The sequence below is a fragment of the Netta rufina genome, assembly GCF_964035555.1.
Source record: "Netta rufina genome assembly, chromosome: 9".
Taxonomy (NCBI): domain Eukaryota; kingdom Metazoa; phylum Chordata; class Aves; order Anseriformes; family Anatidae; genus Netta; species Netta rufina.
This window is the reverse complement of record NC_140132.1, coordinates 15,648,698-15,790,827: the sequence shown is the minus strand read 5'-3', so window position 1 is coordinate 15,790,827 and position 142,130 is coordinate 15,648,698. Positions and strand designations below refer to the sequence as shown.

General features: G+C 46.4%; 1 protein-coding gene across 6 annotated transcripts; it reads left to right on the top strand.

Moving 5' to 3' along the window:
- The first annotated feature begins 30,829 nt into the window (after window positions 1–30,829).
- Window positions 30,830–133,080, top strand: TP63 (tumor protein p63). Of its 6 annotated transcripts, none has more exons than XM_084292061.1 (15): window positions 30,830–30,988; window positions 31,105–31,181; window positions 48,432–48,560; window positions 49,316–49,448; window positions 81,174–81,428; window positions 110,755–110,941; window positions 112,612–112,727; window positions 113,077–113,186; window positions 114,028–114,152; window positions 114,929–115,011; window positions 115,948–116,084; window positions 126,703–126,860; window positions 127,684–127,828; window positions 128,723–128,816; window positions 130,071–133,080. In XM_084292061.1, the coding sequence occupies exons 1-15, from the start codon at window positions 30,947–30,949 to the stop codon at window positions 130,365–130,367; spliced, it is 2,088 nt and encodes a 695-aa protein (XP_084148187.1). In that variant the 5' UTR covers window positions 30,830–30,946; the 3' UTR covers window positions 130,368–133,080. The 6 variants fall into 6 exon arrangements, 5 of the variants coding, with proteins under 5 accessions (XP_084148187.1, XP_084148186.1, XP_084148188.1 ...); XM_084292060.1 differs by having other exon boundaries at window positions 114,028–114,164; XM_084292062.1 differs by having other exon boundaries at window positions 30,830–31,181; window positions 114,028–114,164.
- Window positions 133,081–142,130: the final 9,050 nt, after the last annotated feature.

The following is a 142,130-nucleotide window of genomic DNA, read 5'->3' as shown; positions in this document are numbered from 1 at the left end:
TCTCCCTTCTGTAACTGAAATGAAACAGGAATTATTCCAGGGCATGAATACTGTCTTATTGATCCTGCTGATGCATATGTTAGCTAAACACCTTGTTCAGATATGCTAGTGTTGGAAGTCATTTCAACGAAAGTAGTCTGCATCTTTCTGCATCCCAGCACAGCAGAAATCTCTAATTTTAGCTGTCAAAACTGCCGGTGACCAGAAAGCAGTGGTTTCATCAGCTCTGAGTCATGAGTGAAGGCTGCTGCCCTCTCCTGGAAGGAATGTCAGGTTTCTGGCCATGTCTAGGAGCATCAGTTCCTGATTCTTGGACCGAACCCTTGAAAGTGGCCCGAGCACTTAGGACTAGGGCACATAGCATGACAAAGCTCATCACAGCAGTGGATTTGTACGCAGCAAATTGTAACCAAATACGGGTCTGTGCACCAGCAAATAGGATAATGAAATTCTATGAACAGCTGTAATGGCAGAGCAACTCTAATCCTACTTTTTCAATTACTTAATGTACCCAAGTGGCAGTATCTTCTATTTTGAGGAGTGGAGAAATCTGGAGGTGTATCTCATCTCCCAAGTGCAATGCCAAGAAATTGTTGCAGAATGATTCAGAAAACGTATTATTGCCTGTGCATGGGCTAGTCCTTATTGTTCCCTCAGCCTTGGGCAGCCAGCAAAATGAATCACCATATCACCTCTCCATAAAAATTGGGTTGCTGCAAAGGATGACCACAAAAAAAAAGTCAATCAGAGAATGAAATCAGTGTAAAGTTACCTGTCATAGCTCTGAATTAGAAAAATTTCCACTGTGTAAAGTGAACAAGGCAAACAAGCTGAAAGGTTCATAGGGATATGTGAATGCTTGCCCCTAAAGCTCCAAAAAAAAAAATGTTTGGTTTTAAAGGTAGGATACTGGAGAGATCAAGTCATAAGAAGCAATGTTGGGGCATCATAAAGAGTTAATCTGAAGTCATCTGGGAAATGATCCTGCTCTTTGACAGAGAGGAACATCCAGGACATCTGTCCTTTGTGTAAGGGTAGGGATGTTCTCCTGCAGGAGATATGAAACCCCTCTGGATGCTTAATGTGCCTTATCTGACTTTGGAAAAGGAACGCAGTCAAAATATTAATCAAAGGAAAAAAAAATCGGGGCATTATTAGAATCAGAGAGTCTCATTTCCAGCCCTGAATATTTTCTGCTATTTTTTTCTTGCCTTGTTCTTTTCCGCACGTCTCAGTCTCGCTGCAAAATTAGTTTGATTATGCTCCATCCGTTGCCAGACTTTCTGTGCCTGACAGGCAGTTTTACTGCTCCCTCCTGCCAAGAGCCATCAGGCTTAGGGGGATGGCAGGCAGAAATGACAGTTTGCAGGATGACACTGACTGGAAGGTCCTATAAGGGTCACCAGGTGTAACCCAAGGTTTGTGAAGTTTGGAGGAACAAAACAATAGAAGCTGAAAGTGTGTTTTTGCTTTCCCTCTCCCAACTTCATTTACTTGCTCATTAAATTGAGAAGCATGTAGCTACACCCATAGAAAATTACTGCATTTCGTAACCTTTAATTGATTTGCGTATTTATGGGGAAACTGGTATTTCGGGACTATCCAACTGTGCCATCACTATCACCTTTCTTTGGGTCTCTGTGCGCTTGGGTGCTGCAAAGAAACCCTGATGTTTGTCTGCCTGGCACAGGCCTGGCAGCTCCGCAGGCAGAATTCCTCACTGCAGGTTACTAATACCGAAATCAGGAGAGCCCTTATTTGTAGATGGGGCCGATAGCCATTGCAGCATGCTCTGCTCTGTTTGTTTGGCTGGCTGTCGGTATTCCAGCAAAGATTTTGAAACACATCAGCGTGCTGCATGCTGCTAATGATGTTCCTTTTCCATACCATTTGGAATTAGGTAGGGACACTGCTGACACGGACAGGTACCAAAGCACTTCAGTTAGTGATGTGGGTATAATTGCTCCCCTCATCGCCTCTCTCAGTCTCCTGGGGTTTTCAGCAGCTATAAATTCAGGGATGCAGTAGATGTCTGTGAGCTGAGAAGGAGATGAGGACCCTCACAATTTCTCATCTTGTCTCAAGGGCACTATTGCTGAAAACCCAGTTCAGTTGGACCCAGCCACAGAACCATGGAATGGTTTCTGGCCACACACAGCTGTTTGTGATGTGAAACTCCTTCTTCACTCACTTTTTTGACTTTATTTTTTAACTTTTGCTTCTAATTGCTGAAGCTGGAAAGCCCTGCAGATAATACATTGACCATGAAGAGTGTTCATTTAGTGTCCTTTCTGTGTCTAATGCCCCTGGTTCTGGCCTTGTTTATACTGGTCATCCTGCTGGCATGAAAGCTGTTGCTTCAGGCTTGAATGTTGCAAGTATGAATCTTGCCCTAAATAAATAATGATTAAGCTACCCAAAATAGCCCAGGACAAGCATTGTCCAACCCAGAGCACAACAGCTGTATAACTCTGGACTGAGGGTCAGCTCCAACCCTGACTGAGGGCTTGGCACCCCCTCGAAGGTGGTGGTGGCCCACCAAACCCCCCCTCAACAATCCTGGTGGCCCCAGGGAGAGCGTAGTGGCAGAGTATCCTCTGTTTTGTCACTAGCAGGTGCTTGGAAGATATGAGAAGTGTGAGGGCTTTCTGTTGGGACATATGGATCTTCCTGGTGAAGCAGCCAGCATGGGGCAAGTGCAGAGTGTGTTGGGTGATAACACCATAATGGTGGTGCACCAGGTCATGGCTCCAGCTGTGAGCTTTTGGAATTGATGTCCAGCTGTACTGCAGCTTTGGCAGGGCAACCACAGCAGGCAGTTGGCTAGCCAAGGAGCTGAGGCCGCATGACACAGCGGTGAGAAGCAGCTGCAGCCCAGAGGCACCTGAGGTCACTTTGTGGAGGCTGAGATTTACTGAGGCTTCACTCTAGTCTGGTTTGAAACAAGCTAAGGGCAGTATGTGACCGTAACATGACCTGCCCTTCTTAACTCGAGAGAGCGAATCCTTATTAAATTTTCTAGGTCTGGTTGGAAACACCACTCTTCAGGGGCTAGAGCTTGTGCAAGGTTGCTCTGTGGATGGCCATTGCACAAAAAGTGCTCATCTGTAAGACACCCTGCCCATGGGTGTTGGAAAAAGGTGTTTGTCTAGGGGTGTTCTGTAGCACCACAGATGGAGATATCAGATGGGGACATGCTCACAAACACAAACAAAACAAACTGGAGACAGCTGTCTTCTTGAAAGTGTTTCCAACACTTCAGCCTTCCCCTCTTTTTTGTTCTTGTTTTTTTCATTTCCATCATTGCTCTTGTAGCATTGTGTCTGTCTGCTCTTCCATCTTTTTTTCCTCTCTCTGTGTCTATGTTTTTTGAATGAAGAGCGACACACACTTCTCCAAGCATCTCTGCAAGCCCCAGTCTGAAATGAGGCAGATTGTGCAAAAGCCTCATTTCACTCCATCTGAGCCATGATCTTCAGAGCTGAATGAGAACAGAGGAGCTGACTCCTCCTTTCCTTTGTTGCAGCTGGTCCAATGTCTGGAGCCTTAAACTACAGCAGAAGCCATCACTCATTCTTTCTCTTGAGAAAAATTACCTTGGGTCAAGCTACCGTCTCCATTTTATCACCTGCTAATTGCAGGACATCCTGGGGAAGATGGTGGCATTTGCACCTTTGATCCCAATGGTGCAAGGTTGGGTTGTCTCTTCTGTAGGCTCGAGAGAGTGTAGGTGTTTGCTTTAGGCTACGATGACATGAGAAATACCTTTGTGAGGCGAGGCTTGGGTGTATTGGGGCGTGACTCAGAGGAAGTCAATGTACAGGGATTTGTTTTGTGTGCAAGAGATCTATTCACTTTAGTTACCAGGATGGGTGTAATTAACTTTTCTTTTACATTTTATTATTTTGATTATTAATCATGACTTAACAATGGCTGAGCCAATGAAGATTTCATATGCAATTTCAATGAGCCCAAGATTTATAGTATCAAGGGCTTGCTTGAGGGAGCCAGGGAATTAGATGGCAGTTCCATGTACTCTGATGAGGGACCAGTACAAACCAAAGAGGCTGCTAGCCTGGGGCAGGATATCTTACTTTAGAGAGAGTAGTGAAGGAGGACATGCTTAAAGCTGGACTGTAAGCAGTCTTGCCAAGAAAACTTAGATGAGCATCAGTATGGACACAAGATTCAAAGAAAATGAAGTTGCTGCATGTCCAGATCTCCTTGGTCTTGGAACCGGGCCTCTCTTTCTCTCCTTTGATCTAATTAACAGTAGATGAGATTAGCTACAGTTCTTTTATGGGGTAAGGATCGCTCTGGGGTTATTCAAGTTTGCATTGCTCTTAGCCTTGATTTAGGGTGTCCAGCATTGATTTTCCTACAGCAGACAAAGCTGCGTAGTTCAAAAGTCTATTTGATTAACCCAAAGTCAGTTTGGGTTCTATTCTGATTCTGTTTGTGTGCCAGTGGAGTTGCTGTGGAGTGTAAAAAACAAATTAGATGAGCTGAATGCACAAGGGCCACATGGTCTTACTGCAGGAAAGCCCTTTTTATCACCATCCTGCTGTGTTCTGCAGTAAGATTGTCTCACTAATAGACCAATTTATGCCAAAACAACTCAGCAAACAGGTTATGGTTCCTATAAACGTTAACTTGAGAGAAATACAACTTCAGAGCAAATGACAACTCATTTTCCAAGAAGAAGAGGGTGGATTGAGGTGGGAGGCACATGAATCATGCTGCCTGTATTTGACTTCTGCCCTGATTTGAGACAAATTCAGAGGTGAGGCAAGGGGAGCAACTGGGTTGTCTTGTCATAATCAAACCAGAAAAGTTTTCCGCAAACTTTACAAGCCTGTGATGTTCTAATGGTCAGGCTCAGAGTATTTGTTTTTATAGGGCATTGACTAGATTCCTCTGTTACCGTCCCAGGTTGCCTTGTTGCTATTTCCAATGAAAAGGACCTTTTAAGAAAGGTGGCCAGACTTGCTGTAAATAATCAACTCCAGGTCCCAATATGCAGCCAATATATTCAGGTAGCTATCAGAGTAGTACTGGAGAGGAAAGAACATTCCTGTTGCTTGGGGAGCTCTAAGATATGTTTGCATTCATCCTAAGAGGGAAAAACTGTCAAGATATTAATGAAACAAAGTGGACTTTTAAAAAAAAAAATGTTTTTCTTCCAAACAAATACAGTACATTAACCTGGAAACACTGAATAAAACTTCTGTGATAAATTTGATGGAAATAAAACATTTCCTGTGTCTTCAGGTATTAACTAGTTTGAAACAGTTCTGAAAAGTTAGTTGAAAATGAAAATTTTGGCCTTGCTGATAAATTTAAGCTGTTTGAGCTAAGAAAAATGAGGGGAAGAGAAAGAAACCAGGTGGTTTTGCCATGGGAGGAACCAGGTGGTGTTACCATTGTAGGGCATAAAATAGGGATCTGTCAACCGGAGATATGAGCCAGTAAATAACTGCAGGCTAGAAAAGTGCCATTTCAGCATGTTACTCCTGTCCAGAAACACAGTGACTGGGTGTGCACAACAGTGCCTGGAAACGTGGCCATATCGTTTCCAGACCTGAATTGGTTTGTGCACCATCAGCACAGAAGTACCCTTGCTGCCCTCATCAATCCCAGTAATCCAAAGCTGCCATGTGCCTGCTCAGGCATCTCTGCATTTACTGTGTGTTTTGGGGAATGATGATCTTGTTCCAGCTGGGATGGCTGCAGGTCTCCTTCCAGAGAAACAATTAATCTGAATGAGATGCCTGCATTTTCTTCATTTTCTTTTCTTTTTTATTTTATTTTTTTTTTGGTTGCTGAAAGAGTGTCTGTCACTGCTGTTGGATGCTTTCCTGCAAAGGTTCTCCTAGTCTGTAATACGGAAGATGAAGAAATTGCAAAACTCTCCAATCAGGGCCAGAAAAAGGCATGAGACAGAAAGTTGCTGGTGGTGGTAAGTGTCAGGCACAGCGAAGACCAAGAAAACTTCCAAGGTCTTTTCTTGCAGTTTGTCAAATCCCCAATTGGTTTTTCCACAACTTATTCCTTGTACCTTATAAATAATACTTAAGTCAACACAGACGGTTGTGGCTACTGGTAAAAACCACAGAGAGCAGCTAAATACAATGGAAATTACTTATTCCACCATTTGTTTTTTTATTTGGAGCAAGGAAAAAAATTTTGAAAAGAAGTGAGTCATTTTTATTTTTTTCATCCATCTTGGCTTTTGTCTGCTCAACAAAGTGTCCTTTTTTGTGTATAGTTGTGGTCTCAAATTTTTTTTGTTGTTGTTGCTTTTTATTTATTTACTTTTTTATTTTCTGCTTTGCTTTCTTGGTTTAGGATTGTCTCCCAGTGACAACTGCTAGCACCACAGGGCTAGAACTGGTAAAAGACAAAGCAAAACCGCCATGCCTTTGGGGAAATGACTCTGCTACCTTGCCAAGAAACATGTTTGGCAGGTTTATAAGCCAAGGTGGAGTTGAAGTTCTCTGAGCCCTTCTGCCCTCCTTGAAGGATGTCAGGTGGGAACCTCAGCAAAGGTAATATCTTGAGCAGCATCTCCAGGGTTGGGCAAACTGGTTCAGGTAGAAGAAGCTGCAGCTCACACTGAACCTTTGCCCATTTCTTGATAGGCCCAGCCTAAATTGTGTCTTCTTCCCCCTCACAAACCTAAATCTGGCACACAGTTGTCCTCAGAACAGAACCTTCATAGATGATGTGAAAAGCATGGCTGATATCTTAAAATCTTTCTCTTGAATGTCTGCACCTCTGCCCTCCCTTGAGGTTAATTATTTGAACGCCAGCCAGTATTTACTCTGTGCGTGCTAATCCTAGACTAGTGTGGGCTTCAGGCCTCCATTGGAGACTTACTCCCCACAGGACCACAAACTAATGCATCCCTTTGGCTTTGCCAGGAGTGTGTTAGAAAGTAGGGGCTGTGGGGATGCATGTGGTTAGCCTAAGCAGCCATTTGTCGTTGTTGGAGAGTCTGTGTGTTTTTTATGAGGGAAGCAATTGAATAGTCTTCCTCTAAGCTGAGTCAGAAAAATTAGAGTGAGGGGCTGCCTGGAGAGATCATAGGATCACGGAGGTAACAGGTAACATTTCAGGTAACATTGGCGATCATACCTCTGCAAAGAATAGGTCTTTGCACAGCAAAGGAGCTCTAACATTTGCATTTGTATTAAATGCAGCTCAATGCTGAAAGTATTACCAGGCCCTCACCTAACCTTGTTCCAGCTGGTCTAGGAAGGAAAACAATTAGCTTGATTTTGTAAAAACTTTTTTTTTTTTCTTTTTAATGGAAAGACCTTCTGAGAGGTACTCCACAGGAGTAGCCTATTAAGCATCAATACCTCCTAGGCTCTGTGGCATGGGGAGAATCTTGTAGCCCAATGGTATAAAGAGTTGTGCTCAAGGGAAAGACCCTCTGGGGTGGTAGCTGAGGGAGAGCTGCTCAGATACAGGTGGAAGAAAGAGCTACAGGAGAATGAGCAATGGGAGGGGGCATAGAAGAAAGAATAGGGCAGGATAATCCAAGATGTTTTCTAGTCTATGGTCTTCTAAAATTATTTGTCTCCTTTGTGTTAAAAAATGCGAGTGATGAAGAGCAAAGGTATGTACTATATCCCTGAAATCTGGGGAGGGCTTTAGACTAGGGATATCTGTGTCCATTTTGTCCATAAACCACAATGAGCAGGATAACATCGATGAGGGCAGTGGGGATTTTGGTTTAAGGTGGCTCTTCTGACCTGAAAAATCTTGTGATAAAACAATAATGCTCCTCTGGCGTTAAATTCAGTCTGGAAGATGCTTCTAGGCTTCTTCATGCAGCTGTTACCCTGTTGCAAATCTTCATAAAACAGAGGGCCTTATGTTTATATTTTTGCTTGCAATTGGCAGGGGTTGGCAGGTTATCTGAATACTCTATCTCTGTCTGTATTTGCCTACTTCCAGATCTGTTGACAGTATAAGAATGTCAATATTTTTTTCCTTGTAAGGTGATATAAGCAACTGCCTAACTGTTGACTCAACGAAGGATTACTAATTTCAATAGCTAGTTAACACATCAGCTTACATTCCAGGCAGAAGTGCAGTGCCTGCTACTTCTGGGAAGCTAACAGTGCTCAGCTGCTTGGAGCCAGGGCAGAGCGTGCCGACGCTCCCTTTGGGCAGGTCGTTCACCAGCCCAGCAGCTAAGCTGGGCTGCTGGGGGATGCTCCATGGGATGTAAGATTTCAGGGTGTCTCTTCCTCTAGTTCTTTGGGTAGTGATTTCCTGGAATTTACTTTACATTTTATTTTGTGGCAGATAACTGCTGGATTTCCTTTCCTCTTTGTAGTGTATTTAATGTGTCCAACTGACTTGCATCTCTAACAGAGAGAATGGCAGGGCAGGCTTTGTGTAGATCTGTGCACATGTTTGCAAGGGACTTGCCAGCCCAAATCCCACCTATCTAGGCCATAACTGACATTTCTTGTTTATATGGTGTCTGTGGAGTACATTTAAGAAATAGGTTGGTTCCGTCTTGTGCTGAGCTATGTCTTGCTCCCAGCAAACATGTATTGAGTGTGGACGTGCACAATCCATGCATGATCTGTGCCTGCTCAGTAGTGCGTCTACATCATTTTTACTCTTAGTCGTCTTCAAGATTTCAGGAAGTGGCTCAGTAGAAATCCATCTTCTTTGTTTCTCTTTGCCTTAAAATGCTTTTGAGATGGTCATGAGAATGTAGCACAGGCTGTCAGTATTTATCTGGCTCTACTTTATTTGTTCTACAATTACATTATGAAATACCGTGTGTGCTTTTAGGCATAAGCATGGTGTGATGATGAATGTGGTGTGATGTTGTTTTTTTTTTTTTTTTCTCCAGCTCTACTCATCCCCTTCTTTTGCACACATGAATTTACAGTCCTTTTTTTTTTTTTTTTTTTTTTTTTTTTTTCCTAAAGTCACACAAAGGTCTGCCCTGCAGTTGAGGCTAAAGGAGGAGTTGCATGGGTGCTCTTTTCATTCCCTTAGAAATGAGCATTGATTAAGTTCTACTGGAGTGAATTTACTTGCATCTCTGTGTAACAAGAGTCTAACATTTTTGTTTTTGCAGTTCTGCCACAAACATAGATAAAATTAAGTTGGAATCTGAATAGCAGATGTCATAATGTGGGGAGATGTCCACCTCAGTAGTTTGTGCACATTTCTGTGTTGTTCTGTTGGCATTTAGCTTGACATAAAATGTCTCTAGTTTAATGAATGTTTTTGTCAGCTTCTGTGGAAAATATCCCAGACTTGTCAAGTCTATTCATATCCTCTGTCAATGCCAAGGGGCATCCATTGTGCCTACAAAGCATGTGTTTCAGCATCCCATTACTCATCTGAATGCATGGTGATAAGTGAAAAGCAGCTGACAGCATTGCAGGACCAAAAGCCATGGTTCAGTTATTGGTACCCAAGCATTTTCATAAGCTCTGTGCTGAGCTGCAGAGCAGTAAGTGCAGGAGCATCCTTCCTCTCCCTCCTCCAGAGCCGAGGGCATCAATGTTGGTTGAAGGTCTGGACAGCAGCTCTACAGTCACTCCTTGAAGGATAAAACTTCTTGGGACCATCAAGGCCTGCCTGGAGATGAGAAGCATCTCCTGCTGACTCACCCTAGGCTTAGTTTGAGGGCTAAAACCTTGATAGTTTGGACTGACAATTTTTCTTTCAGTGATTAAAAAGTTCCTCTCTGGGCAAGCTGGGGAGAGGGTGTGCTCTGTACCTTCTTGACAAGAGTAAGAATCTCCCTGCTTATCTCCCTTGAAATCATCTATTTCACATTCATCATCTGAATTCAATTAAAAATAACCTGCAGCTGTAGTTGTTAAGGGCTGTTTTTAACTGAGCTCCCTTCATCCTAGATTGTGTGGGATTTCCCCCTGCAGTTTCAAGAGCAGGTGGTCAGTGGGAAATTCCTACAAGTTCCTTAGTGTAGGGTTGCTCTTGTGGGCTAGTCGCAGCAGATCAGATGTGACTTTGCATTCATCTCTGTGGAACAAAAGACTGATTTATTTTTTTCCCCATTTATATCAATACCTGGCAAAAGCTATGAGAAAGTGGATGCAGTTCTTGGGTTTTCACCATGCCTGTGGTATGATGTAGCCAGCCAAAGCATCATTTCCAGATTGTCCCCAAGGAGCTTGTGCAGCATGTTCTACAGTGGGTAGACATGCCACAGAACCACTTCAGTCCATCTTGAATGCACAGGATAAGTTCCCTGAAATACTTGTGTGATGGGCATGGTTAATATCATAAAACAATTAGAAATGCATTTGTTTGGAGAGCGTTTAAGCATTCATTCATCATCCTTCTCTTTTTGTTAATGGGAAGTTTCCTGTTAAAAACTGGGTGAGGCACTGCCTTGCAGAAACGTTCACAAGCAGCGTGAGAGATTCTTGCTCTTGTTCCTATTGTGTGGGAACTCTGCGAAGTCTGGGCACCTTCAGCCCGGACTGAACCTCTGCAAAATCCACACCTCAATCACAGAGATGTACCTTGTTGTAGGAGAGCAGAGGGCCCTGATTTGGCTCAAGTTGTCTTCGCTTCTCTATCCCCTGTCCCTGTTTCCAGGTACACTGGTAAAAATTTCCTATGCATTTTTTCTTTTTAATTAGACTGAATATTTGTGGAAAAGTTAAGCCTCAGTGGTTTAGCTCTCCTCTCTGACTAATAGCAGAGAAAAATGTTAAAACTTGTTACTCTCTTTTTACTCAGCTTGGCACGTAAGGAGCAATAGTTTACCCAGGGAAAAATTGGAATAGAAACTATCTTGATTTCACACAAAGGCTTTGAGTGTTGTGGTGAAAATGGCTTTTGATTAGAAGAAGTCGTTAGCTCCTTGAAATCCTCATATGTGCAATGTAAGAAGTGGAATCCTTCTCCTGCAGCTCGTCATCGCTGCATAAATTTGAGCTCTGGGTACTTCTTTCACTGGCTTTGAAAAAAAGCCTTGGATCCAGAGCTGCGCTCAGAGAAAGGAGGCAGCACAGCTTCTACTCTGTTGGCTTACCAGGAACAGGGTGGCCTCTTACTGTGACTTGTGGGCCAAGTCAAAGTCCACTGGGCATCTCTCACCCCACTCAAACTGGACCCTTCAGAGGAAAGCAATTCTGCCCTCACCCCCTGCTCTGAGTTTGGGATGTGCTCATTGCACACTCCCTCATTTTGCGGCTTGAGAAGCTGTATTTCTGCTTCAGCTGGGGAATTCGGTCTCCTCCTTCCCTGCCTCCTCTTCCCTTAATGCAACAAATGATAGAAACTTGAAAGGATACTCGGCATCCAAAATAACACACCCATGCAGTAGCTCGTCCAAATTTACATCTCTGAAGCAATTAATCCTACAGCCCACTGATGACTCTATTTTTTTTTTTTTTTAGTGGTGAGATGGGTGTCTCTGGGGCCAGGGGTACAAGTGCATGGCTGTTCCCCGGAGCACAGTGTTCACTTCTGTTCAGTACTGCATCCTTCCAAAAGCCCAGCACTGGTAGTTTCATGGCAGTGGTGCAGAAATGTTTGTAATGAGCACTGTAGCACAGCTGAAAACCACTTTGTGTCACTTGTGTCTGCTGGGGAGGCCCTGCAAACCCATCTGCTCTGTGTGCCATCAGGCCAGCTCTTGCCTTTGGGGTGCAAGCCCGATGTTACTTCCTTCTGCAGCAAAACCACCAGCACCATTTCCCTCTCATGCTAGTGGGAAAAGTGTGTAAAATGAGCATGTTCCCAGGCTCTCTTCCTTCCCTGCCGAGACAGATCAAGACATTTTTCAATTTTAACTACAGGCAAGTAGTTCTGTGATTGGCAAAGACAGTAAAGCCAGATTTCCTAGGGCTTTATCTAGTGGTTAGTGCAGGCTTTTTTCTTTCTTTTTTTTTTTTTTTTTTTTGTTTCACTTTTACCCTAGATCATTCTCTTTCCCCAGCCCACTATATTGGGGCTGCAATGTAATAATAAGCACTGAAAGTCCAAAGCAGAGAGATCCTCTGATGGAGGAGTGGATTCCCTGTCATCTAATAAAATAGTCTCTCCCATTGGTACTTCTCCTACATCCAACTTTATAGATGTTCTCGTGTACAAATTCTCATATCTATTAAAACAAAACCACATCTTGCAGCTCTTCCCTTTAAAGAGCACAGGGCATCTATGGTGGTTTCTCTCTACCCAGCCACTGGGTAGCACAGAACTTGTAGGAACTCGGTATTGCTCTGAACCTGTCAGCAGTGGTGGGAGCTGGACAGCTTTCTTGCACAGACAGTGCCTTCTGCTCAAACCCTTGTGAGGGGGATTCTGTGGGAGGTGGGAACACAGCGTTCAGTCACTGTAATATGGTGAACCAGTCTCTGAAGAAAGGTATCTTACCAGCTTTCTGGAGATTTCCGTACACGTGCTACAGAGCTGTGAGTGGGAACATATTCTTTTTACTTATGTTTGAGGAAATGTCTAAATCTTTGCAAGTCTTTTTTTTTTTTTTTTTTTTTTTTTTGCTCCCCAGCTTCTCCCATTCCTAACTATCACCACCATATATATATATAATCTATATAATGTAACATTTATAGTCTTATACAGAATGGGTTTTATTCATTGATCCCCAGAAGGTCTTTTCAAGTGAAGCGAGTTGCTTCATCAGGATGTAGTTGCTGCACACACCTTACCTGAGCCAAGGAGTCTCTCTTTCTCTCTGCCACAGTCGATCTTTGCCCATGTCCATCTGCCTGATACCTCCTAAGGGATGTGTGTACATCTCCTAGTGATCGCTGAATCCCAAGCTACGAGGCTTTACAGAATCATTCAAAGCAGTCCAGTAATGTCCCTTTACCCTGTGCTGATCACATGGCAATTTCAAATGGCTTGAGCATTTCACATTTTTGTGTAATCTCCTTAATGTAGGGGCACTCTGCGAGCTCTCAGATTTCAGGGAGTTCAGGGTAATTTTAACTTGCTGGAACACTGCAAGTTTCCACAGATCTGAGCGTGGAGGTCTGGTGGGGTTTGGAGCTGCAGCACTTGCCTGGGAAATGAGTGGCTGGGGAAGCAGCAGGTCCATTTGCCTTTCTCCTGGAATAGGCATTTACCAAAAAAAATCATCATTGAGTGGCACCTGGAGAAATAAAGGTGCGAGAGTGCCAGGGAGATGCTCATATGCTCATTTATAGAGGTGAATATTTTGAATTAGACTGAATAATGCAGTGGCTATTTGCTGGACAGCTGTACTTCATTTTACAAGGTTACTATTCAGTCACGTTTTATTGGCAGCACATTAACACGGGTTATTATGCAAACTCTGAAATGTTTATCTGTGGTTTGCTGCTGATGATCTATAAACAGTTCTAATCTCCCTGCCTCCATATCTCTTTCTTATGTACTTTGTAAAGTGTTACGGGAGAAAAAGCTCTTTGGTGTGGCTGTTCCCACCCCTGTATTTCCCAGGGTTTTTTGGGAAGTGTTTGGATCTCTGGTCAAACTTTGTCTTCAATCATCAATCACTTCTTTTGAAGCATTTTCTATAAAAGAAATGGCTAAGCAGGTGGGGACTAAAAAAAATAAATTGTGAGAGAGAGTGTAAATAATATTAGGAGTCACTTAACCGATGAGCTGGTGAGCAGCGTGGAGAAGGTGAACTTCATGTGTTCTTAGTCTCAGGAGCTAAAGTTTAAAATCGGGCTGGCAGATGCAAGTTCAGAGCAGCCCACGGGAGACAGTGCCTGAAAGTCACCGAAGCGGGTTCTTTCATTTGATCTAAGTTGTTCATCATGGCGCACTGAGCAGTTCTACCATGCAACCGTTTACTAGAGGAAGCAGTAGATACAAAAAGCTTCTTGCTGTTTAAAATCAGACAAACTAATGGAAGATGAAGCACCAGGCTACTAAATGCAAGACTAACAACTTTCTCTTGGGGTCTTCCAAGGCTGGATGATGTTGAAGCCTAGTGAAGTGCTCCAGGCAGTGACCTGGTGAGCTTGGTCTGCTGTGACAACTCCTCAGGCCCTGTTATAGATCAGTCTTTGTCCTATCCCTTCACTCTGTTCCAGGCTGGAAGGAAGAGCAGAAAATGCAGGAAGCAAATTGTCATGTTTCAGCTACAGGTTAACAAGACTTGCAGAGCACCAGGCCAGCAGGATGCTGCTGTGGTTGAGATCCCTCCATCCCAAGCACATCCCAGTCCCTACCACCCCCAAGCCTCTGTGCAGGAGGGAATGCATGTTGAAGTCAGGGTTGAACCCCTGCAGGGCAGATTTTTTGGGTTAGCATCAGTGATGACAGGGTACTGTGGAAAACTTCCTCCCCCATCCTTTTTTAAAGAAGCTCTCTGTGACTGGGCAGAACCTCCATGTCTTCCTTTCTCTAGCCAAAGCTAAGAATATGGTGGTTTTTTTGTTGTTTGTTTGTTTTTGTTTGTTTTTTTTTTCCAGTATCCTTGGGCAGCCAGAGCAAAGGAGGACACAGGTATGTGGAGCACCTGTGGCTGAAAACAGTAGGGAGAAAAAACAAAAAGCAGATCATGCTGAAATACAATGCTGAGTGCATGTCATCTTGCTGCAGAGAGCTTAGGTCACCCTGAGGCATTAGTTCTGGTGACAGAAGACCTGAAGTCCAGAAGGCTTCAGGAACACCAGCTGTACCCATGTCCTGTGCACATCCTGGGTGCAGGAAAGGGGCTGCAGGAGGCTGCCAGCTTCCCTGCCTCCGCCAGCACCTGAGAGAGATGCTGGGAAGAAGAGCTACTTATGTTCCCTAACTAGACTGCTGCAGCTGACAGCAACTGATTGTCAAAGGCAGCCTAATTTAATTAGAGCTGAACTGGATCATTATTTAATGAGAACTGAGACTAATTAATTTTTGGAGTCACAGCACGGAAGATGCTTTGTTCCTTTTGAATAGATAATTAAGTGAGGCGTATGCAGGCACCCTATGCTCTGCTGCGTTTTCAAAGGGTTTGTTCTTTTTCTTATCTCCATCTTATTTGTGTGAGCACTTGGGAATTAGGAATTAATTGTTTTGTTGCTAATGATGTTGGGTATAATTATCTTGCTTTAGAAAGGCTGAATTTGTCTAGGAACCAGGGCTTTGTCTTGCAGAGCACAGTGCACAGAATCACTCCCGATGGGGACAAGGTTGCAAAACAGAGGGTGAGTTGCCCAGGGACGATGAGCTGTCTTTGAACTGCTCCGAGTTAAAGCTGCTTCTGGTCAGGAACAGAGCAGCCGAGCAGGAGCCACTGCAGAGGGGTAGGTGACTGTTTCACAATACCAGCCTCAGTTGGTTTTCCAGCCTAGATAAATTAACTTTCATGTGGCTTGTCCTCACCTTGTTCTGCCAGAGCAGGACGATGTCACCGCAGCGCTTAGTTGCCTGTCTGTGGCAGGAGGAGCTTTTGTCTGTTCCTGTTTAGTTTGTAGCAGCCCTGTGTGCTCCCAGTGCTACGCTGGGTCAGAACAGCTTGGCTGTCTTGTTCCTCACATCCCAGGAGCCCTGGGGATTCTGGTATTTGCAAACACGAGTTAACATCTCAGTAATTGGAGCGACGTTCATTTGCAAGCCATAGATTAATATTTTGACTTCTGATGTTTCTAGAACAGTGTTGTATGCATTGTTCTTCGTGACACCAGCAATTAACTCACAGTGTTCAATACCTAGCAGGTCATTTCCACTAAAACCCATACTTATGCTTGTGCCCAGCATTTCTGAGAATGCATTGTGCTTCACAAATAGAAAGGGTTCATCATGAAGAGCTTCGTGGCTGCTGGCATCTGAGTTAGCATGCAGCTGAGAACTTTTCTCGTGATTTTTCCCTCAGAACATCCCTTGCTTTGCATGTGTTATGGGCTGTGTTTGCTCCTTCAGTGGATGTTTATGTGCACGTGTGGCTGCACTGGTATGAGCCTTTAAGGAAGCCGTGTGACATTTGCAGAACTGATTGACCAGACTCACTGAGCCCGAGCCCTCTGTGATGGTGCCTGCTGCAAAGGTGCATTCATTGAAGATAAAAGGTCCTGATGGCATGACCAGTGTAAGACATTTAGGTTGCAGTACGTGTTCTGTGTCAAGCACAGCAGTGCTTGCCCTACCACAGTTGGCCCATCAGTCCCAGAGAACTATAATGGTAACTCCTTAGGCCACTTGACCTTATCTGAAAGGAAAGGAATAGCTTCCTGACACCTGATAGAAACTAGACTAATGACAGTGTGTCCTTGCTAGGACGCTCCCTCACACATCTGTAGATTGATTTTTGCTCCTATCCATATTTTTGGTGATCCATTCGCATATTTCAGTGGCCTTCTAGGAGGATGGCACAACTTAAACTGAAAATAAAATAAAATAAATCTTCAGAGGTCTACTGTGAATGGTAGGCGCCTCAGATCTGTTGCACACTTCACACATTTCTGCCAGCCTCAGTTTCTACACCTACACTTTCAGCTTTGGAAGAGACCTGTGCTGAAGCATGTTTTCAGAGAGGCCTTGCAGCCTTCACTCTGGCACTCCAGCCTATCGTTTGTGCTGGATGCAGTCTGTTATAATCACGCTTTCCTATTTTTCATTGCTTCAGGGCTGCTTTCCTACTTACTGACAGTCTTTTTTTTTTTCCCCCACTCTTACACATCTTTTTGTAAACCTTTCAGCTGGTCCAAACCCCTTTGATTTTCTCCAGAAACACCTAGTGAGAGCCATTTTGATGTTCTTACCTCTAGGGCTCACTGCAACCACAGGCAGTTGCCTGTGTTAGCCAGCTGCCAACATGGCAAAGCAATCCTGGCAAAATTTGTTCTCTGTTTCTTTGTGACTAGAGCCCTGGAAAGCCACGCTAATGGGGCAGCACCAGTTGTGTTCCTGCTGGGGCAAACTTGGTCCGTAGCTCCTGCTGGGCAGTGGATGTTTTCAGAAAGGGGCTGTTGCTCTTTTGCCTTTTCATCTGACAACAGGAGCAGGAGCCCCAAGGCTCCTTGCCCTTTCTTTTACCCTTCCCAGCTCCATGTCCTAGCTTTGCCCCTTTCCCTGCTAATGACTGCACTGCTGGGAATTCTCGAGCTGCCTGGGGCACAGCGAGGTGCCTGGTGCTTGCCTTGATGTGGCAGCGCAGGAAAGGCGAGGTGAGGGTGCTGAGGGCTGGAGCAAGAGAGCCTGAGAGCAGGTGCACTGCGGTTAGGGCAGATGACTCCATCCAGTTACTCATCTCAGAGCAGGTCTCCACTTATTCCTCTCTTCTTTTCTGGAAAGTTACTGTAATTCGCTTATTTATGCTACTTTCTGCCCCTGCAGGCAGGATGACTTGTTTACTGCTGTCCAATCACCCGCAAATCACTTGCTTTAGGTCAGCTGCGGCACCCAAGGACAGCCCGAAACTGCTGAACGCCTTCTCCAGCCTGGACTGCACGGTTCCCAGCCACTATGAATGTGCAGGTAGTTCTCCTACAGTTTACTGATGGCCTGGCCTGAGGTGATGCTGGATGCATCGCGAGGGATGGTGCACACCCCGAGCAGAGGATCACACCTCACCTGATGGAGAGGATGGCCGTGCAGTGTTTGCAGGCAGATGTGAGCTCCATCTGGTCGGACTGGCCAAAAGCCAGGCTGGTCTGAGCCATGTGGCTGTGTGGCTGGTGCTGGGCATGGCTGAGGATCAGGGTTTATTGGCCTGGGCTTTCAGCCACGCTCATGTATCTACGTGGCTTTTGGTCCTGAGCTGGATCTGATCTGGTCAGGGCAGAGCTCACTGTGTGCCTGCTCAGAAGACAACATTCTTACCCCACAGACACACTGAATCTGTGTCTGTAAAAGCTGGTAATCGATCCCATCCAGATTTCTCACCATTAATCTTCATCTAGCATCACACGTCCTGAGGTCAACAGTGTTGAGATCAGACAAAATCAATAAAAATCTACGTTGTTAGTGCATCTTCAGTGCAGTGCAGCTGTCCTTGCTATGCAGGGAGCATAACTTAATCTCCCAGCGCAATGGTTTGAATTTATTGCTTGGTGAAGCTCAGTGAATATAGAGTGGTGGGTGGGGAAAATCCTGGCTTTTGATTCAGAATTTGTATTACATCTATGAGTAAAAACATACATCTGATGTGCTGATTCAAAGCGAACAGCTCCTGTTTGGGCTGCATTCTTTCACTGCGCTGCTTTCCTCCTCTCCCTGCGCTTAGATTATTGATCAGGGTAGTTCCAGGTGGATGCAGAAACCAACTGGGTGCAAAAAGGGAGATCAGGAACAGAAATAATATTGAATAAAATTGCACATTTGTGGGAAGAAAAGTAGGTGTTCTTTATCCTGTTATGTAAGAAAAAAAATCATTTCAATTAAGAGATCGTTTCCCTTTTAATTTAGCTCTTGAAAAATGCCACAGTGAATTACTTAATCTCCTTAAACAGATTCCCTAATCGGACTTCTCTGCAGATATTTGCTTGCAGTGTCTATGCCAGCCTCTTAGCACAGGGAAAGTTGCTCACGATGTCAGCTCCCATGCTAAGAGGGATTTCTGAACACCTTTTCCTTAGGCTGCGAGCTTGCTGAGTACTTCCCATGGCATGCAAAATGGGAAAGTGCCAAAAGGGGAAAGATATAGCTGTTGCCTATTAATTAAACTGAAGAGATTATCCCCATAGCGAAGAACTTAAATCGGGGAGAATTTTGTTGTGACTTGAGTAAGGACAAAGTCTCAGCCCAGGTCTAGGTGCCATGTGTCCTATTAATGCTGGTTTTGTGCCTATAGGAGTTCACCTCTGCTTACATTTGAGCTTTGAACTTCAGGCTGTGCTCTCATCCGTGGGCTGTCCTTGTGGGAGCTGGCTCTGGTCACTCCTCTGGTGGCCACTGAATCAAAGTCTAACCAAAACAATCATCTCGGGGTGTGTGTTGGGGGGAAGCCACAGGTTTGCAGGAGATTTGCAGAGATAAATAAGACTGTGGCTTGTCTGAGGCCAAAGGGAACTCAGCATATGGCTGTGGAAAGCTTTGGGAGATCTTTGGAAAGTGCTAAGCTTTGGCCTGCTTCTCCAGGTCAGAGCAACTCCTGTTACTCTGCTGTTGATTCGTTTGTGGGCTGAAGTTGAGCTAGAATTATGGAGCAGGACTTTCTGGCTTTAGTTCTGCAACTAACTTCAAGGAAATCATGGAGAATTATTTCTTTCCATGCCTGGTGTCTCCTGCAGCGTTGTTCTCAGTGTGCATGTTATCGCCTTGTGTGATATATAACCAGCTGGGGGCTAGGACGTGCACACACATGGTTATGTGTACCCACACCGTGATCCCTTGCCCGATGCCAGAGATAAATGCTCTGACTCTGGACTCTGTTATATTCTCAGAACCAAACCACTCAGCAAACCTGCCTCGTGATTCCACTCAACCCTGTCATAATGATTTTAGAAGAAAACCACAAGAAACGTGGTGGTTTTGGGTCCTTGTCAAAGCACAGCAGAGCAGTGTTGGTTGGTTGTTTTCTTCTTCTTCTTCTTCTTTTTTTTTTTTTTTTTAATTCATTTTGACATTACATTCAGAGTGAAAGTCTGGGCATATACCTAAGCAGACTGAAATGGAAAGAAGGCCTTGCATATGGTTGTGGTGAGAAAACCACGGGATTTCATCTAAAAACTTATTGGGGATGCAGGAGAGAAGATAATTTAAAATAAAAGCAAATATGCAAAATCCCACCGTGAAAACTGTGGGCTCTTTTGGGTTATTCTTCCCTTCCTTAGCTCTCTTTCCTCTACAAAGCTTTATTTCCTCGGTACACCAACAAATATAAACATTCAAATTTCAAGTCCTATCAATCCAGTATTTTATTCTCTTGTGTACTTGCTTTGTGCTGTCCCCAGGCATGAGAACAGCCTCTCCAGCACAGCTGAAAAGAAGTCCCCTTCCTCTCCACATCAGGGCACACAGTTGCAGGGTGCTGCTACGGAACAAAATCCTTTTGTGATGAATAATGCCTCTGGAGTTTGCTGGGCAGAGGCTGGGCATCTGGCTTTATTGCTGGTCAAGGGATGGCCTAGGTCAGTGGTGGTGTGGGTAATTATAAAACGCTGGGCAGCTGCCTGGGCAGCCTGTGTAGGCACCTGCACACCCCGTGGCTGTAAGTCTGCTTGCAGCTCTGGACGGGGAGGGAGGAGGTGGCACGGTCAGGCCTCTGTGCCTCTAGGTAGTGGGCAGAGCTGCTGGGAAGGTGTTTGAGGGGCTTCAGAGCCTGCAGCAGCTTTCTCCTCCTGGGCTAACCACCACTTACCTGCCTGGCTGGGAGTGTTAACGCTGTAGAAGGCACCAAGGGGTAGGGTGGGGGCCTTGTCTTTAGCTGCTGTTGTTCACAGCGTGACACGTAAAGACAGTGCCACCTTTCCTGGTGATGGCTGGGAGGCTGGTCCGTGAAGAGATACAGCTGAAGCACTGACAGGGACTTGTCCTAGTAGGATGTGTGTGATGTAGGAATGAGCAGTGCACCAAGGAGCCAGGTGGACAGCTAGGTGTGGAACCACCTTCAGCCTCCATAGCAAAAAAAATAAATAAAATAAAAATAATTAAAAAAAAAAAATCCCAGAGGTTGTCTGCCTGAGTCCTTTCTGAAATGCTGTAACTGATGATGAGGCTCCAGGGCACGAGCCTTTAGCAGGAGATGAGAATTGTTCTTCCCTGTGCAGAGCTCTTTTGCCACCAGCGACGTCGGGGCTGCAGGCCACCAGCAGGTAGCACTAATGGGGCTCTCTGCGCAAAGGGAGGTTCCCCGTCCTTTCAAGAGATGTGAAAGCTGGTGTAGCAAAGGCCCTCTGGGATTAATAGAAACTGCAGGCTTCATCTGCAGAGTGCTGTCCTCTTCCTAAGCACTTAACACGAGTGCAAAGGGTCCCGATGAAGCCAACCTCATACACCATAGACTGAGCTCTCTTAGGTCTCTTTAACGGTAGGAGTTGTGAAATGTTTGTTGCACGTATAATTAGGGAGAACAGATGGCTAGAGCTTAGTTATAATTAAAGTCTAATGCACAGTAAAATAACCCAATGCAGCCAGTGATTCAGCAGCAACCAAATAATTTTAATTCTTTCTTTGCTGGGCTTAAGCTTCAATTGTAGGAATTGGGACTTCAGGGAAAGTCTGTTGCATCACTTCTTACGTAGGGACGTGGCTCTGTATTAAAGGACTGTGGGGAAATTTTTGATTGCTATGTATTAAGTTATATTGTGTGGTCTTGTTTACATTAGTTACATGAAATCGTATGTGAAAAAGGCACATGAATTGTTTTAACAGCACAGGATCTGCATGTTGCAATCTGTAGCAGCAAAGGCTTTTAAAGCCTGTCTGCTTAATAATTGATTGTTAATGCTTTAGGATAAGTTATTTAGAAAGAGCCATTAATTATGTGTTCTTAGGAATACATTTTATTTACAAAGCTGCTTTAAATGGCATTATCGGTAATAATAATTTAATGTATATTTAACACCGCTTTCAAGCACGGGTCATTAGACATCTCATGGCAGCAGACTGGAAGCAAGTGGAAAAGCTGCTCATTTCCTGGGAGACAGGGCTAGGAGCTGGGGCCAGACAAAGAAATACGGAGAGACATTACTGTGAGCAGTGCAGGCCTGGGCTTTTGTAGACTGGAAGTGATTTTTATGTATTTATATATATTTAGGGCAGAGGGAAGGCTGTAATGCAACCTGCCAAGTGTACCAGAGGCCAGCTCTTCCACAAGGAGAATAAACGCACTTCTTAGTCTCCGGGAATGGTCCAGAGGAGATGAGAAAATGCTGTTATGAGCAAGCTGTCTTAATTTTCCCTTCCCCATTTTCTCAGGTGATTTAAAACATTCAGCTGCATTTACCTGGGATATTGGGACGTTCATGAACAGATCAGCCACGTGTCCTCTCCTTCACTTCCAGCAGACTGGTGAGGGCTGAGCGGAGCGGCAGGTTTCCTCAAAGCTGAGATCAGCCCAGGGTGGCCCTGTCCCAGGAGGACCTGGGTGGCACCTCTTGTGTAGCCAGGGTGAAGGGAGCCCCAATTACCTGCTGTTTGCTGGGGATTACTGGCACGCAGCCGGTAACTGCTCGGTGGCTGTGTGACAGCGTGCCACGTGCGTGGCATAATTCTCCTGTCTGCTGAGTTCAGTTGTCTCTCCACTTCTGTCTCAAGCTGCCGTGGATTTGGGCGTGGGAGCCGTGTGTGTGGGAGGTGGGCTCCACAGGGCTTGCAAAAGCTGCTGCAGAGCAAATGCAGACTCTGCAGGCTACCTGGGAATCCTCCAGCAGGAGGCTGGTGGCATTAAGGTTTTCTGCTGTTGCCTGAGTGACTTGTACCGTGCTTCAGTACCCTACCCTTGGGAAGGGTGACTTAAAAAATCAGGAATGCTCCCCAACTCATGCCCAAATATGGGCCTGGGGGTTAATATAAGAACTTTGGTCTTATACTATTTTATATTATTATTACATATTGTATAATATATATAACATACATAATATAAATTACAATAACATAAGAACCTTGTTCTCCAGAGTCAGTACATCCCTGCAAGGCAGAGCTGAATTCTGCTGTTGTACCCATGGAGATGACGGGCTCTAAGCAGCCCCTGGAAAAGGCTAGGGAAAGACAGGGGCTGGAGAGGTAATGTGAAGGGCTGCATTTGGCTTGCTCAGCCCTTTTAGGTGCAGTAAGAGGATGGGGAATGGAGACACCCAGGTTAGCATTGCTAAGACTTATGCTCACAGGACACTCCAGGAAAGCTGGAAGGCAGGGAGGGAAAAGAAAAGGGGGAAAAAAAAAAAGAAAAAAAGAAAAAAGGAAAGGAAAAAAAGCATCCCACATGTCCATTGTCCCAAATGGACTGTTTCTGACCTGCTGCCCCACAAGCCAGAAGCAGCAGCAAGACCTCACAGAGGGTCCCCAGGGCTCCTGGGAGTGGGCCCCTTGGACTTGGACAGCAGCACAGGGGCACTGCTGAGCCCACTCCCCTCCAAGGCATCGTGCTGCTGAATGCATCGCATTGCCAGCAACGTGAGGAGGTCATTTTTTGCAAGGAGCTGTTGCAAAGAGTCAGTGAGTCTGCATGCTACACCTCTTGCCCTGAAGATTTGATCCCCGAGGAGGAGGGTTTCTGAAGTGTAGGATTGCCTGTGTGGTAGGGCCCTGCTGTCGGGCTGGGTGAGGACCTCAAGCAGCATCACCCCGCCAGCCCGGTGCTTCTGGCAGGTCTGCTTCCTAGCAAAGAGCAGCACCGGCTTACCCCGTCCTGCGGCAGTGGGGCAATTTGCCCTGATTTGAAAAGCCAGAGGCTGGGCTGAGAGCTTGGGGCAGAGGATTAATCCTTTGCCTGCTTCAAGGCTGCAATATATGAGGTGTTTAGGCTGGGTCACAGCAGAAATTAATCTTTGCTTTGGGGGAAAAAAAAAAAAAAAAAAAAAAAAGTGAGGTGCAGGGTTTTGATTATATCACATTAGTTTTTTTTTTTTTTTTTTTTTTTTTTTTTTTCCCAAGGCTGCTTATATGGGCTATTAACATCAAAGTGCAGGGATGGGGGGAATGTAAGAGACTTACCTTAGGTCATTATCTTCTCCATAAAGACATGAAACACTGGCTCTTCAGCTTTCTTGATCTTTGCTCCAAGAGGGGGAAAAAAAGTTTTTTTTAACTCTCACATTACTCAAGCCACACCAAACCCTCACTTCACTGGCTGTATGCTTCACTGTCACTGATTAAGTGGATTTTGCTCTTCATCAGTGGACTGCCCAGCAGAGCTGAGCTTGCCCTCTCTTTACTGTTTTGCAAGCTGTAAGCCTTGGAAAGGTCCCAGTGTCCCTACGAGCAGTGTTGTCAGGCTGCATCCCCAGCACAGTCAGGAGGGCAAATCCTACCTGTGTGAAAACACCCACGTTCATGGTAATCCTGGTGAGCTGGCTACTGCCGGCTGGGGAAGTGTGGAAGTGCAGGCTTCAGCAGAGGATGTGCAGGTTTGCAACCAGGGCTTCCATTGCTGGTTAACGCTTTGGGTGTTTTTGTTTTAATTGCTACTGGTTCTTGAACTGACTTTAATCCCATTAGTTTGGGTATGCCTGCAGGAGCTGCGCTCACACCTTGGATTGCAGTATCCTTAATGCTGGGAACAAGAGTCCTGCCAGCCAAGCAATGAGTTTTTGGTGTATCCTGTTTGGAAATTAGAAAATCTATTGAGAGCTATGCTTCTGCATGGAGGTTTTATTTTCTGAAGTTGCCAAAAAGGCAGAGAAGTTTCTGCTTGTGTGCAGATTATGCGGAGATAAGGAAACACCAGGGGACAATAGCAGCAATAATGAGACATTGCGAAGATTTAGCTCAGCTCTGACTCACAAGGAAAAAGTTAGAGGGAGTGAAAGACAAGTGATACAGCAATATTCAGTCCACAGCAGTTTTGTTTCCTGCATTGAGGCTGACAGCAAATGCCATCCTTGCTAGTGAGTTTCTCTGTGTGAATCTCTCCGTACAGGCAACTTGCTGAAAGCTTTTGCCTTGCTTTACATAGAACAAATTTCTTCTTTGATTAACTCTGGTCTGGTGCTGCTGGCCGTCACCAGGACTTCAGAAACAGAAACAGCCTTGATACCTTTTCACCAGCCTCTATGGCTTCTGATGGTGAAAGCTCGGAGATTGGAGCAGAGGGCATGAGAAAAACCCAGAACGTGTCTGGGGCGAGAGGCTGAGGGTGAGCCTGTGCTAGCAAAGTGAAAGATGAGAGCAGGGAGCTGCCCGTCCTGCCCCGCTCTGCCGCCCACCCCACTGCACAGTGCCGCAGCAGAGCCGGAGGATGCAGCCGCCGGGGTTTCTGTCCCCAACCTGGGCTCGACCCCGCGGGCGCGATGACGCCGTGTGTATTTGTGGCGCAGTTTGGGCCAGAATGCCAGACATGTCGCGTGGCAGCTGTATGGGGAGGCCAAGCCTTCCACCTACACAGCCACTGCCACCGCTTTGATATGCAATCCAGACCCCACGGCGGGGTGTTGCCACCTGTCCCAGCCTCCAGCCCAGCTTTAGCCCGGGCTGGGGCCCCGCTGTGTCTCGGGGACGCCTCGAGATGGTGGCGCAGCTGCGGGGACGTCAGGGAGGGAAATTCCCTCTGCCCAGCAGCTCTGTCTCTCCCTCTCCGCCTTTAGCGATGGGAGTTTCCCATAAGAGGTGCACAGTGTCCTGCCGGATCTTGGGGACAGGGCAGGGACCAAAGCACTAATGGGAAGCTGGCTGGAGTCTGGAGGACAGGAGTCTGCTTTTTGGTTTTGTTTCTGGTTTATCTTTGTCCCACTTTCTTCCCAATACCATAGGGACTGGCACAATAGGGGGATGGACAAACTGGAGCAGCAGTTGCAGTTTGGAGTGGTGGTGTCCTGGTGTTGGTCTCTGAGCTTGGCTCCTTCTGCTCCCTCTCAATGGGGAGAAGAGCCCTGGTGTATAGGAAGAGCCAAGAGAAACCCCTCTGGTGTTCATATCTGTTCTTCACTGATAGCACTACCCTTACAGTTGGGCTTTTCTTTGACTCTCTCAACAGTGAGAAAACTGAAACCGCAGTTTCCAAAACGCACGTCCAACTTCAAGCCTGCTTTCATGTTGTCTCTCCTTCCTGTGAGGGGGGATTGGTGATTTTTTAGCACACAGCTGAGATACAAACGCAGGTGTGTTAGAAGTGGTGCCAGCCTCAGGCAGGTTGTTTGGCTGGAGTAATCCCAAGGAATCCGCGGAGGCCAGCACAGGTGGGATGCCCACAGCACGGTCCCATTTCACCTGCTGAGATGGGTGCTCTGCGCTTGCTCCTGGTACCAGTCCCTGGGACCTGGGAGATTGTAAAGACTGGAGTGAACAAGGCAAGCCTCTAAATCCCCCCCTGGATTTAGAAGTCTCCAAAAACACACAGGACACCTAGAGGAGAGTATAAAGTACTTGGGCAGAAGCAAGCTGTGGGGTTGGGGTAGAAAAGAAAGCAATGAGAAGCTCCTGTCAAAGCCGTTGTGGATCACTTAAAGGTCTTAATAGTTTCAAGGTTGCTCAGACAGGGGTAAGTCCTGATGGACAGACAGACCACAAAGTAAGTGGTGATGGGGGGGCAGAACATGCAGGACTTTTCATCCTTAGGTTAGCCACATTCCTGCAGTCCCTGTCACCTGAGTCCCTGCTGGGACAGGGTCCTGGGGACAAAGTTGGTTTGTTCCTCATTTGTTGTTCCCTCAGAGAGCAGCAGCAGCCTATACTGTTTACTGCAGGTGGATGGTGCTCTGACAATACGGATGTGACAGACGAGCCACCAACAGCAACCAGACAGCTCTGAAAGTAGTTCTGGTTGCTCTGCGAGGAGGCTTTGAATGCTGCTCCCCCTCATTTCCTTCTAGCCCTAGGTAGCAGCTGGCAGCCAACACGAGCATAGTGCAGAGCTCCAGTGCCCAGAAACTGGACAGAATGTGGTGGGGGAAAGTTTTGTGTAAAACTGCAGGTTTTTCTGCAGTTTGTTGTTGTCTGAGTCCCTATCTCAGTTTGGGGATGACAGGGGTAAAGGTTTGTATAACGTCTGGCATTTCTGGAGCGGTGGGACAAGTGATCACTGTCAGCTGGAGGGAAAATACGAAAATCTATGGAAGCTTCTCCCATCATTGTGGCATTTGGGTAGATCCTCTGAAGTCTGTGAGGGCCGTATTTGTTACCTCTTTCCTTTTGCTGGAGTTAAAGTGTATTTCCCCTGCTTCATTCTGTTTGTGAAATTCTGAGTATCTTAATATCTTTGAAACCTTTACATATTAGTAAAATGTAGTTGAAACTGGAAAATGTGCTCAAAGGGGGTATTAACACTTTGTGACCTTTTCCGCATTGGATAGACAAGATAAAGACTTTTTATTGCTCGGAGCAAAGAGGAATTATTTCCCTCTCCAAATTTTTCTAACAAAAATAAATATAAATCCCCAAATATCCCACAGATAAACTTCTTACTTTTGAAATAAATTAATTTTAACTTAAAAAAAAAAAAGGAAAGAAAAAAAAAGAAAAAAGGAAGACCACAACCACTCCCCTGGAAATCCCATGCTGCGAATGAAACGTTTCATCCCCTAGTGCAGGGGGTGGGGTTGATTCCAGGCAAATCCTGCAGCTCGCAGTTGCAAAAGTGGCTGGGAGCAAAGCTGGCATCTCCCCTTCCTGCCTGCCTTAGCTCCACACCGTTCAGATATCCCCAGACCCACGGATCAGGACTGGAGCCAGGGAGGTGTCAGGGAGCTGTTTCTCTGCACTTCACCCTAGCTCAGGACAGGGGCTGGCATGCATCCTGGCACTGGGTTTGGCTGGTGGTGGGGTGACCACCATAAATCCCTAGGAGTCCCTTTGCTAAAACATTCTCCTGCTCATCTCAGCGAGAAGCTGAAGAGGAGAGGGTGGGTGCACGGAAGGGTAACGGGAGAGTAGTGCACAGCTGTTTCTCTGCCCGTTCTTCCCCAGACGTGGAAGCAGTGGCGGCGGAGCAATGCCCCGCATTCTTGCCCACCTACACACATGCTTCCTCCACATATCCCCACGCCGCCTGCTTACCGCAGGCACTGGAGGCTGGGCTGTAAATCCGCTCGCCAGACAGATCCCTGACACCCTGGCTTCCACCCTCCTCCTGCAGGCCACGTGCCTGCTGCTGGTACATTAGCATCACCCTTGAACCAGCCTGGAGACATCTTAGGAAGAGCAGGGAACGCCAGAGTTATCACAAACCCCTTTTCCTCATGAGCTGACCACCTCTGAGGTCTGCTCCTGCAAGAACTCCATCTCCCAGTGGGTTTTCTCCGAGGCGGTGAGAATGGGGTTGGCCAAATACCACTGAGCCCTGCGAGCCTCCCAGCTATGCACGGGGCACTGGCAATACACACATGCACACACCCTGTGGCTTGTGTTTCCACTGCGGGCTGTGCTATGCAAGGAGCGCCCTGCAGCTGAGAGGAGTTCAGCGTGGTTTGACTGCAAAGGCTGCTATCTCTGCCCAAATTCATCCCAAATCGCTCTTCATTGGGAACCCACAGCTCAGCACTGGCTGTGACCAAGGGGAAAATGGGAAGCTGGGGCTGGGGGAGGGGGATGAGGATGTTCTTGCAGGTAGTTTTTGGCTCACACAGCTCCATTTTTGCAGCTGGGAGAAGCAGAAGGTGGACATTTTCAGCCATTTCAAAACACAGCCCAATCTCTGTGGGAGGCTGAAAACGTCCAGCTTTCTGGGAAAGGCGGCCCGATGCTGTGCGCGCTGCCAAAATGAGCCAAACTGGGAACCATTTGCATTTGCCCAACCCCAGGCATGAGGGCTGGTGAGGACTTTGGGCAGTTGGTAGCCTCTTTTGAAGTCCGTATGGAAATGTCCTTGCTAGACACCCTCTCCCACTGGTGCCTTGCAAGTAAGAAGAGAGCCCTGCTCCAAGCTACTACTACTCATTACAATTATGCGGTGCTTTTTTTTTTTTTTTTTTTTTTTTTTTTAAGTTAATTGTGGTTTTTCAAGAGAAGATATTCTTTTGGTGTGAATTACAAGCTGGAGACTAACTGCCTCTGCTTGACTGGGATGCTGCTAGACATGTTCGGCACTGGAAGCAGGAATCACAGGCTCGGTAGTTTGGGCTGTAACAAACCTGTGCTTAATGGGTCCGAGGAAGCAAAGGGCACATGGAAGGGCATGCTGATGTTGGATATATCTGGTGAATTTCCTTCAGACATTGCTGATTTGGGCTTTTTAGACCTTTGCTGCTGTGCAGAATTAATGTAGCGGAAGAGCCAGGGTCAGGTTCATCTTCATCAGCAGAGGCAGCCCAGCAGCACCAGTTCCAGGAGCTGCCCGTGCACTTCACAGGGCCCTTGGGACGAGCGATGTGACCACACGGCATGCTCTGGGCACATGCCAGGTGAGGAGACTGGCCAAGACCAGAAGGGCAGGTCTGAATCTCTGGGGGGGAGCTGTGCAGCCTTCCCCTGCTTCCACCGTGCTGGTCCTGGCACCCGGATCGTGCTGGGAACGGCACTTCTCCAGCTCCCATGGAGAAACGGGTGGAACAGGAGTCCTCAAGAACCACTGTTTTCATGCAGCATTTCCTTTTCATGAGACTTTTGCCTTCTAGGCTGAAATCGAGCAGGAAATGCCAACTCTTTCAGAATCAGTGCACTCATGATGGCTTACATAAAACCACTTGTGTGGAGCTAGACCCCAGAGGGCCATGCTAGAAGAAATCCAACAGGCTTCTGGTCTGTCCCTGGGCACAACCACAGGGTCTCAGTGATGCTCCCACATGGGTTGTAGTAAGGGCCTGAGCCCAGCCTGCTGCCTCCCAGCCAGGCTGATTATCCATACACATCCCTGGGAGTGCAGATTGAAGCTGAGTCCTAGAGCCAGGGGAACATGGACCCAAGATTTGCCTGCTCTGTGTGCTTATTCCGGGTCAGGCAGAAGCAGCATCCAGCAGCAAGGAAATCCTTAACTTCCGTTAATAAACACAGCCTTCGTTTCCAGCCTCTCTGCCTTGGCAAGTGCCACTTGTCATAATGAAAGTTGCTCGGACTTGGGCAGGGATCAGCCCTGCGAGTTTACGGGATTCACAATTCACAGATGTTAGGAGCTATCAGGCTGAGTGTGGGTGGAGAATGTCAAGTCCGAAATAGCTCCCTGCCACCCTGGCACAGGCAGCAAAGAAAATGTTTCCACATGACATTCTTCGAACCAAAATTTCCTACGAGGAAAGAGCACAAGGGGAAAAATACGAGGCAATCACTGCCCTCTCAGAGGGCTTCTGACTTTTGCTCGGGAGGTTGGCATTTGTGCTGACATCAGCACAAAAGATGCACAGTAGGTGAGCTATCGGGCAGCACCCTCCCCTCTCCCCACGCACAAACATACGTGTCTGCTTAAAGACGTGGCCCCGTTGGTGCATAGATATATGCGTGCTATTTTTTCCTGCTGGAATCCATTTTAATTTAGCTCCTGATTCATATTTCATTCATTCTCCAAAACCACAAAACCAGGATAGGTTTACAGCCTGTACTATTTGGACGAGCTGTGGAGGGGGAAAAACAGGGGAATAAAGCAGGTTGCTTTCCTGAATGATTATCTGTGTCATTACAGAAAAAAATAAATAAAAAATGGTGGGGGGAACTAAAGATTCCCTTCTTTACCTGTAGTTTTCTTCAGGAAGATCTGATTTTCCTTTCACCTTTGGTAGTCTGGTTTAGTGGACTTAATTTTGCTCATGTTTCTTTAGGCTTCAGTGGCTTGAAAAAGACACCATGCTTATTTTCTTTATTTCTTGCTTCTCAGGATCTTTGAAAGTATTGTAATTTTTCATGTGAAAAACATTTATATTATTTTAAGAACACTAACACAAATACCTCAGCTCTCAGTGAAAAGATGCAGAGCAAAACATTACCAATTACATCAGATGTTTGAGGGATAGGGGAGGCAGGAAGGGGAGGAAGAAGAGCAAAAGTTCAGAGTTAAATTTAAATGAGGAATTTCCCCATATTTTGTCATTCAGCTTTTGAAACTATGACCACAACAGACAGTTTGAACTGTGACAAGAGAGAGACTGAAAAAGAAAATTTCCCCAGGCAGCGTTACGCAGGTATTAGCCACAGAGCTGACCAGGAAAGCTTTTAAAGCACGACAAAATCCGGTGCGGGTGCTGCACCCAGCAGAGGAAACTCCGGCCATCTGGAGAGGAGGATGACCATCGGCCACAGAAGTTTGCAAAATCGCAAGAGCTGCCAAAATTAAACCGTGAAGTCAGGCAGGAAGGCGACCAATGACCGGCGAGATCAGAAGTTCAGAGATGCCCCAGATGAGCTCCCAACAACAAGTGTGGCCGACGTACTCCCAAGTTTATTAAGGATGTTGAGAGGAGGGGAAAATATCCCCGCAGAAGATGCCCAGCTGGCGAGGAGGGACTGGTGGTGATGCTCGGGTCACTTGATGAATCCCATTGGCCACGTCCCCGGGAGATCCCACCCATCTGCAAGTGCAAAATAAATCTCTAAAGTTGTATCTCGTGTACCACTTGACCTTATTGCTTTTAGCCGGCTGACTTTATATCTATTTATTTATTATTTTTTTTTGGTTCGGACCCTAAGAGGGGCTGGAAGGAAATGAATTTTGAAGCGGCACCTTTCACCGCCCTGCAGTACTACCCCGATCCCTGCATCCAGCGGTGAGTCCCTGAGCGTGACGTAACCCCCTCCTATCGCAGGTTTGATCTCGGTGTCTTGTGTAATTGTTAACTTTCCTGCTATCGTCCGGCGGCAGCTGGGCTGCACGCGGAAAAAATGTGCCGCTCTCTTCATGCTCAGTGGAGCTTATTATTATTTTTGGCTTTCTAACAGGTTACTGTTTAATTATAGGCATCCGCTTAAGATATCAGCCTTTTCCTCTCTGGCGTTAGAGGAAAAAATATATGATAAATAACGTGAAAGCTGATAGTATCTTTTCCCTGTATTTTCGAGGTGAAGGTTACTCAGTGCTTTGCGACATGCAGGAGTTGCTTTTGCTTTCTATAGTGTGTTTATTTGTTTCTTTAAATGAAAAGCTCATGGAAAAAATATAAGCTTAATTATTAAGCTCTGAGATTTGGGAATTTAAAGGATAAATAAATCATTTAAAAGATGCAGAGAAGAAAAAACATCTCCTAAGAGAAAGCGCTTCTCAAAGAATATTTTTTCACTCTGTTTAACAGCCAATATAGAGCCTGACAACCACTCTTATTTTAGCTTTGTTGTTAAGCTGTGTTTTATAACTTTCCAGCAGATAAAAGAGCATGTCCGCATGAGGTATCACCATATCACATTGTCGGTTTGTTTGTTTCTCCCAATAGGAGCTACTATATTTAAGCATGTAAATGACATGTAGATGGTATTTTTCCAGTCGTAAAGTTCAGAGAGGTGAAATCCTCCGAGTGCAGTCGCTTGTCAAGCTGCTTTAAGGCTACTTTCTGGCTGTGCTTTGCAGAAGCTCTGCCTGGGGTCTCACCACAGCATTCAATCCACAGAAGGGTTAACTGTTAACTCATCCTCTGCACCGTGCATGTGTTGCATAGCCGTCTGCTGAAGAGAGGGCTCGGCCACTCTGATCTCTACTTTTTTTTTTCCTCCCCTGCTATTATGACTTGTCGCAGTGTTGTTGTTTTTCCCCCTTAACGTGCAGGCGCTCGGTGCCACCCTGCTCGGCGCTCCTCGGGGCCGGTGGCAGGGAAGGAGAGGAGGGGAGCTGGGACATAGCACGCGGTCCTTGGCTGTGCTGCCGCAGTGGAGGAATGTGGAACGGGGCCGGGGGTATTGGTTTCCCCGGCGAGACCTTCCACAACACGAACACGGGGCTGCGAGGCCACACACTGCTCTCCCAAACCCACCCGGGAGCTGCATGTGGCCAGGAGGAGAGCAATGCTGGAGCAGCGCCCATCCAGGAGGGCAGATTGGGGATTGGAGCAGTGGGGTCTTTTATATATTATTTAAACACTGGAAAGCTCAGAGATGCACTAGCAAGGGTACCTGAGCTCTGGGACAGCTTTCCAGATGCTCTGAACTCCATCCCATCCATCCCATCCTGTGTCAAAGAACGGGTTTGTAGAATTGGCATTGCGGCTCAGGCAAAAATCCCATCGGGAGCAGGAATTAAAGAATAAAATTCCCTTGGCTGTCCTTTATAGAACTATTGGAATGGGTTTTTCTCACCTTTCAGTCTGTATCCTCCAGCAAATCAGGCCTTTCTCTAGAAATGCAGCGCCTTAGCAGCATGAGGGGTTTCTGTGAGTGACCATTGTGCTGTGGGAAGCCTCGGGACAGCTTGGGACAGATAAAGTTTGTGACACCCCTCAGTCATAAAACCTGATCAAGATCTGGCTTAGAGTAACAACATGTCTCAGCTGTTATGCATGTCTGTTTTCATGAACTGAGAGTGGCATTTGTCCAGATATTAGCGGCCATGCTCTGCGTGGTCAAAATCAGCTGGAAGTTGCTCCCTGAAATAATTTTCTCGGTGTGAGGACATTCACACTTTGTGCTTTAAGCTCTGTCAGTTGGATATCTTTCATGATACGCTGGGTGACATTCTTCTGACTGATTTAACAAAATTAAACAGTTTCATAATTGCATTTATTTTACAGTTTGAAACATTTTTGCTTTGATGTGGTCAAAGTGCTTTATTTAGCTAATACTGATGTGCTTCTTTGCAATTCTGGCTGCATGAATATATCTTTCCTTAAAATTATATGTAATAACAACACAAACAGCAAACCTATAACACTGAGCTGAGGCGTGCTGGCAAAATAGCAGTTGTGAGAAGTGTTTGAAACCCTGTTAAAAAGGGAGGAAGGGTGGTCGTGCTGACATCCCTGTAGGTCTGTGCCCTGTTCCTGTCCGACCCTGCTGGTTGCATGGGCTTCCTTCCATGGTGGAGGTGGCTCTGGGTTATGTGTCCCAGGCTGACTCCTCCAGCAGCCATGGGACGGGGTGGAGGGGAAAGAAGTGTGACTTAGACTTATCCCCTACCATTGCTTCATCTATGAATCCCGTCACTTTGAGGGTGTTTGGCAGGCAGATGGGTTGGGAGCCACCTGAAACATTTCCTTTGTCAAGAGATGAACCCCGTTCACGTTCAGAAGGGTTCACTGATGTGGCATTATAATGCTCACATGCTTACTGCCTGTTGTTTCACCGCACTGCATCCAAGCAGTGCAGTAATGCAGTGCCATAGATGAGAAAAAGGATTGGGTGCCTGGACTGGCAGCACTGACCCTTAGGGTTTAGGCAACCCCAGTCCCACTCTCAGCAGTTTCTGCCCCCTCTCTCTCTCTAGGCAATTTATTTCTTTGCAAATGTTTATCAAAACAAAAACATTCCCTGCATCACGCAAAATGACAGACAGCTTGGCTGGGACATGGGACAAGCAATCTCCTCCTGTATGTGCCCCGCTGGGGTTTGGTGCTGGAGCTGCACCCAGGGAGCACAGGGGTATGGGGCACCGAAAGGATGTACAACCCCGTGCAGAAATGAGGGATGCAGACACAGCACGTGGCTGCCTGGGGTGAGCTTGGAAAGGTACATCCAGACTCAGCTCTGCCTCTAAGCAGAAAGATCTACAAGATGCTAAAACTGAGCAGCAAGAGAATCAGACAAAAACCTCAAAGTTTTTCTGCTTGTTTCCCTTATAAAGGGATTGACATGAAATGCCTGAAATCGGTGATAGAGCAGGCTCAGTGCTCTGACTCCTGACCCTGGGAAGGAGATGCTGTAAGGACAGAGGCACCTGTACTGAAGCCTGACCCCATGAATTGTTGTTTGGATAGTAACGTGGGAGCCAAAGCTCATCCTTTGCTGCAGAAAACCCAGGCTAGCTCTGAGTCATAAAACAACTGATGTGAAACGGGCGGGATTTCCACCTTCCAAGAAGTGCCCACCTAGCTGCAGTTGAAAGACACTAATGCAAGAAGACGGCACTGTAATTATGATCAAAGTCCAGCTGTTGAGAGCTGTGTAATTAGTTTCGCTCTCCAAAGCTGATTTTTTTTTCTTTTCTTTCCTTTTTTTTTCTTTTCTTTTTTTTTTTTCCTTCCAGCTAATGCCTGGTTGGGGGAGTGATGTTTACAGATAAGTTACTTGTGTTCTTGGAAATAATGGTCATTAGGCTGTGCTTTGCCCAGGAGCCCCCTCCTTTTGGGGCTGTGGGGAATGCATCTGCTCGTGCTCTGCACGGGGTCCTGCCTGCCCTGCTCGCCCCCTCCCCGCGCCCAGGCTAATTTCGGGTTGCCAGTGTTTTGAAGGCATTTGCTGTGGCTCGCTCCTCCCTTCTGAATGAAAGGCCCCTTGCACTAACTGCTCTTTCCTCTTTCATTTCTGGTTTTGTGTTCTCAGCGCGATGTGAGCCCAGCCTCTCAAATCTCACTAATAACGGGGCCATGCGGGAAACTGGATGTCTGAGGCATGGCTCTGGGTTTTGGCTGAGGAATTGCTAAGAATAAATAAATAAATCAAAAAGAACACAACAATCAATCAAAGGAGAAAACAAGCAACTGATTATGTAGAAAATCTGGTAGAAGAGAATGAGGGAAACTGTCAGAAATTAGTTGGGCACGGAAGGAAGTGAAGGGCACAGCAGCATTGTCTGCTGGGTGCTGTATCCAGACAGATTTTGGTGAGCAGGGCCAGAACTCCTGGGTTCAAAAGGGATCTTTCATCAGGATCCTTGCACGTGTCACTTCACCTTTCTTCTTCAGTTCCCACACCTATCAGACAGGGCTGGCAAACAGATGTCAATTATCAGATAGGAGCCTCGCCAATGTTAACGCTTGCAATGCAGCATAAATGTGAAAAACTCTCTACCTCTCATCAGTGCTGATAGGCAATGCTCTCCTGTCATTAATGATTAGTAATTAAACAGCAGGTTTCCTCCCTTTGGGTTGGAAGGGGGCACGCTCAAGCAATACCAGCAAGCTGCCCCTCCTGATCCCAGGCAGCGGTGAGCAGCTGCGTCCCTTCACAGCCGTGAATCAGTGCTGGTGTCAGCAGCAATCCTTTCCTTTGGGTATTAGCTGGGGTTACTGGGGCAGAGAGGTGTTTAAGCTGTAACAGGTTAATATCTTGCAGGAGGGGTTCATCTTGTATGCAGAGCTCCGCAGAGCGCTTGCATTTAGGTAACCAAGTGCTTTTCCTCTTTCCTCTTACTGTGTGGTGCTGAATAAAATAACCTAATTCCAGGCATGACAGGGTTGACAAGTCTAATCTGCTGTCACCTTTGCGATGGGAGCCCGGATTTGCCATACTAGCAGAGAGGCCTGAAGCCACGTGGCTTCGCATAGGTCTTTTTGCAGAAACAGCCAGCGGTGCAGCAGGTACTTTCCAAAGACACAGAGAGGGGCCAGAAACGGTCCTGAGCAGCTCGTGGTATGTTCGGCATGGTCGGTGACTTCTGGAGGAGCAGGGTTGGCTCTGTACAGGAGGGAAAAGCGGAGGGGAGCTGGGGAGAGGCTTTTTTCTTGGCCTTGGTGTGCTCTCCTGTGTGCAGGAGGTGGTGGTCACCTTCATGGCTGCTCTCTCACCCCTGGTAGAAATCCTAAGGGGGTTCCCTGGCTGGAGCAGGGGTGCAGGAGGGGACAGCATGTGGTGTGCAGATTTACAAAACACGGCTCAAGGGCAGCATGTTAACTTCATTTCTCTTAAGTTCTCTCTTCCAGCAAAGCCCTTGCAGTCTGCTTTTCCCTGACTGCCCTCCTCTATTTAGTCCCGACCAGACCTCTTTGCTCTGTGTCAGAGAAACCATGTTGTGCTGAAGCTGTCACAGCCCCTTCCCAGTCAGTGCCAGAGACATAACTTTTCTCTTTTCCTCTTCAAAGCAGTACAGGCTCTTCAGAGTGTCAACAAAATATATATATATATATATGTATATATATATATATGTATATATATATATATATTTGTCTGCTTGGAGGTCCTTTTAGTGCTGCTTAAAGGATTAAGGGGGAACCAAATTGACCGTTTTCTGTTTTTTCCATCTCTCAAAGGACTGGAAGGAAAATGTGTGAAGTCTTTCATGTGGTCCTTTTTCCTTTGAGGAGAGAATACCTAATTCATAGGATCTTGCTCAACTTCAACTTCCAAAAAAAAAAAAAAGCTGAAGAGATTAAAGAAACAAGCTCTCAATAGCTCATCTGTTTAGAGATGTTTAGGGTGTTCGTGGTACGTGCTATAAATATAATTCCATGCTGATTTGTGTGGTAGCTCCCTGATACAAGCTGACTTGCAACAGCTCCTCTTATAAAACAGGGATTTTATAATCAAGGAGTAAGAAATGAAGGAAACCTGGGTATTTATTTGGTGCCTTCAAAAGGAACTGAGCTCTGAGTTAGTTGTGCACTTCTGTGAAAACCTCCATGGGAACTCGGGCATTGTGGTGGGAGCCAGCAGTTACACTGCCGTACACACTTTCACTTCTGTTCTCTTTAACTTTTTGAGGAGCTGTAACCTGTGATCAAAACTGAAATAATTAGAAGGAAAATGCTTCATTCTAATGAATTTCTGAGTGCTGTTTGAATAGATCTGCTGCTAATAGATAGGTAATATCATCCCACATGCTTGTGTAGCTTCACAAAACGTCTGTACCTGTTCCTAGGGCTTACCCGTGTGTTCTTGATGCCCGATTGCAATGACTTCCCGTGGTGTACCAGACCATCACCCTGTGGGAATTTGCTGCTGAGTCGACTCCTATCAGGTGTTTGAATGCCACAGGTGGCCTGACACGATGAACGCTGATGCAGATGAGCAAGGGGAATTCAGTTAGTGCATGGAGCTATAAAGGGAACAGCTGCCCCAAAGAGTGAGCAGGGGGAAACCCTGCAGTAAGCGATCAGGGGTTCAACAGGCTCTATACAACACAAAAATAATTCTGTTTACGAAACCTTGTTGGGGGGAGGTTAAAGATGCCTATTTAGCATGTTGGTCTGCCCCTAAGTTGATGCATGCTGAAACAATGCGTGGAAAGAAGCTTGCAATGTGAGCAGCAGCTCTGAGAGATAGCACGAGCATTAGGTAGACAGATAACACAAGAATAAAAACATAATATTATAAAAAAAAATCCTTTACATTTTCTTCCATCTTTATTCATTTTTATTTTTGAAATTTTCTTCTCGAAACATGCAGGCTGGCAACATTATTCCTGTTGTTGGTGGAGCTGGGAATTCTGGTGTACTCACAGCACTCCGGGAGCTAGTGCTTTAAGATAATCACAAGCAAAAATGATAAATCACATTGGGTGTGGCAATGTATTGATAAAATTATGGGGAGCCAAGCCTGTAATTTCTTAACGCCAGGCATAGTTGCACAAGTGAAGGTTCTGTGAGCACGGCAGGTATTGTTCCCACACTCTAGCAGCATTTCCAATAGGCAGTTTACTTGTCCTTGTCTTCCAGGACTATAATCTGTTATTTCTTTGTCCTTCATCTGCCCTGTCTTGCAGCTAATTTGTGACATAGAATAAGGTTTTTGCAAGTGCTCCTATATTTGGGAGAAGGATTCTCTCTGCCCTTGGGCTTAGCAGTAGCTGGCCTGCCACAGAGTTGCTACAAGCTGAAAAATGCAGCCAGCATCATAATCAGCAGAAGACCTCATTTTCCTGTAGGAACATCAGTGGTGGCAGGGGTAGGGAATGGAAGATTATTATTATTATTATTTTTTTTAATCATCTAAAGTACATTGGATTTAGCAGACTGGCTGTGAGGTAACAAGTGAGACCTTCAACCAAATTCACTTTGCAGGACTGCACCTAACATCTGTTTTGCTGGTGTTTCTGGTTTGCATTTTAATTATTTACTGAACCACAGGATGTTGCTCTTTGCAGTTTCCTGCTTTTAAAGAGTTCTAGGGACTTTCTGCATTATCGTGATGATTTACTTTATTTTTGTAAAATTCAACCTTCCCGAGAGAGCTTGAGAGGCTTTGTAAGTCCCCTGTGTGGTTAATCAATAAAAGAGTTTGTGTAACCAAAGACTAAGGTGACTTTCGGAAGAGTAGGTGCTGCAGGGAGCCGAGAGTCTTGCCTGAATGCTCAAAATGTCACAAGTCTTTTGCTGTAGATGTCTGTGAGACCCTCCTGTCCTAAACAAGAATCACGTATTTCATGTTTGCAGCCTGGGAAGCTGTCCCTCTCCTCTTTGATTATGTTTGTATGACTAAACGTGTGGTATCCCAGGGCTGAAAACCAGCATGGGCTGCAGGATTTCTCTTGCTTTGCTCCCTCCCCATGGGGGGACTGAATCGAAACCTGCATGGGATGTCCCCTTGCTGGGATGTCCCCTCACCAGTCCCTCCTCAAGGCAGCCAGGTTTGGGGACTGTCTGCCCTGTGTGGCTGGGGACAGCAGCATCTCAGCACCCGCTGCTCATCGTGCTGGACTGCCCAGTGCCTCCCCCTTGGGCAAACCAACCCCAAGAGCTGTTGAGAAGGCCCCGGCAGAGAGAGGACTGGAATCCTGCACGCATCAAAAAATTCAAGCAAGGCTGCACTGACTGTAACAGTTGCTCTGTTCACTTTCATTGTTCTGACAAGCAAGCTGCACAGGAACCCAAAGAAGTCTCCCTGGCACCGTGCACGTCCCTGGCTCAAACAGGGCCAAACCCTTCATCTGGGGGCTTTCTCTTAGGCCTGCTTGGCACCATGCTGCTGGTGGTTGGCACTTGCTCTGTGCATGCTCAGCCCTTAGGAGGAGATGCTAATTCCAAGCTCTGGCCTCTTCCAGAGCCATGAGCATCTCGTGAGAGCCTGTTCCTGATACCCTGGCTTCCTCTCTGAAGCTCTGATGCGCTTGGCTGAGTTATTTTACCATCCGTAATAAATACAGCGATTTCTGGCTCTGTGTTGTGGTCTCTGTGCTGGAGGTGGTAGAGGAGGTAGGCTAGTGAAACCTGAGAGATGTTGGCTGCACGCAGCACTGCAAAATTTTAGCAGACAATAGTTTAAAGAGGGAAAACCCAGGCCTCCTCGTTTCCTGTGGGAAATATTAAGAGCAAGCTCCTTGTTAAAAAATGGACAGCAACAGGCTGCTGCAAAAATTATTATTAGGTAAATGCTCGAAGGAAAATACTGATAAGCAAAGCTCAAAGGGGGGACTGGATTCAGAAAGCCTCAGGAAGGTCTCAGGTTTCTGACCATAGTTTTTTTCAGAACTGTTTAATTTTCCTTTTTCCATACCTAAAATCACTACAGTGCAGTGATGAAGGCCTGTAATAGCTGTATTTTGTCATGACTGTAATCTTAAAAGTGAACTCACACTCATGTTCCTGGGGTTGTTTTGTTTTCTGTTACTAATCCTTGGTGTTACAGAGGTCTGGATAACCAGAAGGGATGGGGTTGGCTGGTTTGGGCTGCTATGGGCATTTAATGCCTTCCTTTCTCCTCCTTCACCTTGAGAAATGAGCTGCCTGATGAAATCAGGGGCTCCCTTTGTACTGCACAGCAGTATCTAAAACTGAGCAGGTGAAACTTTTTTTTTTTTTTTTTTTTTTTTTTTGTAGGCCAAAGGTATTTCTTTCTTCTTTTTCTTCTTCTTTTTCTTTTTTAATGGACTTGAATATGTTTCTGAACACTTTCCCCGTAAAGTCTACCTTGCAATTCTTCTTTTCAAACTTGGCTTAAAATTACCTCAGAATTTCGAGGGCTGGGCCTGGATTTTCCGCTCCTGTCGCTTGTGAGACTTTCTCGGTGCAGCAAAGCTCTCCCTTCCGCCCGGCAGCTCCCACCGCTCCCTCTCCAGATGAGCACCACCTTTAAGCATTGCTGCAGATAGGCTTGGGGTGAGGACTGGCTGCAAAAGTGAGTTACAACATAATACAATTGTGAGTGCTTCCTAATCGTTTTTACAGTGCTTTTCAAAAGTGGACGGAGATTTAAATTTTCTTTTACTATTTAAGTTGGGAAAGGCTCATAACAGTGTCTCCCTGGAGATGTATGGATTGCCAGGAGGACCCTGTGTGCTTTGCAAAGCTGGTGGCATTGCTGTAGCTCTGAAATGGAAGGGCAAAGACGGGCACAAGCCCCAGCCTTGTGCTCTAACACTGGGCTTCCTGAAGTGGGTTGCTCAGGCTCATGGGTGTTTTTTTGGAGGTTATGAGGGCTCTGTATCCCATACTAGCAAGCAGCAGGCAGGAAAACGTCTTTTATGGTGGAGGATGTGCTGTGGCAGGGCTTACACCTTGGCCAGAGTGTTGTCTCTCTCTGCCCCTGCTGAGAAAGGGAGTGGGTGTCTGGGCCAAGCAGAGGGGAGGGAATGTCCGCGGCCGGGTGAGGAGGTAGTTTCCAAGGATGGGTGAGAAGCTGAGGGTGGAGAAGGGGGTGTCCAGGGTGAGTGGGAGATAAGAGAGGTCTGGGAAAATTCACAGGATGCTAACAGATGGAGGAAAAAGAAATAGGGGTACTTTGCTGTGACAGTTAGGGGATGATGCCTGGTGCTGGTGGAGCAATTAGCTGCTTGAAGCCCTGAGGACAAAGAAATACCTCTGACATGTAGAAGCGGTCACTGTTGTCAGGCTGGTAATGATAAGATGTAGATAGCAGATGCGGCGGTGGGTTCCTGGGTTGCTGGTGATGTTCTGAAGCTGTCTGGCTTCAGTTTGCAGTGGGCTGTGCAGTGCCCAGGCTGAGAGCCACTCAGCAGGGCTCTGTTGGTGCTCGGAGCACCCTTTTCTCCCCAGGGAGTTCTGCTGGAGCGGGGTGCTGGCATGGGGCTGGGGCTGCAGTGATATAACGTGCTTTGAGGGGACGCCGTGGAGCTGAGAAGGTTGCATCCACTGCGGGCACAGTCAAACGCAAGATGACTCTAAGTGAAAGAAGATGATGAATGGGAGAAAATCCCCCTCGTGTTTTTCAGCATGGTGAATGAGGAGGATCATTCCGTGCAGGCAGTTTCACTTTCTTTGATATAGGTCAGTTTTGTCCTCGCACTGAAGGCTCGAGCAAAAAGCAACCGGAAAGCCGAACCATCCTTCCTCCCCCTTTCTGCTCCACTCACACACATACATCCCCAAAAGAGAAAATTAAGTCACAGGGAAACTGGGATGTGCTTACAGCAGACTCTACCGGAACGCTGTTTCTTTGAAGCGATGCAGTCAGCATTCCTCTGAGACAAAGTTGCTTTAATTCCTCTAAATATCATACACCTCACAGCCAAAGCAGGGTATGTACAATGCAGGTATCATTTGCCTAGAGAACAGGAAGAAGCTCCAGTCCTCCCTAGGCTGTCGTTGATAGATGCTGTAGGGCCCCAGGACCCCAGCAGAGTCACAGAATCCTTTGCTACTGTCACTCCTAGTTCCACTCACATTCTCCCCAAATCTCCTAAGCTGGAGGCTGCTTCTGAGCCTGGGGTTCACCCTTTGGGCAGTTAGCCTCCTCAGTTTTCTACTGCACATCTCTGTTGCTGGATCACTTTTCTACTGGCAGCCCTTTCCTATAACCCATGCTGTGGTCTATACGTTTCTCAGTGAGACTGCAGATTGGAAAACATCCAAAAGATGTGGGATCTGGGGGAAAAAAAAAAAAAAAAAAAAAAAAAAAAAAGGATGACCATTTAAACTATCAGTGAAAGTTGTATGCTGTCTCATAAAATAATAATAATACTAATCCTGTGTCAGTGTTTGTAATTCCTTAAATTTGCCCTTCCAAACCCATGCATCCATTACCCTTTATCTGGAACTACTTTATAGGATTGACACATAGGAACAGTGTTATATGGGAGGACAATCTGAAGGATTTAGAGAAAGTGCTGGAGATCTAGATTGCAGAAAGCTAAATCTGAAAGCTGGGCTGGAAATCTAAAGGAGCATGAATGCTTATGCCTGCTGCTCAGCAGCCTCTGCTGCAACGGGAGTCAGCCTCTCGTGGGCTCCCTGTCTACCTGTGGGCTTTCCTTTTGCTCCCTCTGATCATGGCAAGGAACACGGCTGGCTGCAGAAGTTCTCCATCATGTGTTTGGCCAGGCAAGGGTGACCGGAGGGGCTGAGCACGCTTCTCACTCTGGGGAATTCCAGATGACGCTGCCTGCCAGGCGCACGCCTGTCCCGTGCTGCCAGACCCCCGCTTCCTTCTCCTCTTGCACAGCTGTGCGCTTCATTAGGTAGCGATGTCTACAAATCACGGCAGTGTTAAAATGCAGAGCGGGGGGAATTCCGGCAGGACGAGCGCTGCCAATTCCTCGACTTTCAACGGTGAGGTCCGAGAAAGAGCCCTCTCCCCGCTTTAAGACTACACATCCAAGTAATAGCAAGATCCAGGCAGCTAAGCATAGTTGCCATGAATTTATAATCATTTGTTTATTGTTCTGTTTGATGACCTTCCATGTGAAACCGGAGAAGGCAGAGACCAGCACGTGGACCGGGATTGCTAGAACCAATCTGAGGCTGCCGACTGCTCTGCTCTGAGTCTTGCTTCCCTACCAAGCCCACACCTCGTGGCAATAGAGAGCTAATATATTAATATATGCATGAATTCGGGGCTGTTCAGTGGTTAACTGCTGTAAGCACACAGGAAGAAAGGTTAGGTTTTAGCCTGGACATCTGGATTTAGATCCTGTTTGTACCCTGAACTCCAAGTGTGGTGTAAAGCAAGTCACAGCGTTTTGGCAGCCCTAATATTCATTCCTAGGAATCAGCATTTTGGTGCCTAAAGATAAATGAAGTCTGGGTGCTTTGTTGCTCTAGGAAGTGCAGCAAGTACTGTACCTGAAGATATTGAGTCTCTTTTCAATGTCTCTGCCTAGACACCCCAAATCATCAGTTCCTTTTGTGCAGCACCAGGCTGGCACTGAGGTGACCAAGGCTGTATTTCTGGCTGCACGACTGGCTTGCTGAGTAACCATGAGTAATCCTATGACCTCCTGGTGCCTTAGTTTTCCCACAGGTAAAATGGGAGTAATTATTCTGTCTTCCTTTGTAGAGCACTTTGAGAGCTATGAATAAAATGAGACACATTAGATATCATTATTTAGACATTATTAATTATTCTTTTGGTTCATTTGTATACTGTGGAAATGCTTTCTTAATAAGACTAGATGCTCTCTCTGCATCAAGGTTTCCTAAGCACTCTGCCACCAGCTCCTTTAGAGGAATATATATTGTGAACAAATAGAAAAATCTGTAGCTTACAAAGACAGACTTCTCTGACCCCATCTGCTTTGTCCACTGACTGAGTACTACAGACCCAGTGACAGAAAACTGTACACCCACGAGAGGCATTTGGTGGGGAGAAGCAGAAAGAGTTATTCTTTAACTTTGCCAGTAGACAATAAAAAAGCTCCAAATCATTCTATTTGTCCCAACTGCGAATGATTTCTTCCCACAAGATTTCACACTGTGGTTTTATAATGCAGAGAACCAGTATGAAGCCATGAAGCTCAGAATCTATAAGCCACGCTGACAGTTTATGAGAGTTTGCACACTGCAGGGGGGAAAGAGAAACTCAAAAAAAAACCACTTGCCAGAGGTGCTGAGCTCCAGGGAAACTAAGGAAAATGGGAGGTGCTCAGATCTGAAAGCCAACCTAGAAATTTCACTAAGATATCTTACTCTGATTTCCCAATGTAATTAACTTTAAACCTTGGGGGTAGTCTAGAGAGCATTGAAGTGTCCGAGTATGTTTTGGAGGGGAAACTGAAGAAAACTATGTTATCCCCTGGCAGTGGTAGCCTTATATTTGTAAGGAGATTGTGGGTCCTCAGCATGTACCACAGGGGTGCTAAGTTGTGCCCTGCATCAGGTCTAACCCTGTACAAAGCAGGAGAAAAACAGGAAAGAAGAAAGCAGGACACATCTGCCTTTAAGGTCGAGGCTACACAGGAGGGTCTGGGCATGCTCTGTATAAAACCCAGGTCTTACTTTCTACAGGACCTCCTGCCTTGTCCCAGTGGTAAGTCAAGCCTTAACGTTTTGGTTTTAGCCCTTTCTAAGAAAGGTTATGCATAGTGAAAGTTAGCTGTTTAGGTGGGGAACGCTGCTATATTGCAATAGTTGAGTTTAACATTTTTCTGTCGTTGTTTTCTGGGGCAGAAAGAGATTTGTTGTTGTGTGTTGTTGCTTCTCCTTTATGTTTTTGATGTGAACGTGGGAAGGGGAAAAAGGTGATAAAGAGTAGAAAGTATGTGGTTAGAATGAGATAGTGGGAGCTGCAATGCCTTCCTTTCCTTTGGCTTCCCCCCTGGCTCAAGGGTGCTGAGCTGAGCAAACAGCGCTGTTTCTACCAGGCTTGGTAGCAGGGACCCTCAGCAGTGTTGATGGACTAAAGCTTGTGAAAGCCAAAAGCTATGCTAGCTAGTTTTACTTTGTTTTATTTTTTAAATGCAAAGCTTAACATTCCAAGGGAGTTATTTGGTGTTATTTGGTGCTCTGGTGTTACTTGCTGTGTGGGCACAGCTAGTGCTGCTTTCTCTGCCAGTTTGCAGAGTTCTTGCTCCTCAGTGTGATGGCAAACTGCATCAGCTGGGCTGCAGCCCCACTCTGGTGGGGAAACGATCTTCAAATCAACAATGTTCAATGTTCAAATCAACAGGGTGAATCTGGCAAAGTGCTTTCACCTGGAGTCTGGGCTGTGACTCCTTCAGCTCGTGCGGGATAAGCAGGGTAGGGCTGGGCTAGGCCTCAGTAGGAGGCTACCCTGGGAGCTAGTGGCTGAGGAGCAGTGCCACAGCGCAGTGCCAGCAAACCCTGTGCTCTTGGTGAGATTATGTCTCTCAGAGAAGATTTGAACTGCTATTTCTTTTAATTAAAGAGCCCTTGGTGGCTTCTAAAGGAGAGGGTTCATGAGTGTGATGTCCTGTTCAGCTCCCAGCTTAATGGGGGCTATAAATCCCTTTGCAGTTCCACCTTGGTGTGCTTATAGCTTGTGGCAAGCTGCCTGCTGACTATTTCAGCCGTTAATGCAGTGAATTAAGTGTATAGTTTGTGGATTTAAAGCAGAGGGCGGGCCTGACAGGGCTTACCAGGGTGCTTTGTCCTGTCACAGTCGGTGTTTTGGTACAGCAGGCTGTGTTTAGCAGCACTATCTCCTGTGATGCGCTTTGGTATGAGCGGCTGTGGGTGAAAGGGGTGTTGTTTAAGTGTCTGTTAATAAAATTAAAAAGAAAAAAGGCAGCAGCTGGTAGGAGCAATTTAAACAATGCAAAGTCATGCTCTCTTGTGATTAACTTCAGGCACTCAGGGATTATTTTACTGAAGCTGAGGGCTTGCTGATGTAGGGAAAGGCAATTAATTGGAGTAGTGAAATTTGTGCATAGATCTTGCTCAGTCTTCAGCTGTTTTTTTGTAGTTGGAGATCAGATTTGTTTACTTTAGTAAACTGGTAGAGGCTATTCAACTCTTAAAGCCTGTTCCTTAAGGTAAATAACACCAAGTTTAGAGTTTGGTAACATCACAGGGAAGGAAACAGTGTGGCTTGTATGCAGAGAGGGTTGAAGGAGTTTCAAATCTTGCTTCTGTGAAAGCATTAACCAGGGAGCTTCTTTTGTTTGATATGGGGAAATGTGTCTGTTGGCCATCAGGTAAAACCTGACGAGCTTTTTTAGAAATGGTATGCTAGGACCTTGGCTGGGGTACAGGTATGAAAATGACACAGCTGGAAAATGTTTCTCCAGAGAAGACTGGAGTTGGGTTTAGTACAGGGACACATCAGCTGTGTCCTTTGGTGGTGTGATACAACACCCTGAAAGTTCAGAGGTGCAGAATAAGAAGCTTTCTGGCTCTATCACCCTGTGTAGCTAGTGTCTCCCTCCTCTCCTGTGCTGTGGGGAGTGCTAGGTTGGGGTAGGTGTGTGAGAAGCAACTTCTGTTTTGCTGCAAAGGGGGCAGGGCTGAATTGGTTGCTTGGTCTTCATGTGACCTAGGACATTGTGCAGCTGTGAACCAGAGCTGGGACATGTCATGGCATGCAGCAACCTCATTGCTCAGAGGATTTTCAGAAGAATGAAGGTCTCTGAGGATGGTCTTTCATGAAAACTTTATTTTTTTGGTGAAATTGGTTCCTGTGTAAGTAATAGTGAGCCGGTGTGGCTGGCTGTTGTCAGTACCTTGGGAATGAGTTCCTAAAAAGTGTTTGTTAGTGTTTAAGTCAAGGCTACTTGTGATAAGTGGCAGAGCAGCTGTGGGTCTTCACCTGAAGCCAAGCTGTCCTGTTGCTCTCCTCCAAAGCTTCTTGTAGCACTGCTGCTCAGCTTATATAGCAGGCTTTAGGCTAGATCTGTTTGTCTGGGTTTCTATATGGCACTCCTGAAAGTGCCTTACCAGACTGAAAGCCTGAAAGGAGTAATTTCTGGTACTTTGTGGGATAACTGCTGCTCTCGGAGGACTCGTGATTATTTATTCACATTTAGTGTGGGTATGTGCTCACATCAGGGAGATAGAGCTATTAGCTTTGGTACTTTTGATATTTTTTCCCCCCCTGGATGTTTTAAAAGGTGGTGTTTTTATTTAAAAGAGGAAAAAAAGAGATGAGCAACCTCCGAAGTGATACTTTCACCTATTTTTAAGGCACGCTCAGCTGTGATCTGGGGGCTGAAACCACTTGATTTCTGTTAGTTTTCTTAAGCTATCTGCCCTTTTCAGGCAACGTGCAGTTTGTGAGCAGCAGCAGTGAGGAAAACCCAGCTTTTTGCAGACCCGAGTCGTTCTCAAAACATGAGAGGCCTTTTAAATTCACTAAAGAGCTAGATTGCTCCTCTGACAGCCGTCAGTAATAGATGCTTCAGGAAAAAAGTAGAGCAAAAGAACAACTGTAGTTTGTTCATTCATCCATCTGAAACACTTTATTAATTTTGGCAGCTTAATAAGTTAGGGTCTTCCCTGCAATTTGTTTAGACTGTTGTGCTAAACAGCACCAAAATGTGCCAAAACAAATGTTAGTCTAATTCTCCTTGGAATCCATTTATAGTCTTGGCTCCTGTCACAGCTGCTCCTCTGGCAGGGGCTACTGCTGTTTACTAGCATTGTGGTGAAACAACCCTTATATGAAAATCTTGTGGGGTGCCCCCATCTTTGCAGGAGGAAAAGCGATCACCTGACCCATGCTTTAATTAAGCTGAACTGAGAGTTTTTTGTCAAGTGCAAATATATTCGAGAAATTCCCCCTCATGTCCCTGCAGCCATTGAGTATTTTGACCCGGGCATAAAAGCTGCTGCGTTTCAATTTAGAAATGGGCCAGTGGGATGAGAATGTGCAGCTGTGGAAGGCGCGAGTGCTCCAGCTTCGTCACCGCTCCTCTTGGGCCCACCTATTTCTGTGAGGCTTGCAGGAGCTTAAGGGGATAAAAATGGCCAAGGTAATTAGCAGATCTGGCAGAAATCAGCCGAGTGGGTTCAGAAATGATTGGAGGTGAAAGGTGGTAGGGAAGCAGGCATATCCTGATGTGGTAGAACTTTATTCTGTTTTTTAAAATACAGCAATTTTTCAGATTTTGTTCAAGAATATTTGTTTTACTCCAAGACCTCTGCTGCAGTGGCTAGGTGTAGGTGAAGTCAGTAAATGATTTAAGGTACTGCAATCTACAGACAGCTGGGCAGAGGGGAATTGTGCACCACTGAAGTGCTTTACCTGCTGCTCAAAAGTCCCTGCTCTAGGTGAAAAGCTCATGTTTCAGGAACAAAATGGAGGTGTTTTCCCCCCTCTTTGGGATTCCTTATGATTCAGCATCCCGGTGGACACAGAGGTATTTAACTTATTGAGAAGGGTGGCCAGATTCTCTGCTGTCTAAATACAGCATCTGCAGCAGTGTGGAATGTGCATTGTACAGCTGTGAATGTCCCAGGCATTCAGCGTGTCTCCTTTTTCACACAATAGCTTCTATTTATGGGTTTTCATCAAGTTGGTCTTATGCATTCAACATATCTTTGTGTGTTTTTTCCTTTTTTTTTTTTTTAATTATTTTTTTTTTATTTTGTAAGGTTTGTAGAAACTCCGAGCCACTTCTCCTGGAAGGAGAGTTACTACAGATCAGCCATGTCCCAGAGCTCGCAGCCCAGGGAGTTCCTCAGCCCAGAGGTGATCCAGCATATCTGGGACTTCCTGGAGCAGTAAGTAATCCTTCGGTGGAACCTGTGGAAGAAAGCATTTTGGGATGGGACACTTGTGCAGTTAGGTTGCTCAGGGAACTGACGTCGGGGATTTCAGAGTCCTGTGTACCCGTCACTTAGAAGATGTGGGTGTGAGTCCAAGTGACAGCTCTTGAGCTGTGAAGAGGTTCTTTATCTGGGCCAAGAGGAACAGATGCAGGGATCATTCTTGACACTGACTTTCTTTGAGACTTTTGGTTATTGTGGCAACTGTTTTCCAGCGTATGACCACATAAGCTGGATAGGTGACATTTTTCCCCCTCAGGAAATGGGGTAAGGACTCTCTATTTCTTGATGTCCTGGCAGCAAGTTTCCTTCTTCCTCATGCCAGGAAGAGAGAAGAGGTGATGATGGTGCACAGTTCACTGTCAGGTCCTTTGAAGGAAATAAACCCAACCCTGTTCCCATTCCTGACTTGCCGTGACTGATACTGAGACAGTTACTGCTATAAATCCTCCCTGAGTTCTGTCTTTTAGTGATTTAACTCCAGCAGTCTTGCCTCATTTTTCTAGTCAGGCAAATAAAACATCCCTCCAGGCCCAGTCCTGCTCAGGGACTGCCACAGGCGTGGTGAGTGGGTGCTCATTAGGAATCTCTTGCTTTGTCTTGAGACTGGGTCTTGATTATGCCTAAATCCTGGAGGACACCCTGGCACATGGTTAGTTGGAGGGGACAGGATTTGGCCCATTTTAACTGGGTTACTCTGTTTCTTTCAGGCCAATATGCTCAGTTCAGCCAATTGATTTGAACTTCATTGATGACCCATCTGAAAATGGCCCTACAAATAAAATAGAAATCAGCATGGATTGTGTCCGGCTGCAGGATACGGAGCTGAGTGACCCAATGTGGGTGAGTAGAGAAAAGGATTTCTTTAACCTCTGGAGAAAGATAAGGGGTTTCAGTAGAAACCTTTCCTGATGTGTTTCCCTGAGGATCTTTTACCCTTTTGGGTGGAGCTGTGGCTGCTCTCTATGATTGAGGAAGTTCCTTCTTGCTCTGCCTGTTGTGTCTCACCCATGAAAGCTGGTTAGGAGCATGGTGCCACAGGCAACTGGTGGTGAACTGCAGTGCCAATCCTTGTGGCTAACTGAGACTGGGAGAGACCCATGGAAAGGTTCCTCTGTGCCTCCCCAGGGCTGCAACAGACTAGCTCTTCTCCTGCTAAAGCAAAAGCAGCAGAGAGGGATGAGGCGGTGAAACAGGTGGAATTGCTGAGGAGTCTCCTGTGCTTGTTTTTGGCTACTTGGCTCTTCCTGCTGTCTCCTTGCTTAGGGCTTGTTTATGTGGCCCGAGGGTTAAAATAGTTGTTTTGAGTACTGTTGCATTTCTGCTGACCAAGCGGTGAGACTTGAGGATGTTCTTAACTGACTTGTTTTTCACTTGTATCTGGCCTTCAAGAGAAGACTTGGTTTCAGACCCTAATTGTTTTTTTAGATTTGTGTCTCCAGATGGGCAGAGCTAGTGAGCATTTGTAACTAGTCTTGGCTGTGGGTGTCTCACCAGTGTACTTTGAGACTGGAATGCAGATGAGGCACTGGTGGTTGCTGGTTCATGTCAGTTTGTGCCAAAGGCAGAGCTCTTCTTACCAGTTGCTCCGGTGATGAAGCCAGGTGCTGCTCTTGCAGGCAGGAGCAGGAGGTATTTCACGAGTTTGAGCTGTTAGTTTCTGTTCTTCCTGAGTCTTGTATACTTTTTGGTATAAATCCTGTGTACTTTGAAGTTTGTGTTAGTGTTTGTATGTTTTCTTGTGCTTCTGTATTTCTGTCCTGAGAAACTTAATTCCTTGACTAATAGAAAAACATCTCTTATGTGCTCAGCCGTGGCATGTTTGCAGCAGAGGTGTTGGTTGGCAGTGCTTGTAACCCCGAGGCTTGCATCTGCAGTGAAAGGGTTCCCAAGTCACGCTGATGGCAGTCCCTGGTGCCAGAACACTGCCTGGCTGATGTGGCTGCTGAAAAATGGCACAGGATGGGGTAGTGTATTCCTCTTTGCTTGCAGCATTGTGGAGGGTGGAAAGGCCATGCTGAGGTTGGGTATCTGCTTGGCTAATGTGGTAAAGCCATTCCAAGTGCACAGAGAGGTGACAAATGTCAAGTCTGATCATCTTTTGATGTTCAGGGTGGGCTCAGAGGGGCAGCGCTGTGTGCATGCAAGCCTTCAGTCTGAGTCTGGAAGGACACTTCTTGGCTTTTCCCAGTGCTGTAGCACAGCTCTAGTAAAATGGTGTCTGCTTCAGTAGCTAGTCCAGAAGGTTCCCCATGTTTTGAGGGTACCTACTTCTCAAAATGGGTGGCTTGAGCTAATTATTCTCCCTTAGGAAGCAATCCCTGATAGTTTATAAGCTGCCAACAGAAGGTTTGCTCCTTCCATACCTGGACTTGCTGCATTGAGTGCTAGCAAAGCCTTTGCATTTCCAGCTCCTCCAAGCTGTCAGCAGAGTGCTGCAGTAGCTGGCAGGCTCGCTTGAAGCCCTTGTTCAGAGTCTCCCTCTCCTGTCTGTGGTGCAGTGAAACATCAGTGGGAAATCCCTTCCTCTTGTCCTCTCTGACCACTGCTGAACTGAGCACTGGGGCCAGAAGAGGAAGGCAGGCAGCTTTTGCTGTGAAATTATTTCTTGCTTATGATGGCTTTAATCCCAGCCTTGCAGGAGGCATCTCTGGAGAGGCCAAATTGCATGGTGACATTTTTAAGGAGTGTTTTTCACTGTCTTGATCAGCCCAAGGGGGAGCAGGGAAAATTCCATCCCATCCTTACCCTTACTGTAAGGCAGCAGCTCAGAGCTGCTTGAGCCTGAGTGTCCCCATGTTCATTAACAAATGTTCCACTTTGCCTTCACGGGAAGACAGCACCTTCACTCAGTTGAGAGCTGCACAAAAGCCTTTACAAAGCAAAATATGCATCACAAACCTGTGCAAACAGCCCGTCTCTTAAAAGGAGGAAAGCTCTTTTTACTCCCCTTACCACCACCACCACCTCCCTATAAATTTGCAAACATCCCTGACAGGTGACAACTCCCCCTTGCAGAGCAGTCTGTGTTTGCTTTGCTGTTTCTGGGGCTCGCAGCCTCTGCAGCTTGCACTGGCAGGGAATGTGTAGCCTGGGGCAAGGTGTTTGCTGTTTGTCGTCTTTAATCTGAAATACCTTACAACCCTCTTCCCCTCCAGCTTCTCTTTTCCTTTGGATAGCTGCGGGGCAAGAGCTCCCCTTGCACCTGTCTCTCCTGTAACCTCAGCCGTGTCACTCCTAGACACGAGGTGCCGCACGCAGCTGATTGCAGCAAAGAGTTGAAGAGGGCAGATAAACACAAAGGAATGCAGCAGAAACAGAGGGGCCCTGAGAGATGAACAGTGAGATCAAGGCAGACTGATTTTTATTATTAGACTAGTCTTAGGAAAAGAGCGAGGCAAGCTTTTGTCCAAAATGTACCACCATCTGAGGTTTAAATAGATGCACAGCAAATAAGACTCATTTATTTGAAGCAATTGTCCTTCCATGGACTTGAAGGCAATCCCACCAGGGTTTAAAATAAGTTTTGCACCTACACTCAACTTATGGCTGAAAAATGAAATTTTCAGCCTTAAAAGATACCCACCCTCAATCCCAGGAGTCTTTCTGCTGGGAGCTGTGGTTGTTGTTGTTTGCTTGTTTTGGTATTACTCACAACAGAAGTGTTGGAGCTTCAGTGTTCAAAGCAGTGCCTGAAGAAGCTGTCCCACTGGTGGGCTGGAAAATGAGCGTGGATCCTTCCCTGCTGAACACCCTGTGGTTGTGTTCATTGCCTTGCAAGTGCAGTGAGGAGGTTGGGTGACAAAGAAACCCCTCTTGTCTGAGCTACGGCTCTGTCTCTGGCTGAACCACAACCTTGCCATTCTTATGCTCCTGTTTGTAAGGAAGAAATATCCTTCCTGTGTCCTGTGGAAGAAAGGACTAAGAGAAATTGGTGACTGGCACTACCTTGGGATGAAAAGAGCTGGAGGGGGACAGGAAGAAGGTTTGTAGGTCTGGTGTGAAATTAGACAGTCAGCAGCCTTCCCCTGGTCGTGTGATTTGTGACCAGCTCTTTCACAATGTCCTGCACAGCTGGTTTCTGGCTGGCCTGGCTGCTGGCTGTGCCCCTTTTGCTCCTGTGGCCTTAACCACAGGCAGGCTGGGAAGCCCCAGCAGAGATCTGCCTCTTCACATAGCGGGGATGAGAGGCTGGTGGTCCCTGCGGGCACGGAGAGCGCTTAGTCTGTGCCATGGCCCTGGTGTGGGAGGGAGCTGCGGATGCCCAGGAAGGTAAGTTGAATGTGCATCCTCGTGGCCACCTGCTCTTTGTAGGGTTTCACCCCAAAAATGCTCCCCTGACCAGCTGCCTGTGTTGCAGGGGAACACTGCTCCTCCCGCCTGGAGGCACGCCGGTCTCTGAGGCTGTCTCCTGTGGCGCTAGGAGCCAGGTGATGTTGTATGAAAAATTGATTTCTTCTGACTGATTAAGCACCCTGGAGCTACGGGGAGGAGGGGGCCGGGGACCTCTGTCGAGGAACGGGCGTGTGGCAGTGCAATAACCCCTGCGCTGCCCTGCAGCCCTCCCGGCGTGCTGTCAGCCTGCCATAAAATCGTTTTCCTTCACCCCTCGGAATTCCTTTCAAATAGTTCCCCGGTGCTAGTCAGGACCCAAACAAAGGTGGCCTGGGCTAAGAACTTCAGCGGATGGCATCCTGAAAAAGCATCACTGGAGGGGCTTGCAGAGCCTGGAAATCTCCTGGTCTGCTGCCTCTGCCCTAGCAGCATGTTGGGGGCTCTGGGGACCCTGAGGGCCCTCCCGGGTGGGAGCAGGCACGCTGTCCCGAGTAATGGAGTGGGTCGGCCCCCTCCCCCAGGTACATACCTTCCTTTCATGCCCCTGAGCGAGCTGTCCTCGCAGCCCCTTGCCTAACCAGTTCAGTGGAATGCCTTTTTGCAGACAGTCAGCTCTGGTCAGGGTTTTCTTAACCTGTATCTGTCCCTCCCCACACAAGGGAGAGAATTCCTGGCTTTTTTTTGTCCTTCCTCACCTTCTGTTGTCGCGGGTGTTTGCTTTGGGTGGGCACCACCACGCTGCCTGTCCCACCGAGCTCCCACCTTGGGGTGGTGGTATGGGTACCTCGGGCAGGGCAGCGTCCTCCTGGGATTCAGGCCCCAGCTTTGTGGGCTGGGGGTGTCCCAGTCCTGGTGGCCAGAGAAGTCTGGGAGGTGCAGTGTGTATTTTGTGTTTAAGTCACAACTTTGGCTCTGCAGCTCTGCTGCCCAGACCGATGTTCTCCTTTATACAGGGAGGTGGAGGAAAAAATAGGCTGTGGGAGAAGCTGGCTGCAGCCTCTGAACATGGAAGCGTTGATGCTCTCAGTCCTTGCACCAGAAACAGGTCTCAGATTTGGTATTCAGTACTTCCTCCTGGGGAAGGAGACCTTTCCCAGACATCTTCAACCTGCTGTGGGCAATCAGGGGAGCCACCCCAGTCACCTTGTGCACCAGCCCATGCAGCTGGAGAAGAGTGGGGCTGAGACCCTTGGGTAGCAGGTCACCGTCCTCTGCACGCCTTCAGCCTTAGCACTGTGTAAATCAGTTCAGTAATTCATATTTGGAGGCCATGCACTAAATTCCTGTGTCCCAAGGAGCCTACTGCTTGTTCAGGATAGGTCAGAATCAGGCTTTGCTGAGCAAGAAGGTGATGGACAGGCATTAAAAAAAAAAAAAAAAACTCTCCAAAAGGGTTTGCCGTGCCTGTCCTATCCAGTGCTTTAATACTAAAGGGCAGGCTCTCATCTCTGTTAATTTAGTTGCTCACTTAAGTGTTTTGCTGGGTCAGGAGAAGAGAAGTCTGCTTGCTGCAAGGTAATGGCTGAGGAAGAGGATGGAAGGTGGCGGTGGGGCTTCAGGACAGGGAGGATGTCTGTGTCCCAGCAGCAGGCAGGGAGGTGGCGTGGTGTGGCTGAGCAGTGCAGGGAGAGTCGTCTGTGCAGAGGCTGGTGACACGTTATGTCTGCTCCCCAGGGCCCTGGCAGGTGTGACAGCCCTGAAGTTTGTTGGGAAATGGTTTTGCACCTGGAGGTGAGGTCTGATTTGATAAGTAGATGTGGCAGTGGCTTGTGTGGCTGTCTGCTTCCATGCATTAAGTATTCCCAGATTGACCATAGAAAGGAAGCAAGGACTTTGTACAGCACAGATATGTGATCAAAGCTTTTATTACTGTCTGGTTTGTGCTTGAGAGAGTTTGAGGTCTGCCAAGTTTCTCTTCTGTGTGGGTATTTGTTCGTTCCATAGCTGTGTAAAGAAAGTTGGGATTATGCAAAGGCATTTCCATAATGAGTAAATGCATTATTCTGTTGGAAGCTTCCCTCCAGCACCTCTCCTGTTTGCAGCTGAATTTATAAGCTCTCCTAATTTAGGCTTGGCGTTATAATACTGCTGAATGTTTAATCTCATGCGGCATGGGTCCCTTCAGATCTAATCACACTTAGGGCTGCAGATCCAAATCCAGAAAGAGTCAATTCATTTAGATAGAGCATGCATATTGAGAATGTGCATTCAATTTGTGCAAAACAAAGACTGATGACTCTTCTCACTCTATGTATTGTAGCGATCCAGAGCTACTCGTTTCTTTAAAATTTTCCATGGCTCCCATTCTTGTGCTTTTTTTTGCCCAGGTTCTGGCTGCAGACCAGGGCTGGTTGCGTTTCCTTTTTGTAGGAACGCAGCCAGTCAGCGAGTATGGTGACACTGAGTGCTTTGTTTTTTTAATTAACGGCATTGGAGAAAACAAACAGATGATGCCTACCCTGTTAAAGACCATCTTGGAAGCATATTTAGAACTGTAATATTTTTCTACCCATTTAGTACGTGGCTTCATTTCCAGTTTGGGAGGGAATAAGCTCATTTGAAGCTAAAAAGCACAAGGCTAGTGGAAATGAGCCAGGTGTGGTGGGGTGCTCTGCAGCATGCCAGAGTGTGAGGCTGAAGTGGGAGAGGAGCCTGGCTCCTCAGGAGAGCTGGCTTTAAATCCCCAGCTCGTATTGCTGTCAGCAGGCGAGGTGGAAGAGTGTTGCAATTGCAAATGCTGTCATCTGCCTACATGCAAATACGTCAGAACAAAAGAAGCAGTCGCTTCAGAAGATGTCTTCCCCCAGCAGCCAGGCCTGCCTCCAAAGGTTTCCATGGTGCTGCACGTGCTCCTTGCGTAGGTATGGAGCAATAAGGTGTTAGCACTTATTTTACATCTTTAAAAGGAGTGCAGAAATGCTTAATTAAAAAGGATCTTGATCTTAGAACAACAGACCATAGGCACTTTTTGCCTCCGGAGTAAGTTTAGGGATTATGCTGCCTTGCTGGGAACTTCACTGTATATGGCTGTCTGTAGTTGATAGGATCCCCTTTTTTTTTTTTTTTTTTTTTTTTTTTTTAACTAAGTGTACTTCCCATTTAATTAGTTGGGAACATTGTGATTAGTGTGGAGCCCAGAAACAGTAAATGACTTGGGCACCTGGCATTTCATCATCCCATGGAGACCAGCTGAATGCCGACAGACGTGGCCGCCCCCCAAATTCCCAATGACCTGGATTGTTTTTTCCTGCCACCTACTTGGTGGAAAAAGGGAAACGAGGCACTTCTGTAGGGTGCTGAACTGAGCTGTTCACCTCCAGCCAAATGAAAACCTCGCAGAGCTTTGTGGCGTCCACTTTGTGGATGGGCACCTCACAGCCCTGCTACCAGGCTGCAGCACTGACTGTGCCCATCTTGGCTGTGCCAATTTGGCACGGTGTGGGGCTGTGCAGCAATCTGTGAGTGGGCTGGAGGTTCGCAGGATTCTCCTTTGGAGCACAGCCCTGGGAGTGCCCTGCTCCCCTTCCTGATCCACCATGGCCCAAGTGTCTGCGTCGCTCTGGGGTGTAGCTCTTCTTTTTAAAGCCTTCTCCTGCATTAATTGGGATTCCTGCTTTGAAGAAGGCCTGGTGCATCCAAAGCCTGGCTGTGTTGCTTTGTGGTTCTGCAGATCCTGCCCGCAGTCCTGTTAATGACTATTATTTTTCCTCCAATATGTTATGATGAGACTTGTGGACTGGGTAATGTTTTCCTCTGAATGCCTCTACTGTCTGCTTTCCACCTCAGTGTCACTGATTTGATAGCATTTAAATTAACAAGGGAGCGAATTGTCAGGCAGTCACAGAAAATTAAATCAATCTCTGTGAAGCAGAGATTAAGGAGTGGTTTTTGGCCTGGGTAGGTTCAGTCACTGCTGAATAAACCCTTTGCTAATCAGCATCTGAATTTGCAGAGATTAATGAAAGATCAAAGGAGTCTTTGGTAACGACTGCAACTATGTCATCTCTGAAACAAGGATTTGTATCTCCAGCCTGTTTAAAGAGGAAGGAAAGGTACCCTCAAGCACCCTTCTTTCTCTCTGCAGTCATGGTTAGGTAGGGCGGACCACACGGTGATGTCCAAACTGGATTAAAATTAAAGCAGCCTAAAACTAAGGTGATAACTACTGGGGAAGATCCTTGGCCACATAACTGAGCCCTGTGGCTGTCCCCATACCAGTGAGGTGTGTGAGAGCAGGCAGAGGATACGCAGGCAAAGACCGGCATGGCAAAATCCAACAATTCTGCATAGGAAACTTAAGGAACAAGCAGCCTCAGTGCCTGGCTGGGATGGTGGAAGCAGTGTTTGGAGGTCCTGCAGCAGGAGTTGAGAGCTGGGGACCAAACGCACCGGGGGAATATGGGGTAATGTTGATGTGCTTGTGCCAGGAGTGTTGGTGGCTGCCAGGTGCAAGGTCAGAGTTTAGCCAGAGGTTTGGGAGACCAATCTCAAATTGTTACAGCCTGGTGGCTCTCTTTAAATGTTATCCAATGGATGGAGTGTGTGTGTGTGGAGTTGGCAAGGCACTAGAGCCTGGCTGTAAAGAACTGCTATGATTGTGCATTTATTAACAGCTTTGCATTTCCTGCGAGTGATCTGTAGTTTATACAAGATAAGAGAAGAACACCACTTTCCCCTCAGCTGCTTGTGCAAGAACAAACCTGATCTGTCAACAGTTGCTTCTCTTGTAACTAAAAACAAAGGCTCCCTAATCTGTCCTTATCTCTTTTTTTCCCTTTCCCTGGCCAGATCACTCTGTCGGATGGAGGCTTGTGCCATGCCCACATCCAGCTGGAGGGATGGGGCTGGTTTTGCTGCTTGGGAATCACACAATGAACTGTAACTCTCCTGAATTTTCTTGTATGACTTTCTCTTTTATTTCTGCAAAATGTTCTGTGAATGGAGGGTGGAGAGGTGTGTGTGTGTGTGTACTCAAAGGTCCTCAGCAAAAATACAGCTTGAACATCGAGAGCTATCAGGCAAAAGAGCTGCTGGTGGCAAAAGCTTAAAGCCCCAAAGTCCCCTGGCCATGGCTCCGTGCTCAGGTGTCTGCTGGCCCACCGTTTTGCATTCATCTGTGCAGAAATGTTGTCTGGCCAGTGGGTTTGAAGCTGATCAGCTGCCCTGCAGAGGTCTCTGTCTGCAGAAGGTAGTTTTCTTTTATCCCTAAGCACTTTTAGTAAAAGCAACTTCTCTTTAAGGACTTACCAGGGTACACAAATGTGGGGGGAAAAATACATAAAAGGAGCACTAGGAATAAAACAGAGCTTTTGGATTGATAAACAATCTGGTTACCTGGTTTCCAGCCTGCATTGTACTCCCAACTGCAGGAAGGGAGTCTGCTGGCTTTGGTGGGAATAACCTCCCTTGGTAGGAGTAGGAGACAGGACTGGAGGTGGCTGGATTGTGCAGCTGGTAGGGAAGACGTGGGGACCTTGCATCATCTTGGCTGGAAAGCTGAATCTCTCCAGAGGAGTGTCTTTGCTCCCTTATTAAATGGAGCTCGGCAGCCGGAGGGCAGAGTCCCTGGGGGCTGCGTGCGCCCTTCCTAAACCAATATTGCACAGCGGTTGTGAAGGGAACTGGTTTTGTTTCACAATTCCTTTCCACCTTCCCTCTCCCCGCTCCCCCCACAGAGCGTTATCTCCTGACATGATGCCATTAACTCTCTAATTAGCCCTGGGGGTGTTCTGGGGAGATAACGAAGCTAGAGGAGCTCAAATAAGCAGCGTGCGCAGATGTTTACCCAGGGTCGGAGGGCAGACCTGTTGTGACAGCCGATTGCCTTGGGGAGGGAGAAGCCGACCTGTGCTGCAGGCAGCCCGGGAGCAGGGCTCTCCTCCTGCCCTCCGCAACTCAGTCTTCCCCCTGAGTTTTGAAAATGGGGGAAAAATGCAGCTGGATGTCCTTGGAAGAAAGGATTGTCCTTTAGTAGCAAGCGCTTGCAGTACAATCAGGGCATCTTTCTGGCTTGCTGGCTGTGCAAGAGGCTGTATCCAGCTGCTTTCTGCAGCTGAAAGGCAGCATCCTGCCCACCACTGCATCTCTTGGGTGTGTGTTTTTTTCAACTTTGTCTTGCTATATATTTTTTTTTTTTTTTTTTTGAATGGGGAAAGTCCCTGTTTCGGTATGGAAATTTTTCTTCCTCACCTCTTCTGCTTGGTTTGAGCAGCGAAGGCCAGCTGACCACCTCTGTGCTAGTTTTTTTGGGAAGGAAGTGTGCTTTTTTTTTTTTTTTTTTTTTTCCCTCTTTAACCTGGCTGCTTGCTCTTACTGTCCATCACCCGTGTCCCCATGAAATCTTCACTGGAAAAACTCCCCAAGCTAATTGGCAGAGGCTCGTTTTTGAGCATTCAGCAGTTATTCATATGTAGCAAAGGGAGGGGGGGAAAAACCCACACATTCTATTTTTTCCTCCTCCTTCTGTTATCTCAGTCTTAATTTGTAAACATTTCTGAGCTGAGTGGATGTCGCAGTCCACAGTGACGCGGTTGATCCAGATACTATTTTTACAACAGAGTGGAGAGGTCTGAGCAGACTTTTCCCTTTGATCTGCAGGAAATTCTGCATGAAGCCACCTAACAAGCAGGCAGGTGCGTGCAACCCCCCAGCCCCCCCGAAATTACGCAATCTCCAATTAACCTTACCATTAAAAAGACTTGTGGCGATTGCTTTTTTTTTCATTTCCATGTTTTAGCACAGTTTCTGCCTCTCCAGGAGGGGTTACCGAAAACTTGCCGATGGTACCAGGCAGAGATGCTGGGACAGACCGTGTAACAGCATGTGGAAAGCACATTCCAAAGAAAAACCTGAATCTACAGTTTGACTTGGCCGATGCCTCGTTTTGGAAAGTTAGGGGTCTTGTTTGTGTTCTTCGTTTCTCAACATACCAGTGGGAGCTGCAAAGCGTTGCCAGAAGCTCTCTGGAGTAACTGAGTCAGACCTGGGAGGGTTGCACCTGAAACCTTCCAATCTAACTAATGGTAATTATTTTGGTTTCCTAAAGTGCTGGAGGTCTCCTCTTTAGAGGGAGAGAGATTTTCCTTTCCAAGCATCAGCTGCTTTGCTTTTCTGTCTTCAGCCAAAAAGAGCATCCAAAGGTTGAAGCCCAGACTGATGCTCTGGGTTGATTATTTTTTTGTCTTTTTTTTTTTTTTTGGGGGGGGAGGGGGGGGCGGGGCAGGGGGTAGGGGAGGAAGCTTATTGCACTGGAGGAATAAACTTAAACCTTGTTGCTTTGGCCTCAATGTGAGTAGAAATAATTTATTTTAACATGTGGAAGGAGGGCCTTCTCCTGCAACAATTTGCTTCCTTTGACTGGGCTGGTTGTAGGTAGAGGTTATACCTTGTTACACCAAAGATTGTCCCGCATGTGACTTTATACCATTACAGTTACAACAGAATTTACGATGTTCTCCTTGGAGAAGGAAAGCCTTTTCCAGAAGGCTCAGAAATGATAATTACAGACCCATTGCAGAGGAGTGAGCGTGCAGTCTGAAGGGGATCACTTTAGTTTTGTGACATCTACTTAAGCATTTGCAGTTGCAGGGAGTTCAGATTTTCTCTGACAGCATCTAAAAGATGCTGCCTTGTTCTTTCTAGGTTTTAGCAGACTCATCCGTGTTTAGTTTTTGGAATTTTTGAGTGCTGTCTCCTGCCTGCAGCCTGGAAGCTCTGGGGGATGCTCTGTTACCTCTGCCTCCCATGCCTGGGTGATGGTGGCCTCCTTTGTGGCACCTGTGAAGGGCTGTTTGCAAAAGGCCCCTTGTCAAGCATCTCCTTCAAGATGATAACGCAGGCTAATACTTCTGAAACACCGAGCCAGGTCGGGGCTGTGTGTACAGAGGGCAGGGATTTGTGCTGACATGTCAATTTATTCATGCTATATACACTTCTCCTCGTGTTTGACATGCAGATCTCGCTGGATAAACTTCCACATATCTCTGTGTAGCGCATCTGGGTGTTGCTTCACCCACAACCACCTCCAGCCACCTGTGGGACAGAAGATAGCAGATACCCAACACAACAGTGCTGCATTAATGACTTGGAAAAGGAGGATCTTCTGAGTTCAGTAGCACAGCTAGTAAATGAGGTTTTTTTTGCAATGACTTGCTGAGGTTGGGAGATCAATGACTGCATCTTGGCTTATTCTTTCTCTCCCCTTCCTCTTCATAGCTTTTGAGCTCATGGGCAAGTATCAAAAACCTGACAGGATTTAAGGGGTCAAAACTGCCAGTCCCTCTGAGCTCAGTATAACACTTCCCTGCTATTACACAGCAGTAAATCCACAGGTGACTTCCAGCTTGATGTCCATCAAGCTTTGCAGTGCTGCTGTGAATTGACCTGTTTGGCTAATGGTGCCGTGGCTGTGCCCTGCAAACCTTGCCTGTATCTCCAGATGAGCACTTTCTGTGGTTTTCTGGCTTGTACCCCTTTCTGAGATCACAGAAATGCACTGAGCACAGCAAGGGGTACTGGGGAAGATGGAGAAGGCAAGGGGAGGTGGCAGTGGTGTCTAGAATTGTTCCAGTGATGTAGGAAAACTCTTGTGGGCCCAGCAGGCTCCTCCTGGTAGTTCAGGAGTGCTGAAGGTGTGCAGGGCCCCAGTTGTTCTGGGGTGTTGCTGCTGGTGGTAGGTTGGGCTCTCCCTTTGCTGGGGAGGGCTCTGTGCTACTCCCTGCAGCCCATTGCTGGAAGTACCATCCCGGGGAAGCACCTCCTTGCGTTGTGCTTTTCGGTGAGGAGGGAGAGGCAATGTGCATGGTAAATGCTTGAACCCTTTGCTCTGGTGTCCAGCAGTCCTGTGCTGAGCCAAACACGCTGTGTGAGAGCGGAGTGAGACAACTGCTCAGCCTCTTATGGCAAGGAGGTGCTGCAGGGTAGGGAGGGCACTGTGATCCTCTGCTGTTTGCTCTGCTGCCAGTTCCTTTCTGCAAGTGTTTTTGCCCTGTTTTATTAGTTTTGGAAAGTAGCTGGTGGAGCTGGCTGTGTCCTTTGATTCTCAGGGTGGCAGGAAGGCAGCGGCAGCTCCTTCTGCTGTAACGTGCTGGGGAGGGCAGCCCGGGTAGCCATTACCACCCTGTGCTCACGAGCAGCACAGCCTGCTTACACTGATCTCCCTGTGAACCCGGTGTCCTCCCTTTGTGAGCCCAGAGACGTTAGGGTTAAAGGATGCCCGAAGGCGAGGGAGTTGGTGCAGCAGGGAGCAGAAGCAGCTCCCTGGGCAGGAGGCGTTGGCTGGGCTCTGCGTGGGTTGCAGGTCTGCCAGGGACTTCTCTTCCTCCCCCTATTTCTACAAAGCCCCCCACGGGTCAGTTGCACTCAGAGACTCAGTTTTCATTGTGAGTGGCCGAAGCAATGTGTGCGTAGTTAGCAATTAGCCACTGGTCTGCTTCACAGCAGGTCCTCAAATAAGTCTGGAGCACTGTCATTAGGCTGGGAGGGCAGGCGGCTGCTCTGTGATCTGGATGTTTGGTTTCCTCTCTCCCCCTTCCCCACCCCTTTAGAAAGGTGTTTTGTTTCCCCTCGTTGGATGGAGCTCGCCTGCTCTTCCAGGAGCAGACGAAAGGAGCTGCCTTTTGTTCTCCCTGTGCATCCCGCGTAGACAGCGGTGGCTCGGTGGATCCAGTGCACAGCTCCGGACTGTGGGGCAGCTCTGCTACAGGGCTGCTGGCACAGCACAGACTTTGTAACCCACGTGCGGGACCACCTACACAGGGACCTGGGGCAGGCTGGGGGGTATCTGCTTGTTCAGAGAGAAGTCATGTCAGGGCTGTTCAGAGTGAGCAGGCAGCAGATCAGTTTTATCGCAGAGGGGCTCTGAGGTGTCTTTCCAAAATCTCTCATTGCTGTGGGCACAGTGTTTGGGTGGCTTTTGCTGGAGGATACCCAAAACCTTCTCCCATATATTTGCTCAAAACCATGAGTCTCTTTAAGTTGTTTTTTAAATTTTTAATAATTTTGTTTGTAAGTGATATTACTCCTAAGTTTATTGCAGAATTACATACAAGCGCAGAGGAAGGAAGAAATGTAGCTGCAGCGAGGTGATGTCCTGTGAGCGTGGATGAAAGCACACGGATGACAGAGCATGTGGCAGGATTATGGTGCACAAAACAAGGATTGCTTCTTAGAAAGCCCCTTGTGTGTTTTGTCCAAAAGCTGCATGCCGCAGCAGCTGGAGGCTCGGCTGCGCTACTGCCCTGCCGGTCTCAAATGTTATGCCTTGATCCCTTCCCAAACGCTTTGGGCTTTGGTAGCAGCGAAGCCAGTGCCTGAGGAAAACACTAGACTCTTCTTGGAAAATAAATAAATGGAAGTTTTTTTGGAGTGGCTGCTTTGGAGCAACTCCGTGGCTGTCTTTTGAGTTCCTAAACTTGTAGAAAAGTGACAGGGGAAAGTTATAGTTTCCTTTCATTTCTTTTCTTTTTTTTTTTCCCCTCCTGTCATTTTCTCCCCCCCTTCCCTTCGCTTTTTAGAGATTGGTGATAAGGAATTCTAACTACTTAATGAGCTGGGAGAGGCCTCTCTCCATTGGAGTGGAGGACTCCAGGTGGCACTTTGACAGATTGGACAGGTAAGGCAGGAGAGCCCCACCTCCTCCTCCTCGCCTATAGTTAGGTATATAAGGGAAACTTAAATTATGCAGAGAGGCACACTCCGAGTCCTGTTATCTTCCAAGTAGCATCACATACTTTTAGGGTCTTCTAGGGGGTGGGAGGTGTTTGTCAAAATCCTGGAGCCAGAAGAAAGAACAGCAGCATTGATCAATTTGACTGCTAACATGTTGTACCTGGAAAACAATGCCCAGTCCCAGTATAGCGAGGTAAGGATTCTAGGTTTGAGTTGTGATCTCTTTAATATATTTTATTTATAGTCAAACTGCAATTTCTTTACCCCTGTAGCCCTGTTGTTAGGTATGGAATATACATTGATTTTTTTTTTTTTTTTGAAACTTTTACGCCTTTACAAACGGCAGGTAGTTTGCTGGGCTGGATACTGGAGTGAGAATGAGCTTTGAGTCTTTACATTTAGGACAATGAACTTGTTTGGAGAACTTTGATTAACCAAACATATTAAATATATATATATATATCTTTTGCATTAGAAAAGCAAGTCGAAGCAGTCGCGTACTGTGACCAATGCACACAGATTCTGTTCCTGTAGCAGTATGAACAGTATCTGTGTTGACTACATCATAACTCATTAACTAGTCTTTTTATTGCCAAAATTGCTGCGCATTGTTAGAAGTGGATGATGTTTAGGAAGTAAACCAAAAATGCATTGTAATACCCATCTTTGGTTACATTTTTAAGTAAAATAATATATTAGCAGAGGTTCTTTGCCGCGAATGTTGTGTTAGCGTCTACACCAATAACTCTTTTACACAGTGCTGTTAATATGTCGCCTTGTGACTTGCAGCAGAAAAATATTTTATATGGGTCTGTTTAAGCACATTAGAGAATAAATTTGTGTAAAATGGATGCAACCTTTTTCCACCATATGGGCGGGCGCAAGTTGAACTCAAACTTCAGATACAGCTTAGATTTTTTTTTTTTTCTAACCAACCGGGTTGATGTTTTTGTAAGGTAGAAATTGAGCAAACTGCCGCATACTGTGAAAGTCTTTGAGGAAGTTACCTGGAGCTGAGGCAGATCTAACAACAATATTGGTTTACATTCCAGCGGAGACAGCAGCTGTGTTGACACTCGTCAGAATGGCGATGCAGCAAAAGCTCTGCTCCGTCTGTGTGTGCGCGTGTGTGTTTCTGGTGAAAATGCTTCAAGTGGAGGGCATGGGGTGCGGGACCTGCAGCAGACAGAAGCTCAGCCACTCGGAAAAGAAAACAAAATAGGAATAGCATGGCCGAGAGTGCAGATAGGAGATGTGATAGCTGGTGAGGAAAAGCCTGTTAAATGTACGCTTAGGGCTTGCACACCTGGGATGGCAGGCTTGTAACTCGGGTAAACTGAAACCTGTGTATTTTCCAGGTCTCCTGTATTTCAGGGCGTGCAAATTTACGGTGTGCTCTCCATTCCTAGCTGCTTTTGCAGCCCAGAAGACACCAGTGACTATATTTTTTTTTCCTTAGGTTACTTATAAACTCTTAAATGGGGGGAGAGCACGTCTTGGTGTGTTTGCTTGGCATTATTTGTCTCCTGCTATCTGATCAACTTTCGCTGAATAGCAGCGGCGAGGCTGTAGAGTCCCTATGGTTGACTTGCTGGGCTCATCTGTCAAAGCGATGCACTCAGAGTGTTCTCGCTCCGCTCAAATGCTGCTCATCATGGTGGCAGTCAGGGGAGCCTTGTAAAAGGCTTTAGCCTTTTCTTTCCTCTTAGATTTGAGCATGATGCACTGACTTTGCTCATTCAGTGAAGCGTTGCGTGCTGTGGAAAGAAAACCCAATTAACATTGACTTGGCTGTGTTTCTGAGGGAGAGCAGTTTTTCTGGTGACTCTTCTTGAGTGAGTTGGGGACCTGTTAATGCTCAATGAAAATATATTAGGGGTGATGAACCTTGCCCATTGTAGGCTTTTGCACGGCTTCCTCAAAGGAAAACTAATAATGAATTTAAAAAATACCTTCAGCTCTCAGTGTGGAAATAGGATTAGCAATCTGTTGCAAGTATTGTCGGAGTTTAGATTTTTAGCATTGCTGCTCGTCTAGGCAAAAAGCAGCCACGCAAACTCATGAAAAACTTGGTATAGACCGTAGGTTGTGTCTAAAAATGGGTAAAAACCTTATTAAGGCAGGGGAGGGCAAGTCAAACTTTTTTGCACTGAAATCCAGTTTTAAAATGGAGAGCAGGCAGCTTCTCTCCCACTAAATCTTGTTTCCTTCCACGCTGCGTATCAGGGCACCTTGCCTGCCAGCACTGGCTCCTCATGGGCACCATGCTCTGCCCGCTGGCTCTGTGCTCCGCTCCACCCCATGGCCTGGGCCTTGTGCAAGGCCCGGTCAGGGCGACGAGCTTGCACCATGGCCTGCGGCCCCATGGGGCCCATGCCCACAGGCACAGTGGTGAATGCCTCAGTGAGATGAGTACTCTAAAACAGACAAAATCTGGTTGAGGGGTGTTTGAGGAGTCAGTAACAGCCCCAAAAGGCTGGAGGTGGAACCTGCCCCAGCCTTTTTCCAGCTTAATCTAGTCCAACGTTTGATCTGGGTTGACTATAAGTGTGGTCGAGCTCTTTGTTGGCAAACTGCTGGACTTGGTGGCCCTGGAGATCCTTTCCAGCCCATTCCTTTATCTTTAACTAGGAAGTGTGAAAAATAGAGATGTAGTGTGTTTGGAGTGGCTGTAATGGGGTGTTGAGGTGGTGTTTAACAGGATCTCTTGGGTATCAGATGTCTCTCCTACCTCGTCTCCACATTTGGCAGTTCTAGGTATTGTGCAGAAACATCTGCAGGGGAACATGCCCCAAAATCGGTGTGCTTATAAACCTTCAATGCTTTGCACAGAAGGTATCAGCAAGTCTGTCCGGTCTTGTCCAGGTTTCCTGGGTGCTGGGAGAAGAGGATGAGAGCAGTAGAGAGATTTCCTCTGGGGACCGATTCTTCTGGAGTTTGGCCGAGATGATGATGTAGAGAGTTTGGTGTGTTTGCTGGAATTAAATTAAAGCATTGCCAAAAGAATAAACACGACTTGTTCAAACACTGATAAGAAAAAAGTGCTGTGAATTTTGATTATCTCCTTCTTCCCAAAGATCTTCCTGCTCTTTGTGGGAGAGAGGCAAATTAAAGAATCTCTTTCCGTTAAGATTTTTATCGTAGTTTTGGGAGGGGAATGGGGAAATGAGTTTTATACAAAACCTTTAAAACTTCTTGTGCTCTGCTGCATGGCTTTTTTGGCAACATTCCTTCGTACTGGAAATTAAATAGGCTGGATTGCTGCAAATCTTTGATTCAGGGCTAGGATAACCTATTTAGAAGGCTGGACCTCATAAATTGTTAAATGATAATTCAGATGCTAGTGTTTGACCTGTAGTGCTCTGGATGCAAGTCTTTGCTCTTGGCTGAAGCAGTCAGGTGGGTCTGTGGGCTGCATGTCCTGAGGGAGCAGCGCTACCTTACTGTGGCACAAGAAATGTTCCTCTGTTGGGGATGTTGGTTTAGCAGACCTTAATTACAGGTTAAGGAATCGAGAAACTGAGATACAGCTGAACTTGAGTATCATCTTCATTTATGTGGAGTAGAAATGTGATTAGATTTTAGAGTCCTTGCTCTAAAGGACTAGAGCTAAACCAAGTTTGAACTTGGCTGCACACCACCTGAGGAGGAACAAGTCGTGGCCCCACTGGTGCTGCTTTCCTTGGCCAGTTTTCAGTGGTCACCTCAACTGCCTGTGGCAACTGCTCTGCCTTGCATTGCTTTGTGGCCCTCAGCCAAGCCTGGGGGGAAGGAAGCAGTCTTCCTGGGAAGCCACCTGGTCACTCCCAGGAAAGCGGCTGTCTCGTTGCCTTCCTGCAGTCTGTAGGTACAGGGGAGAAAGGCTAAGCTGTGCGTTGTTTCTTGTACGCTGCATCTCACCATACGCTAGGGATAAGTGCTTGTAGGGCTCTAGACGAAGCTTATTGAGTTTCTCCAGGGAGGTATTGGCTAAGCCTGAACCTCTCTCCTTGTCCTTCTGTTTGTGAAGGTGTCCTGGAGTTCTGCTGGCTCTAATTAGGGACACATTAACTCCTGATGCCTGGGAGGAAACTTTTCTATGAGCAGTGCAGGGTTTGGGTAGGAGCAGCATGCCTTTCAGGGGCTCCTGAGCATTGAGATGAAATTAACATCTGCACGTTTGGGCACAGGCCCTCACTGGGAGCAGGAAATAAGGAGGTGTGTTGAGGGTTGCATTACTAGTGTCCTGTTGCAGTTGTACTCCTTGTGTGTTTGTCCCTCAGTTTTGCTGTAATTGCACTTAAGGTACTAAAGCCTTTGCAAATGTGACTTCTGTGCAGCATGCAGGGGTTCTCTACAAGGATGTCAAGGTCCTGTGTAACCAAGTACCTGAGCGATTTTAAAACCCGTCCAGTTGCAAAGGTTTGCCCCGTGATGGAAAATCTAAGGTAGACTTGCATGTACTTCGTCTTTTGTTTGGAGAAGCTAGGTAGATGCTACAGCCCCTTTTGGGTCTTCCAATGAAGAAATTGAAGTAGTCTCAAAATGGGCAGCAGGAAGCTGAGACCTGCCTCTTGCCATGTGCTCCCATCTCCCTGCCAGCTGAAACAGAAGTACCGCTCTGGGCGAGAACTGAGTCTGGCTCCCACAAGGGTCTAATCTCCAGCTCTCAGAACAGGTTTGTCATGCCATGGGTGGTCTTCTAGTTTGTAATATGATGCATAAAAGCTTGGATGATATCAGCATTGATGGTAGAACTAACGTGATCCTATGTAGAACAGTGAATTGGGGGTATTATCTGGAGGAATCATCTCCTCGCTTTAGGCAGAAGGACTGGTCTTCAGCAGCCAAATGTGGGTGTAGCTCAGAAATAAGTGATTAACCTGCACGTGAGTGGGATGACTGAATGAGAATGTCCTTTAATAGACAAAAATTAAACCTGATGTCTTGTCTGCACAGCTTTAACTTCTGAGTGTGCCGTGTGTTACTCCTGCAGAGATCAGGATAGCCTGGCTGTGTGCGAAGCATTGTTATTGCTCAGTAGCATGTTTTGTGGTTTGCACAGTAAAGCAATTACATTGGACATCAGATTAGAAATTGCATTTCCATTTTACAATCTTCTGTGCTCAAAACAAGGACTAATAAGCAGCCTGATACTAGGGGCAGGGCGTTTTCTCAGTTGTTGGCAAATTAACTTGCTTCACTTGGTGGATATAACTTACACTAAATTTCTAAAGTAAAGTATTCACAGTGAGATGGAAAGGAGCAGTCCTCGCATTGAAGGTGTTTTACATCTTGAACTGGTAGTTGTAACTGATGGTCCATTTTCAGTTTGTGACTTGGCAAAAATTCTGGGAAATAAGGTCGTAGTGCTAGTGTAAGCTAACTCTAGCTGAGACAAGGTGAAATTATCTATGTAACTTCTATTAAGGTGTTTTCCATGGGGAATACAAGAACTTTTTTTTTAACTGGTTATTTTTACAAAGCTGATGGCTTCAGTCTTTCACGCTGTCACCAACACGTGAATTCTCTGAATTTCTTCTAACACAAGCACAGCTATGTTACTGTGTTATTGTGTGGCTCCCTTAGTGTGTTCTTTCTTCTTACTTTTTCTTTTTTTAAGTAACGGTTTAAGTGAAGTGAAATTGCTCAGGGACAGAGAAAGAAGAAAAGCGTTAAGGAAACAACAAAAGAAAGCTTTGTCTGCCTCATGTATGCGTTTCTATCTGGTGGTGGCCGTTTGGGTTGTATCTGCCAAGTTACGCCAAGCAGAAGGGTTTATTTCCAATCACGGCTCTGTTTTGCATGATGCAGAAACATTGCTAGCTCGGTCAGGAAGATATGGCAACCCGCAACAGGAAAGCCATGGATGTGAGAGGGTGACTCTGGTAAACCACGTGCTTTGCACTTTCTTTCCTCTGGAAGACGTTGGCTATAGCTCGTGGAGAAACTGCTTGTTTTATTATCGTGAAGGGCTGAGTAAAAGCGGGTGTTGCCTGGCTCAAGGCAAATTTTAAGTTCTATTTACAAAATGTTCCCACTGAAAAAATCTGGAAACGCTTCAGAAAGGAACTCTTGCACCGATGGATTTGTGCTAGACATTGTTAAGCCCTGTTATTTTTCTGGCACTGCCTCCAACGCCTCTTGAGAATGTGCAGAGTAGGCAATAAAATGAGTGCAACTCTTTTAAAGCAAGGTTGCATAAATCATCTGAAAGGAGAGTAGCTTCTCATATACCAGCATTAATGCTCCACTTCAACCTCTCCAGTGGAGAAGTAAGCTCAAACTCTTTTATTTGCATGCCTTGACCTGGATTAGTGTCATCACTTTTGGTATCTAATGGAATTAAAAGGAAAATAATTGCTCTCCAAGGGCGTTGAAGTTCAAATTTTTCTAAGTTGCGCACACTTTCCTAGATTCTCTGCCATCTCAGTGCTGTGATCAACTTGCAGTGCCTTGACAACTGAGGCTGTGATGTTTAGTGATACTTGAGCTCAGGCATGGTTAGGGGTTTGGGAGGGTGTCTCCAAGTGAATCAATTTGCTGTTCTTCAAAAAATTTCCTATTTTTTTCTTGTATTATTTAATAACTTGCAAGTAATCTTCCAGTCCTTGCTCTCCCACATGGAGCGTCCCATCACAGCTTTGTTGTCCTGTGAGAAGGCATTGTAACTGTCAGAGGAAATAGAGAATAGCTCTTAAATAGGGGTGAGCCGTAGAACAAAGCTTTAGTAGAGCTGCACAGGACAAATGGAGTATGCGGGCTGTGATGTGGCAGCAAGCCAAAAGAGAAGGAAGTAGAGCAAAATGTAGGGTTGAACCTATTTCTTATAACCAGGCTGGATCCTGGGGGAGGCCTGATTCTCTTCTAAACAGCTCTAAGCTGGTGAGCAGCTTTCCAGGTTTAGCTTGGCTTCTTACAATTGCTTTGTGCAAGAAGAAAATAGAGCAGTGTGGGCTTTAAAACAATTGCAGTTCTGTTTAGTCTTCTGATGTTAGGAGCAAAATCAATAATAAGTGGTTCTTCGGGAGGGCTCAGTAAATATGTGCAAGCCTTAGTTCCTCGGTGTTAGCAAAGTGGAGTTGAATCATCTTTTGGAACTTAAGTCTAAACTTGATGTTTGAGTTTACTGACTGTTATGAGCTCCCTATTTCACAGAGAACAAGCAAGTAACAAAAACGGGATGCTTTTTGTTGTTTTCATTTGTTCTTTTTTAATTATATCAACTTTGAGTGATTTGGGAGTTGATCCAAGAATACTCAATGATATCTTGTTTTTCTGCAAATCCCCTGCTGCTGCTGTTTCACCTGGAGCCTTAGTGATACAACTGAAGGAGCAGTGTTTTAACCAGGATGTGCATGTTAGTATCCAGAATAGATGGCTTGAGGTGTGATGTATTTCTGAGATTGTGCCCGGTCGTCTGCTCTGTTTGGAAGTGGACCCAGGTGGCAAGGCTGAGCACGCTTGAAAATTAGTGCATTGATTGGAGCCCAGCAGCCTCTTGGGATCGATTCCAGAGTTTGGATCCGGATTAAACTTCCCCCCAAGGACTTTGGGAAGTGGTGTACAAGGGGGCCTGGTGAAATTTGAGATGAGTCCAAGTTCCTCAAGATGGCAAGAAGACGAATGTTTTTACCAAGGGCAAGAGAGTGGGAGGAAACGCCCAGTTTAGGGAGGGAAGGGGAAATATTTTATGGTGGGGTAGTGTCTGGGAATGAAAGGGATGGATTGTGTCTCGGCAGATAGGAATCTTTCAGTTTTAATCCACATCTAGGAAGTAAATACAAAGACTTTTGCCGACTTCTGGGAACAGGGAGAGGGGAGGAGGTGCAGCGCTAGGCTTCTTGGTCGCGCTTCTTGGGTGGAAATCCCTGTGCTGCAGAGCTGAGGTCCAGCTGCGTAAGGAACTGATGTGTGGGGGCTGTGGTGCCTCAGGAGCTGGTGTGAACAGAACAGGAGTGGTTCTCCTGGCCTGTGGCTTCATATAAACATGCTGTCAACAAGAGTGTCGAGTCAGCCAGTGGGTCTCTCTGCCGTATGGGGAATGACTTGAAATATTTAATCATTTTGCCTGTTCTTTGCTTGTTTTAAGGTAACCTTGTGATGTGTTGGTTGTGCTTCAGAAAATACGTTTTGGGTGTGCGGTTGCTCAAAGTAATGAAAATCCTGACTAAATGCTCTGTAGAACTTGGATTCTGAAAATTCAGGTGTTTCCAAAATCTCTAATAGCCTCTGCAAGCCTTTATTGTGACCTCACTGCTGTAGTTTGTTCCATTTTATCCATAGTATAAAAGTTGACTCCCCCAAGGAGCACTGATGACTGAGTAGAGCTAAGCAGATACGTGATTTTCCCCCCAGCCCTTTTCCAGCAGCAGGTAAGTGTGCAAGAAGTTCCTGAATAGGAAGCTAGAATACACTGGCTAGGTATGATCTAAAGTGACTAAAATATTAGTCACTTTGCAACCAGGAAGCCACCACGTGAACATTAAGATGGGAAAAGTGTTGAGACTAACCTTTATCAGGCCCCTGTGCTGAGTGTCTGGAAGTAACAATGCTCAAGTTGGAGGGGTAAAGAGTTAAGCATGGTATTGGATGGAGACTAATGGGTACATTATTATTGTTTTCTTAATGAGCAACAGTTTAGAACCCCTTTCTGCATTTGGCTACTGAAATCACATGCAGTCAGGTGGCTGCAAATAACTTGGAAATACCCTGCAGTTAGTTCAGCTAACTACTTTATTGCAAGAAGCATCCACTAATATTATGGAAATGAAGCAGAAAAAGTTCCTGTCTTTCTGCTAGCATGAGTGCTTCTGTACTGAACAACAAATCCATCAACTTCTCAGTTTGGGTAGTGAAAATCCTTCACAGTCAAGTGTCTCAAGGCAAGGCGCGGATTTGGAGATCTGCCTTCCTGCGCTCATGTGAATACTGAAGTCAGCAGTACTGTACAGCAAGGGGAAAAAATGGGAAGTGATTTTGGTTGTGTTATTCAACACTGGAGGGCCCGTAACAGAGCACCATGGAAATTCTGTATGTGTGCATTATGGTAATGTGACTTAAATGGCTGAGAAAACATTCTTGATGGCTGCAAGAATTACGGAATGAAGTCGCTGTGGAAGGAGCACTGCCTCTGCATGCATTTTGTAGGTACACACGTTCACACTGATCCCATTCTCAAAGGCCAGCTTTTTGGGGTGGCTTCCTGGTTTTGTGTGCCACTGTACTGAATCCCAACAGGTCCTCGGGTGCAGGTGATGCCAGCTTGCTGCTGCTTGGTGCAGGCCAGGAGCTGCTTTAATATACCAAATAAAGCCATGTGTTAGAAGGCAAAGCCCTGCCTCCTTTTGTTCTCTGCACTTGGGGTATAATCAGGATTTGGCAGCCAGTCCTCTCAGCTCCCTATGTGATCTTGCAAGCTTTGCAGTCAGTGGTGCTGCTTGGGTCTGTTTGGTGGCTCAGGCTTTGAGATGTTATCCATGTGTTTTGTCCCGTTTTGGACAGATGCATTGGCCGAATATGATAGAAAATTTGGTCGATCTTCCTTTTTAATCTGTGGGGACTCTCATGCTGCAGTATAACCCTTTTTGTTGCTTGCTGTAACTTGTTTTAATTTGCCCTTTGCCCTCCTATAACTCTTATTGAATTCTTATATTCTGTAGTTGTACCACGCTTCAAAGAGTGGGTGTGGGGGTTTATGCGTGGTTTCTTTGGATTTTTTTTTTGTTTAACTACTTGATTTATTTAACTTGCAGATGATCTGAATTTCTCGTTCTGACTAAAATGCTACCTAGCTGGAGTATTTTACCTTGGTGTCTGAAAACTGACGTGTTCTGCTTTTATTGAGCATAATGATGAATTTGGGAATTAACTTCAGCTCCTGGTGCTGTTCGGACCCTGATTATTCATTGTCTTTGTGCCCTATGGTCATACTTTGGTGGTTAGTGTCTGCCTCTCGGCGTGGATGACACACAGATATCCTGTCCAGCCTAATGCTGCCCTCTCAACGCAATAAAATGCTGCATGTCAGAAATGACTGATAGCCATCGATGATTACCATCCAGTTAAGAGTTCAAGAAACAAGGCAACTTTAATCAACTACTGGAGTCTTCCTTTCCTGCCCACCCAACCCCAATTCTGTATTTTAATCTGTTCATTTTATATTTAAAGCTACTTTTTTTTCTTTGATCCAACTTCTCAGCATTGCTGTACAAACCCAGTTCATGGCGTTTCTGCCGAGTTGTGGTCATAGAGTTGCTCGGCCACTAAAATTAGGCAAAAAAAAATTAGGCCTTGCTTTTTCTGTTTTTCCTGTTGTAGGTCTTTGTCTTCAGTTATGTTTACATCTCTTGGGAGCACGAGGGGTGCCTTTCCAAATAGTCTGTGCTTTCTGGCTCCTCAGATCTTTGTTGACACTGTGCTGTCCAGCTGGTAATAAGAGAACATGGGAAGCTCTTGGCCTCTGATTTAGTTCTAGTAAGCTGAGTGTTTTGGGTTATTAATCAATTTGCTTTAAAATCATGGAGTTCTTGTGTCCTATTATATCTGGTATCTCACAGGATGACAATTTTTTTCTTGTCTGTTTATATAGTTTTCAATTACTTACCAAATCGCTGTGCAGAAGCTCAGTAAAGAAATGACTGCATATGCATACACTGAGGTGGTTGTTGGACTTTTTTCTATTTTAGACTACCTGAATTTTCAAAATAGCTAAGCATAGCCTAGAAGCTTACACAAAATGATTTTTTTTTTTTTTTTTCAGAATTGAAGTTGATTTTGTTGCAAGAACACTTTCAAGAGCCCAATTCAGAGGGCTGTTTTTCCCTGCATTAAAAGCCTAAAATGCACTATAGGGAAGTCATTAATACTGTTTTTATGTGCATTGAAAAATACTTAGACAGTACAAGATGTTCAGAGTTAATATTTGTGTGAGATGGATGCACTGTCATTCTATTAATCCTTGAATTAGACAAACGCTTTTACCTGAATTTGTGGCAGGTGGTAAGAGTCAGGAATTACAGGCATTCCTGCTTTGGGCTGTGCTTGTTTTAAAAGGCACCCTGCTTCTGGCTGAAAAATACTTCTTGCTGAGTTAAAGTAAATGAATTAACCAAGGGGCAAAACTCAAAGTTTAGTTAAAAAGGAGAACAATTGCAGCTGGGGGGAACGACATGACTCCAAAGCTTGCAGCCTTTTGGGCAGACGGAAACTTGCCCTTATGCTGTTTTTTCATGAACCCGTGTTATTCTCCAGGCTTACAAATGCCTGCTTTTTCGGACTTCTACTCAATGAGAAGTTCTGTTGAGGTCAACAGAGCTGTGTCTGAGTGGAAACGCACACAGCTGGTAGTCTTGCTAGGTATGGCTCTTAAACCTGTGCTGTGTGTTAACCTGAATGGTACAGACATTGCGTAACATGCACACTGGAGTAGCTAATTCCAGTGAAAGCTGCCCAGCCTTTCTTCCTTCTGCCCGGTATACAAACACAACATTTTCATGCATGATGGTGTGTTTTTCGCAAATTTCTGGTGCGTGCTGCCTTCTGTTTAGTGTGTGCAGCATTGCCTACCAAGCTGGCTGCTGTCAAAGGGCTGATTGGCACCCCTGAAAGGGAAGGGGTGCTTTAGGTATGCACAGCAGGCAGTTCTTTAAGCTTATATATCTGAACTTTAAACAAGGTTGCATGGCTTCAGTTGGTTGCTTATGTTTACTTGGTGTATAGTATTTTTTATTTTTTAATATCTGGGTGAAATGAAGGACTGAGTTTTTCTTTAGGTTGTGCTTGCATGTTTGGTGTTGGAAATTGTCTGGGCAACCTGCTGGGATTGTCTTAACTGCTGAACATGAAATACTTGTGCAGGAATATATTGGATATATTAAACTTTTATTTGGAAGGAGAGTGTCTTTTTTCATTAATATTCCTGTACCTAGCTGCTTAAAATTACCATGGTTGTACTTAATGCATGGCTCAATAAATCCCCTTCTAAATAATTCAGGAGGCAATATACAGAAATACTCGTGTTCCCTGCTACAGGTGGAATTGAGCTGAGATGTTAAACTTCTGGTTTTGCTGTGGCTGGTCAGAGAGCCAGGATGGGAGCTGCTGACTGCAGGGCCACTTCTAGTCCAGCACACTCCATCATGCCAGGACTCAGTAACGCTGCTGGGATGTGAAGGAGTCTCCTCCCTGCTCGGAATAAGCAATAACCCAACAGTAAGATTATTCAGGTCGATTTGATTTGCAGTAGTGCTAAAAGCCATGACCCATAGTAATTAGAGTTTAGGTTCTCAGGCCCTAAAGCTCATATCTTGGTAACTGTTGATATCTTTGGTTGAACCAAAGTTATTTGCTTGCTTGTTCTTCACATCGGGTAAAAGTACACATTATCGCTTCATCTGAGGGCTTCCGAACGTTTGTATTAAGCTGTACGGTAGGTCTGGAGGGAAACCTCTTCAAAGTAGACCTGCTGGCTTTGCTGGCATTTTAGAAATGGAGCTGGGGGGAGTGCAGAGGCTGTGTGACCTGCTGCCAGCACCCGGGCTCTTAGCAGGCACCTGGGCCTGATCTGGTGTTGAAGTGAGCATACAATTCGCCTCCATGGCCAGGAGGCGGCCTGGGTGATGTCCACAGCGAGCCTGTTCCTCCCCAAAGGAGTGCCAGCCTGAGATCTTTCCCACAGATCTCTCTGCATCAGACTTTCCACCAGTCCAGGAGGGCTTTTTAGTCTTTTTTGATGAGAAAAGAGGCGAGAGATACAACCCAAATCACACCTCTCGTTGTGATGAGTTAGATATCTGTTTCAGCTTCTGCCCTGATTTTAGCTGAGGGGCATGGGTGGAACCCTTAATTTCTTGGCACTTCTTTGTAATGGCACAAGCACTTCGCCTACATCACGTATTGTATCAGCTGCCTTCTGAGCAACTGGTGAAGCTGCACAGTTCTGCAGTCAGCACTATCTTGATTAATAATTATGATAGAAGCACTTCTGTTGAGCTTAAGTGCTTTATTTCCACCTACTAAATCCTCTTGTGGGAAGGTCTGAAAAACTAGGTTGATTCAAATCTTTTTTTTTTGATACACTTAAGGCATCTGTTTTGGATGAGCCTTAAGCACCCTGGAAAACAGACGTTCCACAAGCAGCAGGATGAATGTTCTCCAAGAGGAAAGGGAATCTTTGTCTTGTCCAGCACTGAAATATCACCATAAATTGTCTCCTACTAGGCTTCCAACTGCTAGTCTTGGTGCATCAGTTGGGGTGCAGTTAGGGGCAAAGCACAGAAGTAGCAAAATGCTTTGTAAAAATCTTCTTGTTACTAATGTCCATGGTAGTTTACTATATTGGTTTCATCGCCTCATATCTTTGAAGAATAAGCACCAGTGGTGGTGTTTTGCAAGGCTTTGAGTAGCTGAACGCTGCTCTTGAGCCATGTAGATCCAGCAGTTACAAGCTAAGACTTTGTCAGCGTGTGTACGCAGCATAGATAAACGTTTCTTTGGAGATATGGAGAAGGGTTTTTATAGGTAGAGTTGGAGACATCAAGGGTTTCTACACCTGAGGCTGGTAACTTTATTTTCAGGTAGAAAACCTCAAAACTCTGAGATGTTGATAGCTGAGCAGTTAAAAGCTGGATGATGCTTTTTTGTTTTCTTCTATGAAGTTTCCTTGTAAGCTTTTCTTCACTTGTGTGACTCTCCTTCATGTGTGGGTAGTGAGAGGGTCTCTGTGCAGTTGTATCACATAGCCTTATTTCTTAACACATTGGACTGGAAAGTGGGCTGCAGCCAGAAAAAGTGGGATACTTCTCCTGCAGAGGTGGTTCCCAGTTTGGGTCCTGTGCACTGGAGCATTTGCATTGCCCTCTTGTGGCAGGTGCCCTACTGCAGCTGGGACTGGGGATTAAACGATTCTGCAGTCTCCAGTCTGGTTCTTAATTCAGCGGTGTCTCTAGTGAAACCGTGGCTTTCCTAACCTAGAAGCGTGAGTTAGCATGAAAACTTGAAAGCGGAGCTGATGGGATGTAGGAAGTGAAACTGATAGTTCGAGATGCATTATCAAAATGATGTCCCAAAATACGTAGTTGGGATCTAATTGCATCTCTCTAATTATTTGCAGTTAAATTCGCCTGAAGGCTTTTGCAATGCCTCAGCGATATTAATAGTTTCAGAAACCTGGTATGGGGGGGGAACAAAATAGAGAACCAAGGCTCTGAGAATTAGATAATCTGTGCTTTCTTTTTTCTATTAGCTAGCACTCTTGTTCTGCCAGGCATCAGCGGTGGGACTAGATCCTGCAGTTTTTTCAGAAGAATTCCCCACCAAAACCAGAGTACGGGCAAAACTTTGGGCTTCCAACCGGGCAAGGCTTGATCCCTGAATTCAACCACTTTCTGTACATGGTGAGGGGAGGCTGTGTGTGCGTCTGTCTGTGCAAACACACGCCCTGCAGCCTTCCCTGGAGGCTGCTGCCTTGCAGACGTGCCCGCAGCCCTTGATGTCTTTGTTCTCGCCAGCGTTCGCCGTCCGCAGCCCGGCTGGGCCGCAGGAGTTTTATTGCGGCGGGAGCTGCTGCGCGGGTGAATTCCAGCGCGCGCCTTCCCCGGGCCTGCTGCCCCTCTAATTGTTGTGTTGTCAGAAGGCGTGTGCCTCCCAGAGTCTTATCTGATTCCTCCGGGGGCCTTGCAAGCAATTCAGATGTTGACCCCTTGAGCGCAAACAACTCTTTGCGCCGCCCGCCTCGGGGCATAGCTGGGAGGTTTAGCGCCAAGCCAGCAGCTCCCTGCACTTTGTCACCGGGCTGGGGGGCACCTGCAAGGGGCCAGGGAAGGTGAAAGGCTGGTGGGACTCAGAGGGAGACAAGAGGGGAGTCGGACAGCTGCTCGTGTCAGCGCTGGGATAAGTGCGAGGAGATTAATAGTTATTTAAGGAGCAAATGGGGACATGGCATTCAGCTGTGGCATGCGAGTGTATAAATGCGGTGGAATGGCTGCTCCGCTGGTAACATTTAGACAGATGGCCCCTGGACTGAGTGGAATGACAAGGATCTTTGATTCTCATAAGGATATCTTAAATTTTAATGGGGTACTTATTTTTTTTAATTGATGTCTGGGCAGCACCATCAGCATTTCCAGACCGTGCTGCCTCGTTAATGCTGACTGGCCCTTTGGTCATCTTTCCCCACAATCTTCAGCAGTCTGGGATTAGGAGAAACAGTCTTTAAGTGAAAGCTGAAACACTGTTGTTTTGCTGTCTGAGCTGGTTTAGGAGACTGTTTTCATCACAGTCGCCTTTTCATCATTCGGCTGGTTAGGGAGCGCGTCTGATGCTAATCTCCATGAGAAGTAAAACAACCGAGCGATACCTCGGTGTTTTTTTTTGAGGTGTCTTTAGGTGTTATTAGGGCTGGAGGTGTGGGACTAATTTTGATTAAGTGATCGAAAAATCTGCTTTGTTTGTACTATGGAGCAGAAGGGTGGAGAGATGTTTTGTTTTTTTTTTTGACTAAGTACAAAATTATTGACCAGCAAAAGTGTTCCTGGTGCTGCACATCAGCATCCCAGCACCTTCATTACAGAACTAGCCTCCAGCAAAAGCACATCCCAGGTCCGTTAAATAAGTCATGGGTGGTTGAATAACCTGCAGGAGATGCGACATAACTGTCATCTGCATTGTCAAAGCTGCAATCTCCATTTGGAGAAGGTGATCCCATCTGGATCATTGTCCTGCAACAGCTACTTCGCATGCCTGGAGCCTAGCTGTGGGCTCTCTAACAGAGGCTCTGGGACATCCAGTGTCTTCTGTGCTGCTGTGGATGGGGAAACTGAGGCAGAGAAGGTAAATGACTAACCCGAGGCAACACGGAGAGTCACTGGTTCATCCAGGATTAGGACTCAATATGTAATTGCTTTTATTACTCCACTGCCTGGAGGCCTTAGCCAAAGCAGAGGCCCATTAAGCGCAGTGCTTTTTACATAGCAAGGAGCAATCCTTGCCCTGGAGACCTTGCAGCCTCAAGTAGGCTGAGGGTGGAGGGGGAGGCAAGGTGGCTTGCCCAAGGACATGGTGTGCTGCTGGCAGAGCAAGGGAATGAGCCAGCTGTCCCTCCTCTCTGCCTGCTCCCTCTGCAGACCATCCCAGCTCCTAAAATTAATTCCCCTACATTATTCCCCACAAAACCTTTTTGCGTCTCAGCTCGTAATAGCAAGCTGCATCACCTCTGCAAGATCCCATGTGCCTCACTGAAGCCCCAGGAACACCAGCCTCACCTCGGGCTCTTGATTAAATGCTCCATAAAAATATTAGCCTTTTCCAGACAGAAGCAAAAGGAAGAGCCTGAGGTGAGGCTGGTGCTCCTGGGGCTTCAGCGAGGCAAAGAGCCTCTGCTGCTTGGCTTATGATAGAGACTTGTCCTGGAGCCTCTCTAGAAAAGGAGTGACTGTAGTAAAGAGGAAGGTCTTTGGCAGACTGGCTGAAGTACTGGGAGATACCCAAGCTTTAGAGCTCTGGGTGGGATTGAAACTGGAGGATGCGGAGGGAAATGGGGTGCCTGTCCCCTCAACTGAAGGGAGGAGCCCAATTTCTGTGTGCCACGTCCTCTGCTAGTGGCAGAACTAGGTGTGTTTGTCACTGCATGTTCCCTGGGTGATTCCTGAGCTGATGGGGGTGTGTGTGTGAACCACAGACATCTGTCCCTAAGATTGGCACAAATGATGCCCTTCAGACGAGCACAAGAACAAGACTACGTGTACGTGGCTACATGTCCCACTCACCTGCTGTCCTGCGTGTCTGCAGCCAGCGCTTGCTCTTTTTGGAGGAATAAAAGAATGGTGTAATAGTGTAACTCCTTCCCTAGAGTATTTTCCTAGCTCCCAATTTTTTGTGGATAAAAATTATAAAATCAGGTAGGTTGCCTTGATGGATTATTCTCCATCAGAATTTGTCTGATGTCGTCTTGACCATATGTAGGCTTCCAGTATCCCTGATATTGGAGTCCCAGGCATAGGTATGATTAAAGGCTCTCTGGGCCTCTTTGCTAGCGAGTCAGACCAGTACAATTACTACCCAAGTTAGTGCTCCTAAGTGTCACCCTACATAGTATGGTCTGATCTGTGAGAAGAGGAATGGTCTTTGGGTAGAACACAAGACCATTGGATGATGTAGCCTTGTAGAAGATGGAGCCAGCTGCACTGTACTGAACCTGATGATTTTCATCAAGTTATAGCAATCCCTGCAAAAGAAAAGGTCTGGATCTGGGTGTTGGTAGACCCGGGGAGCCTGCCTCCCTGCGATAGCTTGCTGCCCTGTGAATCATCTCCTAGTATGCAATCTCGTTTCCCAGCTCAGCTACATGCTGTTGATCTACTGTGTGGCTGTGCAAAGCTTTTCTTCTTTGTTTCATTTACTTCTTTGTTTCAGTCACTGATGGAAAATTGGGTATATTCTCTGCAAATATTCCTCCTCTTTGAGTAACACATGTAGGGTGGTGCTGAGAGCATGCTGTACATCCTCCATCACGAAGGCCGTGCTGCTGCTAGCCAGTCTGTGCTAAGGTTGCTTCTGTAACACTTCTGTGCATCTGTTTGCCTCTAGCCACAGTACACAAACCTGGGGCTCCTGAACAGCATGGACCAGCAGATTCAGAATGGCTCCTCCTCCACCAGCCCCTACAACACGGAGCACACGCAGAACAGCGTCACGGCGCCCTCGCCTTATGCCCAGCCCAGCTCGACTTTTGATGCCCTCTCGCCCTCCCCAGCCATTCCTTCCAACACAGACTACCCGGGACCTCACAGCTTCGATGTATCATTTCAACAGTCCAGCACAGCAAAGTCAGCAACATGGACGGTAAGGATGCAACGTAGCCTTGCTCCTTCACTGGCTTCAGCCCTGCAGCTCATAGCGACACTGCTGGTCTGATACATATCCAGGCTTGTGCAAGAATGGAGTAACCTGTGTCCTCTCAAGTGCATGACATGTCACACTCACAGAAGGGAGAGATTTATCTTGGTTGCTCTGGGAGGGTGTGGTGGGAATTTAACCCTCAATAGGATTACTAAATCCCAGGTGAATAAAATGCCTTGCAAAAAGACAATTGCTTAAAGACCATGCGTGATGAAACAGTGGCTCTTGATTTGGGTCTAGCATATGCTGGAGTATAAACAGGAGATGGGCCTAAGGATAGCTTCAGTGCTTCCCTTGGCATTCTTCAGCATCCATGGGTTTGCATAAGGTTCAGGTTCAGTGTGCAAGGCTGTGCCAGCAGGATGGAGGTACGGGATGGAGATGATGCTCCCTGATCTGACCCAGAGTGGGGCTTTCTTTCTCCACGTCTTGTCCCCCTTGTAGATAGTGTGAGAACCCCAGTGTCACCAGCTCTGGTCAGTCCTGCAGGATGTAGGTTAATTTTGTAACTTAGCATTTTCCTCCGGCTGTCAGAGTAGTGGTAGTAGGTTTTTTGTTTACTTCTATTCATAAAATAAATAGTAAATAAGTTTTGATTTCTGGAGCTGGCTTGGTTGTTCAAACTCTTGAAACCTCAACCTCATAACCTAGGAGGCAGCACTGCTGGAGCTGTGTGTCCTGGTGTGATTTAGGGCTCTAGAAATGTGTAAGACAGCACTATTCTCCACTACAAAGATGGTCAATATTTGCCTTCCTCTACTTCAGGCACTCAAGTTTGGTGCAGTGAATAATCCCCTATATGTGCTTCTCTGTGTAGTGAATGAAGAGGGTTAGACAAATTGAGCCTCAGTCCTATGAATAACTCTAGAGTTAAATGCCTAAACTATGTTACCAGTAACCCCTGCTGTGCCTGATAATTAAGTAAACCAGATTTGAATCCCTTGTGAAAAGACTTTATTTAAATGCATATAGTGATTCTTCAAGCATCAGCTCAAATCTCAGTGTTCAGCATATTATGAATTGTCTTCTATTTTTCTTCAATCAAAACTGTTTTGTTTTTGAGTACTTTCATTTTATGGTACCTTTTGTTTAATGGTATCAGGATTATCTGAAGCTTTTTTCCCCATCTTCAGAAGTCATTCTACCTGGACAAAAGCAGTGACTTTTTAACAAAACAAAAAAAGACTTTTTGATTAAAAGCTAAGAACGTTATTTTCTTCCCCACTAAAGAACAACTTCCATCTCAAATTTAGTTAGTTCCTGCTAGACTATATTTAACGAAAAGTCCTCGGCACTGCTGGTGATAAAGCAGTGGAACCTTTGTGCTCTTGAGTGGCCAGCTGGAAAGAGATGCCACTTAACAGTAAGTTGGTGTAGTTCTGCATCCTTTGTAAATTTTTCAGAAAGTTTTTGTCTAAAGCTGCTAACAATAACCTTGTTTAAAACTTGATTCATGGGGTTAAAATGTATTATGTCTGCTTGAGAACAAATTTGTGATTGCTTACGGGTAAAAGGGTGGAAGTTTTTTTAATGTGAGGTTGAAATGCATCTTCTCTCTACCTGCACTGGGAGCAATGCCTCGTTCATGCTTGTTTTCATGCCCAGATTTCTGCACTTACACTACACACTATTTTTCCTTCCCTTTAAGGAAGGAAGGAAATATCAGTCAGGTCTCCTTTCCATTTCTCAGAGCGAGAAAATGCTGCCCTTGGATTTTTTGCAAGCTGCTCCGGAGAGGGTCCTTTGAGGAGATATGAAAAAGACATTCCCTTTTGATACATATGTACTAAGAATTATCTAATGCAGCTGCAGGGAACCAATGTGTTTGATGCTGTCCTTTCAACTGGGAGAAGCGGTCTTTTGAAATGCATTTTGAACATATGTAGTAGGCTGTTCCAGCAGAGCTGAAGACAAGTGAGCTAATCCCAAGCTTAAAATGAAGCAAACACTTGAGATGTTTCACTGTAGTGATAGTGGCTTTCTGGCAGGCAGAAGTGAGGCTGAGATTTTAATACGAATCTGTGTGGTAGTCAAAGATGCAGTTTCATGCTGGTCTTACAAAGTATTCCTTGGTAACTGATCATCAAATGTGCAACAGCCTGGGGACCAGCACAATTTGTTTTCTTTTGCCCCAACATGGGTGATGCTACAAACAGAAGATGTGCTGCCTGTGGCTGTTGCCATCTGCCTAGGGAAAAGTCTTTATTTTCCTGAAGGAATAGACTCCTAAACAGCTCTCTGATCATGGAGGAATGTCTGGGTGTCCCTGTGCTGAGTCAGGTAACCTGGATTTAGCTGCTTGTGCAGGAGCAGCCTGCTGTGTGCTGTCAGTGGCTGATGACAGTCTTGTGGTGGCTGCTGGGGACCTTCAATCAATATGCATTTCACACTCAGGCATCTTTCCATCTTCAGAGCTCTGCCCTTGTGCTAATTAATCCACCAACTCATTTCACATGGGCTGTTGAGCAGTTGGTAATAGGTGTTCGACAGCTTTATCAGTGGGGTGGGCGGGGAGGGATGTGAAGGCTCTCTTTCCCGCTGCTGTCCTGAGAAATGTGGAAACATGCGCGAAATGTTGATGAAAGAAGGATTGCCCCATCCTCTCAGCAAGAGCAAGTTCTCTGAGTTGCTCATTCTTCCCCCCCCCCCATGTGACTTCATGTGCTTTGATTAATGCCTGTTGACTTTTTTTTAATGATGGATTAGGAACTTACCCAACTGGAAGAGTTTCTTCCACTGCAATGACCTATTAAAAGTTTAATTACTAGATGGCCCCACCCTTATTAAGAGTCCAAAACTTGAAAGCCTTGTTTCTTAGTTCTTTTCTTTCCTCTTGTGTTCCCCAGGGCAACAGTATGAAGTAAGGAAACTCATTGTATCGCACTTTCCCCTGTTTGGGAGGGGATTAGCTGAGGTGACCCACCTTGCCCTGCTGGGAAGGCTCGGTGGTGGTGGTGGATCCCCTGTCGTGGCTGGCAGGGTGCTTTGCTGTAGCTCAGAGGAGCTTGTTCAGGGCTGAGTCATGTTAGATTAGGTCATGGGAGCGAAGGCTGTGGGCTTGGTGAGAGGACTGGGTTATTTCTCCTAGAAAAGCAAAAGCTGCTTTGCGAGGGTTAAAGACGTACATCTGAAGATGCATCAGCCTTCTTGGTTACTTGTGTGCTTAGCTTTGGAGGGAATGATCCGAATTCATACGTATATCTCCAGGTTTCTTCTAGAGAAACTACTAGTAGCAAGTACCTAAATACCAGTTCACTGCAAACAACCCTACATTCCACCCTCACGCCGAAAAACTGTTTTTTGTACTGTTTTTTTCCCAATTTTCTGGATTTCTACAGGCAGGTTTACTTTCCTAGGACAGTGCCAAAATCAGGAGGATTGGTATAGGATAAGCTGGTAAGGAGATGATTGTAACATCAGGAGGATTGCTTCTCTGCTCGGGTTTGTGATGGGATCCTAATTAAAGGGGGGAGGGAACTAGCTAAAAACTGGAGAGAAACACTAGTTGCTGCGAGGTGAGAGTGATTTCATATGTATGAGCAGCTCACTTTGAAAATATTGCAAATTTTCTCTCTGAAGTCTTTCATGACCTTAAGTAGGAATTCCAGTAAAACATGCTGTCTAATCAGGTTAGCTCTTCATTTGTATGCAATGTTGAGCTAATTAACGATGACAAATTGAGATTGGATTGCAGAGGACTTTATAAGCATCCTTGATTATTTTTTTAATTAATGACCTGAGAACACAAGTAAGAATATAAGCAGGTTAATCAGTCTTTTCAGAAGGAAAACCTTTAACAATTGAAACTCTCTTGAAGTATTTAAAAACAAAAGCCTTAGCAGTCTAAATTGAACTAAGTTTCTCACATGCATACTGGGGGCAAGGAGCTCATGTTACAGCAAAACCTTCTGGGAAGCCATGCAGCAGAGGATCAAGCAGTTATCATTTTGTAATGCTGAGACAGTCAGTTGTTAAGGTTGTGAGAGAAGCCCCATGAATTGGGTAAAGTTGGGTGAAGCTTATCTGGAGCTGTCATTTATTGTGGGATACTTCCTCTGTGAGAATTCTCATATACCCAGGCTTGCAATATCTCCTCCCATTTCTGCAGCAGAAGCAAACAAGAGGTTTCAAAAGTGTGCCACCTCAGACTTCTTTTTATTTGTGGAAGTAACTTGTGTGCAGGTCTCCCCACCCACTCTGAGCATAAGTAAATAAATAAATAACTGTACTGGCTTTTCCCCCTTAAAAAGGTTTGGCAATCACCTGTTGCCAGCAGAGCAGCTTACACGGGGAACAGCATGGCTGCAGCAGGAAAGTAAAAATTAAAATTGTGTGTCAAGGTAAGTAAAAGTTAACGTTACTGCCAAACTCAAGCTATCAAAAAAACAGATCGGATCCACCCATTCCCATAAGCAAGATACCACCGTATAAGTCATGAGACTTTTTAAAAAGACAAACAGGTTCTTCATATTCTCCCCCAGGTTTTTGAGCCTTTAGGGTGCATCTACTAAATCTTCTAAAGCTTTTCTTGGTAGTCACGAGGGTTAAGGAAAGATAGAGCAGAAATAGTTTTTAAGTTTTTATATGGAAACTGAAATTTATTTGCAATTTTTTGATTTTGCTGAAGACAGCTTGCCCTGGAAAACTTGCATAATTCAAATGTTGGCAATACCTGAGTATAGCAGTTTATTCTCATGCCCTGCAGTAGTTTGGAGATGAGCAGGGTTGGTCCTTGCTTTGTTATGAAATGTGGAGCTTTGCAAAGCTGCAATCGACGTTCCAGTCAGGCACCCTGGTTCTCCTGTTCTCAATAAACTCAGCTGTACCTAAAGCTGTATGAAATATTCAGATTTCAGACTCTTAAATAGCAAAGCTGGATAACAATCTGTGCAACATGCAAGAAAGCAAGTAAATGGATTGTGCTGGCTGGAGGTATTGGATTTGGAAAGGCTGTGTTTTTAAGGAGGGCAAAAAGATCGCGCTTAAATTAGTCCATGCTAGCAAGAACAGGTTTCCGTGGTGGAGAGTGCAGATTCCTTGGCTGGTCCATCTCAGTCTTATTTCAATTTCATTCATTCCATTTTAATTTTAGACGTATTGTCTTGAACCACCTGGTAAAATGAGACTTTTTTCCCCATATATATAAAATGAGTTAGAAGTTGGTGCATGGGGACACTGCAGCAGTGAGAGGGTGTTGCCTTGACTCTAATTGTTCACTGTTCTCTTAAGCTGCTCAAGTAATGAGTTCTTTCAATAACACTGGTAATGTATTGCTCCTGCTGCTGATCAACTTTCTGCATTGTAAGTGACAACTCTTTGAAGGCTGGTGACTCTTCCAGTGAACTTGCACGTGGTGCTGTGCTAGGTGTTCATGTGAAATCTTAGCTTTGTTACTCCTCAACAGCGTGCCACTCTCACAAGCTAACTGTCTTATATTCAGCATGGCTTGAGTTTTCCCAATTTTACCCTTGAATATTCTTTAAAGCTGTTAGGAAATGGGGAATGGAAGCAGTCGTGTTTTGGGATTTTGAATTTACCTTTCTTTGGAGGCTCTGAGTCAGCAGTGGTGAGGGCTTTCGCTGTTAGCACAGGGCGGTTGGGAAGGGTCTCCGTACAAGAGAGGCTTGTTTGTGCAGACGGTTCTGCAGATGTCTCCAAGCACTGAAATTGGTCATCTTCTGGACACATTTTGCTAATGTTTTCATGGCTTTAAACGTAGGTTTTCTCTGCAGCCTGGCTGCTTGTTGATGCATACGCTGTGGACTGTTAGAGAACTGATGCAATGGTGTGAGCTTGGGGCTTGGCTCTGCACTGATCTCAGCAAAGCAGGAGCATTGCCTTATTTGGGCATTTATCTTGGGCAAGAAGTGGTAAGAATTGGCGTCCTAAACTTCCTCGCAGCTGTACCTGCCTAAAGAGGCTGTTTCTAGTGCACACACCTCTTCCCTGCTCAGAGCAGACAGGATGGGGTTTGGCTGTAGTGATGGTTCTCGTGCATGAAGAGGTGTCGACCACACTTTCCTGTTTGAATAACTTGGAGTGTTTCCCTCTGTGATATTACGGAGCCTGATGTTAAGGCTGTTGAGGCATATGAAACTTGTCCTAGGTCACCTACCTGGAAAGAGGGCAGCCAGGCTTGTTGTCTTTGAAGGAGGTGCCTTTCTCACGGCAGGGACGTGTTTTCAAGCTAGCAGAGCTGGGAAGAACCAGTTTCCCTGTGAGAACCAGTCCAGGAGGGGCCTGCTGGAGTCTGTTTTGCTTTTTGTGCTTGAGTAAAAGGAGATCTGAGTGCATTAGGTTCCCATTAAAATGTAATTGTTCCTTTTCCCCCTAATCTCATTGTCATGTATATTTTGTTTGTATTAGCAGTTATCTTTTTCTGTTACTCCTTGCAAGCAGCTGTACAGCTCCTTGTAATAGTTACCAGAAAATGTCTTGACGTGAGCTGGCTCTTCGTTTTTTTTCCTCTGTTGTTTTGTAAATCCTGTTAAGGCCATGCAGTCTGCCCATCTGAGCTGCTGTTGCAGTTATAAGTTTTGAAGGATGCTCCCTTTTAGACAAGTTCCTTCTGCGATGGCAGAACTCTGTTGTCGTACAACTGACTTCAAGAGCCTGAACGGAGCTCTTAGTGCCCAGGGATGCTTCATCTACAGACATTTGGACACGAGGAAAGCATCTAAATTGATGGTGTGAATGTCCTTTTCTTTCAGCCAGGATTTAGTCTTCTGGTTGCTGTGCCTATGCTGACTCTCCCAGTTTAACTGGAGACCAGTTAGAGCTCACTACAGGTCTCCCAGGATCTGCAAGTGCAAAACCCTGAGACATTAGGGACAGGCATGGTAGGATGGAGAAAGTAATTGTGGGAAGGGCTTGTGTCTTTCCTTAGGGCCCACAGGGGCAGCAGAACTGTCTGCTGCTTTGCACAAGCAGTTTCTAGCTCTACTGGCATTGCCTTTTTTTTTTTTTTTACTCAAGGATTTGGCAAAAGTTGTCTTAAAGTTTGTCCTTTCTGAAGAGAAAATTCAGAGGGAGAGAATTAAGTGCAAGAATTCTTTTTGTTTCTTAATGGGAACTCTTTCTGTCTATGTGGAGAGAAAAAGTTAATTAAACATAATTTTCATCAATGCAACTTGCACAAAAAAGCCCCACCTACTTTCATGAGAAAGGAATAAAGAGAATCGTAATCCTGGATTAGGTATCTTTCACTACACATATAAAAACAACACCGTGTGAAAAGGGGGAAAATATATATGTATACACACATACACTAAACATACCAATGTGCCTCCAGCAGTATTACCAAAGGAATTAACTTTACAAGAAACAGCCACAGCCTGGAAAGAAGCCACTTTTCAAATAAAAGCTGAATGAGACTTGTGGTTTCTGAGAATTCTGAGAAGGAAGGGTTAAAAAAACATCTTACAGATAAGAATAGCTGGTGCTGGGAGATGAGTGAACATCTACAAGTAGGGGAGGGTCACTATTTAAATCCTCTTTTCTTTTTTTTCTCCTCCTCGTAGTTAAAAATTGGCTTCTACTGAGAACAACATGTAGGATTAATGTAGTACTTTAAATCTTCAAAGTGCTGCACAAACATTACTTCCCTAATCAGCAAACACCTTAGCTCGGTAGGCAAATCAGGCGTGTAGTCGCCATCTTAGAGAAGGGAAACCAAGGTGCCAGAAGTCCATGGTATTTCCCAACTAGTAGTCTTTTGGAGTGTGTTGGGCTATTTATTTATTTATTTATTATGCTTTAGGGTCTCATGCTGTTGAGCTTGGGGGTTGCCTCTCTAAAAGCTGCTGAGCTCTCCTGGATTTCATGAGCACGAAGCATGCAAACTGCAGCATGGCTCAAGCAAGGCATCTGATGAGTTGCCACCTTACCTTGCCAAGCATCACTGCAAGCTGGACCAAAAAGGAGGCAGCCCACTCTGGGGCACAGTTTCTTAAAGTTTCCTTAAAAAAAAAAAAGTCGCCAGTTACCCCATGCCCCTGAGTTGTATTACGTGTCTCAATTGAACACTGTTTCAAGATACTTCAACCAGAAAAAATACCCCCAAACACAAGGAAAAAAAAATATTTGAGTAACTTAAGTTACTTTTGGTCTAAGGGTTTTCAGGTTGGCTGGTGTAGGAGTTATTGCTTACCCTGCAAACAAAGACCAGCCTTGGATATGATCACTCCTTTCCCTAGGTCAGTTGAAATATTGCAGTCGATGAAGTTAGCAGGGAAATAAGATCTACATACAGAACAAGCAACAGATTGGCGGTGTGCTGAAGCAAGCATATTTTTTTTGTTTTATTCGTGGTGCTCTGTATACTGAGGGTTTAGCTCTAGTGCTTTGGCAGACCATATGCTATGAAGAAGTCTTACTTTGTTTTATTTTTTAAAGTGTCCTGGGTAGGGATGGCTTCTGTATAGAAAGAGCATGAACTTTATTATGCAATGGAAATCTTTTCATGAGGTTTTGCTGTGTGCAGGTGTGTCAGCCTTGTTATTGTAAACACAGTAGAATAGTTACCCAAATAAGAGCTTGGATCCTGTTACAAATAGAGTGGAGTGGAGAAATTGCATCTCTGTATTGATACAAACTGATGCTTCCAGTTGTTTCAGATAACACTTGCACATTGGAGCAAAACTCGGTGCATCCTGAGAAGCAAAGTGCTGCTTCTCCCTCGTTTTATCAGATGCATTACGATAGCTTTTTTCCCCCCAAGGAGAGTAGAATACTTGCTCGTATGATAAAGGGAGCGTTTCATGATCTGCTGATACACATCAGCCACTGAAATAAGAGGGGGGAGACTGGGGTTTAAGTTTTCTGGCTTTTTCCCCTGTAGAAGCAACAGCCATGCTGCCTTGCAAGTCTGGAGGAGGAAAGGGAATCTCCCTCCCCTTAAAGAGCAGAGGGAGCGTCCCTGCATGGGTCCTCCTCTCCTGCCCGTGTGTGCTGCCCTCATGCCTGGGGCTCGCCACGCTTTCCTCCTGGGGAGAGAGGCTGCATCGCCTGGAGATGCTCGGGAAGGGAGCAGCACAGGCAAGCCGTGGATTTGGCTCCGAGCCCAGCCTCAGCACTGCTCCTGCCTTGCGATTTAGATGTAATCTGGACGATGTTGTGCAAGTTGTTCCCTCTGCCTCCGTTTCTCCCCCTGCTTTTCCGTGTGCCCACCCTCCAAGTCAGGATGGTGTCAGCATGATCCTGTGTTGTAAAGCATTTGGATCCCCCAAGGGAAATGCACGGGGGGGCGGCTGGAGGCTGCTGCTTGCATTGCATCTCGTATCGCTAGGCTTAGCTTTCAGGCCTCTTATTTTGACTTACTTAGAGGACACTCAAATCTTTTTACAAACCAACTTCTGAGCAAGTCAAAGCACATCTCCAGGCTAAAGCTTGAAGCTACCTAAGTTGTGTCTGGGTTTTTGCTTCCCCTCTTGAGAGCTCATTGCTTCCCCTCAAGATTTACCTGCATCAGGTGCACCAGGTATAAGACTTGCTGATGTGGGGGCCATGGTGCGAAGGGAAAGCCTCTTCCTGTTTATGTAGCTGCAGTGCTACGATGTGCGAGCGCTGCTGTGGTGCTGAGCTGGGGCAAACACACCCTGCCGCTGTCGGGGCTTATCAGCTCACCCAAGTGAGCTGTGGCTGGGAGCTTCTGCCAGCAAGCTGCCTTGCTCCTGACCTCCTTGGAAGGGGGACAGAGCTGAGCCCATGCTTCCTACTAAACCAGAGCATCCAGAATTCCTCTCTTAAAAGATGGGGCTGGAAAAGCAAAGGGGTGGGAGCGGTGCTGTTGGGTTTGGTGTCTAGCCCAAGGGTGGCAGCAGGGCAGTGTGCCTGCTCTGTTCGTACTTTTGAGCATCAGCATCGCCATGGGTGGGAGAGAAAAAGTGTTCTCATGAGATTTTGTCAGGTGGCTGAGCACTAAATGACAGCTGTTCATTAATCAGTGAGGTGGTGACTGGTTTTGTGATGAGCTCCTTGTTTCCCGTCTCTTCTGCTGCGCACTGCTCACGTTATTCATTCTTAGTCATTTTCTTGACTGGTCCCTTGTGAACAAAGGGGACTGCAACAAAAATCAGTCTGTGCAATTCTAGGTCTGCTACTGAAGCTTTCTACAGTACTGACACCCACAAAGGAGGTGACAAGGTGTCTAGGAAAAGCTCCAGAAGAGCCATTGTTAGTTATGTAAAGATTAAAGTTTCTCTAAGACAGCACATAGATAAACTTCTTTAAAATACAGTTCCTATAAGAAATGAATAAACTTAACTTTCATCTGGTAACCCTTTGGTGTGCTGACCTCTCTGAGTCACTTGTGTTGGTTTCCTTTGCCCTGCCTCTCATAGAGGCTACAGAGGCAGGATTCTTTGTTCCTGGGTTCACTTTTTCAGCTGATCTGTGCAATACACAGATGGACAGAACTGGTTTGCACTGGTGCTACTGGTGTGCAGAGGACGCTGCAGTGCGATCCCTGGCTGACGGGAAGAGCAGCTCCACGGGTGACCTGATTCAGGGTTGCATTTGCAGGGACACGCGCTGGAAGCAAACCATTTCCATGCTGCACGTCTGATGTTGTGAGCACAAAACGCTCCAATGCTGTTAGTCACACCGCTGATTTCAATCTGTTTAATGGGGCTGTTTTGTTCTAATATGCTGATATTCTGATGTGTCTTTTGAAATGAATTTCAGGCAAGCTTCCGAAGCAAAGAACTGGTAGGGTGTAGGGTCTTTCTCTTAAGTGGGGTTGCTTGGTAGTATTTTAAGGGCTGAGGAAGCACGTGGCCAAGATCCGCTCTGTTGGTTAGTGGCTGGGTATGACCACCTTGTGACTGCTTCCATCTCTACCACACAGGTCTGAGCTATTGCCATCCACCCTCCTGGCTCTGAAGGCATAATTTCTGGGGTGCACCTTAACCCTGAACCCCCTGGGTCATGCCATGCCTGTGATGTGACCCCAGCGTAACCTGCTCGCTGGGGAAACCTGCACTTAGCTCCCAGGAGGAACAGGACTGAGCATGCAGGCAGGCACTGGCTGCTGGTTAGTGGGGCAGGATGGCCATTCCTGGGTGCTGGGGGATCTCTGGCTGCGTGCTGCCTTCAGCCTGCCTGGCACAGATCGCTAAGGGTGTAACAGTTCACTCAGTTTTCTCTTTTTCTTTTCTTTTCTTTCCACTGGCCATACCAATCTGATTACACCTTCGAGGGATCATCCGCCCCTCAAGCTTAATTAAGGAGCTCTTGTCTGACTCGTCACTGACTCACCTGCCACTGTATGAGCTCATGTCTGACTTGTCCTAGGAAGATAGTGAAATATGTCAGAGTTCTCTGAAATATAGCAGGTTTTTTGTTTTATTGCACCCCTGACATTGCTGTTGGCTGCTGCATAGGTGAACAGAAAGACGACTGCCTCAACTTGGTCACATTTATCTAAACTTAGTCGTTCACCTCTTCGTGCCTTGAAAAACCAGATGGGGTTTTGCTTGCACAGCTGTAGGTATGTTAGAGTTAATAAAAAAAAATTAAAAATTAAATAACCTTTGAGTTTTGGCTTCAGGCAAAGTAGGTGAAATGATGTGTTTTGGAGATGAATGCTCTTGCAGAAGGCAAGATGTAGCTTGCAGGAGAACATCTGCAACCAATCCATTCTGTATGAGATGGGGCCAAGACTTGTTTGTATCTCAGTACCTGTTCAAACATGTTGTAGCACAGCAAAAAGTGGTTTTGAATGCATTGAGGAAGGGTGGGTAAGAAGGGAAAGACATCAAGCTGAATGTTTGCTTAATAGCTTTGATTTCTTCATTAAACTTTTAAGCACTTTAATAATTTGATTAGCTGTTTTCAGAGCACTACAGAATTCTATTTTTTAAAAAGAAAACAGAAAATCCTACTCATCTCAGTGCTGCAGGATGATCCTGATTTCTGGCCTGGAGTGAATCTGGTAACCGTTTACAACCTTTGCACACCCTGAGGACTGTCAGCAGAGAGATGCTTCCTAATACATCGATCAAAGAGCGTGCAGAGACCGAGTTACCAGGCTGGCTGCCTGGACACCAGAAGGCAGCTTCCTGATCAGATGGTCCTTGCCAGCTACTCCTGTCCTCGGTGTTCCGTAAGAACCAAATGTAGAACGAGCATTTAGCAGCTGCACTTAGCAGAGCTTGTTTGCCTGCCTGTAATTGTGCACTTGAAATGCCTCTTTGTTAAGGCCCGTGGCAGTGCAGAACAGTTATATGACTCAGGAGCAGCTGAAATGGTGAGGCTTCTTGAAAAGCTGAGGCTTCTTGAGGTTCTTGTATTCAGCTTAAACACTGAGCTCTGCGTGACTTTTTCGTAGCAGACTCTAGAGATGTACATGCAGCCATAGCTTGTGCATACAATTGCTGTGAGTTTTGTAGACACTGACTATGGGGTCTGCTGTCAGTGGGGTGCAGCAACTGTTGGCCAGATCTTTCTACTTAAGATCTTTCTACTTAAGATCTTTCTCCTTACTGTGTGGGCTGGATTCCTTGCTAGGTAGCTGGAGGGACTGATTTGGACTGAGTAAGGTGGAGAATGTGAACGTACTGCCTCTAAATTCCTGCCAGAGGAGGTAGACATTTAAAGCACTCTGTTCTGCATGGTCAGAGTTGTAAGACTACTTGGGTAGTGTTTTGGCAGTGCTCAGCATCAGCAGGCTGCAAATGAAGGACTTTTCCAGCTAGAATGAGAAATGTCAACTCCTGATTTTTTTATTTTTTTTTTCTTTCCTTGCCTAGCGCCGATTGTCTTTGCCAAAATGCTTGCTGATGACCTACTGCACAAGCAAATTAAGGAACTGCAAGATTCAGAATTGCTTGTCCTCTACCTTTGATGTAGACACGGCTTTTCCACTGTGCATTTGCTCATCAGAGTGAGGATACGCTCACCCCTGCATTTGCATGCATTTGTCAAGTCCCTGATGCCTCTCAGTGCAGTTGTTCACCTGTGCTCCCTGGCTGGCCACCAGCACAGCCTCCTGTGGCTTGTCCATGCCCAGCAGGTGGACACCCAGCCTGGGGCGAGCCTTAGGCTTCCTGCCATGCTGCGTGGACTTGCCAGGCTGTGGCTAGAGGAAGAAAAGCCGTGTCTGGGTGGTGCTGCAGCAACAGGCTGGGTTTGTTACCTCTGGCGTGTTGCAATTTGGACATGCCAGTGTGGGGCCTGTGCAGAGAGAGCTTTGCAGTACCTAAAGCCCTTTCCCCAGTGTGTCACACATGGAGTTAGCATGTGTCAAGCCAGCCGTTGCTGCAGCTGTGCTATGGGCATGCCTTTAGCAGCCTGTGAGCAAGCAGTGGTTGCTTTTGCCATGCTCTGTAGGGAGCATCTAACCTTGGGAAGCCTTTAGGCTTGTATTCAGGAGAACACCGTACCTCACACCCTATGCTTCGGGCTTCAGGTAAGAGGATTTTAGCTGCTCATCTCATCCTTCAGAGCAGAGCGGGGTTGAGTTTGTTCTGCTGGATTGCAGGAAAAGCCTGATGTGTAATTCAAGCTGCCTGAATGGGGCTCAAATGACCTGAACGGGGCTCTTTCCTGATGTGTTGGTGATTCATGCAGTCTTCCTTTGGAGCAGTAGCAGAGCTCATCTCTGCAGAAATGTTCGTTCAGACAGAGCCCCCAAAGCAGTTGGCTATCCAGGGGTTGGTTTGCTTACTTTGGGGCTCCCAACCCAAAATCATCAAGGAGGTGGCTAAAGCTACATGACAGGAATGATGCTGTCTCACTCAAATGTTGTATTGGGCTTTATGTATTGGGCTAAACGTTGTAAATGGGCTTTATCCCATTTCTGTGTAAGCACTGCTCTGTCCTTGGGTTCTTCCAGCCCCCCCCTGTGCTACACATCAAAATCTCTGCTTGCTCTTTGTCTGGATTTCATGATGTAATTATGCCTCCTAACCCATTAAGGCAAAGTGAAAATGGGTCCCCCTTGCTTTTGCAAAGAACTTCTCCGAAGAGCAAAAGCAGCATGGAGAGGAGCATACATCAGCCTGTGTGGGAATGGGGTGGGGGCTGTTTTGTTTTTTCCCCTTGGCTACATGAGCAGCTAAAACCTGTAACCTACAGGAGTTGGAAGCTCCATGCAGAAAATTAGCTTAGGTTGGGGAAAGAGTTGAGATAGCATTTTTGTTGGCTAATTAAAGGATTAAAGGTGCAGAGATTTAGAGTGAACTGTCAGTGTGCTACAGAAGAGAGCCTTTGATGGTTGAATCCGACTTGAGATTAAACAAATTGCATTTAAATAAGAAATATGCGGCAACAGTTACAGTCTAGCTGGGCCTCTATCATTTGTTGTCCTCCCAGGTCAGGTAGCTGTTGTGCTGTGACTAGGCCTTCTCCCTTGTCAGGTTGCTCCTTGCCAACTGTTTCCCTCTGGATTGGGTCTATCTTTCACCTCCAAGCTTTGTAAAACTGGGATTACTTCTCCCCCAGTGCCTTGAGCGGAGAGGTTTTGCACGCTGCCTTAGTGATGATCCTGGCCATCATGGCAATAGCAGAGTTGCATCCACATAGTGTCTTTTGTCGTATCTCTCATTCTATTTAGGGTTTTTATTAGAGTTGGCATCTGCAACGGTAGATCTAAATATTTATTTCCCTGTGGACTCTTCTGTTGTTCAGATGTGAAGCTGGTGGATGGCGAGTCGTCTGGGTTATGCTGGTGGTTTAACGGTGTCTTCCTCTGCACAGCAGTAGCTGGTAAAGTTCTGAAGAGAGAGTTAGCTTTCATGAATCTGCTCCTGGAGGTAAAAAAAAAAAAAAAAAAAAAAAAAAAAAAAAAAAGCCCCACTTTGTCTGAAAATCATCGAGCGACACCAACAGGCTACCCTTCTATTGCAAATAGCTTGCCAGTGTTGGGTCCAACCCTTACCCACTGCCTTCTAGCTTGGCTTGCATTAAGTTCGGAGCTGCTAAGGGGCTGTTCCTAAGTCTTGTCCTTAAAAGCACTTGCAGCGGTGCCAGCTCAGGAGATTCACGACAGCTACCTCAGAGCTGCCTTTCTGCAAGGGTAGTAATTCATCTATGCAGCATTGTGCAGAGCAACAGCACATTCTGTCCGGGGAGGCTTTGCGCCTTTCTCTTATGCATCATGTATGAGCTGTAAGGAAAACGGGAGTGCCGGACAGTGTGAGCCAATAACTTGCTCTGATGTTGAAACTCTGTCTTGTTTTGCTCCATTTTGTTTCTTTTTAGAGAGGGAAGGAGTTAGCGTCCAGTTGCCTTCAACCTTTTTAAGATTTTTGAGGGTGTCTAGGTTGTTTTTTGGGAGGGAGTGGGGAGGTGGGGGGAAATTAAGGGAATTGCAGAACTTCAACTAGTAAAAAAAAAAAAAAAAAATCTGCTGGGATTCCAAAATTACTCAAAAATATGGCATCACTTACTAATTGGGTGTGGTTAGTTAGGAAATCTGACTTTAAAATGATGTTTCCCAGGGAACTGTTCCTGTTCTCTTTGTTATCCAGTAACAAAGACTGTCTTTTTGTTTGGGAAAGCAGTCTTACTTTGAATGAGAGGTCTTCTCACAAAATGTCTGTGGCTTGGGGTCTTCAGAACCTGCAGCTTTCAAATGAAGCAGTGCAAGGGTAATGAAGTCTGCAGGGACAAAGACCTGTTTGGTATTTTCTTGGAAAGCCATCTTCAGACTGTGGTCATGAGGATTTGCATCTAAATCAGCACTCGTTGCTGTTATGTTTTCAGTTAGGTCATGCAGATGACATGATTATCTTTCACTTACTAAATGAAATCAATTGCTAGGTATTGAGAGACAACTTGCCGTAATCTGTTTCCAATAACTTATAGATCTGTAACTGTCATGTAGTATTTGGGGGATTATTCCTGTTGAGTTCACTTAACAGACTTGTAGACTTGCCTTCAAAGTATATCCAGGTCCATGCAAGCTTGTTTTATGCACTTGTACATTGTACATTCTTGCTGAAATTATAGTAATAACCAAAGAATCTACCAGAACATACTTCATCTATGCTGTGCTGAAGCCTTCCATTTTTCACTCCAAGTGTTTCTACATCTCTTCCTTTGGCTTGCATGTCAACCAGGATGTAGTTTCTCCTTTCTGGGGTAGGAGATACAAAACAGAAGGCTGTAAATTTAGTTATTTATTTATTTATTTTTGGAAGGTGGCTAGGAAGGGCAGCTGGTAACGTTTCCTACAGCCATTGTCAGCTCTTCCTCCCTGTGTGCATGTTGCTCTGCAGAACGGCTGTCTTCCCATAGCCGCTGCAGTTGCGTAGCTTCAGGGCTGCTGGCAAGAAAAAGCTGGAGGAATACCCCAAGCCTGGGATGGGCTTGTTGATCTTCCTAGCAGAGAAGATGCCACAGCATTAACCTCACTTGCCAGCTGCCTGGGGGTGAGGTGCAGTGTTCTGGAGCTGGGGACATCTCGCTGGCTGCAGCAGTGACACTGTGTTCCTCCGTGTGGTTCTTGACAAACCGTTTCCCACGGTATGTAGGAAAATTGAGGTCCCAGTTCAGCAAGGCACTTGAGGGAGTGCATAACCTCTAGCACGTGAATATTCCCTGTGAAATCTATGGGGTTCTGTTGGAGTCAGCAAGGCTGCTCCCATCCTTAAAGGTAGGCATCTGCTTAAACACCTTGCTGAGTCATGTCTTGACTTTGAAAGCAGGCTCATGAGAAACCACATCAGTTGACTGGAGGACTGTGCTTAGTTAGGTCATTGGGTATGGAAGGAGAGGGCTGGGAGAGAGGAGGGCCTGGATGAAATACAGATCCCAGAACCCTGCAAATGGTCATAAATAGCTTGTGACTGTATTCTCGTCCGACTTTCTTGCTGTTCATCCCCAAACTTAATTGTATGAATAAAAAGGTATAAAGGTGTGATTTAGTCAGTATTAATCCTGAGTATGCTGGAGCTGCTGTCACGCTTTATTGATCTAACGTAGATCTGAGACAGTTACATGCTTTTTTATGTTCTCAGTAAAACCAAGTTAAGTTAGGTGTGACTTTTTTGGTCTTTCCCAATCCTTGTTTTCTCTGTGACTCAGAACGAGAAAATGGCCTGGTAAGGTTGGCAGGTCCAGAAAACAGAAGACTGTAGAAATAGTTTGGTTCAGCTTGGATTTCCTGTATTTTAGGAGGAGGAAAGGGTCTTAATCAAACACTCTTTGTATGGAGGCAGAAAAGCTGGCGCTGTTTATTATCTGTGTGCTGGTTTGTTGCATTGCTCACCACCTCGTCTGTCCTGGCCAGAAAAGCTTTGCTGACTTTTTGCTTTAATTATCAATGAACTGCTCTGCAAGCAGGAGAACAATATTTGCATAGATGTAATTCTGGAAATTGAGCGTAATGTGATCAGGAAATGGGACAGGCCCTGGCTGTTATCATGGAAGAGACTTGCTGGTACCTGTACCTTGTTTCAAAAGTAATAAGATCTGACTCAGGAAAGTTTCCTGGACGTTAACAGAGAAAACTCAATGCCTTTTTGGCAAGGGACTCACCCTAGCCTTTCTGCAAGAGAACAGAAGAGATTTCTTGTAAATTCAGAAGTGTGTTCTGAAAGGGCTGCCCTGCAATATGCCGAGGATTTAGAAGAAAATGGTCTACCTCAAAGTAGAAAAGCAGGGGTGTGTATGTGTTCAGGACTTTCTTTTTTCTGAAATAGAAGCCAAGGAACAAGGCACTTGTGTGCGCTGCCAGTGAAATCTCAGCGGGAAGACATGATGCTACTTGCAAGGTATGCACAAGACAAGACCAGAGGCGCCGCAGTGCTTGATTACTGTCAAGGGCTCAGTTGGAACTTGCCTTTGCTCTTTGGCCTGCAGCATTTATGTAGAAATTGGGGACGCTGCCGCTTGCTTCCAAGCTTTGCCTTGATGGGTCCTGCCCACATCTTAGGCGGGGAGGAATGGGGGGGGGGAGAGAAGGGGGGGTCAGAGCCTATGAAGTAAACAGGAAAATTGCTCACCTTAATGATGCATTTCACTGGCATTGCTGCTTTGAGAGCCTGTCAGATTTAATACTTTCTGTCTTTCCTCCCATCACCTCCCATAGGTGTGATTAATACTTCGGTTTATTAGAAGGATGGAATGGAGAAATATCTGTACTTTCCCTCAGGTGGAATAAACTGGGGGGAGAAGGGCGGTAAATAGGGGAGAAAGGGGATCACTTTTCTCTATCGGAGATACTAAGTCTTTTTCAAAAACGCAAATTGACTTTTTAGCCCCTTATTCCATCAGAGCATTAATGTTTGCAGTTGAGCCCCTCAGCATGCTGGCTGGCTACCAGCCCTGCTCCATGGGGTGCAGGAGCTAGTGAGGGAGGACTTGTGCTGGTGGCCGCAGCATGACATTGAGGGAGGCATGCCCACCCTAGTCAAGAGAATACCTGCAGTCATCGACCTGTTCTAACTGCTCAGCCTACTGTAGAGGCAGCAAATATCTTGCTCTGTGCTTGGGAAAGACCCCACGTGTTTGGCTATGGGTCTTACTACCTGTAGTAGAATCCATGTTTCCCAGGGGATGGTCTCAGATATATCCATTTCCCATGTTTGTCTGGTCTATGGTGTCCCAGAACTCTCATAGGCTCTGTCTGGTTTGGGTTATAGGGACAAACTTTGGATAAAGAAAAGAGCTAGAGAGCCATCCTGGGATAGCTCTGGGCTGTGTCATGCACAAGTTCAGGATCTGAAGGTGTGATTCACTGTCTGAGGAGATAGAAGTGCTGAGCCAGACCTGTCAGCTTTTTTTTTCTGGATGAACATTGCTGAAAACTTCCCTCTTTTGAAGTAAATCTAGCTTCTGTTGCTTCCATTGAATTACACTGCCCATGTGAACTTCTTCAGGGGTTTCTTGTCCTTTAAGTCTCTAAGTAGAGCACATTGAATCTAGAGCTGAAGTCAAGAAAAAGGGTAAAGGAAAGAAAATGTACCTGGAGGAAGGTATGCAGTATGAGAGGTCAGAAGACAGTAAACCTGCTTTTAGCTTTGAGTCATTTGAATTTTCTCTCCTGCAGCTACCCGTCAGGATGAAGGTGTGCAAAGAAGAGTTGCATTTGTCCTGAGCTTGTCAGTGCCCCAGCTGGGGTAATGGGTCCGTGTTTGACACGCTAACTCTTCCCTCTATAACATGCTGACCCTGTAGTATTTTGCAAGTAGGTCAGCCCTTCGGCATGAGCCAGAATTTGGGTGGAAATCTGTCACCATTCAGCAAAGTGTCCTGCTTTCCAGGGTGTTGAATGGCTGGTACATTGTGTGGCAGGGTGCCTGATACCTCTGGGCCTGCCTGTGAAAATTGCAGGCTTGGGATGTTGCTGATTGAAAAGACTATGTTGCCAGAACAACTTCGGTATTTTTTTTCACTTGTTCTCTCATCCAGCTTGGTTTTCCTCTGCTGTAACAGATATTGTACTAATGACTTGTTTACCTTCCTTTGAGATACCTATGAAATCCCCTTACTTGCAGATGGGGGAACTAAAGTGCATTAGAGTTACTTCTTCAGTCTGAAATTTCCTTGTACGCTGCTTCACCCCCTTGATCTTCAGCTTGGTGTGGAGCTGTTTGAACCTGTGGCTGTATGCCCTGCTGAGGTGCTTTTGCTGAGGACCCATAGCATAACCATGCTCTGCAGAGGGCTGCAAGGCTTGATTTGCTTATGTAGGGCTCTTGCAGCTAATCCATGTTGATGGAACCAGGCTTAGTTTGGAGAGCTTCAGGGCTTTTGCTTTGCCATTTGCTGCTCACTTACACATTGGTAGTAATGGGATGGTTGGACCAGATGATCTTGGAGGCTTTTTCCAACCTTAATGTACAGAAAGAGTCAATAGGGACAACGTGTATGTTCAGCTGTTGTTTTTCCCTCCTCACGATTTAGTTCCTCACCCTTTCTCTTTCAGCAGAGGACAAAAGTGACTGGGAGATGCACTGAAAGCTGGTGTCTGATTACTCCAGACAACATTTCCTCTGGCTGGTTAGAGGGTTTTGGAGTTTGTCTGGTAGGATGGAATGTGCTGAAACATGGAAATGATAGGAGTGAGATCTGGGAGTCTAAAAGGAAGCAAACAGCAGCTTTCTTCTTTGGCCGAACCTGAGACGGATGGTTATAAGAAGGTTTAATCCCCCATGCCAGACTAGGAGAGGAGGTTTGGAATGGCCAACCTGGGCTTTACTTAAAGCAGTCAATGAGCAGAATGGAGCTTAGAGTTTGCTGAATCACATGCACATCAGCCTCAGTGGTGTATGGTGGGGTGGGTATGCTGTGGGGAGCCTGGATGTGCTCTTTCTAGTTGTTTTCTGGGGTCCTCTATTTAAAAAAAATAAATAAATACAAGTTGACTACGACCTGTAAGTCCTGGTGTAAGTCCTGGTTCAGCTTCACAAATGTTCCTATATAGACATACACCTGCTTAGCAGGCAGTGATTAACAGCACTGCCAAAAGTTAAGCATATGGTGAGGTTTTTGTTAAATCACTTCTGAGTTTTCAGCTTCAACTTTGAATAGCTTCTGATATAACGAGTAGAATTACCTGGAAGGCCTGTTGCTGGTTATGTCACCATTACAGCCTCTAGCTGCTGTGATATGTGGTGGTATGCTGATCAGCTTATAGTTTTATGTAAACAAACACGTGGCCATATATCTACAGGCACTTGCATTACTTGCAAGCAGGTGTATGTGTTGCATAGATGCAAATCCTGGTATCACAGCACAGCACTTCATCTGCAGTGGGTCCCCCTCCTGCCAGGAGGATGTGAAGCAGCTGAGTGTCCCTGAGGATGGTGGAGCTGTGAAAGGAGGGAAGAGATGCAATTAAGTTGTTAGAGTGCGTGCAGAAGGAGCTCCGTTAATGATTAAAATCTTGTGGTCAGGCTTTATTGGCTTTCTTCTTTTTTTAATTGAAGCTGATGCTTTTCAATTCCAATCATAATTAATTCTTTAGCCCATCTTTGTTCACTCACTTATTCTGGCAAATGTGAACACATTAATCTTTGAGTTTAGGCTGCATGAGAGCGAGCTTTCTACACTGTGTTTTTGTTAGTATCTTGTTTAATAGCCAGACTGCTTATGCTGTTTTGTACTTGTAGTACAGAAGTCACCAGGAGATGTACAGACATCAGCTTGAGAGGCTAAGAGTTAAACAGAATAAAAGGAGCTCGCGTCCAGCCCCATGCCTCAAAAAACAGGGAAGAAAAGTAATGCTTTAAGTGTAGCAATGCAGCATGAGACCTCATGGGAGAACTTATTTACAAAACGATCCCAGAGAAACATCCTTCAAAGAAAGAGGTATAACAGATGTAATGTTTTATTGATGGCCTGTAAATTGGCTGTATTATTCTCAGTTAATTGGCAGAGCCTGTGAATGTAACATCACAGGGATGTGCAAAATAGCACGCTGGGAGACACTCTGATCCTGTGGGTATCAGTGCAGTGTTGAAAGCCTGGTAAGTTTGTACAGCACGTACAGCTTTGTCCTGTTATATTGCATTAGAGCAGCTGTGCTACTGTTGGCATAATTCTTGGGTGTTTTTTATATATATGTAAACTTATATTATTACCCCAAAACAGAGGTACAGTCATACCTTTCTGCAAAATAAGTTGTCCTTTTGGAAGCCACTTCATCCAGTGTGGAAATTCCCATGTGTTTTGTAATGTGGGAGCCCCAGTCACTGAGCACTTACCCTGTAGGGAAGGATGTATGGCATTGGTGCTCGTTTGTCTTTCAGCATGTTCACTACAAATTCTTTCATTTCATAATTTCACCTCGCTTGCAGATTTTCCTGTGTGAAGTAGCCTATCAGAAATGCAAATTACTAGACATTATTAGCTTCTGAAACTTATTTGGTCCGGCTAAAGTTTCAGTTAAGAAACAGGCTGAGAAACTGGATATGATACACAAGCAGAGTGCGAGCTGGGTACATCAGATAAGGTCATTTCACTACAGAGTGTTATGGGTTTGGTTTTAAAAAATTAATTTTAAAAGTTATAAAAATAGCAAAGAAAAACTCTAATAATATCCAGTCATAACGGCTTCCTTTATAGCCATTGCTTTGTATCAAAAGACAGGCACAAGATTTCCAACTTGCATCTGTAGTTTCCTATCAGGGCTTTTTCGCTTGAAATAGGATACTTTTCAGTTCATTGTTTTTTTAAAAAAAAGTTTTCAAGCCAAACCTTGAGAGGTCTTCACTTGCTGGTGAAGTAAAGCTGTAGATGTGAAAATGAAATGCAAAAGCCCTCAAGCTTTCAAATCTACAACTTTCACAGAGCAATAGAGAATAATATCGGTATTTATTTCTGTTGTGGTTTTGATGGTGATATTAGGGAGAAGTATTCTTAAAGCAGAATACATCCTGATCAAGGTAATTTTGCATGAAAATCTCTGGGGAACCTGAAGTGAGATGCTGAAGTAGTCACATGAATGAGTGGTCTACTTTACATAATGGTGTGAGAGTTTAGCTGATGCTCCAAACTGAACCTCTTGGGGAATTTCAGAGGTTCTCTGCAGCGTGATCACTTGTGAATATCCCCACGAATGATTTCCTCAACCTACTTCATCAGTCTCCTCCAAGAGTGGCGTGTTGCTGGGGGAGGTATTTGCTGGATGGTAATGGGGGGCTGGATGTGAGTGCAGTATAGAGAAAAGCAGAGGGGTGAGTGAGGAGCTGACTGTCTCTGCCAAGGTAAATAGGTGGTCAGGCACAGCTGCTGGGATTGTGAGAGCAGCTCTGCATCAACCAGAAGGGGAGTAAGTTGTGTCTCCCCCTTTGCTATACATCTGTGATGCAGGGAGCTGGAGCAGAGCAGCATCCTGCCAGAGGTGCTGGTGTCAGACTGGGTCAGGGCCCAGCCTTGCAGCTGCGTTTCAGAGGTGACAGATACCCACCAACCTTGTGGCAGAGCTCCTTGGAAGCAGTGTTCAACTCTTCTTCCAGACCTGTTTCCATGTGCCCCTTCCCACCCCTAATTCTCCTGCAGGGTTTTTTCTGCCTCTACCACAGTGCCTTCTCCTAAAGCCCTGTCTGCAGGAGGGGGAGCCAGGCACCATCCTGCTGAATCCTCATCCGGAGGCTATGTTTCTCCATCCTCCTCCCAGCCACCCCTCCCTGTTCCCATTTACCTACGCAGGTCAACAAAGATATTATAATTTTTTTTTACTAAGGCTTCCAAGCCGCCCTCAGTGTCCAGTCCAGCGCTGGGTGTACAGCGTGCCCTGAGGCAACACAGAGCTGCTCCGACACGCTGCTTGACACTTTTCCTTTTCCCAATTTCCTACGTTTCTTGCAACACAGCCGCTGCCTGTCCCCACTAAGCTCGTGGATCGTGTCCCCCCCCTCCGTCCCCTCCGCGCTGCTGGCCGGGGGACGCGGGGCCCACCTGCCTGATGTCAACATCTCGCAGGGCGAGGCTGGGGAGGAATGTGCCGCTCCCAGCCCGGCGCAGGTAATTAATCCCCAGGACTGACAGGTGGCAACAGGCGGCCTTTGGCTGCGGCTCCTGGGGAAAAGCGCTCGGAGGAAGGATTTTAATAGCTCATCAGCACAATTCGTGCGCGCCTGGCGAGGTGCGGGCCGTGCAGCGGCAGGGCCAGGGAAGGGGCAGAGGAGCTCAAGGGGAAGATGAAGTTTGCCTCTGTGAAGGCAGACTCCCGTGGGTGAGGCTCTGCCCCTCCCCAAGGGGAAGATGAGGGTTATTTATTTCCTTCGCCTGCAGCAGAGAAATTTGGTAAATGTCTTCAGAGTGTGGTGCTGTCAGCATCCCCTCCTGCTCCAGTCCTCCCCAGTTGTTGCACGGTGGTTTTTTCACTCAGATGGGGATCGCTCACAGGTGCTTCTTGCTGGTGTGGTGGTAGCATGAACACAGAGGATCTGGAGGCACACAGAGCTGATGGCTGTGGAACCCATCTGTTGTGCCCATGGCTTGAATGTCTGCTACATCTGCGAGCAGCAAACTCTAAAGCGTGCTCTCTAGAGCCTGGTGAGATGGACGACCTCAGAGCTGCACCAACAGCTAGCAAGCGATGGGGTGAAGGTTCTGCTGAACTGAGGGTTGCATCTGGCAGGAGGTGTCAGCATTCACAGTGCTCCTGGGAAAGCTCCCTGGGGACTTCCCTGCTGAGTGTTGCGAACACAAATCTGCTCCTAAGAGTGTGAATGTGCACACACACATCCCTGCCCCCCAGCTCCCAACAATTTCTGTGAATGAAAAAGTTTGTCAAAGCAAAAATATTTAAGATGTACACATAAATACTGTTTTTTCTTTCTAAAATATACTTTTTTTTTCCTACTCCTTTTGTGTTTTGTCCTAAATGAATTAACTTTGCCCTGTCTTAGGTTTTCTATTTTTCATGGCTCTTTGTTCTCATCTGTGAGTATGTCAGCATAAGTAAATGTTGCTTTCTCATTCTTCCAACTCATTCTTTTTTCCTTTCTCAAAGCTAGTTTGTTAGTGGAGAAATCACAGCTGTCCGCTGGCTTTGAAAATGTCAGGTAAAATGACTCTGGTGTTTAACTGAGTTGAACTAAAACGTGACTTCTTGAAAGAAGCTTGCGAGAGATTTAAAAGACCCGTTGATCTGAGCAGAAGGGGCTCAGGGCTGTCACACCATAAGCCAGCCTCTGGGATCACCTTCAAGTTGACATTCGTCAGCCTTTGCAGAGCTGCTTGAACCCCACTCCTTTTAAAGACTTAAGGGCGGTAATCCCTTGGCTGGATCAGATGGTAAGGCAGATTCTAGAGGTAGATTTCCAAAGCAGTGTTTGGGGGATTTTGCTACATCAGAGTTTTGCAGGGGAATTGAATGCTCAGTGAAAAGCCATTTCAGTTTGTCTTGCACAAAGCACTTGCTTCCAGGAGATGTCTGTCGTTGTAGTGAAAATTCTCCATTTGAGGAGTGAAGTATGTTTTGTTTTCTCCCTTAAACCCTTTGACACACCTTCCAGAGAAGGGGCTTGCTGAAAAATCAGACAGGTGTTGCCTGATGGTGGCTGGCGTGTGTGCATTGTGATACTGAATTACCAGCCAGGGTGCCAAGAGTGGGTAATACAGTATGTCTGCACAGGCAGGTGGGGAGGGCAGGGCTGCAGGCGCTGGAATGTTTTCTTCTTTCCTTTTAAAACATATTATTAAGCAAAAAGCTAAATTCGCTGTTGTTCTTAGCAATCTCTTGAAGTCTGCTTATTTGGGCATGACTTGCAGCAATTGAACCCCAAGGAAGAATCGGAGCCAAACCTTTTCCCCCCCCACCTCTCTCCTGAGCGGATAATGTGGTGCCAGGCTCCGTTCTTTTGTTTTGAAATAACTTTTTTGCTCTGTATGTCTTGTAGAAGTAGTGTTCATGCTCCCCAGGCTTTTGGCACAGCTTTCCTTCCTGCTGCTACATAATGACTGTTGTCATCTCCATAAATGACAGGCTTGTTGATTTAGGTCAGACTCCTTTTTAGTAGTTTTCCTCTTAATTAATTTCCCTACTCAGGCAAGTAGCAGAAGTCTGTTGGTTAATAGTCATGCTCTGGATTTGTTAACTGCCTTAATTTCAAGTATTTACACCTGAAAGTTACCAATTGAGAGCAATTCATTTCTTGACAGGTCTCTCTCTGGATTTGTGCAAAGTGTTGGTTCTGCTTTGACTTTTCTGACATCAGTGTCTTTCAAAGAATGATCTTCTCCTTCCTCCCCCACTGCTGGCATAAAAATACTGAATCTCAGTCTCGTGATCCTTGCTGGGAGTTGCTGATCTTGTGCTCTTATCCCTCATACAGTGAGCATCTGTCAGTTCCTGTAGCAAAGTGGTGGGCAGGGTGGCCGTCACCTCCTGCCAGGTGGGGCGTTTTGGGGTCCTCTGCCTGCAGGCTTTCTCTGAATGCACAGGCAGCTCCTGCCTCGGGGGTTTTCTCATGCTTATTTGCTTTGAAATCTATATACAATATCCTGTCTTACTCTGTGGATATAGCGATTATCGCTGATCCAGTACCAAGTCGCAGTGACCTAGTTGTTGGCATCTATTTATGCCAGCAGATGACTGGGCATCAGGTTACCCGTGGTCACAGCGGAGCTGGCAGGATGAGAAACTCAAGCCCTTTGCTGTCTGACAGCAGGTACCCCGTGGACAGATTTACACCGGTGTTAAATGACCGGCCTCTTGAGGACTACATGCTTGTGGGCCGCTGTGCTGGGGTAGAGGTGGAGTCCCTGCCAAGTCTCAGTGTGCCACGGCCCTGAGCCCTGCGCAACGCCCAGGAGACACGAACTCCTCCTGCAGTTGTGTAACAAAGGTGGCTTCTCACCTCCTGCCTTGTCTTTCTGTGTGGGTTGCTGCTGGTTGCCTCCTAGCACCCAGCTGTGTCCCAAAGGTGAGCAGCACAGGGCTTGGTGGCTTTCTGCTCACCCTCCTCTGCCGTGCCTGGCTCAAGTTGGTGTTAGCCAGAGCTCTGGGGTCTGAAGGCTTACAAGCCCTGTGTTTTGGGCTTGTAAGCTCAAACACACATCTCTTCTGTTATCGGAGAGGCCTGTTCTTTGTAACCTATTAGCCCTTGGCTGTTTTCTGTCTGTAAATTTAAGCTGCAGGCCCTGTGCTTCCCTGCTGGTTGTAGCTCAAGGGGTCGGCAGTTGGGCCCCTGGGGGGCAGATAGAAGGGGAGCAGATTCCATTCTTTGCTGGTGGAGGGGTAACACTGGTTGACCTGGAGCCTGTGTGTTTTTGCTTGCATTGGGTGCCTTTCCTGTCCTTCCAGAAGCAGTGATTTCCCCTTCTCTTTTAATGCTGGTGAAGATACTAGACGTAAAACTCTAGTCAACACCACTACTTCTGGTCCCTGACCCGGGCTTACGACGGGTGTATCTCCTTCCATTTGTTCAATTCTCTGAATGCTTGTAGACACCAGACACGTTTGCTCCTGGTGTGTGTGCTGTGCCCTTGCCAAGCCATCACACTTCCATATTTATGCTTTCATTTCAGCCCACTGCGTTTGGGTGCACGGTTTCTTTACACTTCAGTGACAGTAAAACATCCAAGCAGTTCGGTGGCTTTTTCAGGCTTTCCATGTATGCTTTCTAAACTTTCTTCCTCTTTCAAATGTGATTCTTTTCTTACTCAGGAGATGAAAAGACAACATAGTGAGCTCACTCTTACCTTTAGTAAGGAATTGCTTTTTAATTAAAAAACAATAAGGAATTTCAGGTTAAAAAGATGTCTGATATAAATCACCATCTAGATGTGTTTCGCAACTTTTTTTGTAATTGTTTGGCATGTTCCCCATTTCCGCGGGCTGGGTAAATCCTTTGTGGGCTTAATCTCTAGCCTGCAGGCACATAAAATACATTGCACAACTTGGCCTTTGCATTTTAGAGATTTTTTTTTCCTTGACTTAAATACCTGTAGCATCTCCTCTGCCATGTGGCAGGATGGCATTGAGCGAGCAGGGAAGGGGCCAGCCTGTCTTATTTTTAATCCCCCCTCTCCTCCCCAGTGTCTCTCCCAGCTTTGGTTTTCCTGTGTTAGCAATGTGTACACTTTGAAATGCAAATAATCTCTGAATATCGCTAGCTAATCCTTCTGTTGCCACGTCACCCACCACCCACCCATGCATGCGCCAGCTCTTCCCATCCCAGCAGGGTGGATGGCCAACTTGTGCTCCCGACCTGTATGAACCTGTTGGTGCTCTGTTTGAACAGTTGGGACCAGGGCTGTATCAGCCACAGCTGCTGGAGACGTTTTCAATAAAACAACCACCTTGGGGCTTTCACTTTTCTTTCTCTGCAGGAACCAAAGAGATGGAAGTAGGGAAATGCCAGCAATTCCTGTGGGTTATGTGCTTAGTTATTGGGAGAGCTCTGCACTCGCGAGTGTCTGAATGCCAAGGAAAAAATAACAAATTGCTCTGTATTGGGGTATCAGCAAAAACTGCCTTACTTTGGATCAGCAGAAGAGACTGGAGAGGCCCTTTCACAGGGAAATTCAGAAAAAAAGGATTTAGACTGTGGTATACTGAACCACTTACAGGTTTCATAGAGTCACAGAACGGCGTGGTTTGGAAGGGACCTTAAAGCCCATACAGTTCTAACCCCCTGCCACGGACCAGGTTGCCCAGGGCCTGGCCTTGAACACCTCCAGGGGTGGGGCATCCACGACTTCTCTGGGCAAACTGTTCCAGTGCCTCATCACCCTCTGAGTGAGGAATTTCTTCCTAACCTCTAATCTAAATCTCCCTTCTTCTAGTTTAAAACCCTCCCCCCTTGTCAAAACCTTTCCCCATGTCCTATCACAACCTCACTGAGTATCTGCCCAAAGTGTCCTTGTGACTATTCCTGCTAAATGCATATTCTTATTTCAGCAAGGGCTTTTAAAAAAAATAAACCAGTGACTTTAGCCTATGCCGTAACGTTTTGCTGAGTAAAGGTTTCCAGATGTGAACACAGTTGAGGGAAATGCTGTGCCAGCACACTGGAGCAGAATGTCCTGGAAGAGGGAACCTAACATGCTCTGAACTAGCACAGTGAATAGGAGCTTCTTGCTCTGTTCCAGGTGTCTGTTGCACACACCAGGATGGTGGCTGCCTCCATTTTGGAGCCAGCTTCTGGATTGTGCTTCAGGTTCCATTGTAGACCAGCTTTTTGGGTTGTTTTGCTATCCAGAGCTTTGATATCTTTTTATTTTTTCCCCCTGCTACTTTGTGGATACAGTGCTCAGAGTTTAAAAGTGGGGATGCTGATATAGAGATGATCAGCAGGGGTATGAGAGACTTTTTTTTTCTTTTTTTTTTTTTTTTTTAAAAAAAAAAGATAAATATCAGATCTGGCACAACTCTCAGCTTGGTCAGGGTCTTGCTCTCAAACAGTGTTCAGTTCCAGCGTTCATGGTTTTTACTGTTCTCAAAAACAAGAGTTTTTTCTTACAAAACAGGATGAAACATTTCATGTGGTTTTCAGCCTTTCCAGGATTACAGGCTGTTGTGAAAAGAATATTTTCCACTTTGTTAGGTGGGTAACGTGCACCCCCCCCTCTTTCAAGGGATGCACAAGAGAAATAAAGATTGTATTTGATCACATAATAGCAGTGCTTTTGCTGAATATTTTTGCCTTTGGGAAAACTAGGTGTTAGTCTTACATTCCACTATTCTAAAACAAGTAAAGGTCTGTTTTTGCCATTTGTCTGGCTGTGTGGCTCTTCTCTGAACAAATGCAATGCCTATGGAATAGCAGGTACATTCAGCCATGTGCATAAACCCATCTCCATCTCTTTGGCATGCCTCCACCCCTAGCTGAACGTCCTGACTCTCTTGCTCTTTTCCCCCATTCAGTACTCCACCGAACTGAAAAAGCTGTACTGCCAGATCGCCAAGACATGTCCCATTCAGATCAAAGTGCTGACCCCACCACCCCAGGGAGCCGTCATCCGGGCTATGCCAGTCTACAAGAAAGCTGAACACGTCACTGAAGTGGTCAAACGCTGCCCGAATCACGAGCTGAGCCGGGAGTTCAACGAGGGTAAGGAGGGCAATGCTTTGGAGAATGCCAGTATGGGGTTTTGCGGCAGTGTCGCTGCCAGTCTGTTGGCAGCAGACCTCCTTGCAGTGTTTCTTGTAGCTTTTTTGCTGCTGTGCTTAGCAGGAAGCTTTGTGCTATGCTTTAGCTATTCCTGTGTGAGCACGTACTTGGGAAGAAAATACCGAAATAAACCTCATGCCTGCCCAGGTTGGATGGATGTCTGTCCCTACGGCAGCCAGTGCCCTTCTGGCAGCTTTTCCCCACTCTGCTTGGGCTCCTTTTGAGAAGCAGCTGTTTTTGCGCTCAGGAATGAGCTTCCATGTCGCTGGGGCAGGGATCTAGTAACAGGATGCAATATCATCTCCAGTCCTTAATCCGCACCTCAAAGATGAAGGGGCTGTTTATCTCTAGTAGGATAGCATTAAGTGCCAGCATCAACTGCAGGCAACCTTCCTGTACGCTTAACACTATTAGTTCAGTATTAATGTTCTAATCTTTTACTCGCTTCTTCTCATATTAGTGAAGTAGCAGCTGTTTTGAAAATGTCTTGGGATTTTCTGCAAACTCATGGGCTGGGCTCCATTTTGCCTTGGCTGCTGAAGTTCACATAAGTTCAGATGAGCATCTGTTTTATTCTACATACATTATTTGTCTCCTACTGTAAAAAAAAAAAAAAGCATTAGCAGCATGTCCTGGGAGCCTAGCTCCCTTGGCTAGTTACAGTGCAGCCAGCAAGACAGGTCCCAAAACAAGCAAGGACTTGAGATCTGAAAATCAGCATGAAGTGAGACAGTGTTTTGAAACACATTTTTTTCTGTTAGAAAGTGCTTTTCCAACAAACTGGATTTTTTTTGAGTTGATACTTGGTTAAGTGACAGTTTTAAAGAAGGGGAGGAGGGATTAAGACTATGAATTCTTAAAGACTATGAATTCTTATTTTGAAAAAAATATTTCTGAATATGCTGTATTTTAAGAAATAAACAGCTCAAACACAAAATGAATCATTTAGATGAACCTAAAACAGGCTTTGTTCTTCAGAATTCATGTTATAGAAACACTAAAGTAAACTTGCAGGAAGGAAACTTTTTTGAACTATTGTAAAGGGGCCTAGAAACAAAGATCATGTTCCTTGCCCTCTACTGCTGTAAGCAAGCATGATTTTTCAAGCTGGCCATTAATTAAAAGATTTTTTTTTTTGGCTGCTTCTATCTTTTTAAACTCCTTAGGATCGATAATGATGGGCAGGAACAGAAGAGGGCTAACTGTTTGGAAAGAACTAGGAGTTGAGACCCGAAGGAATTGGTTTCATGTACACTTTGGGGGTGGGGGAGGAGAAGGCTTTCAGCTGCTGCAAAAATCCAGTTACCTGCTGGAAGAGCTGCCTTGAGCTGCCATTCAGTTGATGTTTGGGCTTGTTTAGTTTGGGATCTTGGGAAATCCATGTTCAAGTTTGCTCGCAGGTATCCAGTGTGAGCTTGAGGAAGTCTATATAGCCTTTGTCTGGCAGTTGGAACCGTGGAAAGAGATGCTTTAAGGGCTGGGAGGCACATGTGCTGTGATAGACCTCTGGTACCAGGCGTGGGGTTCCCCTGAGTTGTAAGATCCTGTTGCCCTGCACTTGAGCTTGCATCACCAAACAATGTCTTGGTTTTGTCTCCTTGTCCTTGCAGGGCAGATTGCGCCTCCCAGCCACCTGATCAGGGTGGAAGGGAACAGCCATGCCCAGTACGTAGAAGACCCCATCACTGGGAGACAGAGCGTGCTGGTCCCATATGAGCCACCTCAGGTATGTTGTGAGCTCAGGGTGGGGGCATCCTGACATGTGAAAGGGTTGGGGTCTTAACAGTAGGCAAAGGAGACAAGTCATGCGCTTGCCCTATCCTCATCAGGTTGAATTCCTCTTTATCAGAAATGGTATTTTAAATACCTTCATCCCTTCAGAGACTTCTTCAAGTGAAAAAAAAAAAAGAGTTCTTCACTTTTTTTTTTAAGGAAGTCTTATGGTAGGGAAAGTTCCGTGATTGCCTGGTTATAGCACAGCCATGGGAGTGGAAAGGATTTTCAGAGGGATACCTTGCAAAAAGCAGAGCTTTCTATCCACCATTTCTTCTGCTCATCCCTTCTGTCTCATCTAGGTTGGGACAGAGTTCACAACAGTCTTGTACAACTTCATGTGTAACAGTAGCTGCGTAGGAGGGATGAACCGTCGCCCAATCCTCATCATCGTCACACTGGAAACTAGAGAGTAAGTACTGTGTCACAAATATAGCCCTTTGCTTGTGGGGTTGCAGGGTTCTTAGGGGACAGTTTTCACATCTTTGCAGGCAAGAGTTGCCCAACACCTGGGACATTCTGACTAGGGAGTGGTAAGTTTGGGTCTGTCTGCATAGTCTAGTCCAAATCACTTGGACTCTGTCCTTACTGCATTCTTACCTGGAGTAAATGATGAGTGTTTTTGCAGATGAGGAGTTTTGATGCATAGAAATCTTTAGCTCTTAGGAGTATGCCTAGCCCCCACCTGCAAATAGCTAGGTACCCTGTTTCTATGTCTACTGAGCAGAGTGCTTTCATTCCCTTGCTCTAATGTGGCAAATCTCTCAAAATGTAAGGAAGAGGATAGAGACCAGTGGTCAAACTAAAAGGAAAAATAAAGCAGGTAGCAACTATTCTGGCTAATCATGTTAGATTTAGGTCAGGTTGATGATTTGATTTGATGATCTTGAAGGTATTTTCCAACCTAAATGATTCTGATTCCTCCAGGTCTCTGACTGAGGTGTCACCCCTCCCCTGCATACATAGGTACCATTTAAGATCAAAATAGGAGTCTGAGTTAACAGCTGGATCAGTGTGAATAGATTATGTGGATTTCTTCTCTAATTTTCTTTCTATGACTTCCAGTGAATCCATGTATTATTTGCTGAACATGTCTAAGATGAGCTGTCAGTGGATGGGACGTGTTAGTTCTGGGATGGAGGGGTAAAGCAGGGGTAGGTAACTAGTTTGTGAGCTTGGTCAGGGTGTGAGGGATGCTGCTGGCCAGTGTCTGAGCCATCAGTTGATGTTTCTTCTTTCACCTTTCTTCGCAGTGGGCAAGTCTTGGGCCGCCGATGTTTTGAAGCCCGCATTTGCGCTTGCCCAGGCAGAGATCGCAAAGCAGACGAGGACAGCATCCGCAAGCAGCAAGTCTCTGACAGCACAAAGAATGGTGATGGTACGAAGCGCCGTAAGTAGCTGGCAGAGCTGGGCAGATTGCAGATCGTGCTGTCACCAGGTGCAGGTGCAACCCTGGCACTTGTGCCATGGGGACAGAGCACTCCTGCGTGTGGACTCGGAGGCAGGAGGGTGTTAGATGTCTGTCAGATGCGCACAGCATCTGTGCATGTTTGACAGTCTGGGTTTACAGGATCCCTCGCAGTGCTGCCTGTAGTAGTTATCTGTTCCAGCCAGCACTACCAGTGTTGGGGACGTGTTTATCTGATAGCCTCAAGGTACTTGGATGGGCCTGCCAACCACTTTTGAACCTTTACTGCTCGCTTGGGGCCATGCTGTCATTCCCTGCTCGTTCTAGCCAGTGTCTCCTGCTGTGGCATGTCTTCACGGTTGCAGGGATCTATATGAAGGCTCTACATAAACCCCGCTGTGTGATTAAGGTGCTTTGGCATCTCTCTGCTCCATGGAATACAAGATGCTCATCAGATGCACAAAGGGTAGAAACTCAACTTTGGTTTTCCACATATGCTCAGTGATGGCACTTGGCTGCTTAGCGAAGAGGCATACTTTAACAGGAGGCAAATTGGAGGTCTTAATTTCTGCAGTGGATTCTTTGTGCTCATTTTGTTTTGCTCTGCTGTCGTGGATCACCAATCCACTGACAGCTCATAAGCATTAGCCATCCATTTGATGTCTCTTGTATATATCTCTTCTTTTCCTTTTTTCCTTTTTTCTATTTTTCTTTGTCTAATGGGACGTTTTTTGTGTTTCTTTCAGCTTTTCGACAAGGAACTCATGGCATACAGATGACATCTATCAAAAAAAGACGTTCTCCAGATGATGAGCTCTTATACTTACCAGTGAGTTTTCTCCATCTTTGCTTTTGCTCTGTTTAGTATCTTCCTTAGTGATCTGAGGCAACTTGGCTGCTCACCTAGACCTTAGAGAACTATGTTTAGCATCTAGAACTGGTATGTGAAATACTTTCATTTTCCCAGAGATATCTATTTTAAATGCATGTTCTAAACAAAAAATGTGGAAGGAAATTCCATTGTTTGCTGACCTGAGTCTGGCTTGTGCAAGGTATAAAAGAATATCCCAAAGGACTTGTCTGTCCTGGTAGGATCATGGTCTTGGAGGTGTTGACTGAGTATTGAGATACTTTTGTATCTGTGGCTCCTGAGCTTTCTGTAGGAATTATGTGCTGAATTCTGCTTTTTTTTGCTGACAAAGATGGATGCTACTGTGCCTTTTATATGTGCTGCCCTTGTGCTGGAGTGATAGAGGCAAAATATTCTCTATTAATTGTAGGAACAGAAAGGGCAAGCTTGATCCCTAACTTTCTGTTGAACTGCTTTGCCCATAGACCATGTTTATGTGAGTTAAATTGGAAACCCCATGGTGCCCTTAAGGGAGAAGGGAGAACCAAACCCACCAGCTAAACTCCTTACTCTTTTTCTGTAAAGCACGTAAGGTTTATCCCCAGATATGAGGCAGGTAAATACATTTTTTGTCTAATGGATTGGACCAAAATAATATTTATGGTTAGTGTAGGTTTACATCAAGCTAGATGATAACCCCAAAATGTTCACTAGCCTGAGGTGTCAGATTATCAGCTCTTCAACATTTATCTGCTGTACTTCTAGCACCAGGCTTAGCGGGTTTTCTGTTTATGCATTGAGTATAAACAGTATTTGCATTCTGCACTGGTTGTTTACTTAATCTACAACTCAAGATGGCTGTCACTCTAGATGCAGTCCTTCAAGGTTTTTTTCACTCTTTTCCCTGTGATCCAGGTGAGGGGAAGAGAAACATATGAAATGCTACTAAAAATCAAAGAGTCCCTGGAACTTATGCAGTACCTTCCCCAGCACACGATTGAGACTTACCGGCAGCAGCAGCAACAGCAGCACCAGCACTTGCTCCAGAAGCAGTGAGTATGGGTGTGTTTGCAGTGACCTCTGCAGTAAGGATGATGGGGAAGGGGGAGAGAGAGGAGAGAGACACAGAAGGCTTCTGTGCGATGGTGTATAGGGATAAGGTGCTTAACCAAGGGCTAAGCACTCCTAGCGTGCTACACTGGAAAAATCCTTTCCAACAGTATGGAACTGCTTGTTAACCCTGTGTTCAGAGCTGATGGAAATCAATGCCAGGAATTTGGACAAAGCCAAATTTCTGGACCAGAACCTGAGAGACTGAGTTTGAAATCCAGGTTTTGCAACCTACCTGCCTGTCTGTGCAGTGGGGCAAAGCAGTCCTTCTTCCCCAAGTGCAGGCCCTGACTGATTGCAGTTCCATCTCTATCCGATACATGTGCATGACCAAGCTGGGAAACATAAGGTGGTCTGTGCTGTTCTCCCATCTTCTTTGTGAGAACCAGCAATGAATGTGGAAGTCCTTTCCATGTCTTCTCAGGGGAATTCACAAAGCATTTTGTAGAAGCACACAGGGTTGGGACTGTGAGCACCAGCCTGGCCAAGTGCTCAAACCATACTGCTGCACTGCTGATGTTGAAGGGCTGGTGTCTGTGTCTGTCTTTCAGTGGAATGTAAATTCTGTAGGTTCCTGAGCTATAACAGTGGAAGCTGAAAATCAGGATTGAGGGTAAAACATTTATCAAGTTGCTTTCTAGACAATGAGCATTTCAAAAAAAAGGTTCTTTGTGTGCACTTTTGAAGTGTTTTTAAACCCAAAAAAAAGTACTTTGTCGCTGACTTTCTACATTGTGTGTAAGAAACTTTGCATTCAGGCAGACATAGTCCCTGTCTGAGCTCGGCTGGCAGGGCTACGCAAGGATTACTTTGGGTGGTGTAAGTGGCAGGAGGATGGGGAGAAGAAGCGCCAAATAAGTGTCTGGTTTCCATTTTCCTCTCTGTTCCTAATGCTTTACAGTTGCAGAGGCTGGTTCAGAGAGTGACTTCCCAGACAGACCGTAAGCAGTGTCATTCATGGGCCTTGCTTCACCTGCTGTATCGGGTGACAGCAAGTAGCCGTCCGGGCTGTAGGTAGCCGCCAGCGGTAGTGCTTAGCATCTCACGCGTTCCTGCTGGTAAGCTCACGCGTCAAGAGGCTGCGGGTATAACTCATTCCTTTGCAGAGGTTAGCACAAGGCCAAGGCACCACATAAGTCCCATTTGAGCCTGTAGGGATTTATTTTGGTGCCTTGGCCTTGTCTCAGGACTTCTGCAATACCACGGCTTTGTGCCAGATCTCTGCATATGTTCACATTTTGACCTGTGTTCTTAGTGTCAGCTGTAGTCTTGCAGAGATGTTAAAGCCTTGTGCTGAAATGGCTGGAGCATCCAGGGGCTCTGGGCAATTTTTGAGATGCTTTTTAAAAGTAATAAAGTAAAATTCAGTTGTCTGAGCCGTTTGTATATACTATAATTTGTATTTACTAGCTGCTAGACATTGTGGCCTTTGTGCACTCAGCTGCATGTCTTCAAAGCTCCACCTGAACTACAGCCATTTCCACTGAGAAATGGTTCTGTAAGCAGAAATGGACAGCAGCAGATGACAGTTTTCATTTGGTGGTGACAGTTGCTTTGCCATAATTACTGTTTTCGTTCTTCTTATATCAATAGGATGGGTTCCTGGTAACTGAAGTTGGTATTTGTGTTACCCTTAAGACCAGTGTGCATGAGTCCAGCCATTTAATTTAATGAAACTTCTTTTAGCATGTCTCCTGGCACTTGTCCAGTTATATACTCATTTTTCTCAGCTGCTGAGTGTGCTGGGATACTGGAGAGAAAGATTAAGAGCTCTTAAGGATGCTGGGAGTGGGGTGAAAAATTTTTTTCATTGTCTGTCCAGGGTTACAGTAGTTGTCTCTGCTGACAGCTTGCCATCAAGTAGGGTCCTCCATGCTGAAATGCATGTTCAAGCATCAGCTTCTTAGGTGCATGTGGGTTCTGGTACTTTTGCCTCAATAAACCAGGATATATGTTTAATTCTGAAAGAATGTGTCGAGGGCAAAGGGAAATTTGGCTGAAGAAACTCGATAGATATGATTGCACCCCCCCCCCCCCCCCCCCCAAAAAAAAAAAAAAATGTAAAATTGAGATCTTGCTGTAAGAATGGGGAGAGAAAGTAATTTGTAGGAACTGGCTTGCATAAGAGCAATCGTGTGCAAGCAGGTTTAGCTAACCACATGTTGTGCGTTTTTTTTTTTTTTTTTTTTTTGAAGAGTAGAAAAAATAAGGGATGATAATATCATGGTGAAAGGTAATTTATTTCCTCTAGACCAGATTTTTTTAAAAGTATAATAGCTCTCAGGCACAAACAGACCAGCATTGTGTTTGACAGGCCAACAGATAAAGCTGTCTTGCAGTTCTGGAATACAAAGGACAAATCTGGTGACAATCCACGTCCCGCAAGATGATCAAAAACACTGCAGTGCTCCACATTGCTCCAGACCACATCTTTCTCTGTCTCATCTCCTCTCTCTGTTTGCTTTTTTGTGCATGGTTTTCTCTTATTTACTGTTATGCCAAATACCTTCATGATCATAGGTGGGAAGGTGTTTTGTTGTTTTATTTTTTTTGCTGCAGTTTCTGTTCTTCCTTTTTCACTGCCAAATCCTGGGGCCCATATTTGAAGAGCAGCACATCTATTTAGAGGGCTTCATTTTCAAGGTCTGCCACTGGCAAATACTTGACAGAAAGGTTTTAAACACCAGAAAATTCCTGTTTTCAGAGATACCAGAGGTGGCCCACGCTTTCATGGGGAGGGGAAGTTTTTTCAATCTTCTACTGTGAAATACACTGTCAATATTCTCAAGGAATAACTACCCAGTCTCCAAGGTTTTAATGGAAAGCACTTCTTCATATTCAACAAAAAGGGATTAACCCTTTTAAGCACTGTTTTCAGAACAGCCTGCGTTTGAATGTGTAATAACATGATCGAAGGGAGTTTGCAGAATCTTCCAACGCCTACTAAGAACAACTCTTATCCTAGCATGCTCTTACAGCCTTAGTAAATATTTCTTTCATGTTAGTGGGGCTGCAGCTACCAACCTACTGGCTGCCTTTCAATCTAGTGAGCAGCACAGTTCATTCCCCAAAAGAGAAGGGATTAACCTCATAAGTGAGGTGTGACAAAGCAGAGCTATCCAGTGCCTCGTGTGCTCCAGCTGAGACAGGAACTGCAAGGAGTCTGGTGCTTACCACGGCAGGGAGGAGGCCAGCAGGGAAGGTGTTCTTCATGCCTCCACCTGGTTGTTCTCTGTCTTGGTGTGGAAGCTCTACTGGATTTTTGCATGGCTTGGTTTGTTTTTGTAGTGCTGTGTTTGCATGTGTTGTGAACTCGAGGCACTTGGATAGCAAGTTTTTGGTATTTCTATATCTCACTAGAGAATTAGCAAGATTAAAGTAAGTTAGAATACAAGTGTGGGATTAGGCACATGAAGACATGCAGTGCTCGCTTCGCTGGCTCTGAGGGTGCATTGCCTTTGTGTTAGCTGGCAGCCCCAGGGACCCTTCAGCTTCAGTGCAGAGAGTCCCTTGGTTTGAAAGAGGGAGTACTGGAGAAATAATCACTACAGCCCTTTCACAGTAGGCACAATCCTCTCTTCCTAGTACCAGCGTCTGTTTTTCAAGTAACTGAAGTTTGAAATAAACTTGGTGGAAGCTGCTTCTCTCTTCTTCCTGTTTGGCTGAGTGCTTTTTTCTTCTCATATTTCTTCAGCCCATCAAGAGCTGCTGGGAACAGTATCAGAGCACTGTTTGCACCCATGAGACTGGGACACAGAAATCTGATTTCCATATCAAATAGTTGTTTTCTTCCTTGCCAAGCACTTGCTTGTATCTGGGGCTTTCCAGCTTTCTAAATATGCCTGTTGCATGCCCTCACTGTAGGTGCAAAGACGTCTGCTTATTCCCTCTGTCACAGCCATACTGTGATCATGAAGGTTGGAAGGTGGCTGTTTCTCTCTTGGTGTCTGATGAAGGGTTCTGTAAATTCATCTCTTCTTTTCTCTGGTTCCTTCTCTACAGTCTCCTTTCGGCCTGCTTCAGGAGTGAACTCATGGACTCAAGGAGAGACTCTCCCAAACAAACCGATACCATCCTAAAACATTCCAGCCCCCCAAAACCATCAGTATATCCATAAACCGAGCTGGCAGGGTGGCTTTGCCCAGCTCGCAGGACTAGGAGCAGTGGGGCAAATATACAGCCTGATAGCAAGGGAGTACGTAGAGTAATCTCCTGAAGGGACTCAAAGTTTGCCAAAACAACAGACACTTCTACAGATCTCTTAGCTGTTGCCGGTGGCATTGGGAGGTCTGGAACCACAATGTTGTCTTTCCTGGTGTAACTTTTTCTTGTTTTTGTAATCTGTTAATACTCTTTCCTGTTAACTTCTGTATTTGTGAAACTCGGCAGGGTTTCTCTGAGCAGGTCTCAATTTTGAAATGCCTCGTCTTGTTTAAATTAAAGTATTCATGGGCTGGGGGGATGGAAGAGGGTGGGGTGTTTAAAGTCTGTGGTAATCAGTTGGGCCTGTTTTAATGCCAGTTATGCAGTAATAGTGCAAGTAGCTGAAGTATTTGTACTGCTGGACAGAGGGAAGTAGTAATTATATTGGCACTAGATATAAAATTAATTTTTTTTCTGTAGAAATACCCACTAATTTGGTGTCATGAATTGTTTCCCTTTATTTCTAATCATAAAAGGTCTGATCTAAAATGCATCAAAATTGTAGGGAAGACTGTATGACACTCTCTGACTTTGCACCATATTGCTTTGGAGCACGCATTAAGCCTATTACATTTTACCCAGTCACTATAGACCTCAGTTCAAAGGAAAGCAGTGCCAGCATATGTTGCAGTTGACTCAGCCAAGTGGCCTTAAGCCATGCCCATCTTGTCCATTAATCTTGCAGTCAGTGGCCATTGTTCTCGCTTTTTGTGTCCGTAAATAGACTGGCTTAGCAATTCCTGTGCAGGAGACTTTCTCAGCAAGGGCTTGTAAATCCTTGCACTGCTTGTGTCAGACTCTGCCTCTGAAAGTTGTTTGTATGGGGCTTGACAAGGTGGATTTGCATCCTTTAGAAGCTTCATCTCTAAGTGTCAACCCCAGATCAGCATGAAGGAAGAATGATGAACAGGCAAGTAACACGCTATGGAATTAAACTGGCATTGCTGATTGTGGCTCGAGGAGCACATACTGGAGATGGGGAAGGAGCTGCCAAGATGGTGCTTGCTGTGGCTTGTCTTCACATGAAAACCAATTGCTAATGCTGGTAGAGAAGTGTACTTTGACTTAGACTTATGTTCTCAGGCAGTGGCATCTTTCCTGGGGGAACCCGCTGCTGTTCATGGCTGTGGGAGATAGAAATATGAAGAACTTACTGAAAGGTGCTCCCTGCATGCTGGTAAACACCCAGATCAGCGGTGGTTGGGGAGCAGAGCTCAGACACAAATGCCAGCGATCAGTAGCCCATGAGAATAGCAAGTCGGTGGCTGGATCGATGCTAATGGGGACCTGTATGCCTGCAGCTCAACTGATGCTGGATTTGTTTGGAGCAGGTGCATACCAAGCACTGACACACTTGTGGTTAGGCACAGCCTGAAGAGGAGGTGCCTTCCAATGCAGAGCGGGCCTCCTGGCCACCCACCAAGGAAAGAATGCCTGATGCAGTGGGAGAAGACTCTTATCTCTGAACATCGCATCATCTGCTTCCAGGCAGCAGAGCTGTGATCTGAGCAGGTGATGACTCGCACTGAAATCTCTTGAGAGCTGTATTCCATCTCTGGATATCTCCTGCATTGTCTTAACAAGACTTGTTCTACCATAGGGGAGGGCTGATGCAGAAGAGCCCCCCGGAAATGTGATTAAATATAAATAGTGAAGTAAATGCTAGCAGTGATTATTCATAGAGTTGCAGTTCTACCATTGTTCCTCGTGTAAAGTTAGACAAATCAAGTGCCTCTTTACTTTGTCTGGAAACTCTAGGAAGAGTTTCAAGATCACAGAAAAGATACTACCGTGCCTTTTTATTTGGGAGAAGAAAGGCAATACCCCTCCTTTCCATGTGGGAGCTGGGAATCTAAACCTCAACTGCAACGTAAACGTGGGATTATGTTTGGCAATATCAGTCTGTCTTTCCAGCACAGGTTCATCACTGGATCTTGTTTTTGTCTGCTTGTGGATGCCAATATGGAAATACTGGGATAGGGGTACGCTAATGTCAATCAGAACTCTACTTCAGGGCCTGCCCACTAGAAAGTTTGAGGAAGCAAACCATCAGGAGGTATGAGGCACCCACAGCCCCTCATCAGGAGATCCTAGCTCATGTTCTAGTTGTCCTGTGGTCTGACCTGTGGGAATTCTTATGTACCATTGTGGGCAATGCAGTACCTGGGATTTCCAAACAAGCAATTGAATTATTTGGATCCCACTGTCCTCTGGGATGTCTTTCCTATTTGTATTCTTTACTTTTAAGAGGGTGTTTATGAAAATGGTCTTAATGGTGACTCAGTTTCCTCTCCAGCTACTAGGTGATTATCTGAAAGTGTAGCTTTTTCCATTAAATAACCTGGAGCTGGAAGAGTTAGAGTTGCCTTTTAGTCTGTCCTCTGCAGCTGGGGGAAAAATGCCACCAGCCTTCAACTGTCTTTTGATCCTTCCTCTCTGGTGCTTCAAAAAAGTAAACCTCTTTCCTTTCAAGGAATAACTGAGTGGATTAAGTGGTCCTTAGCAGTCACCCAGGCTGTATCAGTCTTTATCAACTAGTCAATGTATGTCTGCTCCCTGTATCATAACTTTATTCCCTGAAGGGTAAGCTTCATTCACTGTTTGCCTTGGGAAATTCCCATACCTGAAATGTAAAGGGAATTGTTTCTACCATTTGCCCTGTGCTGTAGCTGCTGCCTGCCTAGTGACCATCATCAGAGCTCCTCGTTTCCATGCTCCCAGCTGGCTACCAAGCACACAGATCACTTGAGCAATTGAAAAGATGCACTATTGGCAGTTACAGAACTGCAGCTTTTTGAGATGTGGAGAGCAAGGGCATCTCCCTGCTTTTTAGTGTTGCTTTTTAGTGTCTGGTTTCATGAGCTCTAAGTGATGAGTGCAGCTGAGCATTATCTGTCCCTTCTGTGCCATTACTGGAGTGCATCAGTGACATCCCAGAGTTATGCAATGCAGTAGGCAACCTTACTTGAAAAAGAATTGCCACTGGGCATATAGACCATGTATGAACTTGCCATGTAAACCTTGATGCACTTGCTCTGGCCACTGTAAGGAAAAGCAGGCCCAGAACTGAGCAGCTTCAATTCTTCCTCGGTCTCTGCATTGCAACTAGCTCTTAAGTTTTCAGGGATAGCAAGCCATAGGCACAGGGGCTCGGTTGAGATCTTGAACTCTCCAACCCTGAGCTGCTCTACTCCTGCACTTAGGGAACCTTCGTAATTTGCATAAAGACTGCTTACATTATGGTGTGCTCATCTAATGTGAATGAGGACTCAAGGACTTGGCTACTGAATCAGGTAATTGGTCTATCCAAGCAGTTTTCTACCTCTGGTGCAGGGCTGGTATCCAGTGAGCTGGGAAAGCACAGATTTATATAAGGTAACCTGTGAACTGAACTGTGCTTCATATGTGGGAGAGAGTAAGTTCCTTCCTGACCTCTTGAGATGATCAGTATATGCCTTGAAGCGTGAGAGTTGATTGCCCTCATATGAGCTTGCATAACTACAAATGTTATTGGCTAAATAATTACATAGCCTCTTGAAGAGAGAAAAATCAGTTGCAGAATGTGACTCAGTGCCTTTTGTATCAGACTGTTCCAAGAAGCATAATAGTCTCTTAATTGAAGTCCTTATACCTTGATATTAAAATGTGTTTTGCTGGCATTGATATCAAAGAAATGTTAATGCTCCTACTTCTAATCTTTCTTGAGATATAGTAAGTATAATTTTAATGAAAATCACTGTGCATGACATTCTTATAATACCTGTTTAAAAAAAAAAAAAAGAGAAAAAAGCAATATATTTTAAATGAATCCTCAAAACACCATGTAGTCTGTGTGTTTAATACCAAAAACATTTTCTTGTGTTTCTGAGGCTGTTGCTATATTGATGTGTGACGTTAATTTTGAATAAAATTTTGCATCTTGGTTTATCTTGGGACTTTTCTTTGGCTAAATGGCTTTATCTAGACCTTTCATGTCTGCTTATGTGACTGAATAGTTCAGTATAAAAGATTATGGGTATAAAGAAAAATGCTTTTGTTTCTGTCCTGTTTCATTGACATGAGTTTAATTGTCTTAATAGAGCTAATCTTGATTCTTATGAGTACGAAAGAGATGAGAATGGAGTCCTTAAGCTGTAAGTGGAAGTATGTATTTTTTTCGTATTGCATAGGGTGCTTTTGGCTCTTGTTCACTTTTTTTTCCCCCAGTGTTCTGCAGGAGCATAACTAGTTTTGTTGAGATCACTCTTGGTGGCATTGAGAGAAAAATTAGGCCCACTACTGACCTCCTTGCAGAACCTTGTTCTTTACCGACAGGTATCCAAAAAAAAGTGTTTAGAGCCATGAGCTCTCTAAAATAAAACCTGCCCTGAGCTTAAATAGTGAAAATAAATCTCTTTTGGGAAGCCTTTGTTGGTTTCATTTGGAATTTCACTGTGGAGGCTGTTGTACACGGTGACCTCCCCACTTGCATGGCATGCAGATTCTGCCCTAAGGGGCTTCTTCAGGTGTGTATGAATTTCAGCTGAAGCTCAGTTAGTCTAGGTTCCTGAACTTGCAAAGCAGAACTATTAATTCTAGTCCGAAATTTGGAGGTCTCTTAAGGGTAGTGTCCGTCTGACTCGAATCTTACGACTGGCCTCAACTTTTATAATTGCTGAAGTGAAACCTCCAATCTGAATAATTCCCTTCGTTCTGAAAAGCTGGGCCTGAACTTCGTGGCTCAGTTTCACTTCCCCCTGGGAGTTGCTGCCATCATTAATATTAATTTGTGAAGCTGCTTCTGCTTTCCACTTCCTTGAGTCTATGAAGTTTGCTGGATCTTGTCCTGCATCTTCACTGCCAAAGGACAGTTCACACCCTTCTGCACCTCCTGTAATTGTGTAATTAAGTAACATTTCTTCAGGGCCTTAGATATTCAAGCCTGTTAGCATAGATGTTTCTCCACCCAACGTTACAAGTTTTAAAAAGTGCAGGAAGCTGGAGACGATGTAATTGTATGGAACTTGACCTTGAGTGCTGAAGGTTTTAATAAATTACCCAAGAATAAGCCTTTTCTTTCCTTTACACTTTGCTTATTTTAATAACTATTCCCTTTGCATAGAAGGAGAGCCAGTTCCCAGGAATTGGCGTAGCCAGTTAGACCCAGACGAACGAGTTTCTCAATGGGGAATCAGATGGGAATGTGCCCTTTCTCACTCACCACGGGGTCACTCTGGTATGGCCAGATGGGCGCTGGGCTCCTTGCAAGCCCAGCAAGGAGGCTTGTGCGAGGGTTATGTCGTGTTTGGGAAGCGTGCCCGCTTCCTGAGTGTCTTTGCCCAGTCTTGTGAGCTCCCTTGGTGTGCAGAGAGAGAACCTGCTCTCCTGCGGCCCAGCAGCGCCCTGCCAAGCGTGCTGTTGGGCCTGCTCTAATGGTCGTGTTCTGCATATTCCGACTAAGACCCCACTCCAAATGAGATGCCGCAGCCGTAACTTGAGCTCGGAGCTGGGCTGCCGTTCAGAAGCAGCCCGGTTTTCATGCTCCGGATCGCTTACGAGGTGGGATTGCAGCTGGGACCATCGGGGCTGGGTAGGGATGAGCTTACCAGCAAGTCTCTGGCCCAGTTTGGGGTTATGCGGGATGGAGCTGGGGGTTGTCTGGACTTGAGGGAGGTCAACGGTGTTGCTGGAAAGTTACTGGAATCTGATACTCTCTGCAAGCAGCCTGTGGGGTCTGGAGGTCTGGATACCAGGTTTTTTAATGCCAACAAAAGTTGCATCTAGGTGTCCATTCCCTAAGGTGTGTGGAGTCTGTCTTCTGGTTTTATATAGACATGATAACAGCCTGATTACATGAAAAACTGAATTTTGGAGGAACCAAGGTGATAAATGTGTCTTGATCTAAAAATGCTACTGCTGTCAGATTTAGGGGTAGTTAGGATGGTTTGAGATAGCTTTTTTTTTTTTTTTTTTTTTCTTTTTTTAGTTCTTGTTCTTAGGAAAAAAGCATTTGACCACAAAGAGAGCTTGAAAAACATTTTTCCAAGCTCTGGCAGCTGTGTGGTGGCTTTGGGTATGTTCTCTTCAACTGAAAAAGTAATGTAGAAACTTTTCTTTAAATACAAAATCTGAGCCAAAAGCAAAGCTGCCCTTTTTCTTTAGCATTGCACCGTTTTTTCTTTAAATTCCTAGAATATGTGGGGAAAATGCTTAGTTCATGTTAACTCTCACTGATGATCTTTAGCTACAGCATTCCCACAGTGTCAGTGACTTTGCTAGCAGGACCTCACCCTGCTACAAACAAAATGTGTATCCCCTTGGATGTGCACTGTTAATCAAATGCTGTGACTCCTGTTGTAACATCTCCTTGCTTTGCAGGACCTCCATGCAGTCACAGTCGTCCTATGGCTCCAACTCGCCGCCGCTCAGCAAAATGAACAGCATGAACAAGCTGCCCTCGGTCAGCCAGCTAATTAACCCCCAGCAGCGCAATGCCCTGACCCCAACCACCATCCCTGACGGCATGGGAACCAACAGTAAGAAACCCTTGCTCCTCCTTCTGTTCCATGCATGCTCCTTGCTGGTCTGGGGAAGGAGACTGGACATTTCTGAGGTGCTGTTGTGCCACAGGGCAAGTCTTCTCCGGGCTTCAGCATCCTTCTCTGAGCCTCACAGGGGTGAACAGAGCTCCTTCACGCTGCAAATCTTGCTGGCTGCACTGTTGTCTGTCTTTAAAGACCTTCCCAGCAGAGGAGATGGAAACATTGGCAAACTTTCTTTCATTTCAATTAAGACGCTTCTTAGTTTCAAAGGAAACGTCTGCAGCTCCCAGCTCTGTAACCTGTTTCCTCCTGGCTGCTGAAGAGTGCCCAGCAGCCCTGTAAATCCAGGATGACAGACATGGTTCTGGGGGCTAAGAAGTGCTGCTTTTTTTTAATTTCAAAAGCACTGGGCTCTCGCCCACACCTGTTGCTGATCCCCTTCGGGTGCTCAGTGTCTCTGAAAACAAAGCTGTTTGGCTTCTGTATTGGGTTACTCTGCTGGCTCAGTCCTGCTCCTTTCCTGCAGCAGGGAAAGATGAGATGCCCACAGCTTGCTTAGGTTTCTACAGAGTCTGTTTGTAAGGGAAGGTGATGCAGAGGCAGCGCTGCCAGCAGTGGCTTCGACAAGGGGAGAGCTCCTGCAGGACTGTCTGTCATCTGGTCCTTGTGCATTCGTTGGGGCCCTGCCTTAAATTCCTCGTGAGCTTCCTCTGTGTGAGGGTTTAAGGCTGCTTGGGTTGTGGGCTGCGCTGTGCTGGGGGTGAGGCGAGGTGCAGGGATGCCTCGGTAACAATGTGCTCCTCCTTCTCTCCTCCAGTTCCCATGATGGGCACCCACATGGCCATGACCGGCGACATGAATGGCCTCAGCCCCACACAGGCGCTGCCTCCTCCCCTCTCCATGCCTTCAACGTCCCACTGCACTCCCCCTCCTCCATACCCCACAGACTGCAGCATTGTCAGGTGAGCAGGAGCAGGCTGCCCAGCACATCTCCTACCCATGGGGAGCAGAGGCCTCGTGCCGGGAGCCTGAATAGCCCCTGCCAGGTCCCTCACCCCGTTTTCCTGGAGTTCTGCATCCAGTGGGCTTCGGCAGGCCTGAGGCTGGGCCACCCTCTGGGCCCTGAGCCTCAACCCCCCAACTCTGAGCAGCTGAGAGAAACAGGGACAGTAGGACTGCAAGAAAGCCAAGGGATACAGCATCTGCTGGACTGGTGGAGCAGAGGGCACCCTGAAATAAGCCAGGGAGTCTTGCAGATTTATTTATTTTTTTTTACTGACACTTGTAGTTTTTTCTTCTGTGGCCATGCAGCAAGCTGTGGCTGGGGTCAGAAGTACAACCAGCCTCCCTAGAGATGCAGCTCGTCTGCCCTCCATGAAGTCAAACAGGTTGAAAAATGCTCCCCACGATCCTTTATACTTAGAGAGGAACGTGATGATTTGAAGTACTGTGGGTGCATGATGTGTCTGAGCCCCAGACCAACCGCCTTGGTGAAGCCCTCTGTCTATGTGGCGTGCTGCCATGGGCTCAGCTACGTTCTGGGTCAACCTGGCAAGAAGGTCTTTGGGAGCCTTCCTGCCCTGACATCTGGGATGCAGCACCAGCTTTCGGCTAAGGCAAGGTGCTGCCATGAGGGTTGTCTACTAGGAGCCAAGCTTGAAGGACTCCCTCATTTGTTTGGTGTGGCAGCGATGTGGCTTGCTGGCCTGGGATGTCTTGGAGGAGGTCAAGCCAAGGGTAAAAGCTTCATTTTCTGTTGCTGCAGGTTGGCTTAGTGTTTGGTTTTTCTGTGGTTTGGGCTGTTGCAGCCAGGGTGATCCTTTTTTCTCTCTCCTTCCTTCCTTCCTCCTCTGCAGCTTCTTAGCGAGGTTGGGCTGCTCATCCTGTGTGGATTATTTCACGACCCAGGGGCTGACCACCATCTATCAGATTGAGCATTACTCCATGGATGTAAGTAACTCCTCACCATTTCCTTTGTTTGCAGTCTTGGCCCTGCTGTAGAAACAGGTCAAATCCAGACTCAGGATTTTTTTATGTGATTAGTTTGATTTAAGACTGTTGCACACCACAGAAAACTTACCGGGAGGTATAGAGGCTGGACTCGGTGCCAGTTGGTGGTTGTAACTACCTTGCCTGGCACAGAGAAAGTGCATCTCCCCCTCCCCACTGCTGTCCTTTTTAGTCCCCAAAGTGGCCCCAGCCCACACGCCTGTTAAATCTGCAAGGCTTGGTTTCAGTTTATGCTCCTCTGAAACACCTCACTCGCCTGCAGACAAGTAGGCTGTCCAGAAGTGGTCTGCGTTTTTCCCCTCCCTGCTTCTGTTTTCTGGCCTTACCTTAACAATCTTCCCTTGCCACTGATGTCTCGGCCCAGCTGTCTTTTCTCTTGCATGGCTGTTGCTGCAGGGTTGCTTCCTCCTATCCTGTGCTGCTGCTCTCCAGAGATTGGCCCTCCCTTTTCTGCCCCAAGACTTTGCAAGGCTGTGATGCTTCCTAGGCTGGGCTGCCTTCCTTCTGCTGATGCTCTAATTAGAAAAGCTGACCCAAATTAACCAAAGCTGGATGCTAACTTGTTTTCAAAAGCCAATGTCACATTTCCCAGAGTTAGGTAAGGCTGCCCTCGAGTACAGTACCCGCAGAGGTTGATGGGGCCTCAAAATCCAAATGTTTTAAGCTTAGGTTTCTGTCTTAAACTTTTGTTCAAGTCATCTAGGCAGTTTCTGTAGAGTCAGACCCAGAGCTTTGAATATTGGAGCCCAAACTTTAATTCTAAAATCCTCTTGCAGGCTTTGAAATGAACAGTGAACTTTTCAAAGCTGTTGAACTTCTACAGTCCAGCATCCCCCACCACAGACAACCAGTAGAACTCTTCAAAGGAGTTTTGGAGGCCTTGCAGTCCAGTTAAACTTCTAGCTTCATCATAGGTCATCATATCTTATGCATGAATGTGTCACTTCCAAAGGGACCTTGTGTCATCAGTCCTTGCTGCCTCTCAGCTACACATACTTGTTCAGGAGTGGTGAGCCAGTGAACCACCACCTTCAGGATCAGTGGATCAGTGGCTTGTCTTCCGTAGTGCATCACAGCCACCGTGGGTTAATAATTAAGCATTTGCAGGGTGGCCCAGAGGCTGCTTCTACCGGAGCCCAGACCCCCTGGATTGCCCAGGGATTGCCCTGTTAAGCCCTGTTCCTTGCCTTGCAGGATCTGGTGAGCCTCAAGATCCCGGAGCAGTTCCGCCATGCCATCTGGAAGGGCATTCTGGACCACCGGCAGCTCCATGACTTCTCCTCCCCTCCCCACCTCCTGCGTACCCCCAGCGGCGCCTCCACTGTCAGCGTGGGCTCCAGCGAGACCCGTGGGGAGCGGGTCATCGACGCGGTCCGCTTCACGCTCCGGCAGACCATTTCCTTCCCACCCCGCGACGAGTGGAACGACTTCAACTTCGACATGGATGCCCGGCGCAACAAACAGCAACGCATCAAGGAGGAAGGGGAGTGAGCTCCGCAGACCCCGCTCCGCCCCGCCTCAGCCACAAACTGCTCAGCCCTTCGTTTTGTCTTCCCTTCTGCTTGGTACTGCACCCCCGGACGAAGGGCGGAGGGAGCCTCCTTGCTCGCTCCTGCTAGTTATGCCCTTGGCGCTGTCCAGGCCATGCTCCTGGACCGCAGCCTCCACCCCAGCTCTTGCAAGAGGAGGAGCTGAGCGAAGGGGGAAGGCGGGTGGCGTTTCCTTGAAAGCCGTTGGCCTTCTCGAGAAGGCGTTGTCCTTGTTTCGTGTTTTCCTTTGGGGAGAGGGCTTCTTTTCTTGACTTTTTGAATCCTCACACGCCTTGTGGGTGTCCTGACCTGCAAACTCTCTCTCTCATCCAGCAATCCCACTTTGAAAAGCAGGAAGGTTTAAACATTTTTTTAAAGCCAAAACCAAAAAAGTAAAAATCAATACCCAAAGCCACCAAACCAACAGTTCATCTGAAAAACAAATGGGAATTGGTCTGCTGAATGTTGCACTTAAACAGCCTCTTCCCCCAGAGCTGAGCGCTCTGTTCATGTGTACTATTCTCCAGCGGAGACAGCACATGCACTTTGCTGGACAGGCCAGAGCTTATGGCCACCTGCAACCCTCTTTTTCCTTTTCCTTTGCATTCTATAGGGGAAAAACAAACCTGGTTTCTCTTCTCATTTTGAATGTACGCTCTACTTGTATATCCTGGTTTGCTTTGGTCAGGATATAAATGCCGGTACAGCCATAAGTAATTCTGACACTTGTCGGTAATTCTGACTCTTGTCCCCCACCCAACATTAGCCACTCTGTACTACTACTGAAACGTAAGCTAGAGAATTAGGCTTTGCCACATATGCCGCCTGGTTAGTTTAGCACAAGGGTTTGCCTGCCTGTCTTCTGACCAGAGGACTTACTGGGAGCTGCACACTGATTTGTAGGGCTTCAGCTACCCAGAACACGGGCAATTCTTTATTTAGACTGTTAGATTGGTTAATTAAAGTAGAGCTGTCTTTAGACATGCCTGTAGTAGCCTGGAATGTGTTATTTTGTTGCTGGGGACTATAGACTAAATAATGAGCAACAAAAAGTGCAGAGTAAAAAATATACGTAATACGCGTTTTCCAGCAGCCTCAGAACAAACGCCAGTTCTGTGGTAGTATGAGTGTTGCTACTGCAGAAGTCCTGTTTACATGAAAAAAATGATTTTTCTGTTATTTTTTCTTCATTGGTTGAACAGCAGCTGTGCTCTGAGGCATTTCCTCTGACTGCCAGTGATACTGTGGACAAGTAACTGAACATTTTCACATTTATGTTGGCCAAGGTAGTGTGACTGGAAAAACTAAAGCAAGGGGCTTGGCTCAGGACTGCTGCTTTCAGGTTGGCTTTTGCTGTTAACAGTAAGCCTGGCTTTGTTTTTTTACTGGAGAAAGATGGAAGAAGCAGCTTTTAAAGGACTTGTCATCCTACCTTGCTACAACCAAATAATCTTGTTTCAATGCAGTGGCTGTCTTCTGGGCCCTGCTGTGTGCCTCTTATTTCACATAATCGACACTGTTAGCATCCTCCTCCATCTGTCCATTGTGCCAGGTTGCATTCAAAGACTGCCTTTAGGTAACTGTGCAAGCCTATTTTGGATAGCTCTGAGCGGTAATGTAAGATGGTTACCTTGTAAAGTGTGTATATATATTTTTTTTGTATGTGTAATTTTTGTTTCCTACAGCATAACATGCCAATTTTTATTTCTTCTTGGGCTACTGGGTCTGACAGAACCACGTTAAAATGTTTTTTGTTTTTCTGTTTTTTTTTTAATTATTATTTTTATGCAGAATGCTTACCGTATACTGTGTAACAAATGGCGTCGTCACTGGACAAATATATTTGTATTTTTTCATACTGAGATTCCCGTGTTACTTTGCAGTTGAGGGGAGGGGGCAGGTACCGAAAGCCTGTTTTATCATTTTGTTTTGTAACACTTCAAAGAGCAGCGTCCTAGATTTCAAAGTATTTAACATGCTCAGTGTGAAAACTTACTATGTCTTTTTTTTTTTTTTTTTCTAGTATGCTACAAAAGGAGCGAGTCAGCCTGCTCTTGACTCAATGCAAGAATTCATTCAGCAGGGCAGTGTTAGCGTGGGGAAAGTGTTAGTGCGGGTACTCTGCAAGGTCCTGGAGGTGAGCTGGGTTGTGCCCTTCTCACCTCCGTGGTTTTGCATCTCCATTGTGTAATCCTTCTGAGCTGCTTCAGTACTGTACAAATATTGATGCCTTCGTGACCTTCGTTCTAGGAACTAGGAAGCTTCTGACTACCAAGGTTAATGCAGTTAATGCCGTGCCCAGAGTCTGGGCGCAAGAATATTAGTATCTGCTTTTCAAATCAGCAGTAAGATGGAGCTTTTCTGCTACATCACTAGTGACTAAAATATATGCTGTGAAAACCTTCTTTCCACTGTATACCACTACGGAGTGCACTTATGTGTAACTGGGATCTTCACGTGAGTTTGAACAGCTGTAGCTTTTACCCTCCCCTGTAGAGCTGTGATTATTTTTGTTGTTGTTGTTTTGTTTTGATACATCAAAGCCCGTGGGTTAATTGAGCTGAGGATCTACCGATGCTTGTAGCAATGACAGTGTTGCCTGCACCAGGATTTGTGTGTGTTTTGGAACACCCTGTTGTTGAAGTCGATGAAAATAAAAGCCGGACTGAAAATGATGCTGAATTCCCGAACAGCTTCCTTTCTTGCCTGTGCGCCGCCTTGGAAATGAGCAGGAGCCTGTGCTGCTGCTTATTGCTCTGAGCAGCAGGGCCTAGCGTCACCTCTGCATATCACAGAATCACAGAATCACAGAATTTCTAGGTTGGAAGAGACCTCAAGGTCATCGAGTCCAACCTCCAACCTAACGCTAACAGCCCTCCACTAAACCATATCCCTAAGCTCTACATCTAAACGTCTTTTGAAGACTTCCAGGGATGGTGACTCCACCACTTCCCTGGGCAGCCTGTTCCAATGTCTAACAACCCTTTCAGTGAAGAAGTTCTTCCTAACATCTAACCTAAAACTCCCCTGGCTCAACTTAAGCCCATTCCCCCTCGTCCTGTCACCAGGCACGTAGGAGAACAGGCCAACCCCCACCTCGCTACAGCCTCCCTTGAGGTACCTAAAAAGAGCGATAAGGTCGCCCCTGTGTGTGTTTGTCTAATCCCCTTAGATGCTCACCAGTCATTTCTTCTGCAGCTGTACCTTGACCCAACACAGAGGCTGAGGAGGTGGTGGTTTGGCTGATGTGACCTGCAGCTGTTTCAGTGGCTGTTAAATTTCATGCAGTCCCAACTTAGGTCCATTAAGTTGCACACTCAGTCTGTCTTTCTGCAAAGACTGGGGAGAGGGAAAATCCCCTCTCTGTGTACTTCCCTTGAGAGCTGGCTTCATGTTCACCATTAAAATTGAGATAGCTGAAGCAAGAAATTCAGGCATCCACTTCTGGTTTATTAAAAAACCTTTCCCACTCAACAGGGAGACCTTTCATATTTCTGTATCATCCATGTTGCATGGGCGTGTTACGAAGCGTCACCACATCCACATCTGTCATGTTTCTGGCACATTGCATGGTTGACCCCTGTAAGCCTTTCCCTGAAAGGTAGAGGCTTCTGGCCTGTGGATTATTTGCATAGTTCCTTTTTTTTTTTTTTTTTTTTTTTTTTTTTTTCTTCTTTCTTCCCCTTTCAGCCTTTATTCTGTTTTTGAGCAGGGTATGGGGAAATGCTTTATATTCAAAATCCTCCTCAAACATGGCAAGGCTGTGTGCCCGTGGGGTGGGGAGAAGAGAATTTGGGCTTTGGACAAGCAGGGGCAGTACTACCCTTTTCCCTACTCTCCGTTTGTGAAATAGCCTCGCACTGCCACATCCAGCACCACCCTTGGAGTTTGGGGATGCTTGTCCTTCATGCCTAGCTTACATCAAAGACCTCATGCATCACTACATTCATCTTCTCTTCTACCTTTTGCTTTTTTCTTTGTATATTGGTTCCTCCTGATACTGCTTCAGTCTGATGGGCTATCACCTTAATGGCCCAGCTTCATCAGTGGTTTCTGTATAAAACCATGTCTGCCTCCTACAGCTTTCCTGAGGTTGTGGCTGGAGGAAAGGGCTCAGGAAGGCACCAAAAGGTCAGGGAAAAACTCATCTTAAAAGAGGAAAATGCCATGGCTTCTCCTGGGAGTTACTTTCACATTGACCATTAAGGCAGGGAATGCCTGCCTGAATTCTTTGGTTCTGGTCACTGCTGCTTTTCCCTTTGGCCAAAGGCTTAGAGAAGCTCTTGTCTCTGGCTATCGCTAGCTGGAGGCATCATTGCCCTTATTCCACTTGGATAGGCAGGGATTGCTTGAATGTGCTATTAAAAACTAATATGCTGCCCTCAAAGAGAGAAGTGCTGCTACGATGACTGCCAGAACTTGCTGTTTCAGCTGATGGGCTCCTTGCCTCTAGATGAGCAAACTGAATAAGGTAAAATAAGATTTCAGTTTCCATTAACCAGATAGGCTTGAAACACGTTTGCTGATGATTGCAATAGCTGTCTGCTGTGAACCATTGCTAGATTAGAAACTTCTGCGTTGCTTATACGAGAGCAATGGTTTTGGTGCAGAGAAATCCAAAGCTAATGCTCTCCCTTTCATCCTCCACGTCTTCCTGTTGGAATTTTGTCTTTGGATAATGAGATAACTCATATGCAGGTATGAAGTTTCCTAAGCACACTGAAGCTAGCTAGTTTGGGCCCTACAGCCTCGCCTGGCAGCCAGGCTGGAGTGGAGCCTGAGGCCTGGGATGTTCTGGCTCTCTGTGATCCATGAGAACAGGGAATTGACTTCCTGAGCACACAGCAGAGGGAGGAGGCTGGAGTTTTGGAGCCGTTTTGTTGAGGCTTGGGTACATTGGCTGTGAAGGTCAGATGAATGTGAAGGAAAAGATATATTCTGTCAGCAAGGACTAGTTCAGCCTTCTCCCAGCTTGCTTCCTTAGGAATGAAGTGCCAGTATTTTACTCAGGTATATGGCAGTTACCCTTTGCTGCAACTTTGCTGTCCCATTGGTCCCTCTTCTTTGTATGCTCATGCTCTCTGGGTTAGATATGTTATCCCTTGAGCACAAGCCATTAATATCAGCTCTGTGGGCCTGGGTGGTTTTGGCTTTGTGTACCTGTGTGTGTTTACATGCATGTGTTTCTGGTAGTGGGGCCTGGATCCTCTCCACAGCCCCCTGCGCCTGCCTGTGGGTGCTGCCCATCATGCTGTGCCCTGCTGCTGGGTGAGCATAGCCAGGTGCTGCCCCAGCTCGGCAATTGGGATTCCCACAGACGTGTGCCAGTCCGATTCTTTTTTGGGGAGAGGAAGGGGCAGCTGGTTTTGTTAAAATGCTTTGACTTCCTTGTAAACACTCCCACAGACTCGTGCATTGTGTTTCAGGAGCTGTCAGCTCTGCCTGCATGAAGCAAGCGACTGGGGGAGAGTAAAGGAAAAGATGCTGGGGGGTGGGAGGGGAAGGGGCAGGAGACACACAGCTTGGGGGGGCTGCATCTGCCTGCCCCTGGGGCATGGTGAGCACCACAGGACAGCCTGGGGCCAGCGTGCAGCCACCGGGTGCCTGCAGCACCGAAGCCAAAGGGCATCACCCCACTCCCCCAGCAACACCCAACACAGCCCACGGGCATCTGGATTTTGGCCTGAAAGCTCTAAGTTTTTGGGGAGGGTCTTCATGCAGCATTCATCTGTGTTTTTTTCTCACTTCCACTGCAGTGCACAGCTCTTTGCATTCAGCACCAACACAGGCACTGCAGCCAGCGGCTTTTTTGGCTGTGCCACTTCCCCCGATGGTGGGGATGCGTGCTCTAACATGAGGTGGGTGCCTTCTGGCATGCTCAGCAATTACTCACAGGCAGCTGGGCTGATACCAACCATTACAGCATACAAGGGAGATGCTTACATTGTCTCTCCCAACTGCCTAGGGTAGGAGATTAGGCTCCCTGCATCATCAGTGGCAAGAAAGTCCCCGGGGAGCCATTCAGAACATATTAGCTTCCCACTCTGAATCATGCCCTGGAAGATGTGGTCTCATTATTGCCTGCATAAAGGTCAAGGGAAGACGAAGTTTGTTTGTTAATATTAAGCAGGATGGCTCTGTCCCTGCAATCAGCTTTGCTGGGTTCCTAAGGCTCGGGGCTGCTCTGCCAGAGAAGCTCCCACGGCAGAGCCGTGTGCCAGGCAGGCAGCTGGCTGCAGGGCTCCACGTGCAGAGAAGAAACTGGTGCAGGAGCTGAAAATGAAAAAATAGAGAAAAATAAAAAAATAAAAAGAAAAAAAATATTGGGAGACCTGGGTAAGAGCTGGTGCTTTTCCTATTCTATTTTTACAGCCAGTGCTCTCGAAATGAATATCTAGCAGCAGAAGTGAAAATATATATATATATATTTTTAATTAAATAGGAAAAAAAAAAAAAAAGAGAGAGAGAGAGAGAGAGAGACGAGGGGATCTCGCTCCCGCATTCCTCGGCTCCTTTGTCGCAGGGGCTTCCTCCAAGAGGAGCGGAGCGCAGCGGGCGGGCACCACTGCCCTCTGCCGGGGCCGCGCTCCGGGCTCCCCGGGGCCGCAGCAGCACGGACGGGGCTGCAGCCCCCACCTCGGAGCCGCTGTGCCCCCCACCCCGGGCTGCTCCTCTGCGAGAAGCGTGGCCGAGTTTTGCAGAACTGCATTTTTATTATTATTATTATTATTATTATTTTTAATTTTGACACACACAAAACCCATCCCACGCGCGGCAGCTGTTTCGGTGCCTCTTGGATATTCATTTTGCATGGCTTGGATAAACGAGTGACCTGTGGGGGTTTTGGAGCAGCATTTCTTGTAGCTGCATCTGGGGAAAGGTGCTGCTCTCCTTCCCTTTGCTGTGCACCCAGGGATCCCCCAGAGCAGTGCCCGTGCCAGGCAGCACCGGCACCAGTGGGAAAGGCAGAAGGCGAAGCCATGAAGCTGTCCCCGGCCAAAGCAGCAGGGCCAAATGCCCTCACCCCGGGCAGATCTTGGGTGCCAAAAGGCTAAAGCTGTGCCCTGGCTTGACAAAAACCTCTGCCTGGAGCTGCCTCTGGAGCCAGAGCTCACGCACCCCAGGAGGCTGGCTGGAGGGAAGCAGCCCCGCGTGGCTCCCTGGTGCAGCATCACCCCGCAGCCTCGGCCAGCCTGCAGCAGCACCCTGCGTACCTGGCCCGAGGGCAAGACGCGCTCCACCTTTCCTCCATGCACGCAGCACCTCGGCTGCAAAATGCAAAAAAGTCCTCACTGCCCCAGCGATACGCATCTCCTCCAGCTGAGAAAACACCACCAGCTATTTTGCAGTGAGCGCACGCCGCAGCCAGGAACTCCCACTGCAGCACCTGGCTGCAGCACCGGCGGCCGGCTCGGGGCTCCCACGCCACCGCAGGAGCCAGCTGAGCCAGTCTGGGTGGGGAGCCCGGCACCCCGCCAGGGCCCACCCGCCCGCGGCACCCAGCACCCCACTGTGCACCTGCACGGCTCTGCGGGGTGCTGCCTCCCCCCCGGGGCTCCCCGCTGGGGTTGCTGGCTCTGGCTCAGTTTGCTGGCGCGTGCTTTAAAAGCTCACCTTGCCTGTTTTGGAACCGTATGAGATTTTGGGAGGGCTGGGGGCAAACGTGAGCGCAGCCCCCAGCAGCGGGTAGGTGCCCACCGCAGCGCAGGGCTTTGCTATGGGGGTGTTTTACATGGAGAGGATGTACTGGCAGTGCTCCTGCAGGATCTGGTGCTCAGCTCACATGGGCTCCTTGCTCTCACCAAGGTGCTCCCCTTGCTCAACTGTGCCCTGGCCTCCAGGTCCCTCCTGTGGCCCACAGGGAGACTCGAGGGAAGGGTGCCCAAACCGCTCCGGTGCGCGCAACGGTGTGAGCTGGCTGCTCAGCTGCAAGGTGAGGACATGCAGATGTCAGGCGTTTGTTTTCAGCTTCTCAGCCTTCAGTCTGAGCATTTCCTAGTGCTGTCATACCTGGCCATCTTCTGTCCATGGCTGCACTTTTCTGTGCCCCATCAGCAGCCGCAAGATGAGCAGCTCTGAAAGGGAAGCTGCTGGGGAGATCCCTTAGAATGGGTTTGAGATATGCCCTAGAGCAGTGTTTTCCAATTTTCCAGGAGAGCCTCTGATTTCCTCCATTTTTTCCCGGCCTTCCTCAACATCATCCCAGGGCACCTGCTGACTTCTTCCCATTTTCATCCTGAAGTTGCTTTTGCCTGATTATTATTTTTTTTTGGTTGGTTGTTTTTTGTTGTGTTCCCCCCCCTCCCCCCCAGTTCTTCTGTGAGCTTCTGATTCATTTGGCTTCTGATTCCTTGGAAATCGCCTCTGGAGACAATGCTGAAGATTTCTACACATGTGATCCAACTTCTTGGCTGCATAGCCCTCAGCGCTGCAATTGGGTAAGAAATGTTACAACAGATCCCAGTCCTCTGGAGCAGGGCTGTTAGGAAACAAAATATTGCACAGCCCTACGTGAAAAAAAAGAAGAAAAAAAAAATCTCTTTGATTAATTAAAGGTGTGGGTGGATGCACAATTGCATCAAATTATCCATGCGTCATGGAGAAATGCGAGATAAATGCATCCACCCGTTGTGCCAAGGACGTGGTCAAGCAGCCTGTGCTGAGCCTGGGGAGGAGATGCCAACCTGAAGGTACTCGCCAGGGTTGTCATGGGGGTGTCCTTCACCCAAACAGGAGCTGGAGGGTCACATCCAACACATGGCGAGGTGCCGGTGGCACGGAGCCCAGCACCTCTCCCTGTGTTTGGCCCTCTGAAGGTGATGCAGGGCTCCTGCACGCCAACAAACAAGCAGCCCTGAGCATTGGTGCGCATGAGCCGATCCCTTCCCTGCTGGAGTTTTGGCTCTAACCTCAGCCTCAAAGCCACAACCTCCTTGCTAAGCCCTGAGCAGGGCTTAGTTTGGGTGGGAGCAGCCTGTGGCCGCGCCTGCCTGTTGCTGAGGGCACAGTGACCTTACTTTGCTCTCCTTCGGAAAAGCTTCCTTCCAGCATAAAGTCCTCCGGGCATCAAGACGGTTTCTTCTATTATAATGTATACTCCCCCCTTTATGTCTGCTTAATTATTGACTCGACATCGCTGTTTTAGGGGCACCAGGAAGCCAGTGTTTCACGGCTCCCAGCCAGCTGGGCTGTGCCCTGCACTGAAGGCTGAAGGCTTACGGTAAAAGCCCACGCACCGAACCCACGTGCTGGGGTTGCTCAGCCGTGGCATCGATGACTCGGCCAGCCGCAGCCAGGGGATGGGGCAACGCCTTCCACCCGGCCTTATCGTCTCACCCAAGGGAAAGCTATTAGCAAGGAGTAATTAAGACAAGTCAGGGACGGTCTGGCCATGGGCAGTGGCTGTCTGGGGTTATTTCAGACTTGCCTGGGAGGTAAGGAAATTGGACATGAACGAAAGCCCTGCCGGGGATGCCAGCAGGCAGATGGAGGTGGGCAGGTGGGGCAGTGGAAATGAAGGCACTTTGCGGCCCCTCAGGAGCAGACAGAGCTGATGGAAATTTTATTTTTTTTAACTTTTTTTTTGGTTGATGGTTTTGTAGTGGTGCTCCCCTGGCTGAGAAGCAGCACAGACTGCTGCCATTTCACCGGGGATGAAGCCCAATCAGAGGCTGGGACTGGGAAGGCACTGAGCATACACTGCAGCACCGTGGGCTCTGCTTCACACCTCCAAAACTGAGCTTCAGAAAATGGTCTATACTCATACAGGCAGACATCCTGGGCCAGGTTTTCCTTCCATTCATGCTGCTTTGGCTGGCTGTGAGCGAGAGAGGAGCAATGCTGGCTGGGGTTGCCAGCTGGGACAGGACAAAGGTCTGGGTGATGCTCCAGAGCTGACCTATTCTCCCAGGCAGCACCCTGCTTTTTTTCCCCTTCTATGGCTAGTGCAGAAAGACCCTACACCTGACCCCTCTGGCCATTGATCCTATTAGCCCGCAACTGCCTGATTATCACAGCTACCATGCCCCAGCATCATGGTGCCTGATGCACAGCTGCCGAGGGAAGGGGAAGCAAAGAATCCTCTTGGTTTTTTTTCCTTAAAACTCTAAGATATCCTGAAGAAAGCACCAGCAGCAGTGCCAGCTCCTGGGCAGGTGGATGTGCCAGCAGCGAGCTGCACTTTGCACTCTGAAGGCAGCAGAGGAGAGCCCAAGGCAGCAGCACCGTGTGCTGGCGTTGCTGTTAGGTGGTGCTCACAGCCGGTCCAAAGAGCTGCTGAGGGCTGGTAGCTCCACCACACCACCCGGGGCATGGGCTGCCCAGCAGCAGCTTCTGACCTGGAAAATTTTCTCTTGCTGCTGGGCCCATCAGGAGAGCAGGAGATGTTTGTTATCATTTGTCTTGTGGCGCCGGCGGTTGAGCAAGAGGAGCCGGCATGCTGTGCGCATGCCACCGGGGCTCCCACCTAATCCTGCTGGGTGGAGGACTCACTGCCTGGGGAATGCTCCTGGCACTGCATGTTCTGCCTTTGTTTCGGCGTAATTAGCGTGGAAAGGGAGAAAGGATGCAGAGCCTCGCACCTCAAGGGGAACCATTACGGCTTCGTTGGGCTCCCAGAGCAATGTGATTTGTGGCTTTGTGCTCGTTCCTCCCAAGAGGTGCTGCTACAGCTCCAGGCCACGTCGAGGCACTGGAAGAGTGGAATCACAGGTTGCAGGGCTAACGCTGCAGCTCCCGGTGCAGAAACTCAAGCAAAAAGAGGAGGAACTTGCTGGTGGAGCTGCTGCAATATATGGGTTCAATACTTGGGGAAGCACAGGGCACAGCTAGGCAAAGATCCCTGTATGCTTTTTCCCATCCCTAATTGTCCATGGGGACCACACTTGGGTGTGGGGATGGCTGTTGTAAAGCTGTTCGCTCAGAGCTCCTCAGGGCTAAAGTGACATTTGGTGACAAAGTCCTTCCCTGCAGCTGTGGAAACCCATCTGGCAGAGCAAGAACTGATGGGCGCACACTAGAGCTGCTTTCAAAGCTCTTGAGAGGGGGAGAAAAAAGGGAAAAAAAAAAGGGAAAAAGCATTGTGTGGAGTGGCTGAGCTTTCCCTGCCCGGCCCCTGTGCTCAGAGGAGCTGTAGGCAGGTAACTGTCACGGAGCAGATAGACATGAAACCACTCAGCTCCTCCTGCCTCACCCAGGGCCAGAAGGGTTTTCTGAAAACAAAAATAAAGGGAAAATTCAGTCTCCACCCATCCACCCAATTTGGCCGGCAAATCAAATGAAACAATCTGAGCGCTGGCACCGTTGGAGCAGTGAAATGCCAGCACCCAGCCTCGCACATGAGGTGTCGAAACAAAACGAGGTGAACAAACAACCCCTGGGAGCCTGGGGGCACCGACCTGCTTTTAAGATGCCGGTGGGTTGTTTTCCCCTGTGTGGCAGTGGTGGCAGCCCCTGTGTCCCCCCCGGGACCAGGATCCCATCCCCGTAGTGCCTGGGCTGATGGGGTTTGGGGGTGCAGGGCCATGCAGGAGCGCCTGTCACTGCTGGTGGTTTTTGGGGACATCCCAATGTGGCCAGCTCCATGCTCAGCTCCTGCATCGGGGCTGGGGCACAACGCAAAGGGGGCACGTTGTCCTCTTTTAAAAGCCATGAGTGGGATCATAAAAAAAAATTCTTCCCAGCCTTTGCTACAGCCCGCTTGAAGCACTGGAGGTGCATCTCCAGC

Coding starts and splice junctions, on each gene's coding strand:
- TP63 (XM_084292060.1), top strand. CDS start 30,947: ATGAATCCCATTGGCCACGTCCCCGGGAGATCCCACCCATCT. Junction 49,449..81,173: donor AGCTGAGTGACCCAATGTGG/GTGAGTAGAGAA, acceptor GTTTGCCTCTAG/CCACAGTACACAAACCTGGG. Junction 126,861..127,683: donor TGACGGCATGGGAACCAACA/GTAAGAAACCCT, acceptor TCTCTCCTCCAG/TTCCCATGATGGGCACCCAC.